This window comes from Budorcas taxicolor, chromosome 10 (assembly GCF_023091745.1).
Source record: "Budorcas taxicolor isolate Tak-1 chromosome 10, Takin1.1, whole genome shotgun sequence".
NCBI classification, from domain to species: Eukaryota; Metazoa; Chordata; class Mammalia; order Artiodactyla; family Bovidae; genus Budorcas; species Budorcas taxicolor.
The window spans coordinates 73,690,998-73,835,176 of NC_068919.1; the positions used below are offsets into that span (position 1 = coordinate 73,690,998).

The 144,179-nt window shown below is 41.4% G+C and overlaps 2 protein-coding genes and 1 pseudogene across 2 annotated transcripts; 2 read left to right on the forward strand and 1 right to left on the reverse strand.

Annotated features, from left to right (window-relative positions):
• The first annotated feature begins 343 nt into the window (after positions 1-343).
• RHOJ (ras homolog family member J) lies at positions 344-96,269 on the forward strand. Its single transcript, XM_052646467.1, has 5 exons — positions 344-921; positions 72,091-72,149; positions 83,183-83,347; positions 85,569-85,664; positions 93,696-96,269. The coding sequence occupies exons 1-5, from the start codon at positions 678-680 to the stop codon at positions 93,840-93,842; spliced, it is 711 nt and encodes a 236-aa protein (XP_052502427.1). The 5' UTR covers positions 344-677; the 3' UTR covers positions 93,843-96,269.
• A 12,456-nt stretch (positions 96,270-108,725) lies between these two features.
• GPHB5 (glycoprotein hormone subunit beta 5) lies at positions 108,726-112,737 on the reverse strand. Its single transcript, XM_052647401.1, has 2 exons — positions 112,534-112,737; positions 108,726-108,914 (listed from the first exon to the last, which is right to left on the reverse strand). Exons 1-2 carry the CDS (start codon positions 112,735-112,737, stop codon positions 108,726-108,728), a joined length of 393 nt encoding a protein of 130 aa, XP_052503361.1.
• Positions 112,738-136,318: 23,581 nt separating this feature from the next.
• LOC128054827 (protein CBFA2T2-like) lies at positions 136,319-137,905 on the forward strand (annotated as a pseudogene).
• The last annotated feature ends 6,274 nt before the right edge of the window (positions 137,906-144,179 follow it).

A 144,179-nucleotide genomic window follows, 5' to 3' on the forward strand; every position in this document is an offset into this window, starting at 1 on the left:
CGGCTGGTGTGGTTCCCTGTGTTTCTGTGGCAGACAGGACTCCGGGGTTTTCATCCTTTCGTCAGCCTCTTCCCAGCCAGCCAGAGGCAAACAGGCTCTCCAGCCCTGGATGAAACAGGAAGTCTGACAGCTTGAGTCTGCAGTGGGACCCCTAGTGTTTTCCCACTCCATGTCCTGGCAGCGTTCCCCAGAAGTACAAACACACACACACAGAGCTCCCATTGTTGCAGCCTTCTCCAGCCCACTGATCCTAATATGGAATGCAGCAGGAAACCCATGATTTCCTGACACTCGGCAAGCTGGAGGAAGCAAGGAAAAACTCCATTTAAAAAGCCCAGCTTTCCTCCATGTTAGATGTGAAGTGGAAAATGGGGAAGATTTAGCAAAATTCCACAGTGTCTTCCCTCAGGCTTAGAGAACAGGGGACCAAAGTGAAACCCTCTAGCTGCTGAAATTTCTAGACTCCCAGGAATGCCCTAGAATTCGGTGAAGATGAGGATTTCTTAACTTGAACTGATGGGGGAAAGGGACAGATGCTTTTAATCACTCTCCCAGTGTGTTACCTGTCCCGATCAGTATGGTGAGTGCGAGGGCATGTGCCAGCCACCTCGGGCGAGTCTGCAGGGTCCCAGTTACCCCGAGTAAGGCAGAGTGATCTCAAGCCTGCCACGGGCTTCATGGGCTTTGGAAGAAGTGGGAGAAGCAACAGCCACAGCACAGTCACAGCAGCTGCAGCCGCGAGCATGAACTGCCAGGAGGGAAATGACAGCAGCTGCGGCTGCGGTGGCCACGAGGAGAAAAAGATGCTCAAGTGTGTGGTGGTGGGGGACGGCGCCGTGGGCAAGACCTGCCTGCTGATGAGCTACGCCAACGACGCCTTCCCCGAGGAGTATGTGCCCACTGTGTTCGATCACTACGCAGGTAAGAAAGTGGGATACCCACCCCTGCGTCACAGGTGTGGGAGGTAACATCCCTGCTTCAGAGGGGCCTGGCTTATCTCCACTGTCAGTCCTGGGTGCAGGCCTGGCGCAAGCCAGGTAGCTGGGCGTCACAGCAACCAAGGTCTTTGCGGTTGTTAGAACAACCTGTATATCACTTTTATTGTAACTCTTTTCTCCACTTAAACCAAAAGAATAATGCTGGGGAAATACGCTGCATTGCCGTCTGGACTTTGGGGCTAGAAATGTCACTTAATATTTGCCTGAAGATTCATCAACTTTCTTTAATGTGAACATTATAAAATGTAGTGTAATTGCATCGCAGTTCTTTTCACCTTTTTGTTTTGTATTGGGGTATAGCTGATTAACAATGTGGTGCGTCACAATTCTCTTTTACAAAAAAAAAAACCCCACTAGTTACACAACTGGTGAAAGAAGTGTTCTTGCCACTTCTCATATATTCACCCCATGCCATTTATAAATGAAATGCTGAAATTAGTAGTATTAGAACATTCATTTTTCCATAATAATTGGTGCTATCCTGATGTACTTTCATTTTCCTGTGGAAGTAGATTGAAGAAAAAGTAGTCAAAGATTTTAAATATCTGTTAGGCAATCTGTATTTTGAATTAAAAGAGGTTTTTAATCAATATGTTTTAAAAGTAAAAATAAAGATTAATATAAAATTTCTTAATTATTTCAACATATGTCCCGAAAGTACAAAATATGGCATAAAATATTTTAAGGTCTGACAGTTAAGATACTGTAGTTACAGCTTAATTTTTTCGGTTATATTGAGTGTTCCAAAGTTTCTCATGTGATTGCTTATCTAATTTTTTCCACTTTGACTCTTATTTTTCTCTTAATCTCTAAAATAAATCCGATTAAACTTCTTAAAAGCAAATTCATCAAATGTTTCCATTTACAATAGCCTAGATTTTACAGCTTTTTGGAATGTGATGAACTGCTTGATCACTGTAAGATCAGCTTGAGTTACCAGATTTGAGATTTTGTGATAGGGACATTTCTCTTCTTCACTTTGGCTTTGGGTCCTGAGCAGCAGAGGGGAAATAGCCCACAGGAAACCTGTTTGAGTGCTGGCTTTGCTGTGGGGCTATTTGAAATCCTTTCTGTAGGAAGTAGCTTCTTTTCTAGAACTAAACAGTCACCTACGTCTCCTCGTGCTAGATGTACCTGATTTATGACACTATTACATAGCAGACAGGGAGAAACCCACAGTGAAAATAGCATCCACTCTCTAACAGGTTTTTCTATATTTGTAGGAATTAAGAGCAAATTTGAACACTAATTCCTTTAAGCTTTTCTGAAATTAGTGGCTGTGCCCAGAGAAGGGTTTCCCTGGTGGCTCAGACGGTAAAGAATCTGCTTGCACTTGGGAGACTTGAATTTGATCCCTGGATTGGGAAAATCCCCTGGAGAAGGGAATGGCAACCCACTCCAGTATTCTTGCCTGGGAAATCCCGTGGACAGACAAGCCTGGTGGGCTACAGTCCATAGGGTCACAAAGAGTCAGACATGACTGAGCAACTAAGCACACACACATACATGCCCAGAGAAGAACCTTTTAATGAGAACAGAAAGAAGAGAAGTACAGATAGACTTTCACCCTGAGGAGAGAAAAAAAAAAATCTAATTGTAAGATTAGGTCTGCAACTTAAGAAAATCAATAGGATCTTGACCGTAAACATCTTAGCAAAGGTTATTTATTCTACATTCTCTTTCTGCCAGGCTAGGGAACTGGCAGATTGTTGTTGTCATCCAGTCACTAAGTCTTGTCCAGCTCTTTGAGACCTCTTGGACTGCAGCATGCCAGGCTTCCTTGTCCTTCACTATTTCCTGGAGTTTGCTCAGATTCATGTCCATTGAGTCAGTGATGCCATCCAACCATCTCATCCTCTGTCATCCCCTTCTCCTCCTGCCCTCAATCTTTCCCAACACCAGGGTCTTTTCCAATGAGTTGGTTCTTGGCATCAGGTGGCCAGAGTATCAGAGCTTCACCTTCAGCATCAGTCCTTCCAATGAATAGCCAGGGTTCTTTCCTTTAGGATTGACTGATTTGATCTCCTTACAGTCCAAAGGACTACCTAATTTCAAAAACTGCTAACAAAAAAAAAATAGAACCCACAAGGTTTCGAGTGATTTTAAAAATTGCTTATCCGTGGGATTCCCCTAGTGGTCCAGTGGTTAAGCATCTGCCTTGCAACGCATTGGACTCATTGGTTGGGGAACTAAGATCCCGCATGCCGTGGCCAACTAAGCCCATATGCCACAACCAGAGGGCCCGCAAGCTGCACTGAAAGATCCCACATGCTGTAACTAAGAACCAATGCAGCAAAATTAAAATAAGTAAATAAATATTTTTTTAAATTACATATCCCATCTCCAACTTTTGGGCAAACCAATTACAGCACAGTGTCACAAAGAAAAAGGATAAAACTGTCTTTAGAGGTAAAATCGGCCTATAAAAAATATCAGAGAGGAAACAAAGTCTGGACCACCTCTAGATTTCACCAGGAACAAATTATTTTGTTTCAGTTGTATACATACTTGCTGTTATTTGAGCATTAAAGCATCTAGATTTTGGCTATTCCTTGTTTTAGCTCTTAAGATATCACAGCCACTATTACCAAAGCAATACTTTGCTCATAGTTCAGTTCAGTTCAGTCGCTCAGTCGTGTCCGACTCTTTGCAACCCCATGAACCACGGCACGCCAGGCCTCCCTGTCCGTTACCAACTCCCAGAGTTTATCCAAACTCATGTGCATTGAATTGGTGATGCCATCCAACCATCTCATCCTCTGTCATCCCCTTCTCCTCCTGCCTTCAATCTTTCCCAGCATCAGGGTCTTTTCCAATGAGTGAGCTCTTCACATCAGGTGGCCAAAATGTTAGAGTTTCAGCTTCAACATCAATCCTTCCAAAGAACACCCAGGACAGATCTCCTTTAGGATGGACTGGTTGGATCTCCTTGCAGTTGAATGGACTCTCAAGAGTCTTTTCCAACACCATATTTCAAAAGCATCAGTTCTTCGGTGCTCAGCTTTCTTTATAGTCCAACTCTCACATCCATACATGACTATTGGAAAAACCATAGCCTTGACTAGAGGGACCTTTGTTGACAAAGCAATGTCTCTGCTTTTAAATATGCTGTCTAGGTTGGTCATAACTTTCCTTCCAAGGAGTAAGCGTCTTTTAATTTCATGGCTGCAATCACCATCTGCAGTGATTTTGGAGCCCAAAAAAATAAAGTCTGACACTGTTTCCACTGTTTCCCCATCTATTTCCCATGAAGTGATGGGACCAGCTGCCATGATCTTCATTTTCTGAATGTTGAGCTTTAAGCCAACTTTTTTGCTCTCCTCTTTCACTTTCATCAAAAGGCTCTTTAGTTCTTCTTCGCTTTCTGCCATAAGTGTGGTGTCATCTGCACATCTGAGGTTATTGATATTTCTCCCGGCAATCTTGATTCCAGCTTGTGCTTATTCCAGCCCAGCGTTTCTCATGATGTACTCTGCATAGAAGTTAAATAACAGGGTGACAATATACAGCTTTGACATACTCCTTTTCCTGTTTGGAACCAGACTGTTGTTCCATGTCCAGTTCTAACTCTTGCTTCCTGACCTGCATATAGGTTTCTCAAGAGGCAGGTCAGGTGGGTCTGATATTCCCATCTCTTTCAGAATTTTCCACAGTTTATTGTGATCCACACAGTCAAAGGCTTTGGCATCATCAATAAAGCAGAAATAGCTGTTTTTCTGGAACTCTCTTGCTTTTTCCATGATCCAGCAGATGTTGGCAATTTGATCTCTGTTTCCTCTGCCTTTTCTAAAAACAGCTTGAACATCTGGAAGTTCATGGTTCACGTATTGCTGAAGGCTGGTTTGGAGAATTTTGAGCATTACTTTAGTAGCGTGTGAGATGAGTGCACTTGTGTGGTAATTTGAGCATTCTTTGGCATTGCCTTTCTGTGGAATGAAAACTGGCCTTTTCCAGTCCTGTGGCCACTGCTGAGTTTCCAAATTTGCTGACATATTGAGTGCAGCACTTTCACAGCATCATCTTTTAGGATTTGAAATAGCTCAACTGGAATTCCATCACCTCCACTAGCTTTGTTAATAGTGATGCTTCCTAAGGCCCACTTGACTTAACATTCCAGGATATCTGGCTCTAGGTGAGTGATCACACTATCATGATTATCTGGGTCGTGAAGATCTTCTTTGTACAGTTCTGTACAGTTCTTTTGCACATAGTAGCCACTCCCAAACATTGTTACTTTTACATTTTGTACATTTTTTAAGTACACAGTATCTCACAAGCTTACACTTTGTACCTTTTTAAAGTACACAATATCTCACATCTTTAAGGGAAATAAAGATGTGAGCCATATACACCTTTGTATATGAAGCCCAATGAAGTGAACATTTTCATCAGTAGAGAGATCTTCTCCACCACAAAGACCCTAACTCTCTTTACCACCATCCTCTTCATGTATGAACTGATTGAACGTAAACCCTGATACAGTCACATGAAAATCCACAGTCAACTGTAGAAGACCTCATGATCTCTTCTCCATGTGGAGAAGTATTCAGTATCTAGTCCATGGGTCCTTCTGGCTCATTCTGCAGTGACAACCTGCAACTAGTTTACTGAGTCTTTGGAAAACTGAAGTCAAGGAATTCAGAAAAATTCAAGTCAAAGAGAGCCTATCCCTTAGAGATGTGAAAGGGCTTCCCTTCTGGTTCCACTGGTAAAGAAAGTACCCGCAATGTGGGAGACTGGGTTTGATCCCTGGGTTGGGAAGATCCCCTGGAGAAGGGAAAGACTACCCACTCCAGTATTCTGGCCTGGAGAATTTCATGAGCTGCACAGATTTTTCCCTAATAACTACCTATCTTAGAAAGGTAAAGATATAATAGTATGGTCACATCTGCATACTGCTCAAAGTAGTGAGCTCTGAAGCCAGAGCAGCCCAATTCTAATATTGACTCTGCCATTACTGTGTGGCCTTAAGTAAGTTGCTCAACTTCTCTGTGCCTCAGTTGTCATGAATCTTTTAAAGGGACAGTAGAGATATTAAGGTCATGAGAACAAAATAAATTAATACATGTAGTTCTTAGAACAATGTCTTACATATGGTAAGTATTAGGTACATAGCAGCTACTATGATTAAGCATAGGGATGAGATGGTTAGATAGCATCACCAATTCAATGGACATGAATCTGAGCAAACTCTGGGTGATAGTGAAGGATGGGGAAGCCTGGCATGCATGGGGTCAGTCCATGGGGTCACAAAGAATCGGACACAACCTAGCAACTGAACAACAAAATCTTATATACACAATCAATAAACAAGGTCTTACTGCATGGCACAGGGAATTACATTCAATATCCTGTGAAAAGCCATAATGGAAAAGAATATAAAAAATTATATATACATGTATAACTAAATCACTTTGCTATATAGCAGAAATCAACACAATGTTTTAAATCAACTGTACTTCAATAAGAAAAAAGAATAGGGTCTCTACACTTGAATACAGATATGAAAAGGAATTAAAGTATAATTAAAAGATAAAGGCTACAACCAGGAAGAATATCATTACAAGAGTGTCCTCCAAATGGAACAGGGTATGATTGAATGTGTATATTGTCCTTATAATATAGTCATCATGTTTACTGATAATTGATAAATATGTCTACATGGAGTAATTGTAGTTGGATATTCACTTGAGAGGAAATATTAGTTTTGCAAGAGTGATTGTAAAAAAATCAACAACCAACTAGAAAAGAAATGTTTTAAAGTTTTATGAATCTTGTTTTTTTTCCCTCCATCCTACCTACCAAAATCCAAAAGTACATCTGCCAAAAAAAAAATGTACATCTGCTCAATGTAGCTTTCCTTGTCTCTCCAAGGAAAATTCCTTGCTCCTTCCTCAACCCATGTCCAGAAATGTGTCAACATTGCTAGAACACAACTTCCGCAATTGAGAGCAATTTGCTTGTTTCCTTTACTTCCCCACTGCCACTATACTATAAACTCCTGAAAGAAAGGGTCATGTCTTGTCAAAACCAATGTTCTATTCTATGTTATTGGGACTTTCTTGATGGTCCAGGAGTTATGAGTCCAAGCGCTCACTGCCAAGGACCTAGGTTCAAACCCTGGTCAGGGAACTTAGATCCCAAAAGCTGTAGTGTGGCCAATAAGGAAAAAAAAAAAAAAACTCTAAGTCTTCATCTTACTTGGTCTCTTGGAGGCTTTTCTTATGGCTTATACTCTCCTTCTTGAAACACTCCCTTGGTTCCTGGGATATAACATTCTCCTAGTTTTTATTCCCCTCAATGGCAATTCTCTATCTCCGCTGCTGCCTTCTCCATCTCTTCCCTATCACTATACATCAGCATAGTTTAATATTCAGTCTCTCCATCGTCTTCTCTATCTGTGCCCAAGTTGATTGTATCTAGTCTCATGGACTTAAATACTGTTTATACACTGAAGAAGGAGATGGCAACCCACTCCAGTGTTCTTGCCTGGAGGATCCCAGGGACGGCGGAGCCTGGTGGGCTGCATAGTCCAGTCTGTGGGGTCGCATAGAGTCGGACACGACTGAAGCGACTTAGCAGCAGCATACACCGATAACTCCGAAATGTATAGCTCTACCACATTAAAAAAAAAAAAAACCCGACTCAGATTCATATATCCAACTGTTAATTTGGATATCTAATAGACATCTCAAACTTAACCTGTCCAAAGCAGAATTTTTGTTAATTCTCCCAATCTGCTCCTCCTCTAGTGTTCCCAATAGACGTATATGACTACTCTTTTCCAACCAGTGGCTCAGAACAAAAACTTTGGTATTATCCCTAACTGCTTTCTCCCCTTGACAGTACCTTCCACATCGCTCCATCCAAACCACTAGTTATTACCCCTTCCTACTACAAATCAGGTCAATATTCAATATACGTCTCAAGCCTGATCACTTCTCACCACTCCCCTGCTTTCATTCTTGTCCACACCACCATCATTCCTCATCCAAACGTCTATCATCACATCCCAGTTCCCTGCTTCCAGTCTGGCCCCCTCCAGTCAGTTTTTCACAGAGGGGCTACCCACAGCCCCAAATCCACTAGTCACCTCCTTTCACCCTAAGACTCCATCATTTATCACAGTCTCCAAGGCACTCCATGACTTGGGCCGTGTTATCTCCCCAACCTCCAGTTCTAACACTCTGCTCTGCAGTATTTTTGCTCGAGCCACACCAGCCATCTTGATGTTCTTCAGCCACACCAAACCTCATCTTCCCTTGAAGGTTATGCTTTTGCTCTTCCCCCAACCTGACCTTATTCCCTCCAAATCCCCCTCAGTGTCAACTGATGACATTGTTTAATGCATTCACACAAACACCAACACGCATGCCTACAGAGTCACTCTTTAACTTTTTATCCTGCTTCATCTTTCTTCATAAGATTTAACACTACTTGACATTATTCTTATATTTCTTTGCTTACTATTTTTATCCTGTATTGGAATGTAAACTCCATGAGGGCGAGGGCTTTGTCTTGTTCTCTGCTCTATCTCCATCTTCTAAAATAGAACTCAACATCCAGTGTACTCTCAAAAGACAGTTACTGAATTAATGCATTAGAATGTCTTCATCATCTCATTCCTCCTGTGCTTAGATAAATTCCTGGTCCATTAAAACTTTGATGAATAAATGAACAAATTGTCAGTCCAATAGATGTCTCTTTAGGAAGGAAACTTATAAAATATTTATTAAATATATTATATTTGTTAACTATTTTGTTCACAGAATTATAATACAGCATTGAATTTTCTTGATCTAATGGGCCAATGTCATGTTTATTTGCTCAGTCGTGTCCAACTCTTTGCAACTGCATGAACTGTAGCCTGCCATGCTTCTCTATCCATGGAATTCTCCAGGAAAGAATACTGGAATGGGTTTTCATCTCCTTCTCCAGCGGGTCTTCCCAACCTAAAGATCAAAACTGGGTCTACCACATTGCAGGCAGATTCTTTACCAACTGAGCCACCAGGGAAGCCCAATGTATTCAGTGTATAAATTTCACTTGGAAACAGACAGGATGTACTCAAATTCCTCCATTTACATTATATTTAAAAGTTTACATAAATTTTGAGTGGCCCGCTCATTTATAGTTCTTTATAAAAGAGCATGTTCCAGAGTAACTCCAAGTTCAACTAAGAGCTAGGTCTAAAAACTGAGGGCAGTTAAAGGAAGATTAAAAAGTCCGCAGATGTGCCTAAGAAATATCTCTGGGCACTGTTTCCTATTCCCAGTGATGACTCTACGTGTCCTAACAACCTTTAGAGATTTCACAGCTTACCACAGAATAACCATATTTCTTCTCCCATCCTGGCTTCATCTTATCTTCAGCTTTGAGTTTTGTGGCAGACATCTCACGGATAAAGTAGTATCAATTAATGTTTCACACCGCATATGTCATAAGGATAACACTTCCATTTCTAGTTTAGTTAGATTGTATGTTGAGTTGGATTATGCTTATGGTTTGTCTGTTGATGTGTGTGGCATAAAAGCATCCCATTCAAGTTAAAGCCTCTGCCTGACATACCTCATTCACCATTTCATTTATCCTCTGTATGAGAATCAGTCATGTCTGTGGCTCTTTCGCCTATCACCCATCTCTCTAGGAAAACCACCTGTGTTTAAAAAATTTATGTTGTCACTATTTGCAAACCCGGCTGCCTATGCAGGAAATTAGCACAATTTGTGGAAAAGGGAAAAACAGTTTGTTGCTCTATCAGCTGAATGAGATGTAAAAGGATGTTGTTTTCACAGAGAGCTTAAAGTCAATTCTAAACTTTTTCCAACTAATTAAATGATGATTGGTCCAAGGTAGACTCCATCATAACCCTAATGGCCAGAGCATTGGAAGGAAACTATGTCCAATCCAGAAGGAAAAAAATAATAAACAGTAAATAAAACAAAGCCCCAGGCTTATACAGTGTTATGACACAGTTCTGCCCCTTCGGGAATATTTACTCAGAAGTTTCTCTTTTGTTCTTTCCAAAGATACCTGTGAGTCTCTGGAGAATGGATGAGATTCATTTTTTGTAAGCCAAAAGAAAACCTAAAACACCTCTCATGGGACTATGAAATAAATCAGCAGGCTTTTAACCTTAGGCAAAAATATAAAAGAAGTGAGTGGAAGAGGAGACAAGAATGGGCCAGTCAAATCTCTCTGTTCAAAACTCCAACATGATGCTCAAAAGCCCAATATCTTATAGGTATTCCACTCTCCAAAGTCTCTTCGTGAGGCAGTGTGATAGTGCGATGAGTGATGTTTTTCTGGACTCTTGGAGGCCACACCAAAGGTACAGTAACAGGAATTGTACAGATAGTTCCTTCCACAGTCTACACTGTGATGCCTATGTGCACGAGCACATTCAGAGGCTCAGGGGTGGAAATTACACTCGGAAAGCCAAAGTACTGCAGAGGAGTAAACTGTGAGCTTCACCTCTTAGGACTAAGAAGGAATAGAAGAGGGAAAAAGAGAATTAAGTATCTGTGACCATAGCGACCCAAGAAAAGTCATGCTCCAGGGATTAGAAACTACATCTGCAGTTTATAACCCTCCTGCATTCCAGATTTAGCTGGCAACAAACCAAGGCCTGTGACCAATTCAGGCTTCAGTGGACAGACTCCCTGTGACCAAGACTTTTAGTTCCACACAGCCTGGCTCCTTTCACTGCCCAAGCTAGGAAACCCTTCATAAAGTTTACTACTGATTGCCCAACAAAGTTGGGCTTCAGGTAATCAGTACTTCATTTCCAGGATGGCATTTTCAGAATCTGCCATCACTCCCTCTTGTGGTAGGGCAAAGAGAAAACTTGGCTCACCAATGGCCCAGTACATTGGATATCTTTGTTTTGGAATGTAGTTAGCCTATTCCACAAAGGCAATAGAAAGGTGGGCAACTCATGTGAGGCCTCTGAGGAAAGGACAGGTATGAAAACTCAACAGAAATCATCTCGCTCACCAATTCTGAGCACAAGATCACAAGGCTCTACAGAGGTCCTACCCTCTGTGTAGAGACACAGGTTCTAATAAGGCTGAAAATTTACTTTCCCACAAACAAAAATCAATGTCATCCCTTGGTTAGTTAGCAGAATCCAAACAGTTAATTTTCCGGGTATAACTCAGTCAAGACAAATTCCACCGAGAACTCAAAAGGGACCCACTGTGAATCACTGACTGGCCTGGCATCATTCCTGAATACTCTGAAGTCCACCAACTTTTTGGATGTGCCTAATTCTCACCAGACAAAAGGACCTATTCTTGTGTATTCATTCAGCGTTTTGTACTGGTTCACAATACAGCTTTTATTCATGATGTTCCTCATTCGCAGCCTCAGTTTGAATTTCATTATGGCCACGTGTAATCCTACAAGCAGTGTGGTACTATTTAATTACAAAACCCAAACGCTACTAGAATATGTACTAACAACAATAACAATAGCTACACACTTACAAAGTCCTTGCTATGAGCATATTTTGAGATGTTTTCATACATCAATTCATTGTATCCTCATAATGAACCTATGAGGTATTAATTTTCCTAAATTTGACTGATGAGGAAACCAAGTCTCAAAGTTATTAACCAATTTGCTAAGGTTAAATAACTTGTAATGAAGTAAGCAGAGGCCATGAAACAGTAAATAAACAATGTAAGCAGTGTGTAGGTTTAGAGCTAATCACATTAATCAAAAACTCACTGTTAGTTAGGATATGCTAACCTGTTCTAACAAATAGACCCAAATATGTAAGGGATTAACACCTTGCTAATTTATGGTCCTGAATAGGTATTTATGTCAGTTGGGCTACTTTCCTTCATTTAGTCATTTAGGGACCCAGGTTATTTTCATTTTGTGATCCCACCATCCCTTAAGATCTCCCATCCAACCAGACTACTGAGAAAGAGCATGGTGGAGAGGCTTGCATGGAAAGTTTTGTGTGCCAGGCCTGGAAGTGACAGACCATTTCCAGTCAAACTCCAAAGCAGATAACTTAGTCATGAGGCCACATCTATGTCTAAGGGAAGCTGGGAAATAAAAACAAACCCACCTATGTGCCTAGAAGGGGGTAGAATGAATTTTAATGGAATCTAGCCATCTCTGTTTGCATCAAACTCTCTAGCCATCAAATATTCCTGCGCATTTTTTCCTACATATAAAACAAAATTTTTCTCAAGAGGGATCACAGAGTCCAATATTTCAGTGAAGCAGGTTGAAATCTAGCATCTGCAAGTGATGCCTGGTCCTTTCCATTTGATGGAGACACGGTTCCTGTGGTCAGGAGAAGACTCATTATTTCCCCCATATATACAGTCACCTCTTAGCCAATGATAGAAGAGATGAGATAACCAAAATACCCAAACCCCCTTTCAGGACAGAATAGAATAGGAGAGATATAGCAATAACAGAATCCAGATAGCAAATGTTGGGAAGACTCCCTGACCTAGCAGTGGGAGACGTTTCTTGAACTGACCCTTATGTTGTTCTCCAGGAGGGATTTCTTTGTCCATTATTCTGAACTTCCCCTAGCTTGGGTCTCTGGGGAGTTCCTCTTCCTCTTTCATTATCCTTCATGACACACATCTGAATTGGGCCACAGGGACTCTGTCTTTCTTAGGAGTCACACAACTGTCACAGCCTGCCTCTTACTTGTGCAATTTCATGCCTCAAGTATTATTTTTATAGTCATAAGAGCATTTAGTCCAAGTTTGGAGCTTCTTTGGAAATGCAGTTCTCTCAAGAACTTTTTCGGAGAAGGCAATGGCAACCCATTCCAGTACTCTTGCCTGGAAAATTCCATGGACAGAGGAGCCTGGTAGGCTGCAGTCCATGGGGTCGCTAGGAGTCGGACACGACTGAGCGACTTCACTTTCACTTTTCATTGTCATGCATTGGAGAAGGAAATGGCAACCCACTCCAGTGTTCTTGCCTGGAGAATCCCAGGGACGGGGGAGCCTGGTGGGCTGCCATCTATGGGGTCGCACAGAGTCAGACACAACTGAAGCAACTTAGCAGCAGCTGCAGCAGCAAGAGCTTATTAAGTTTCTGGTTAGTTCTCAGTACTCAGTAACCACATCCAAGACCAAAGTGAGTATTTCCTAGACATACTTCTTAAAAATACTTTGTTTGCCTCATCTAGCCAATGCCTATTGCTCTCAAATTAACAATAGCTATGTATAGGGCATATGAAGCAAAAGACTTTATGTGACTTCATACGACTTCATGTGACTTCATATGACTTCATGTGATTCTGCTGTTGGGTAGCACTTTGTGTTGCTCTATATCTAGACAGAATATGAGAGGATATGGTGGGCAAGGAGTGGTGATCTGGGCCAGGTCTGCAAGTGGCAGGCATGACATCTCTTTATATTTCTTTGGAGAGAAGTTAAACCCTAGGCCACACTTACAGAAGTTAGCTATATGCCCAAAGAAAGAGTAAACAGATTTTCAATGAACACTTAGTAATCATCACATTTGCTAAGCTGAAATGTCTTACATCAAATACAATAAACTCATAAACAATATAAATTTCCCTAAGGATCATATTTAGATGCTCATTCAACTACAAATGAAATACCTGTATTTCCCAAATTTTCCCAGTACCTGCTTGTCAAAAATGCAGATTCTGCAAACTGGTGCAGCCACTATGGAAAACAATATGGAGGTTCCTTAAAAAACCTAAATATAGAGCTACTATGTTGTTGTTGTTCAGTTGCCCAGTTTGTCCATCTCTTTGTGACCCCAAGAACTGCAGCACGCCAGGCCTCTCTATCCCTCACCACTCCCGAAGTTCATGCCCATTGCATGGCCATCCAGCCATCTCATCCTCTGACACCCTCTTCTTCTTCTGCCCTCAATCTTTCCCCACATCAGGGACTTTTCCAATGAGTCAGCTGTTTGCATCAGATGACCAAAATACTGGAAGTTTCAGCTTCAGCATCAGTCCTTCCAATGAGTATTCAGGGTTAACTTCCCTTAAGATTGACTGGTTTGACCCCCTTGCTGTTCAAGGGACTCTCAGGGGTCTTCTCCAGCACCACAGTTCAAAGGCATCAACTCTCTGGCGCTCCACCTTCTTTATGGTCCAGCTCTCACAACCATACGTGACCACTGGGAAGATCAGTGGTCTTCATATGGTAGCTAGATCATATGGTAGCTCTTTTTGTTTTTTGTTTTTTGTTTTTTTAATAAAAGGACAAAAAGAGCCACCATGTGATCCAGCAATCCCACTCATTGGCATATATCCAGAAAAGATGAAGTCCAATTCAAAAAGATACATGCTCCTCAATGTTTATAGCAGCACTATTTACAATAGCAAAACATGGAAACAACCCAAATGCCCATCAACAGATGATCAGTTTAAGAAGATGTACTATGTAATTATAGTATGTATGTATACACACACACACACGCACACACACACACACACATACATACACACACACACACACACACACAGTGGAATATTACTCAGTCATTAAAAAAGAATGAAACATTGCCATTTGCAGCAAACGTGGGTGGATCTGGAGAATACATACTAAGTGAAGTAAGTCAGACAGACAAAGAGAAACATATGACATCACTTATACAGAGAATCTAAAAAATAATACAAATGAATCTATATGCAAAACAGAAGCATACTCACAGACATAAAAAACAAACTTATGGTTACTAAAGGGGAAAGGCAGTGGGGGGAGGGATAAATTAGAAGTATAGGATTAATGGATATATACTGCTATATATAAAATGAAAAAGCAACAAGAATTACCTGTATAACACAGGGAATAATATTCAACATCTTGTGATACATATATACAGATTATTTTCTATTATATTTCAATTTTTAAAAAAGGAAAACTATACTTCAATTTAAAAAGGAAAAAAATGCAGATTTCTTTGGTCCATGCCAGAACTTCTATACCAGAGAAAGAGCTGTAAATATAAATTTCAGCAAGCATCCTAAGAAATTCTTATTAGGTAAACATATGAAATGATCATTTTGTAGTTCAAAACCATTTGGGTATCATAAGTTCATATAGTTCAATCTAATATAATTTAAAACATTCAGAAAATCCTTCCTTATGCTATAAAGATGCCTAAAAATCAAGTGATGAGAAAAATTCTATAACCAACCATCAATCATTGAAAGGGCTTCCCTGGTGGCTCAGACAGTAAGCAATTTGCCTGCAATGCAGGAAACCAGGTTTTGATCCCTGGGTCAGGAAGACCTCTTGGAGAAGGGCATGGCAACCCACTCCAGTATTCCTGCCTGGAGAATTCCATAGACAGAGAAGCCTGGTGGGCTTACAGTCCATGGGGTCGCAAAGAGTCGGACAAGACTGAGAGACTATCACTTTCACTTTCACACTTTCAATCAGTAAAAAGCTAGTTGAAAATAAGTACATGTATATATCATTTCTTGACTTAGTTTCTAACAGGAGAAATTGTATAAGACAGAAGAGGTCTTTAGAGCCTTTCAGAAACAGCTAGCAAATTCCTAAATGAGGAAACAGAGTCCTTTATAAAAAGATCTGTGCCCATGGCTGGGACATAGGGAGACCTTGGAAGAAAGAATTCACAAGGATGAAAATCAGAAAGTGGCGGGGGGCGGGGGTAGAAGGGATGCCTGGGAGGAAAGGGAAAAGCCTCAGAGACTCACAACAGAGAAGAGTGGGAGTTGTAAAATGGAGCGGAAAGAAGACTCATTAGGGAAATTTGGGTGCACCAAGCACCAGCTGCTGAAAGCGAAGCCTCAGGCGTGATTGGCAAAGCTGCCAAGCATGAATCGCCGTTCACTGAGCCTGCTGTATGCAAAACAATAGTCAGCAAGACTGTGAGACCTTCGGAGTGGGCACTGAGGAAAGCTTAGAGAACACCTACTGTCATGGGAAGAAGCAAAGGAGTTTTAAAACACAGGAAAGAGCCTGGGATCCTTGGGGAGGTTTGGGTACAGCTCTGTCCTGGATGCAGTTCTTGCTTTTCCATATCTATCCAGCCCTGTGATTGTGAAATGAACATAAACATCTGTTTCCCCTCTGCAGATCTTTCTGTTCTTCTTCGTGCTTTGACCTAATATTTGGAGAAAAGGAGGAGGGAAAAAAAAACAAAAATGGAAAGTTGCCTAAAATTCCATTTCTCGGAGTCTAAAAAAGCTTTTACTTGGGCTAGAATCTGGTTTCTGAAAAAGATAGGATGTAAAGCCAGGGAGAGACAGAAATTTGGTAACTGGGACTTAGGCACCCTTACCTGGACAATGACCAGCACTCCTGCCATTGGAGACCTCTTTCAAGTCTCTCTCTCACTGTTTTAATACATATAAATCAGTCAGCCAGGCTTCAGAATGCAATTCAACTTGCCAACAAGAGAGAAACAATTCTCTGTGTAGCCTGAGCAGAATGTATCATAATGAAAAAAAACTGCTTCATAATCCTCTTGGAATAATATTTATAGTTTATTAATAAAATAGTAATTGTGTCTGTGGGTATCCAGTTGCTCAGTTTTGTCTGACTCTTTGAGACCCCATGGACTGTAGCCCACCAGTCTTCTCTGTTCATGGAGTTTTCCAGGCAAGGATACTGGAGTGGGATGCCATTTCCTCCTCCAGGGGATCTTCCCAACCCAGGAACTGAAACTACCTCTCTTGTGTCTCTTGCATCAGCAGGCAGATTTTTACCACTGTGCCACCTGGGAAGCCCAAAATAGTAATTAATTAATGTTAGTTAGCTATGATTTAATATGCACCAAGCCCTTTACTTTGCTGTCTTCTTTAAGCCTCATATTTTCTCTGGCAGTAATATCTTCATGTCATAGAGAAGAAAATTGGAAGTCAGAGAAGTAATCAGTCCAATGTCACAGGACCAGGAAGTGGCAGAATTGGGGTTAAAATCTGTCAGCTCAAATATTAACTCCTCAGGAGGCCACACCAAAGCACCCTGATTTAATTGACCACCATTTCAACACCTATTTATTTTCTCTATAGTAATTATCTTACTTGTTTATTCATTTATCCATTGCTTGTCTCACTGTAGAATGTATATTTCATGAAGGCAAGGTTCTTTCTGCCTCATTTATTCTTATGACCCCAGTGCCTGGAATTAGCCTAAAATACAATGGACACCAGAAATGCCGACTGAATGAATGACACAAAAATCCCGCAGTTTTAACCACTGCATTATACTGAAGTCAGCACCCCATGTGAACTGTCAGGATAATTTTCTATGTTAAAATTTGGTCCTCCCTCATCCTATATATCCTAAACATCATGATCATTCATTCAGAAATAGTGTCTTGGGGGGACTCTTCCTGTGGTCCAGTGGTTGAGACGCTGCTTCCAATGCTGGTGGCACAGGTTGGATATCTAAGAACCCGCATGCTGCATGGCATGGCCCAAAAAAAGGTAATGTATCGGGTTTGCTTAAAACTTTCTAAAACAATTTTATTCTTCTAGGGGAAAAACTCCAAAAGCTTTTGCTTTAAGCCAAATTTCAAACTTGTGAGTTGAGTGATTTCACTAGGCAAAAATTGCTTTTCCTAATTATATTAAGGATTTCGGTTCTATCTCTTGTTGTTTTGGATGCTATATCCTAGAGGCAAAAAGAAAAATTTAATTCCCTAAAATATGTACTGTAAAACTTTTTTCAAGTAATTAGATTAATAAAGAGAAAAGCAATAAGTCAATAATCTCCTTAATGCATACCAGGTGTAAACTTCCTAAAAACTGTGAATGATGTTTATAAAATGTCACCATTCCATAGAAAGTATACTAATTTTCAGCTGATAAGAAAAGTCATGAACATACATATCAATAATGGGGCACATTATACTTGTTATAAGAAAAGCTATTTGGAAAAAAAAAGTTATGCTCTTTCTCAAGTCTCCTCTCTGCTCTTATTGGATAAACTTGCACTCTGAGCCTTAAGCGCTTCTTTCTTCAACTAAAATGAATTTCATATGAAATTTACAATAGTTCAAGCTAGTAAATACTAGCATTAAGAATTTTCAATAGTAAACATGGTTTTAACCAAACTTTTCACAAGAAACAGAGTTGATGTTGTTGTCTAGTTGCTGAACCATACCCACCTCTTCTGTGACCCCATGGACTGTAGCCCACCAGGCTCCTCTCTCCATGGATTTTCCAGGCAAGAACACTGGCGTAGGTTTCCATTTCCTTCTCCAGGGGATCTTCCTGGGATCCTCCCAGGGACCCAGGGATCCAACCCACATCTCCTGCAGTGACAGGCAGAATCTTTACCACTCAGCCACTAGGGAAGCCCACAAGAGACAGAGTGACTGTCAAATCTTAAGTGTCGACATCAGGCATAAACTTTGCTGTAGAGGTTGTTCCCTTCATTTCGTTCACTTACCCTCCTAATAACTCTCCTTACCAAGTCCTCCCCTTAGATAAACTGAATCTTTTAGGCTGTAGATGAAAGCCATTTCCTCTCAAGTTATAAAAGATGGATCAACCTTCATTTTCATCCTCAGAATAATGGCTTTTAACATATTTGAAAACCAAGGAACTTTTCATCCCTTTCGTCCTCAGACAATATTCCCAGATCATATCAACTCCTTTCACAGACATTTGACTATTCTTTCCCCATTTTTAATAGGCCACTTCTCATGAGTTCACTTCAAGGAAATCACAAACAACTTTCATTTTGAATCTTTAGCCAGCACCAAGTAAGTGGCTTTTGTCATTTTTTCAGTAGTAAAGGGTATCTCATCAACATGGTTAGGTGCATTCAACCCTAACAGGATGTAGAAATCTAGACTAAATAATGTTTTTGATCACCTCTATCTTTGAGGATTTTTTCTTTGTTGTTAGGGAAATTAATGTGTCCTTAGATTGACACATTCTTTGGTATTACAAGAGATATATTGTTCCCAGTGGTTAGCATAGATCACTGTATTTTATAGCACTGAACACTCTATCATTGTAACAGATATGCTAGTCTTACTAGGATTTAGAATGTAGTAGATTACAAATCATCCTGAAGCATTTTTTAGGCTGCACTCGCTTCCTACCAGTGAGTACATTAAAAGCTTCTCTAGAAGAGTGTACATCAGACCAACATCCTATTTAATGACCTCACCCATCACCAAAGATTGAACCCCAGTTTCACAAAATACATTCTGTTCCAGAGTAATCTAGATTTTTCTGGACACAGGAAGAAATTTTAAGCTCCAAGCTTTGAACAAAGCCTGAAGCGTACCTTCAAGCGATCATGGGTTATTGTGGACCATACCACATCATCAATTAACCTTAAGTCTCATAATTTACACAGTAAAAGAAATTACTTCACTTTGTGTTTATTTATATTTGTGGGTCCTCAAGAGATTTCCAAAATTTCAACTGATGTGCAAGTGCGGGAGGTTGTGGTGGTGGGGAAGGAGTGAAAGGGGGTTGGGAATATAGATTAATAGATGCATAGCTTTCAAAACATCCACACAACATTTGGGGGCTTCCCTGGTGGCTTAGATGGTAAGGAATCTGCCTGAAATGTGGGAGACCCAGGTTTGATCCCTGAGTTGGGAAGATTCCCTGGACAAGGGAATGGCAACCCACTCCAGTATTCATTCTTGGAGAGTTCCATGGACAGAGGAGCCTGGTGGGCTATAATCCATGGGGTCACAAAGAGTTGGACACAGCAAAGCAACTAACCCAAAAAACTAGCTTTTGCACACATTTGGAAAAATACACTTTATTTGCATTTGGTGTCACAAGGAGCAGTAAACCTACATTGTTTTGATACCTAAAATCCCTGCTTCAGCTTCCCTATCTTTTGCCATGTCACCAACATTTTAGAGGCCTGTTCCCATGAAATGAGGAAGAGAATTTCTATTCCACTGACAGAGACACGTAGCTCTACTTTTACAGCCAACATCTGGTTACTCCCACAGACCCTTAAAATCACTCAGGGCCCAAAGAAAAAGAGCACCAGATAAAGCATTTTGCAAAAGAGAAGAATCAACCCACAGAATGATCCATTTGTCCATTAAAATTGTTAGCACTGTTCTATGTCTTTGTAAATGGGCACCAACCACCTCTAAATAAACTAACTGAAAATGGTGACTTCAGAGGATTTAATGTACATTTTTATTTTCATGATTCTTAAAATCAATAATCAGCTATTGAAAAAATATATGACATACTCAAGAAAGAGCCTCATAGAGATTGTTTTGTTCTTGTTTAGTCTTTCCATATTCTCCTACTTTTTTTTAAAGGACTCTAAACTTTCTCTGACGTGTGCCAAGAGTTTCCCCCAACCCCCAAAGTACCTCTATCTGGTAAATTCTGCAGGAAAGGGAAGGCACATCTTCTAAGAGACTGGCAGTGGCATATTAATTTGACAAGCAGCTTTAATTTGATAAGCAAAACTTGTTGCTAATATTATTTAAATTTCATCTTTTATTAAGGAAAAAAGACTTTAGTGATATTTAAATGGTATATGTGAGAATCATAGAAATTCAGTTATGGAAATTACACCATAATGCAAAAGGAACAAGGAAGAGCTGCATATTTCTTCCTTGGTGAATTAATCAGTGATTCAGGAGGAAGAATGCAAGTCTACCCATGAGCAATGTCTTTCAAATCTATGGAAAGGGAAAATTAAGTGAGATTTTTTTCTCTGTGATTCTTCAAGGACAAGGTTCTTCTAGCCCCAAATCCTTGGTAATTTTTCCACTAGGATCCATTAGGATCCTTTCTTGGGTACATAGAGTGATCCTCTTCTATTAATTTCTAAGTTTCTCCTTTTTTTTCTCATTTTAACATCAAGTAACAGAGACAAGATGGAGAAGGGAATGGCAACCCACTCCAGTGTTCTTGCCTGGAGAATCCCAGGGAGGGGGAAGCCTGGTGAGCTGCTGTCTATGGGGTCGCACAGAGTCGGACACGACTGAAGTGACTTAGCAGCAGTAGCAGCAGCAGCAACAGAGACAAAAAGATTCTTAGTTCTAGGGATGAAGACTAGCACAGGAAATTCCTATTCTCTCCAGCCTCTGACTAGGTAACTCGTTCTCACTCCTCAAGAGGTGTCCTGTTTGAAAACAGAACCTGCCTGGAGTCTGGCCTCGTCCATTTGATCAGAGTAGGCACATAGCACAAGAGAGAGATCTCCAAATGTTCCTGAATTATAAAAGACTGTGGTTTTAACTTGACTTCCCAAATGCCTTCCTTCTTTATACATATACTCAATGGCTGAAACTATAGAAACTCAAACAACAGAACTAAATTTTTTTACTAAAGAATCTGGCATTATGTCCTATCTCTACATGACTATACTGTTACACTTGCTGTCTTGAGGCAATAAGATCCCTAAGCTTTCCTGTTCCTCCTCATCTGTTGTCTCTCAACTGTGTGAATGCCTCCTATAAAACAGCTACTTCTCACTGCTTCTGATAGCCAAGATGTGGAAGCAACCTAAATGTCCACTGATAGATGAACGGATAAAGAAGAAGTGGTATATATATACCATGGAATGTTATTCAGCCATAAAAAAGAATGAAATAATGCCATGTGAAGCAACATGGATGAAACTAGAGATTATCATACTAAGTAAGACAGAAAGAGAAAGAAAAATATCGTATAATATCACTTATATGTGGAATCTAAAAAAAAAAATGATACAAATGAATTTACTTACAAAGCACAGTTAGACTCACAGATATAGAAGACAAATTTATAGTTACCAAAAAAGAAAGAGGTGAAGCAGGGACAAATCAGGAAATTGGATTTAACATATACACACTACTACATATAAAATAAATAAGAATCTACTGTCTGGCACAGGGAACTGTACTCCATATCTTGCAATAATCTATAAGGGAAAGGAATCTGAAAGGAACTGAATCATTTTGCTAGACAGGAAATTAACACAACATTGTAAATCAACTGTACTTCAATTAAGTTTAATTTTTAAAATAACTGCTTTTATCCCCTTCTGCCAGGCTACTCCTCCTAGGGAGGCAAGGCTCTGTCCCCCATCACAACTGGGCTTATAGTAAGCACTAGATTATAAGTGCTGATTATATTTCCAACACCAGAGAATAGTGATAAAGGATGTAGCTCCTTTTCCAGTGTCAAGAACACAAATGGATGTCTCAGGGACAAAAACTGCATTATATATGCCTGGTGGACATGCCTAAATAGATCATCTTAAACTCCAAAATGAGGGGTTTAGACTAGACTGGTTCAAATATGACATTGCTGTACAACTTCCAAAGCAATTTTGGCATCTTCGCCTTCAAAGAGTCTGAGATTATCTCATTATGAATGAACCCACTTCATAAGGAGAGCAGCCTGAAGTGTTAGGTCTGAAGGTTAAGAGAACAAAGACAAAGAAATGCAACTTCTTTACAAGGTGTCTTGTTATTTCTTGCTCACTTCACCTCTGTATATCTGGAGAACACAAAGGAGGTAAGAAAAGGAGAAGAAAGGACATAGACTAGCTCCTCCTGATTTGAGCTCATCTATCATTGTTGCATGACCAATGAAAAGATTGGAGAAAAGAATTTAAGGCTTGTGGGTAGAAGAGTAGAAGTTAGTTCTGATTCTCAAGGAGAAAGTGTGTTAGTCACTCAGCTGTGTCTGACTCTTTGCAACCCCATGGACTGTAGCCTGTCCAGCTCCTCTGTCCATGGGATTCTCCAGGACAGAATGCTGGAGTGAGTTGCCATTCCCTTTTCCAGGGGATCTTCCCAACCTAGGGATCAAAGCTGGGTCTCCTCTACTGCAGGTGGATTCTTTACCATCTGAGCCACCAGGGAAGCTCTTCACAGCTAAAAGCCATTTGTGAAGATGTTCCATCTTGGAGGTACTTCCTCCAAGTCTTGTCAATGCTATTGGGTCTAGTGAAAAATAGGAAATTTTGGTCAGCCATCTAGACTATTGCTAGAGCAGGACCTATTAGTGTAAGAAAGAGATCCTGTGGTCCTGCTGTCTCTAAGGTCCCATTGCATCTTGCTTGCATAGAGCTCCCAGCATTGACATATATTCTTCCTCAGTGTTACAGATCATCTCCATCCAAGTTGTGCATTTGCACATAAGTTTTACCACTTGCCCTATTCTGCCATCATCCTAGGTGATCCACAGAAGTGCATAGAAAAGGGAGGGAAGGGTGGGGCACGTTCAGTGAGTTGCTTTATTGCCCAGAAGCCCCATACTATCACCCCCAGATCAATGTTTTCCTCACAAGGAGATTACTGTCTGCTGAGTTTCGTAGGAAAGTTGTGAAATATTCACAGAAGCTAACTTCTGTACCTATTTTATCAGCTCAGTGCTGGAAGCAGTGTTTACAATATGAACATTCCAATCTTTAATTTCATGGACACCTCTGAAAGACTAAAATAAGTGCAATCCAGTTCATTATTGATCTTGACTGGGGTGTGTGTGTGTGTGTGTGTGTGTGTGTGTAAAAGAGTTAGAGAGACACGGAAACAGAAAAACCCCAACTCTACTATAGGAGAAAAAAAAGAAGGATTTATATCGACATACTCCTCAGGTATTGCTCTTACACAACTCTGCTTTTCCAGATTAATATTCAGTCTCATTCCTACAAGATGACTTCAACATGTTTTATTTGTTTTTAAGAAAAGATAGTCTTATCCATAAAGCCTTTTAAATGTTTCTATAGTCTCATCTCATAGTCCAATTTTACTCTACCCTGAGAGTCTCTAAAAAGACTTGTTAAGCAAATTATGACCACCACAACTCTCTCCAACATGTAATTTTACCTTGAAACCAGGTATCTAGGAAGTAATGTGTCTTCTTGATAGCATTAATATTATAGAGATCCCTAGGCAACTAATCTGTATTAGCCAAACATCCTTAAGAAAGTATAAATTATATAATGTACATGAAAGCATTTTGTGTGCTGGGAAGTACTATCAAAAGTTATTGTTTCTTATTAGTATAAATCACTTTATTTATTAAATGCTCCTTAAGTGTAGAATGATGTAAAATGTACTGAGACACAAAGCACAACGGCAGCACACAAAACTAACACATCCCCTTTCCCCCCAGACTGCATCTCTAAGGAGGCAGTTAATCCTTATTCGTCCCTTCACATATGCATGAGCAGAGGTCTCTGCTCTGTGTCCTGCAGCTTATGCATCCGGCCTGCTCGTTCCTTTTACGGGGTGGAAATGCCTCAGAATGGTTGGCGTTACTTCAGCAGCAGGTGTGGGGAGCGGGGGGTGGTCTCCAGAGTCCAGATCACCCAGCTGCAGCACCAGAAGAATTGTTTCTAACCAAGCATGTAAATCCATTTTTATGACCTTAAAAAGACTCACCACAAAAACATTTGGATATTAAAACACTCTATTCTAAAGACATCATTGTAATTGTACTGTTTACTGTTGATAATATACCTCAAACAATTTACTGCCTAGTGAAAATTCAGGGCCTACTCCATACCAAATTCACAGAACAGTTAATAAGCGCAGTTAGTTCCTACTGGGATAGATCCAGAAGTGTGCTGTTTAGAAGATTTTGTTTGTATTTTTTCCTGATTTCCCTAGCATTCTCTGACTTCTGAAGTTAGCTCACCCTTATCCCATACCCCCACCCTGGGACCTCTCACCAACTCCCAGACTTGTTCCTCAGCCCCTCAACCCCATCACAATTTTGAAAGTGATTGGGATCAATCTCCAAGGAAAAACATTTTTTCCCAAGTGCATCCAGCTATCAACGTAACCTCTTTCACTTATACAACTATCATTGGTATTTTTTAAACTATAGTTGGAGGTTGATGGAGGAGAAGTTTTCCCTTGGAACAATATAAATTACCTCTAGCTTTCAAGGAGAGGGTTGTATTTGCTACCAAAAAAAGATAAATAATTAAGTTGTAATAATCTTATCCCTGCCCAAAAAAATATTGAAATCTTTTACTTCTCAAGCAATTTCAACTCTAAAATGCCTATTGAGTCTCTGAAAATCAATTTAATATCTTGATAGTTAGCTCTGTAAAAATAATAGTATTTCACTGGGACTTCTGATATGATTGTTATTGCATAAATTCAATTTTATCCTCTTTCTGAAAACCATCTAAAAGAAAAAAATGGAAAACAAAAATACAAACTGTATTTTCAGTAAAACAAGAGCATAGATTTCAAAATATTTTGAAAAGGATGCCAAAAAAGAGCAGAATTCACAGAAGAAACAAAGGAAGGAAATATTTAGAAGCTGAGAAGACAGAGCCCAGTTATGACAGGTCTCAAAAACTGCCAACAAAAATATAATTTTTGAAGATGAGGGATACATCTTAAAAGGAAAAGAACTTTATCCCATGAATATAAAACAGTGCAGAAAAGAATAATCTGAAGGCTTTAGAAGACTCCATACATCTGATTCAGATCACAGAAGCTAAGGACCTCACAAAGAGTCATACAGATAAAGCCATGTACAGAGAGGTTTATTCCAAGTATTTAAGAATAGTTCAAGATTAGAAAATGTATTAATAAAACTTATCATATTAATATGCCTAAGGAGGAAAACAATATGATCACTTTCATGGAGATTTAAAAACATTATAAAATTTAATAAAGTTTGATTTAAATAATAACAATAAAATAGGGAATTGATGATACAATAGCTTGATGATACAATCCCTCCCTTCCTGGATAAATATGTTACTCCACCATCAAGAGGTAGAGTTATTCCTCAACCCTTGAATCTGAACTGGTCCTACGACTGTCTTGACCAAGAGAGTAAAGTGATGGTTTTCTGGTACATCAGAGCCCCAGATTTTCTTCCTCTTAGAACCTCTCTGTCAATGCTATGAAGCTCAAGCTATATAGAAAGACCAAAATGAGAGCTAAGATATTCTGGTCTACAGCCCCAACTGAGCTCCCAGAAAAATCAACACCAAATGGAACACATATGGATGAGCCATCTAGGAAGCTCCAACCTAGTCAAGCCCCAAGACAACTGCAGCCCCAAATGACATATTATTAAGCAGAAAAATGCCGAGTCAAGTCCAGTCAACAGAAACATGAGATAATAAAATAATTAATGTTTTAAGTCACTGAATTTTTTATAGCTGCTTATGTAACAATAGACAGTTTAACACATGGGTATTTTGTTTATACATCTATCTGAATCCAAAAGCCAGGATACTGAATGATGAGGAAAGACTAGAAATATTTCCAACAAAGTCAGGACTAAGGCAAAGGTTCCCTTATTAACATTACCATCTAACATTTCACAAAGTACAAAATGATGCACTTGGATAAGAGAAAAGTATTGGGGGTATTTTTTCATAATTTACTCTCTCCCCTCCATCCATTCTACTCTCTGTGCTCTTCCCTGAAAGCAAGGTTCCCCTTTAGAGATTTTGCTTTTGCTATTCCCACTACTGGCACTTATGCTCCCCAAAGTCATATGACTGGCTTGCCCATTTTCCTCAGGGATCCACTCAAGTGTTACTTTATCAGCAAGGTCTTTCCCAGTCACACTATATAGTAATGAACTACTCACAACTTATCCTGCTTTATTTTTCTGTAGAACTTATTACCACCTAATATATTGCATGCATATATACGTGTACCCATACACTACATTTCTTTATCATCTCGCTCTTAAGGTGATAGGCCATATCTCTGATATTTAGGAGTATGTACTTTGGCCACCTCATGCGAAGAGTTGACTCACTGGAAAAGACTCTGATGCCGGGAGGGATTGGGGGCAGGAGGAGAAGGGGATGACAGAGGATGAGATGGCTGGATGGCATCACTGACTCGGTGGACGTGAGACTGAGTGAACTCCGGGAGTTGGTGATGGACAGGGAGGCCTAGCGTGCTGCGATTCATGGGGTCACAAAGAGTCGGACACAACTGAGCAACTGAACTTGCTGCTGCTGCTGCTTCTAAGTCACTTCAGTCGTGTCCGACTCTGTGCGACCCCATAGACGGCAGCCCACCAGGCTCCTCCATCCCTGGGATTCTCCAGGCAAGAACACTGGAGTGGGATGCCATTGCCTTCTCCAGAAGTATGCTTCAGTTCAGTTCAGTTGCTCAGTCGTGTCCGACTCTTTGCGACCCCATGAATTGCAGCACGCCAGGCCTCCCTATCCATCACCAACTCCCGGAGTTCACTCAGTCTCACGTCCATCAAGTCAGTGATGCCATCCAGCCATCTCATCCTCTGTCGTCCCCTTCTCCTCCTGCCCCCAATCCCTCCCGGCATCAGAGTCTTTTCCAGTGAGTCAACTCTTCGCATGAGGTGGCCAAAGTACTGGAGTTTCAGCTTTAGCATCATTCCTTCCAAAGAAATCCCAGGGCTGATCTCCTTCAGAATGGACTGGTTGGATCTCCTTGCAGTCCAAGGGACTCTCGAGAGTCTTCTCCAGCACCACAGTTCAAAAGCATCAATTCTTCGGTGCTCAGCCTTCTTCACAGTCCAACTCTTAGCACTCAATAAATATCTTTTGAGTGAACAAATGTAAGTTTACAAGAATACAATGTCTTCACTTTGTAGGGCTTTTTTTGTTGTTGTTGTTTTGGGGATTTTTGCTTGTTTTGGCTTCGCTGTGAGGCAGACAGGATCTTCGTTCCCCAGCTAGGGGAACCTGCACCTCCTGCAGCAGAAGCAAAGAATCTTAACCGCTGGACCACTAGAGAAGTCCCTCTAGTTTTTTTATATGTTGATTCTTCACTAATTCCAAAAAGTATTTGTATCCATCTTTACTTTTTCCCTCTGATCTTATGAGTCCATTATAGAGGATATTAGATCATATTTATGCATAAACAGAGAAAAATTAACCAGTTCTAGATTTTCCCTTTTGGCTCAGCAATAAAGAATCCACCTGCCAATGCAGAGATGCAGGTTCAATCCTGGGGTTGGGAAGATCCCCAGAAGAGGCAAATGAAAACCCACTCCAGTATTCTTACCTGGAAAACCCCATGGACATAGTGGGCTGCAGTCCATAGGGTCACAAAAGAGTTGGACATGACTTAGTGAATAAAGAACAACATAATTTAGGGAACTTGACTATCTTGCTGGGTAATATAACAGCTAGTCAAGTAAATCACAATTTGTAGCAGCTGTGCTAAAACTATTATTTCTCCTGGTTATGTGGGCAAAGAACTAGTGATGCTTTTGCAAAATTCCATCCTATAATTATGTCACACAGTCATGTTAGGAATAGACATACACATGTAGAGTAGTCAAGAAGAGGTACTTTGGATCAAGTAGCCCTACATTAGACTCTGGGCTGTGTCACTCAGTAGCAATTTGATCTTGATCGAGTCACTTAAACTCCCTAAGCCAGTTTCTTCATTTGTAAAATGAGAATATAAGAAGACATTTCATCTAGGACAGTTGAGGATTAAGTGAGCCAATGCATCAATATATGTATCAGTATTGAGAAAATGTTAGTGACTTTTCTATTGCTTCTGTTCATGAGAGACAGCTACCTAATCCAACTTCTTTGTCCTTACATCACGTCTGACCTCAGCCAGAGACTGTGTTTTCCCTGTCCACTGTCAGTTTCCAACATCACAGATGAGTAAACACAAAAGCCCATAGACTAATCCAACAAAGCATAATGTAAGTTGGTTTGGTTCCTATGATATTGAAATGAGCAAATGAGTTATGGAGTATACATATATGAAGATCTCTTCATAAAGAGAGCAGACAGTCATGGTCCTGATGTAGTTAAGACACTTATATACCAGAGACAGTTGTGAAATGACTTTCTGGGGTCCCTTCTAGGTTTACTTCTAGGTTTATTTTTCTTAGTAAAGCCTCCCCACACTGTGGGTTTCATCAAATAATTTTCAACTAGAGAATCCTAACTTCATTCTTAGGTAGTCAGGCATACTTTCTTCCTTTCTGACACTTGAAGAGATTAATTTTCACAGGTCCTATTGAATTTAAATTGAGGGTCAGAAAAGCCATCTTCCTTCCCCAAAACTATGCTTTGCTGATACAATAATCTCAGATAGGGTTTGGACAAACAGCACCAAGGAGAAAGGTATGTTACGGTGCCTGGGAAGTAGGCAGTAGGAAAACAGTCTATTTCTTAGAGGCACTTCACTTAAGGAAGCTTGCCAGAATGTGGGGACTATAGCTAGCACAGAGCTGGCCCCCTGCGGGAAGCTCTTCACTGTGCAGTCTGTATTCAAACACACTAAACCATAGTTGGATTCACCTTAAGTCAGATCATCATGTTTCTCATACAACATGGAGAATAAATAATAGACAATCATGATTCCTATAAATACAGCACTTATATAAATACCTGTATGTTTCAATGAGTGAATCTTTACCGTTTGCTTAAGTAATAAAACAGCTACCATTTTGACCCATTTTCTCGACGAAGTTTACTCCCAACCTCAGCTACAGAATGGGGAACCAATGAAATTCTTAGACCTGCCATCTCTTAATAAATACATATTTTCATGAATTTTCTTAACATTTCAAAAGATGAAGCCAGTAACCAAAGAACAGGTAACTATTTAAAGTTGAGGAAAATGTGAAGGTCATGAAAAGTGGTATGTAAAAGGGAAATGGGAAAGTTACCGGGAATTTTTAAAAACTACAGTGCTTTGTATTCTCAAACAGTAGTCAAGAGCATGACTTTTGAGCTTGTACAAACTGAAATATGAAATAAGTAACTTCTTGCCTAATCCTTAATTTTCTCACTTGTAAAGGAGTTAAGTACCTACCTCATGGATATATTGTAAGGAATAAATAAACTGAAGTACTTAAAGCATCTAACAAGTGTTCAATGCATGAAAATATTATTACATATTGCTGTGTTAATTTAAAAGTAGCATTATTACTGAAAAAGTGTTTATCTACCTGACCTCTTATACAGCTGTAAGCAATTTTTCATTCTTTAGAACTCTATAGACTGGGGAGGAAGATATTCTCAAAGGATTTCTTTTTCTTGCTTCATTGTTCTAGCTAGGACTACCAATACTATGTGGAATAAAAGTTCTGAGTGTCTTAATCCTGATCTTAGAGGAAAAGCTTCCAGCTCTTCACGCTGGGTATTATGTTACACATGGGCTTGTCATTTATGACCTTTATTATATTGAGTTACATTCCCTCTATGGGTTTCCCTGGTGGCTCAGTGGTAAAGAATCCACGTGCCAATGCAAGAGATGCAGGTTCCATCCCTGGGTCGGGAAGTTCCCCTGGAGAAGGAAATGGCAACCCACTCCAGTACTCTTACTGGGAGATCCCATGGACAGAGGAACCTGGTGGGCTACCCCTACATGGGGTCACAAAAGAGTCAGACACAACTTGGCGACTAAGCAACAACACTCCCTCTATACCCACTTTGTTGAGAGTTTTTATCATAAATGAATGTTGAATTTTGTCAAATGCTTTTTCTGCATCTATTGAGATAATCTTATGATTTTTATACTTCATTTTGTTAATGTGGTATATCAACTTGATTGATTTGTAGATATTGAACCATCCTTGCATCCCGGGGATAAATTCCACCTGATCATGGTGTATAATCCTTTTTATGTATTGTTCAATTCAGTTTGTTAATATTCTGGTGAGGATTTTTTTTTCATCTATGTTCTTCAGGGATATTGGCCTGTAATTTTCTTTTCTGATGTTGTCCTTGTCTGGTTTTGGTATCAGAAGAATGGTACTAAAATCAAATGAGTTTGGAAGAGTTGTCTCCTCATATTTTTTGGAAAAGATAGTTTGTCTTTCTCTAAGCATACTTTCTCTTATAAGTCCCAAACCAGTATTCCCAGCGATTTGCTAAACATATCCGTGATAGAATGATGACATGTTAAAGAAATCTGTTCCCTTTCTTTTAATTTTAGAAAATATAAAAACCAGTAAACTCAGACATACTCTGCTCCCAAAATACTATTGTGTTTCCTGCCAAATTCATTCTGTCTGATCGAAATCTCTTGGGGTTCGTATATTAATATGAAAATACTCACCACTTTGGTAACTATCTCTTTACTAATATACTAAACAAAGTTCTTAGGCTGCTTCTTTTGTGATTATAAATTACCAAAAAGCATATCAAAACTACTCCAGAATGTAATCTATTCCATAAGAAAACTGGCCTGGACTTTTAAAAGCATCAATAACATAGCAAGGGGCCGGGGGTGGGGGAAGGATGAACAGACCATTCTAGACTAAATGCAAATTGGATCATGATTTCAGAGAAAGAAAAGTTATTGAAGACATTTGTGGACAATTAAGGAAATTTTAATATGGAATTTAGATTACATTAGGAAATTAATGTCAATATTCTTGGATATAATAACAGTATTGTGGCTCTGTAAGAGAATTTCCTTTTTTAAGAAATGCTGCTAAAGTAGTTATGGATAAAATATCATGTCTGTAATTCATTTTCAAATGCTTCAGGGGGAAAAAATTATATGTGTAGAAAGAGAGAGAAAGCACAGTGGCAAAATATTAACAACTGTTAAATCTAGGTAGAGGATAGAAGGTGTTAACATTGTTCTTTCAACTTTTTAGTATGTTTTAAATTCTTTTGAAATAGAAATTAAAATAAAATTCTCTTTATAGAAAGAAATTTTTAATGATAATTGTGCCCCATGCTATAACATATACTTTTTCAAACTGAGATGGTCATTGGTTTTAGAGATAAGTACGTCTTTTGTTAGACTTGATACTACAGAGCTGGCAGTGCTTTTTCTGATTATTAACTTCTGAACTGTGTTTAAATAAGAAGGTTAAATCTCTAATCCTACTTTAGAACCTACCAAAAAAACTTGAGGTTAGAATTATTTTCTCCCAGAGAGGAAATGCTGCTGCTGCTGCTGCTGCTGCTGAGTCACTTCAATCGTGACCAACCCTGTGCGACCCCATAGATGGCAGCCCACCAGGCTCCCCTGTCCCTGGGATTCTCCAGGCAAGAACACTGGAGTGGGTTGCCATTTCCTTCTCCAAGAGAGGAAATATCAAAATGCAAATAGATGACTTTCTTTAATAATTACTTTTTCACTTGGAGAAATATTTCCCCAAGAGAAAAAGGTATATATGGGATACATGGAAGAAATTCTTCTTCATAAATTCATTTCTTCATTTTTTCCACTGTTCTAAAAGCTAAACACAGCACTCACAAGGAGTTTAAATTGCTTTTGCATTTTTCTACAAATCTATGGATCAAATCTCCCTTTCTGCACCCTTTCTTCTTACTCTGATTCCAGAAAGCCATACATGCGCACTCACACACACACACACACACACACACACGCACACACTCACACAGTGAGAAACTGTTTCAACAGACTTTGAGTAGACAAAAGAAGATGTTTTGTGAGATATACTTTGCCGATAACAATAACAGAAAATATGAGCAGGAGAAAAAAATATCAGTTTCTCTATTATTAAATAGCTTGGCCCTAACAGGAAACAAGATGACATAACCTAGAAAGCATGACCTGACAAAACACTGACCAGCTCAGTTTAATCTCATGAGAAAAAAATGTTAAAACTTCAAAAGAATAATTTTCTTTTGTTTCCAGTCGAAACAGTTTGAATGTCAGATCAGTATCAGTTTCTGGAAAATTTTAATTTTAAGCATTAAAACACAGCTTCTCTTGAGAGTCATTGTTTCTTCTTAAATCCTCCTCGTTTCTCTCTTAAGCCAATAGCAGAAGAGTGGTATGTAACGTGGTATATTCTGTTAGCTATTCGTCAAAAACTCCAATTACACACTTGTTAAGTTGCAGTTTAATTATGGCTTCAAGGGGTAATTCCTTCTTCCATTTTCCAAAGAGTATCGAAATACGGTAGAAACAAGAAATATAACTGAGAAATGCTGATGAACATGTATCCATTTTGTAAGTTCAGTTTTATTGCAAACTTCTACCGTATTTGAAAGTTAGACTGAATTAATTGATGTGTATCATCAGACCATCTCCATCACACCTGTCCTTGTTATCACAGCTCAGTGAAATCAAGGGATTTTTCACATGCTTCTCATTCTTTAGCAAGTACAACTTAGGTGTGAAAGGAATTTTCCTTGCCACTTCAGCCTGGCTGTTCTCCCACCCTGCTCTGTCCTGCTGGTCCTGCAGCTGCCAAGAATCAGCAAGCTTCAGACCACATTCAACTCACTTAAGATTTACTCTAATGCATTCACCTCTTGGCCTGGATTTCTACCACCAGTGGATCATGGCCTAACATGGCAAAGTTTTCTTGTAGAGAAAAAATTTTCCTTGATAACTCATAAGTGAATGATGGAGGGAGGAACTGTAGATTTCTAGTATATTTAGAAAGCTAAGTCAAATCCATCTTAGAAGTGTTATTAAAGGTAACTCCCATTTGTTGCTTGCTTGTTTATTTCATTGTTCCCCTTAGGCATAGCAAAAATAATATAGTTCAACCAGAACACTTTTAGGAAGCTGTGGAAATTGTTAAGGCAAAAGTCATCCACAGCACAGTATAAAACTAACTGTTCAAAAATCAGAGTCAGGGAAAGTCTTAAGCTGTGTACTTTTCCTTATGCTTAGCATAATATTACAGTCAGCATAGAGTTCATGGAACACTGCTCATGCTTCAGGAAATGTGATAAGGACTTTCCTACAAGTGATGAGTGTGTGTGTGTGTGTGTACTGATATATCTATCACTACCGGTGATAGATGGTAGCTATCACGTGAGCCTGGTGGCTCAGATGGTAAAGAATCCGCCTACAATGCAGGAGACCTGGGTTTGATCCCTGGGTTGGGAAGATCTCCTGGAGAAAGGCATGGCCACCCACTCCAGTAGAATCCCCATGGGCAGAGGAGCCTAACAGGCTACAGTTCATGGGGGTCATAAAGAATCAGACATTACTGAGCAACTAAGCATAGCACAGCAGCATATATCACTACATTTTCAGTGTGTATAAATGTCTCTATGTGTATGTGTGTATATATATATATATACACATATATATATATATATATATATCAGTTGTGTATGAACTGATATATATATATCAGTACATTTTCATGGTGACCCTGTGAGGTAACTGTGATTTCTCCATTTCTGGAGATGAGGACAGTGTAACACAATTAAGAAATGTGCCCATAGTCATATCACACATAAGCAACAGACTTGGTATTGCTTCCCATACTCATAACCACAAATCTACACCACCTGGTCACACCCTAAGTTGGGTACTGGGGAAATCAGGGACCTAAATTCAGTCCATGATTTTTCTGGGTCTTTACATACTGCTAAGCATAATTTTTTCAAATGAATAACAAATCATTTTAAAGTGGAAATAAAAACGACAACTTCTTCAACAAAGTTGACTCTGTTACCAGAAAAATTGGGGGCGAGCCTCGTAGACTTTCCAGGGTTCCCATGCCATCCCAAGAACATTACAAGTCAGCAAGTCCAAGTACTTTCACTGACTCTTTTGGGGAAATTTAAATGGCTTCAAGTTGTTTCTGAAAGTTGCTTTGAACAGAACTACAAATTTGGTTGTCAGCATCTGACCTGACTAACCTGCTGCGGTTGTCAGGTGCTCCTCCTCTATTTCAGGGCTAAGAGATATAGGTTAGGGTGCCTTGGCTTAAATTTTGTGATGCAACATAGCAATACAGACCTCTCTCAAGATAAGCAGAGGAAGAGAAGGAGAAGATTCTTTAACAGTATGTGTGTGATATTTTCTGGAATTAAGGACAGTCAAAAAGAGGTTATCAAGTGAGTCAACTCTATGCTAAAAGACCAGAGATGAAATTCTGAAGAACTAAGATAGATACCTTAGTGGCTATCTTAATCTCCCTATTTCTAATCTTTGGGGGCAATGGTTCTGACTTGTATTTCCTTTATAAAGTGTCATAGAATTTTATGTATGGTAAATACTCTGTAAATATGGCAGAATGACAAAAATGAATAATTTATGATATTGAAAATAGAGCCTTTGAGAAAACCCTAAAGGAGCTGGGTTTGCTTAATAGAAAGAAGCAAAGAAAGGCTGGGAGGGAATTCATGGTTAGACAAAAATGAAAGTTTTAATAATAAAAGCATGTGAATGAAATCTTGTCATTTGTGACAACGTGGTTAGACCTTGAAGGCATTACACTAAGTGAAAGTGATACAGAGAAAGACAAATATCATATGATATCATTTATATGTGGAATCTAAAAATGACCAAAATCATGGACACAGAAAACAGATTGGTGGTTGCTGGGAGAAAAGAGAGGGTCAAAAGGTACAAAAAGTCCTGGGGATGCTGTGTACAGCATGGTGAGTATAGTTAATCATAATGATTTGCATATTTTAAAGTTGCTAAGAGACTAGATCTTAAAAGACCTCATCATAAGAAAAAAAGTTTTTTGTAGCTATGTATGGTGACAGACATTAACAAGATTTATTGTGATGATCATTTCAGCATATATATAAATAATCATGTTGCACACTTGAAACTAATCTAATGCTGAATGTCAATTATGCATAAATAAATATTTAAATAAATAAAAACCAATAGAGTCCCTTTTTTCAAAAAAGGAAAAGAGTATATGGACACTCTTTCTGGAAAAGTCTAAGCAGAGTTGTGTTTAGAAGAAAGAAACTAAAGATCCCATTCTTTTCCAAGGTATATATTTATTATCATCATCTAAACCATTAAGTACTTTTTTGGCATGAATATTACTACATTGGTGGTTATGTGGAGCAATTTGGACAGAAATCTTCCCCTAGCCTTTAGGAATTATAGCTTAATTCCTGCAAAGCCTGTTACAACAACAGTATAGAAAAAAATACTTGCTGGTTGATTGATCTCAGAGAGAAAAAAAAATGATAGGCATGAAGATGCAGAGGGCTCCAGGCAGCAGAAGAAAAATAGTGAGTAAATAGAAAGATACTGGAATATTTACACTGAGTGTGTAGCAGAAGCAGTGAGAGAGAAAAGAGATGATGCATACTCAGCACAAGCTGTCAAGAAAAACAATCAAGCCCACAAACTATAGGACCACCTTATAATCATCTTGATATAACGTTTCACAGTGGATACTCCACAGATACCTCCTGGCTTTGCAGAACAAGTAAAAACATAATGAAATCAAGTTATGTCAGGATATTCCACTTGGTAATAACTTTGTCAAGGAAAATTATTCAACTCATTTAATGTAACTAAGACATTTATAACCAGAATCCACTTTTTCATTTTCTCATCTGTGATACTGGTTCCATGAGATGAAAAGTATATTTTGTTAAGAATGTGTTCAACAGCAGACTAAGCATCTCAGACTTCTGATTTCAGATTCAATGATTTCAAGGTCAAATCCACAGCCAGTCCTCTCCCAGTATTTCACTTGCTTTCTTCCCAGAGCCCTCAGGAGAAATCATGACTAATGTAAATTCCAGATACCAGACATTGCCCAAGAAAGTTCCTCTGAAACTATTATCAGGTCTAGAGTATCTCACAAAAGTCTACTCAGGGACAGGTTAAGCACAGGAGCTGGGAGTGGGGGCTGGGGGATGAAACATCATAAATGTGTTTGTTCCATGGTCATTGGAGATCTACATTTTTTTAATATGGATTGGAAGCACTGAGTCAAAAATGTGTCCTTGTAGTATTAATCATCTATCTTCTGAGCTTTCCGGGAAAGCAAGGACCAAAAATTTTGCATCCTCCCTAGTCTTTGATACAGCTATAAATACACAAGCAAAAAGGGGAAAGAAGAGATTTCTAATCCCATCAGTGACTCGCCAGCTTTCTTTTCTTTTTCCTTTTTTTCTTGCCTCCCCTCACTCTGTGCATGTGTCACATTTGTCTGTTTCTTTGTATGTCTCATAATATCTGGTTGAAAAATGGACATTTTATATTCTTTTCCATATGCTTAGTCACAGGATATTGAATATAGTTCCCTGTCTATGCCTGTGGACCTTGTTGTTTATTCATTCTAAATCTAATAGTTTGCATCTACCAAGCCCAAACTCCAAGTCCATGCCTTCCCCTCCTTCCTCCTTGAAAAAAAAAAAATGAACATTTTAGATGATACAGCAACTGTAAGTACTGATTCCCCTCCCCCACTTCAGGGCTTGATAGTTTTGTTGTCTATTTTGTAACATGGTGGATTATTTTAGTGAAGTTTAGTTCCCCTTCTGTGAGCAGCCTCTGCTGTCACTCTGCTGAGGGCAAGGCATTGGCCTGGTATGATCACCCTTGGATGAGAATGGATTTTGAAGGGCTTTCTTATCCTGATTTCTGTTACCTGACTGCTCCTGTTGATACCACTAGTTGCTGCTAGCCTCTACTCATCGATGACTGGTTGTATTATTGGGGTTTGTTGTTGTTGTTGTTGTTTTACTAGAGTATAATTGCTTTACAGTGTTGTCTTAGTTTCTACTGTACAACAAAATGAATCAGCTATAAATATACACATATCCCCTCCCTCTCGAACCACCCTCCAGCACCCACCCCCCATCCCACTCCTCTAGGTCATCACAGAGCACAGATGAGCTTCTTTTGCTATACAGCACGTTCCCACTAGCCATCTATTTTGCATGTGGTATGGTAATGTATATGTCAATCCTAGCTTCACGGTTTGTCCCATGCCACCCTCCCTAATCCAGGTCCACTCTCTGTGTCTGTGTCTCTATTCCTGCCCTGCAGATAGGTTCATCAGTACCATTTTTTCTAGATTGTTTTGATGACACCTTGGTACCCAAATTTCTCAACAGCCTGATCCAATAAATGTCATGTTCCTCTTTTCAGAGACTGTCTTTGAGGAGACTCTGAGGTTTGTTTCAACCCTCTAGTTCTCAACTGTCTCTTTTTCTGGTCTCCCTGTTAGACTTCTCAGTCATCTACTATATAGCTGTTTCCCTCATGGAGCTATTGCCTTCTCTGAATTACTCACTGCCAAGATCCTGTTTTCCCACACCCTTAGGCATGAATATCCCCATACTCTATTCCCAAATCAAGTCAATTACCTTACACAGAGCAGAGCTGTTTGTTCAATATTTCCCTCCTTCCAAGCAAAGCTTCCGCGCTTCTGGACTGAAACTGCAGCCAAGACGATGGCCCCCTTCTCCCAGATAACCCTGGTCTCTGAGTGGGAACAGTGGGCCCTCCTCTTCTTGATTTGCTCCTCCTGGCATGGAACCTTTGCTCTGTAGGTGAGCTTGAGCAGAAATATTTAAGACTCAGTCACCCCACTCCAGGACTCTTGCCTGGAAAATCCCATGGACGGAGGAGCCTGGTAGGACTGCAGTCCACGGGTCACGAAGAGTCGGACACCACTGAGCGACTTCACTTTCACTTTTCACTTTCATGCACTGGAGAAGGAAAGGGCAACCCACTCCAGTGTTCTTGCCTGGAGAATCCCAGGGATGGGGGAGCCTGGTGGGCTGCTGTCTCTGGGGTCGCACGGAGGTGGACATGACTGAAGCGACTTAGCAGCAGCAGCAGCATGCTCATCCTATTGTGCCTGGGCGAGAGCTGCTTTTCTGACTGGGAGATGTGTCAGAAGAGGAGACAGGTTCTCTTGGCCATGTCTGTTTGGAACAGTGCTTCTGCAGTTCAGAACTGGGGGTTAGGGATGAGAAGCGCTGGTGGCCTGCCCTTCCCAGAGTGAAACCACATCCCTAGATGGGGAACAAGATGAAAAGAGAGCCCTGCCAGCTTGGCTGCACATGCCTGGTTAGTTTTATATTTTAAACAAATGCTTGTCCCTCCTGTCTCTGGGCACACATTCAGAATGACTTGCCAGTAGACTTTGGTGACTTCAAGGGAAGATTTAGGATTTATTGACATGACGGAAAGCAAGTACAAGCCAAAGACACTCACATTAACTACCTTTATGTGCTTTCTGCAGCTTTGTAGATGACAGGAACATCAATATCCAGTTAACTTTGCAGAGCACTTAGTTATGCTGATGAGAACAGAAGAAGCAAAGCACAGGCTGGAAACATTGGGAGAGGGGGAGGTAGGGGAATATACTCAACAAAGCCAAGTGGAAATTTCTTTAACATTCTATGTTTTATCTTTAATCTCCTTATGAATTTGGCATTTATAATATATCCTTCTTTGTTTTAATATGAAAATGAAGTGTTGTTATTTGATTGCGGGCTGTTGATGCTGCAGGAAAAAGCTTCCTTTTTCCCTCTGTGTTTTGTTACTCAAATCCAGTCCGAGAAGCCTGGTTCTGATGGAAAGGCACACTTTAGCAACCACCATGAGTTTTATGCCATAATTCGGGGCATCCCAGGGGGCATTAGTGGTAAAGAACCCGCCTACCAATGCAGGAGACATCATTCTCTTTAGATAAGCCAGTCCTCACTCCTATTTTCTGGGAAAAATCCATAAGCTCTTATCCAAACTAAACACAGTTATCAACAGACCTATATAAGCAGTTATGTCAAAGGAGATAACTCAGAGATATAAAATGAAATGACCACCATTATTTACTACATGCAGTATTTTCATATAACACTCTAACATACATGGTTTAACTAACTGGTCTCGCAATGGGACTAATCCACCCATAAGCACAAAGGCTAGCTCCTCCTATCCCCCTGCCCTGTGCAGTGACACACTGGCATGAAACTTGGCATTTCTGAAGCACCAGCAAAGGATTTGACCCAATGACCCACATTATATTTTGCCTAAAAGGTAAGGATAGCCTGAAGAGTATTGCCATGAAACAGCGCCCCCAGCAATTTAAGGGAGGCTTAACTCATGGCTCCTTTACACATGACCTGGGGAACACAACAGTAAACACTCTGGAAAGCTGATCTTCTTTTACATTAGGCTATGAGAGCCAGAAATTCTTCCCCAAGACAAATTGCAGTCATTTCCACAGCTGTGCAAAGGGCACCATTTCTGATGTGATGCTGAAAGAGTAGCATCACAACCAGCACATTTTACAAACTCCTACAACTGACTAATATCAGTTGAGTAACAGCACCTATTCCTACTCAGAACATGTACAGCATCCTTTTCCAAAACAGATGCATCTATGAATTTCTCATCCTCAGTGTCATCATCCCTAAGATAGAGATGGTAGAACTCTGACTTCACAGGCTCTGAGGGAGGAATATGTGAGATAGACAGGCTCATAAAATGTACTCGGCAGTTCGTACATTGCAAGAAGGCAATAAATCTAAGCTATGATTGCTGTTATTATTGTTGCTTGTGAAACCATTAGGGATGTTATCAAACCAAGGTATGCCTGATTGAAAATGAGCAGCTTTGAAAATTGATAACGGCTTCTTTTTTGGAAGAGTTGTCAAATCTCAAGTAATGTATTAGTGAGATACACATTATCTTTAATCCATACAACAATACCACAAAGATTCCAATTTCAAAAGCAAGGAAACTAAAACTCAAATATATTCGATTTTACAGCTAGTAATAATATCATTAGCTAATATGTTATTGTTAGCATTAGTTTGTTACTGCTAGTATAAGTCAATTTGTAGAGCTAACTATTTAACAAGTAAACTGCAATAGTTTTCAGGGGCTTCACTGGTGGTCCATTGGTTAAGACTCCAAGCTTCCACTGCCAGGGGCATGGGTTCGATCTCCAGTTGAGGAACTAATATCCCACTGGCTGTGTGGAGCAGCCAAAAAAAGAAAAAGAAAAACTTCAGTAGTTGCTTGTAACTACTGTAAGAAACTGCAACACTTTATTGGCTATTCACAAAAGCTTATTTCTAGCTCACTAAAACCCAATATCAGTGTTCCTAATCTACAGGCATTTCTCCTTCATGTGGAGATTCAGAGATCCAGATTCTTTCCCTTCTGAGCAGCACTGCTCATCTTTTATGGACTAGATCACTCAGTCCTACAGCAAAGGAAGCTGGTAAATGTAGTCTACTTACGTGTCCAGAAAAAAACAAAACCAGATTTGGTGAACAGTTAGGAAGTCTCTGCTACAAGCTTTGAAGTCAAACAAACCTTGGTTTGAGTCCTGGCTCCACAGTTGACTAACACTGTGATCAGCAACAAGTTTACTTCAACTCTGAGTTTCTTCATTTGTGAAAAGGGGATTACAAAATCTCCATATGGCTGGTTGTGAGGATAAGTGATATAGTAATTATCACTTCTAACATTCCTTAAGTGCCAGGTAACATCCATATTATCTCATACAATGTTCACAATCTACCTATAAAGTAGAAAGTATTATTAGTATATCTATTTCACAGACTGAAGTTGTAGTAGATGAGGTACAAAAATCACAATTGCTCATGTTTCCCTGTGTCCACACCCTGCACGACGTGATTTTGCAGTAACTGCTCTCAAGAGGTAGCATCCTTACCTATGAATCTGGCCCAGCCTTGTGACTTGCTTCAGCAGATAAAATGTGGCCATAGTGACACTGCCAATTGTCAGCCTAGACTACTAGCTGTGCATCCTCCACAACAATAATACAATTTTCCCAAGATCACAAAACTGTGCAAAAATTAATTTTCCACAAAGAAATTTTCAGGTAAGCAAAGCCTTCACGTTGATGTCCTTACTCTTGTCTCTGATTGAGTTCACTCACACCTGGGCATTTGTGTGTACACAAAAGCAACAGAGCTTATTGAGAATGGTGTGAGCCTTGGAGTCAGACAGTTGTGAATTTAAATACAGTGTCCAGGGTTTACTAGTTGTGTGACCTTTTCTGTCAGTATTCTTAATGGTAAAATGAAGGTTTCTGCTTTCTGGACACTGTGACTCATCCTTGAACCCTCTTCACAGTGGCTGCAGAAACTGCAGGACCAAATTTGGGTTTTCTTTCTCACAGGAGCCTACACTGTGCGTTTTGTATAATAACATCTTTGCCGTCACCTAATTATTCCTTCATAATTTTCTTTTCACCCTGATTGCTTCACCTTACAAAAATCTTATATTTTTTGGCAAACCTTTAAACCCTTTCGATAAAAGCATAAAGTTGACACATAAAAAACAAAATCAAATACTTTACCAATTCTTGATAAATAATAGATCCAGTATAATGTAATATCAAGTTACTGAATAACTAAACAATCAAACATTTCCTTATCACGGCTATCACATGTATGGAAAGAGTAAACCTGAAGTGTTCGCATCCTGTTCCATAGTACGCTCTGTGCATCAGGAAACTAAACAAAACAGAACTGTAAGAACAGTTACAGAAGCACAGAAGCACAGTGCTGGGGCTTCTGACCATGACTTTGCTCCAAGTCATGACAGTGCAAACCCAACAGTGCAAACATGTTCAAGATTATCTTGCTCATTGAAAAGAAAGGCAAAAGACACAACTGGCTACAATAGTACACAGTGTATATTATTTAGAAAACGATGTATTTTTTAAACTATACGAATCTGACCTAAGTGTGAACCAAAATCTAGGACTATGATCTCTTCGTAGGCAAACACTTACAAACTGAAAGGTCTAGAAAACTTCCAAAAGCCACACCTACCAATGGGAAAGACCTCATAGGAGACATTCACAGTCACACACAGCAGTTCAAATCATCAGAAACATAAAAGAACAGGGCAGCTAGAGCCCTGACTTTGAATTCCAAGAGACAGGATTCTAATCCTGCTTTTGCCACCTGTCACCTGTGTAGCTCATGCTACTATGAGATGGTGTATGACCTTTTTACAAATCCAAAGGAGACTGCATAGTGCAGGGATTCCTGCCATTTCGAAGACCCAGTTTAGGAGTGTCTCACGCTTCCTTCCCCCACTCCTAGCTCTCTCCTGGCAACCACCCAGGGGACTGGGCCAGAATCCAGGCAACGCCCAACCCCAAGTCTGTTTCCCATCACCTTCTCAAGTACTCACTTGCCCCTCCTCCCTTCCCCTCTTGGTCTTACTTCTTACCACTCATCTCTAGTCCCTGCCTTTCGTCTCTGTCTCCAAAATATTTCTCTTTCAGTGTCTCCTTTCCCATTTCACATGTAAGCTAAAAGCACAACATGAAATGAAAAATTAAAGGAAGTCTTGAGTGCTTAAGAAAATTGGGCTTAAGGATAAAGCCAGTGACATCAAGAGCCTCGTACGTTTCCAGAAGTTGTCTTCATGATCTCTACAGAAGCCACATTGTGAGTAAAGCCTGGGCTTTGAAATCAGACAAATTTACATTCTACTCCCAACTCTGAGTCTCACTACTCAGCTGCTCTTGGAAAAATAGTATAACCTGCGACTCCTTATGCCTTAACTGTTAAAGAAAAGTTAGATAAGATAATTCACATAAAGCATTTAGCACAGTGTCTACATGGCAAGTATGCAGGGAATCCTAACTACTGTTAATCCTGTTATCACCCTCCAGCTATTTCTTGACCTAAGCTTTTCTTTGATGACTAGGATTAAAGATAAAATTTTAACAATTATTTTCTGTAACGGTGTATAGAATAATAAAATTTTCTACTGTTATATATATATATATTTATATTTATAAGAATTCAGCTTTATTATATGCTCTCAGGGACTAGCCTAGAAACCTAAACATTGACGGGAGTTAGGGAAAGAGAAAACTAAAGATCCTCTTGATGAAAGTGAAAGAGGAGAGTGAAAAAGTCGGCTTAAAACTCAACAGTCAGAAAACTAGGATCATGGCATCCAGTCCCATCACTTCATGGCAAATAAATAGATGGGGAAACAATGGAAACAGTGACAGACTTTATTTTGGGGGGCTCCAAAAATCACTGCAGATGGTGATTGCAGCCATGAAATTAAAAGATGCTTGCTCCTTGGAAGAAAAGTTACGACCAACCTAGACAGCATATTAAAAAGCAGAGGCATTACTTTGCCAACAAGGTCTGTCTAGTCAAAGCTATGGTTTTTCCAGTAGTCATGTATGGATGTGAGAGTTGGACTATAAAGAAAGCTGAGCGTGGAAGAATTGATGCTTTTGAACTGTGGTGTTGGACAAGACTCTTGAGAGTCTCTTGGACTGCAAGGAGATCCAACCAATCTGTCCTAAAGAAAATCAGTCCTGAATATTCATTGGAAGGACTGATGTTGAAGCTGAAACTCCAATACTTTGGCCACCTGATGTGAAGAACTGACTCATTGGAAAAGACCCTGATGCTGGGAAAGATTGAAGGAGAGAGGAGAAGGGGATGACATGGTAGGATGGCATCACCAACTCGATGGACTTGAGTTTGAGTAAGCTCTGGGAGTTGGTGATGGACAGGGAAGCCTGGCATGCTGCAGTCCATGGGGTAGCAAAGAGTCAGACACGACTGAGCGACTGAACTGAACTGAGGGAGAGAGAGTAGACTGTGAATTTAACTTGACAAACTTCAGATCACAATCTGTTTGCACGTTATAAGAGAAGGCCTTAGAGTCAGCCCTTGGTGAAAATGAACTCATTAATTCCTTTTAACTATCCCTGGGTTCCTACCCAGCTCCGCGTCACAAGTCTGGAGATAAAATTGGACAGGGAGGCAGAACAAGGCTGGAATCAGAAGTATTCATCAGGGAGGCTCCTCAGAGGCCTAAGGATCTTGTTAGTGTTAGATGTAGTGAAGAATGGAGTAACCAAATCAAAGACTAAGCAAAGAGACTAAGCAAACTTAGTCTGTATTTTATTGAAATAATACACTGAGGCTTTCTCAGTGGACACACTCGGTATGTACTGGCTCTGCAGATGCTTAACAGGTCTTGAGCAGTGGACTTGAAAGGGTATATCCTATAGCAAGTACACAGTTCTAGAGCAGCATCTCCAACAGCTGTTACTTGCTCACCAAATGTATCTGAATTTTCCAAAACATGAAATTTGATATGAAGATCTTTCCTCTATGCTGACTCTACCCTCTTTTCATCACTCTTCTACTTCCCTCTTGCCTGTAGGGCTAGAATCTAGTATATTCTAGTAAGTTGGTAAAAAAAAAAAAAAATGGAGAAAAAAATCAAGAAGGAAACAAATGACTGAAAATTCCATTGCTTTTTCTGGGAGGAAACTATATAAACTTCTATAATAAATGCAAACTATCTTTTTTCCATTTACAAAAGTGAATTGTCTCCTCATATTTGAATACGTCCTTGAGTAAAATCATCACAGAGGTCACTGCTGAATCTTTCTTTTGCCTCTTCTCACCTATGTGTTACATCTGAAATAAGATAGATTTCCTATTTGGCAAGGGTCTGCAAACTCCAATCTAATGCCTGATGATCTAAAGTGGAACTGATGTAATAATAATAAATAATAATAGAAACAAAGTGCACAGTAAATGTACTGTTCTTGAATTGTCCCAAAACCATCTGCTCTGTATCCCCGAAACTGGTTCTTGGTGCAAAAAAGGTTGGGGACTGCTACTATATAAACTATGCATGTAGCCCCCAGGAAAGTATCACATAAAAATTATGATTCAGATCATTGACTAGATATGTTTCTCTTTTGATTGATGTATTGAAACATGTGAATGTGTTTTCTTTCATGATACAGTAGTTCTACAAATTCAAATATGGGAAAAATTTTAATAATCTATGTCAAGGTAAGTGTGATTAAATTAAGTGAACCATTTGTAAAGCTAAAGAAATAATAAATAAAATACTTGAGTTTGGGAAATCATTGACATACATGCCTTAAATCTGAGTCAGATTTCCCCTGATACCAGTGTTATGGAAAAAGAATTTTCTCCCTCCCATCCAGCTCAATTTATTTTTTATTACTACTTTTTTCCATTTAAGCTTCCTCTGTCATTGTAAGGTGATCAGAAAGGAAATTCCATATTTTGCTATTTCAAGTTGATGTCAGAATCAGAAAAATGATGGAGTTTGGCCTCCCAGATAATGGTCTTTTCTTCTGTAATTACATAAACTCAGTATTGATTTCTATTTCCTAACACTGCTATCTTTCCTCTTTTTACCATTCATTCACTCGACAAATGTTTACTGTCATGCTAGAGCCACAGTGAACAAGGTAGGCACAGTCCTTATATCATTGCAAGTTACAGGGGGTCATCCTGGCTTCGGATGAAGCTTTATCCATGACTTACACAACATCTGTCAGCCCTGCTTTCTTAGGATTGGCTCAATTCTCAAAGAGATTTCTTTTCACAGTTCCAAAATCAGCTACAGCAGCTACCTCCTTATCCTTTTACTTTCAATCAGAAAGAGGGTCCATTCCCTTATACCTCAACTAAAGAACCTGGAAGTGAATCTCATTGGTCCCAGTTGGTCTGACCTGGGTCATGTGCCAACTCCCAACCAAACAAAGTGATCTGTTATATGGGATATATGACATGCTTATGGTAATCACAGCTCACTCTTAGAACCAGTCAGAGCTCATTGTGTGATGCTGAGAAGTTCAGAGCACTTTCAGAAGACAGAGGAAAGTATGAAATGGATGCTGGAAGGAACTAGATACATTCACTGCATTCTCAGTCCTTACAGAGCTGATGGCCTCTGCGGAAGCAGCAGGATGAACTCACCAACTCAGTGTGTACATGAATCATTTCTCATACCTGAGGACTAACAAGTATGTAGCCTGGGAATTTTCCCATAGCAACCGGATGCAGGCTGTTGTTCTGTTAAAAACCCCCACAAAGCAGCCACCATATGCTCAGAACTGCTGGCCTCTGACACTGATTTAGAGGTGAAATGTTTCATGTCCAATTAGCCTATACTTTGATTCATGCAGTGCCTAAGAATTTATCTTTATTTATAAAGTTCAGGGTTTCAGATGAATTTGACAAGAGCTGCTATAATTTAAACTATTTATGAGGATTTTTTTTTCTTGAGTTCATCGTGATTTAATTTTCTACATGTAGTGCTGATTAAAGAAAACCACATAGTTGGCTCCATTCAAATCTCATATTAGCAAAAAAAAAAAATCCTTCTCTTCCTTGTTTACAACCTTAAGTATTGGACTTAATTCTAATCTTGCATGTTACATCTCATCATTAATTTTATGTTCTATAATAGTGGTTCTTAATCTTAGCCACACAATGGAAGCAGTTGGAAGACTTTAGAATATGTCTGTGCCTAAGACTCAGCCCCAGAAATTCTTTGATCATTGGTCCAGGGTGTGGCCAAGGTTAAGAACCATGGTTCTAAGTAGAATCTTGTTAGAGATGTTAATATGTCTCCTAGGAAATCTGCCCAATTTGCACATGCAACTAATTTAGATGCTAGAGCCAATCAGTTAAGAAAGAGTTGAAGTTGATTTAGTATTAAATCAAATCAGAAATAGGGAGAAGCGTTCCCTCGATCAACAGCAAAGCACCTATCTGCGCCCGCTTTTGCCCCCATCACCATAGACACATCTCCACCTTTATACCGCCACCCCTGGTCTCAGTCACCAGCATCTCCCTGGGCCACTGCAGGAGGCTCCCCGTTCTTCCTTGCCTGCTGTCACACGGCAGCCAGAGTGAGCTTCTTAAAATATAAACTGGAACATGTCACTTCCTTCCTCAAAAACCTTCAAAGGATTCCCACTGCTTAAGCTAAAAAATACACAAGTTCTCCAGGCCATTGTCTGCTCACCCTCCTCATTCATTTTACAATGGCCACATTAACCTTCCATTTCTTCCTTATCTTTTCCATCTTGGGGCCTCTGTGTTATTGTTCTGCCTAGAATGCTCTACACACACACACACACACACCCTGATCTCTTCCCACTGCACCCACATTCTTTGTTTTGCTCACTTATAGTTAAAGTCTCAGCTTATGTGTCACTTCCTCAAAGAGGTTGTCCCTGATCCCTAATATAAAGTGACTCCTCTGTTTTATACTCTCTTAGTTCCCAATTTTCTGTCTTCCTAGAATGGGGTTACTTGTATAATATCTGGCTCTCCTTCTAGACTATAAGCTGCCTGAACAAGGGTGGTTCTGTTTTGCTCTCCCATGCATGTCCCAGTACCAAGCATCACCCCCAACTCATTGAGTAGATGCCCAATAAATATTCAATGTAAAAGAAAGAAATGTTTTATTATACCATTTACTTCCACCAAAGGATACTGTGAAAACAATAGCTCCTAAAGGTAAGTATAGCCATATTAGACCTACATACACTGTACAACACCTTCTACAACTAACACCAAAAAAGATCTCCTTTTGCTCATAGGGGATTGGAATGCAAAAGTAGGAAGTCAAGAGATAACCAGACTAATAAATAAGGTTGCCTTGGAGTAGAAAATAAAGCAGGGCAAAAGCAAACAGAGTTTTGTCAAGAGAAAGTGCTGGTCAAAGCAAACACCCTTTTCCAACAACAGAAGATAAAACTCTACACATAGATATCACCAGATGGTCAACACCAAAATCAGTTTGATTATGTTTTTTGCAGCCAAAGATGAAGAAACTCTATACAGTCAGCAAAAACAAGACCTGGAGCTGACTGTGGCTCAGACCATCAGCTCCTTATTGCAAAAATTCAGGCTTAATTTGAAGAAAGTAGGGAAAACCACTAGGCCATTCAGGTATGATATAAATCAAATCCCTTAATGATTATACTGTGGAGGTGATGAATAATTTTAAGGGGTTATATCTGGTAGACAGAATGCCTGAAAAACTATGGATGGAAGTCCATAACATATTATAGGATGAAGTGACAAAAATCTTCCCAAAGAAAAAGAAATACCAGAAGGCAAAGTCATTGTCTGAGGAGGCTTTACAAATATCTGAGGAAAGAAGAGAAGTGAAAGGCAGGGGAGAAAAGAAAAGATATACCCAGCTGAATGCAGAGTTCCAGAGAATAGCAAGGAGAGATAAGAAGGCCTTCTTAAATGAATAGTGCAAAGACACAGAGAAAAACAATAGAACGGAAAAGACTAGAGATTTTGTCAAGAAATTGGTGATATCAAGGGAACATTTCATGCAAGGGAGGTCATGAAAAAGGACTGAAACAGCAAGGACCTGACAGAAGCAGAAGAGATTAAGAAGAGATAGCAAGAACACACAGAAGAACTATACAAAAAGGTCTTAATTATCCAGATAACCACGATGACATGGTCACTCACCTAGAACCAGACATACTGGAGATTGAAGTCAAATGGGCCTTAGGAAGCATTAATATGAACTTTCCAGGCTTTCCAGGTGGCCCAGTGGTAAAGAATCCACTTGCCAATGCAGGAGATGCAAGAGATACGCGTTCAGTCCCTGGGTTGGGAAGATCCCCTGGAGCTGTTGCTCAGTCATTAAGTCTTGTCTGGCTCTTTGTGACCCCATGGACTGCAGCATGCCAGGCTTCCCTGTCCTTCACTATCTCCCAGAGTTTGCTCAAACTGATGTCCTTTGAGTCAATGATGCCATCCAACCATCTCGTCCTCTGTTGCCCTCTTCTCCTCCTGCCCTCAATCTTTCCCAGCATCAGGGTCTTTTCAAATGAGTCAACTCTTGGCATCAGGTGCCCAGGGTATTGGAGTTTCAGCTTCAGCATCAGTCCTTCCAATGAATATTCAGAATTGATTTCCTTTAAGATTGACTGGTTTGATCTTTTTGCTGTCCAAGGGACTCTCAAGAGTGTTCTCCAGCACCGCAGTTTGAAATCATGAATTTTTCAGTGCTCAGCCTTCTTTATGGTCCAACTTGCAACCCGCTCCAGTATTCTTGCTGGGAGAATTCCAAGGACAGAGAAGCCTGGTGGGCTACCATCCATGGGGTCACAAAGAGTCAGATGCAACTGAGCACACACATATGAATGAAACTAGTGGAGGTGATGGAATTCTACCTGAGCTATTTTAAATCCTAAAAGACGATGCTGTTAGAGTGTTGCACTCAATATGTCAGCAAATTTGGAAAACTCAGCAGTTGCCACAGGATTGGAGCAGGTCAGTTTTTATTCCAATCACAAAGAAGGACAATGCCAAAGAATGTTCAAACTAGCACACAATTGTGCTTGTTTCACATGCTAGCAAGATTATATTCAGAATCCTTTAAGCAAGGCTTCAGCAGTACATGAACTGAGAATCCAGATGTCCAAGCTAGATTTAGAAAAGGCAGAAGAACCAGAGATCAAATTGCCAACTTTCATTGAATCATGGAGAAAGCAAGGGAATTCCAGAAAAAAACATCTACTTCTGCTGTATTGGCTATGCTAAAGCCTTTGACTGTGTGGATCACAACAAACTGCGGAAAATTCTTTAAGAGATGGGAATACCAGAACACCTCACCTGCCTCCTGAGAAACCTCTCTGTGGATCAAGAAGCAACAGTTAGAACTGGACATGGAACAGCTGACTGGTTCCAAATTGGGAAGGAAGTACATCAAGGCTATATATTGTCACCCTGCTTATTTAACTTACTTGCAGAGTACATCATGCAAAATGTCAGGCTGGATGAATCACAAGCTGGAATCAAGATAGCCAGAAGAAACATCAACAACCTCAGATATGTAGATAAAACCACTCTAATGGCAGAAAGTGAAGAGGAACTAAAGAACCTCTTGATGAGAGTGGTAACAGAGAGTGAAAAACTGGCTTGAAACTCAACATGAAGGAAACTAAGATCATGACATCTGGTCTGATCACTTCATGGCAAATAGAAGGGGAGACAGTAGAAGTAGTAACAGATTTTATTTTCTTGGGCTCCAAAATCATTGCAGACAGTGACTACAGCCATGAAATTAAATGGCATTTGCTCCTTGAAAGGAAAGCTATGACAAACCTAGACAGTATATTAAAGAGCAGAGGCATCACTTTGTTGACAAAGATCCTTATAGTCAAAGTTATGGTTTTTCCAGTAGTCATGTAATGATGTGAGAGTTGGATCATAAAAAGCTGAGCACTGAAGAATTGATGCTTTCAAATTGTGTTGCTGGAGAAGACTCTTGAGAGTCCCTTGAACTGCAAGGAGATCCAACCAGTCAATCCTAAAGGAAATCAACCCTGAATAGTCAATGGAAGGACTGGTGCTGAAGCTCCAATACTTTGGCCACCTGATGCAAAGAGCTGACTCATTGGAGAAGACGCTGATGCTGGAAAAGATTGAAGGTAAAAGGAGAAGGGGCAGCAGAGAATGAGATGGTTAGATACCAACTCAGTAGACATGAATTTGAGCAAACTCTGGGAGATAGTGGAGGACAGAGGAGCCTGACTTGCTACAGTCCATGACGTCACAAAGAGTTGGACACAACTTAGTGACCAAACAACAACAATTTGCCATGTTTACTCAAGATGATGTCTAGAATCCCATTCACCACATTATATCAATATAAGTGTTCTGTTTCAGTTCAGTTCAGTCACTCAGACGTGTCCGACTCTTTGTGACCCCATGAATTGCAGCATGCCAGGTTTCCCTATCCATCACCATCTCCCAGAGTTCACTCAAACTCACGCCCATCGAGTCAGTGATGCCATCCAGCCATCTCATCCTCTGTTGTCCCCTTTTCCTCCTGCCCCCAATCCCTCCCACCATCAGAGTCTTTTCCAATGAGTCAACTCTTCGCATGAGGTGGCCAAAGTACTGGAGTTTCAGCTTTAGCATCATTCCTTCCAAAGAACACCCAGGGCTGATCTCCTTCAGAATGGACTGGTTAGATCTCCTTGCAATCCAAGGGACTCTCAAGAGTTTTCTCCAACACCACAGTTCAAAAGCATCAATTCTTTGGCACTCAGCTTTCTTCACAGTCCAACTCTCACATCCATACATGACCACTGGAAAAACCATAGCCTTGACTAGATGGACCTCTGTTGGCAAAGTAATTTCTCTGCTTTTCAATATGCTATTTAGTTTGGTCATAACTTTCCTTCCAAGGAGTAAGCGTCTTTTAATTTCATGGCTGCAGTCACCATCTGCAGTGATTTTGGAGCCCAAAAAAACAAAGTCTGACACTGTTTCCACTGTTTCCCCGTCTATTTGCCATGAAGTGATGGGACCAGATGCCATGATCTTCGTTTTCTGAATGTTGAGCTTTAGGCCAACTTTTTCACTCTCCTCTTTCACTTTCATCAAGAGGCTTTTTAGTTCCTCTTCACTTTCTGCCATAAGAGTGGTATCATCTGTATATCTGAGGTGATTGATATTTCTCCCAGCAATCTTGATTCCAGCTTGTGCTTCTTCCAGCCCTGCATTTCTCATGATGTACTCTGCATATAAGTTAAATAAGCAGGGTGACAATATACAGCTTTGACGTACTCCTTTTCCTTTGTTCTGTTTAGGAAGCCATAAGAGAGAGTTTTAGTTTCAGTTCTAGGAGTAATTATATTTCTCTTTAGTAACCAGTTGGTGTTTTGCTATCATGTTCCATAAATCATTCTATTTTGATTCTGTAATAATTATTTCAATCATTAACCAATTAGGCTTCCCTCTTTGCTTTTACTGATAAGCTCAGAGCCAAATTTGCAACCCTCCCCAACCGAACCCCCACCCAGCACCAGAAGAGACTTTCCTAACACAGGCTTTGCATCCTCACCTTCTAATCAGTCCTTCATTTTTTCCCTCAGCTCCTCATTTTTCATTATAATTTATTTGTAAACCATGGTAAATACTCTCTGGAACTAAGCAAGAAATAGTAAATAAATAACAAAGAATAACTTATTCAATGAAAAGAGAAAAATAGTTATGTGATGAGTTGTGTTTCAAGGATTCAGATAAATAACACCTCTTTCCCCTGCTTTAGAGAGAGAAAAAAGGAGTCAAACAGAAAAAGAACAGAATAGCTTTAAGCACATAACCCATCACAAACAGTATTGGAAAATAAAGGCTTATGAAGGGAAGGGGGAGAAGAGGAAGAGAGAGAGAAAAGAAATAGAGCTTTTACGCCTGTGGCAGACAGATCTCAGAGAGAAAGAAGGGCTGAGCGGCGCATGCCCAGATACTGTTCTCAGATTTGCCAGCCAAACCATTGTCTACACTGCCATGGGCGCAGTCAAGCCAAAAATGTTAATAGAGTGATGCCTTCACGTGAAAGCATTAAGCCAATGGAAGGGGTACTCCCTCTCCACAAACATTATAGACTTTATTACATTTATTTCGGCTAGTAGAGTCAGACACGGCTGAAGCGACTTAGCAGCAGCAGCAGCAGCAGTAGATATTTTATAACATAAACTTACTGTATTAGATTCCTACTGCTGCTGTAATAAATTATCAAATGCTTATCATCTTATTATCTTCTTTCTGACCTCCAGAAATATGTTACAATCGGGGCTTCCCAGGGGGCGCTAGTGGTAAAGAACCCACCTGCCAATGCAGGAGGCATAATAGACGTGGGTTCCATCCCCTGGAGAGGACAAGGCAACCCACTCCAGGATTCTTGCCTGGAGAATCCCATGGAGAGAGGAGCCTGGAGGGCTACAGTCCACAGGGTTGCAGAGTCAAACACAACTGAAGCAGCTTAGCACTCACACACAAGCTACTATCAAGGTCTCAGCAGGACTGCATTTCTGCAGGCTACACGGAACAAGCCGTTCCTTGCCTTTTCCGGCCTCTAGAGGTCGCCCTCATTTCTTGACTCAGGGTTCCAACTACTGCTTCCATCCTCTCGTCTCGGACTGCCTCTCCAGCTCTCTCTCTCTCCGTCCCTCCTCCCTCCCTCCTAAGGATCCTTATGATTACATGGAATCCACCAGGTAATCCGGGATAATCTCCCCAACTCAAAATCCTGAACTTAATCACATTGGCAAAGTCCCTTTTGCATTCATCATAAGGTAATATATTCACAGATTTTGGGAATGTGGAGGTAGGCATCTTTGGGGGACCATTATTCTGCCTACAACTGCTATACTAAATAGTTAGATATCTTTGGGTGCCCCAAGGTATGAATCTGGAGTATGCTTAAAAGCATATCAATGGACTGTCTCCAATATCTGGTACCATCCATTCAAATCAGTTCATGTAGTCCAACAGTTCATAAAATGTTTCTTCACTATGGCAAAGTAGTTCAGGGATATTCCTAAACTATTTTTAACCCTAAGAAAAGCATCGCTCCTTCCCAATTAATAGCTCTCTAGAATGCAACTGTGATGAAAGAAGCTATTTTGCTAGTCTTCCTTCCTGGAATTCACCATTCCCAAACCCTCCCTGCCTCTTCCACCCCCTAGAATCACCCAACCTCCTTTCACTCCCAGAAATGCAACAGTGTCATAAAGATGGGAAAAAAGCATCTCTTAAGAACAGTAATGTGAAGATGAGATGATATATAACAGAGAAATAAGGAAATTCTCCATAATTGTTCAAGAAGAATTTGCCTATATGTTTATACAATTTTTCTAGCTTGACTGCTAAGTCTAGGTTATATACATACATACATATTTCTCTTCCCTTTCCATACTCTCTTACACTTATACTTACTTATAAGCCCCAAAAGATCAATAGCTCTGTAATTCTCAAGGTAAACTCCCTTTAGAAGCCAAGGTAGTGCCACGCTAAGGGACATTCAACAGATACATATTTGTTAATGGATGCCTATGAGTGCCAATTCCTAATTCCTTCAGAAGTATGTAGGTTTCCGATAATACTTTTAACCATTTTCTTTCACAGGCCTAAGCTACTGCTACCCTCTTGCCTACCTTTGTTTTCCTCCAGGCATTTCTAGTTTTAGGCAAGTCAGCATTTATTGATTGGTAAGGCTGTTCCCTTCTCAACCTTCTTGAGATTGTATATAAAAACAGTTAGTTACAAATGCTATATCTCACAGCCAGCCAGAAGAACTGATCCTCAGACAAAGTCTAAAAGAGAAAACATTTTGCAGACAGTTGAAGGATCAGCCATTGTGATGATTTTTTTTAAACCGTTTGAATTTGTCCCAGGAGGTATAATTAATGAAAGTTAACATTCATTTACTGTCATTAATTCTACATTTTCAAAAAATCTGTAATGTATTTAGCAGGTGTGCTTGGCCATTTTTCTCTCCACCTCCTAACTGGAAGTCAGATTTCGGAGCAGAGTCTGCCACGCTAGCACCATCCCCCACAGTGCCCCTGGGAAGCATGGGTCTTGGAGTGATAGCAGAACCAGTCCCAGCAGAGATCAGGGTCAAGGGTGTGGGCTGCTCCCCCAAGACTATGAAACTGACAACCTCAAAGGCTGCCTTATGTCACACAAGCCTGGATCGGGGTTGTTTCAACTGTCGGTGCTGGGAGCTAGCCTAACACTTGATCACTGTCTATCTTGGAGTGTGCCCAAGCCATGGGTTCAATAGGTTCGTTGTTTCCTAGAATTGATCAGTTTCAATTCAACAACTGTGTCTCTGTCACCCATACCAGAAAGTATTCCTAGGACCTCCCCTTGTGATTTCCCGAGTGCTAGGAAAGCTACAAGTCTCATACAAACTCCCCTACCCTCCACACCAGATGCTCCTGACATCCCTATTAGAGATGTATCAGTTTGACATGATCCCCTCTAAAATGTATACTCTCTTGCTGGGGAAGGCGCAGACGTGAAGTTATCCATTTATTCAACAAATGCATTTATTTAACACCCATTACTTTAAAGACACTATGTAAGGAGTCCACAGTCTATTCAGTTATTAATCATTTGTAGAACCTCAGTGTGTTGGGGGGAGGGGAGAAATGAAGATAGATTTTGATAAGAAGAGGAAAGAAAGATACCAATTACTAGGCCAGGGAAGAAGAAGTGGGGTGAAGGGAGCTCACCCTGAGAAGATAAATTGTGTGACTTCACCAACTGCCCCCAAATGGGGCTTTAGCCTTGTCCACAAAGACCCTTACAGTGGACAGATAGCAATAGTAGGTACTTCCACACACAGGTTCAGAAACACACTTTTGTAAATTACGTCACAGAACTTCAAAAAGACATTCAGATATCCCCCACATAGAAGCAAGCACATTTGGTTTTTATTACACTCCAAGATGCTGGGTATAATCTACTGAAATATTGAAATAAATGACTGAGAAAATCGGCCCTTTTCATGGTCTCAATTTGCCCAAATCGCTTGCCTCTCACATTTTGAGGTCAATTTCCCCTCAGTAATGACCCAGGGGAGTGAGACAAAATTTTCCAAGCCTCAAGATTACTTGTTTATAATTCCATTTTTCACAGTTCTCTTTTTTGGCTGCAGTCCCTTCCGTGCCTCAAATCCCCAGCACAGAAACTGGCAGCCCCATCAGGAGGCTTCCCTCATGGCAGGTGCTTTGGTTTTCTGTAGGACTGATAACGTGACAGTCCATGGGGTCGCAGAGAGTCAGACACGACTCAGAGACCTTCACTTTGGGGCTTTACCCGTAGCTCAGCTTGTAAAGAATCTGCCCGTAATGCAGGAGACCTGGGTTTAATTCCTGGGTCAGGAAGATCCCCTGGAGAAGGAACTGGCAACCCACTCCAGTATCCTTGCCTGGAGAATCCCATGGACAGAGGACCCTGGCGGGCTACAGTCCATGGGGTCACAAGAGCCGGACACGACTTAGCAACTAAACCACCAATGTGACCGTGCTCCTCCTTTTTAATTTCTGAAGCCCAGTGAGGGAGTAGGTAAGAGTGTGTACGCCAGTTGCGGACCAGCTCCAGTTTCCTTTCTACGTGCCTTTGTGGCATGTCTACATGTATATTTTTAGACATATATAGGCTTCCCTAGTGGCTCAGTAGGTAAAGACTCCGCCTACAATGCATATATCCCATATTTAAGGGGAGAATAAGAACCTTGTCACTTGAAGTGTGGCCTGCAGCGCAGTAGCAATGGCACCAGCCGGAAGCTTATTAGAAATGTAAATTCTCAAGCCTCACCCAGGCCAACTGATTCCGAATCTGCACATTAATAACAACCATTACCGCACAACCCTACCTCCCCATCCTTCCCTCAACATCCTCATAATTCAGGTGTGCCTCTTGATGATAGCAGGGGATAAAAAACAGCTCCCTCTTTGGTCTCTCCCCATCTCACCCTCAGATGAGGGCCACCTCCTACATGCAATCTTTTCTATCTCCCTTTTGGAGCCACATTTCTTGGAGCCTGAAGAAGGAGCTCTCGCCTTGACTTGACTAACGATGCCTCCTGCACTATTCAGACAAGGATGCTCTGGGTCCCTGGTGACCAAGCCATTTGTAAATCAGCACCTTTATTTACCAATCTCATGCCCTGGGTCCCTTACTTGCCCTACTACACGCCAACTGGCACTGGTATCAGTCCTCACCTAACCAACTCTGTCATGAAAAATGTCCTCTTATTTATAATCCACTTGTTGAATCTCTATATACTTGTCCTCTAGCTGAGAGCTTGCAGATCAGACTGTGCAGTCCTACAAGGGCCCTTGTATTAGTCAGGGTTCTCCAGAGAAACAGAAACAACAAGATGTGGATATGTAGACAGAGAGATTTATTATTAGGGATTGGCCCAGGTGATTATAGAAGCTGGGAGAAGATCTACAGTGTGGACAAGCAGGTTTAAGACCCAGGAGAGCCAGTGGTACAGATGGAGTCCAAAGGCAGTCTATTGGAGAAGTCATTATGACTCAAGGAGGGTTGGTCTTTTCTATTCAGGCTTTCAAGTGATTAGAGGAGGCCCACCCACATTGTGGAGGATAACCTGCTTTACTGATTAAAACATTAGATTTCTTCAGAAATATCCCCACAGAAACACACAGAATAATATTTGACCAACTATCTAGACATTCTACAGCCCATCCAAGGTGGCTGCCTGCTCAGTCATTCAGTCGTGTCCAACTCTTTGAACTCTGCAACGCCATGGACTACAACCCAGCAGGCTCCTCTGTCCATGGGGTTTCGCAGGCAAGAATACTAGAGTGGGTTGCCATTTCCTTCTCCAGGGGATCTTCCCAGCCCAGGGATTGAATCTGTGTTTCCTGTGTCTCCTGCATCAGCAGGCAGATTCTTTACCACTGAGCCATCTGGGAAAGCCAAGTTGACACATAAAATTAATCATCACAGGCCTTATTAGGAATTCATAATGAGAGGAGAGGGAGAAGCTCAAGCATCACAAGTTGGGACAGCAAAACTGCAGCAAGGGTCACGACATGAGTGGGCGTGGCTTTCCTGACCACACCAACACTCTGGTCTTCTACAACGTCTTTCATCAGCTTTTGTCCATTTACCAGTGCCCTCCTGAAGTCAGGACTCAGTAGGGTGTGATTCCATCCAGAAGAGAACAGGCCAGACAGAGGTGACAAGGGTTTCTTTACCTGCCCTCTCTCCCCCCAGTCATAGGCACCCCTGACAGCTAGCCACTCAAGAACCGAGCCCAAGTCCATATGCCCCTCCTGACACAGCCAGCTCAAATCAGTTTACTAATCCTTCAGAACAGGTTTGGGTTTTCCCAGTTGGAGAGTCACAGGTCAAGACCATCGGCGGGACAGAGAAGCCACAAGTCAGAGAGCTCCCTGGGTGACCAGATCAGTTTAGAGTAACTCTAAAGGATCTGAACTACACCTAAACTGCCCAAGTATCTCAAGTGAACCAGCTCTTGAAACTGCCCTGGGGTGGCTGGGATGGTGCCCACACTGGACTTCTGAAGATTGATGCCAACTAGAATAATCCACCCGCTTCCCTACGGGTGGCTGAAAATAGTTCGAAGAATGTAGACTGAAGAGCTAAAGGTCCCTGGTTCAATCCCGGGTTTCAGCCACTATTTCTGATCCTTTTGTAACGTTAGCTATGAGATACTAATGCCAAACTAAATGTCCGGTCTTCAAATACTCCATATATTGAGCTTCCCTGCTGGCTCAGACAGTAAAGAATCTGCCCGCAATTCAGGAGACCCAAGTTTGACCCCTGGGTTGGGAAGATCCCCTAGAGAAGGGAAGGGCTAACCACTCCACTATTCTTGCCTGGAAAAAATCCCATGGACACAGAAGTCTGGTGGGCTATAGTCCATGGGGTTGTAAAGGGTCAGACATGACTGAGCAACTAATAGTTTCACTTCCACCCCTTTCCCAAGTCTGCTTTCTACCCTCTCCATCTTATCTCTCACTCCCACCTCCAATTTTTGTCCCCAGCAAACATGACTTCTTTTTTCCTTCTTTGATATTATTTCTCTGTGTTTAATGGCAAAGCCTCCCCAGCTCCCCTGTTTTACCAGGTCCTCAATGCCTAACTTCACATTCTCTAGGACACAGTACTACGGTATTCACACCCCTTCACACATGCAGCCCTGACCCCATGTCCACGTGGCTGCCACTGGCACAACGGCCTTGCTTCCAACAAATCAGTGATGATTCAAGAGGACCATCATCTAATCTGTATCCCCTTTTTACCCTTCAGCCTTTCACCTTCTTGTCTAGCAGAGTCTGCGGTTCCATCTTCCTATGGTGTTTATGACCATGCGGTTGTTTAAACTGCTGATTGTGGGTTCCAGCAGAAAGCCATGGTGTTATTATCCTAAGAGTTTGGCAAACAACCCCTTAACTTATAAAACAAATACCTACATTATAAATGTGTCGGGATGCAAAAGTTAAATTATAAATGTTTATTATCCTTCCCTTTCCCCTAGTCCTCACTCCCTCCTCCCTTCTCCTGAGGAGGGAAAGTGCCTTTGGCTACTGATTTCCCCTCCTCCAAAGCCCCAAGGGGAGTACCAGTCAAGCCTTGGCTTTCCTGTGTTGGCAGAAAGGAGCCATATATTCAGGAAGGTGTGCTGGTGATGAATGAAGGGGAGGGGCAAAACTTAACGGCTGTGGTAGACTAGGAAAAATACTGAGAAAACAATGATTTTTAAGAGGCAGTGCTATGGTTTATGGGCTTCCCAGATGGCTCAGTTGTAAAGGATCAGCCTGCCAATGCAGGAAACGCAAGTTGGATCCCTGGGTAGCAAAGATCCCCTGGAGGAGGAAATGGCAACCTACTCCAGTATCCTTGCCTGTAAAACTCCACGGACAGAAGAGCCTGGCGGGCTACAGTCCATGGGGCTGCAAAAGAGTTGGACATGACTAAGTATGCACGCACACTGTGGTTGATGGTTTGAATCCCTCTTTGGTCCCTTTATCTTTTACTTGAGGTCAGAATGGTTTATGAGGACTTGGGGTGGTTAGCGTTGTGTGTCCTTGAATGTGAAACAACACTGACACCATACCAAGTGGTTCTCCACTTTTGTTACATTTTTTAAATACTTGAAAATGTACAGAAACTCTACTAAATTAATGGTCTCTCATGTAAAACCTGACAGAAGAGTATCAGCAAAACCAAGAACAAGAATTCAAAGCCTCATATTGTTAATCCTCTGACCTAGTTGAATTCAGATGCCAAGCATTTCATGAAACCTTTCTCCAGCTTTAGGTGACAATGCAAACCACAGGCTCTGAGAGTAGCCGTCATTCAGAGCACTCCTTTACTGGCTATGAAACCTCTCCTTAATAGGACTGACTAGCAATGAACTTTACATTGATGATAAGCATCCCCAAAATTATACTTTTCTTTTTGGATGGTTTGAAGAAAAACAGCTGGGGAAAAATAGGTGAATAAGGACAGAAATGGTAGATGTTACCTTATGGAAATTCTGAGAAAATACTCAATAAAGTTATACAAGACGGCCTCTTAGATATTCATTGCAGAAAAGATCCAAGGACTGTTTTATCTCAAATTGTCACACATCCTCCTTTGATCATAATTAACCAGCAACTATTAATATTTCTTGACAGTTCTTAGGAACTAGAAAATAAAGTTGCTACCTGAAAAGAACCCCATATTAGACTAAAGTAAATGAAATAAATAAAGGGATAAAACTACAAATACATAACAAAGACCCTGAATAACAAAGAGGCAGATGAGTAAATATAATGCAGAACAACAACCATGCACAAAAGCAGACAACAGAAAAATCACTTAATTTTCTCCAAATTATCTTGTAACACTTAGGAAAAGAAATTATTGAGACCAGAAATGCACACTGTAAATATTTACTTGGCTAATTTATTTCACTCTGCCTAGACATTGTTCTATATTTAAAACCAATTTACTGCTGTTGTCTTTGCAGTTCATATACTCCTTTTGGTTTACAACTAATACACTTAGCAGATTCCACCATCCTCAAATGCACAATATTTTCTTGGTACCTTTGAAATGCAAATATAGGTAGAGCATTAGTGGTTCATCATAATCCTCTGAAAAAGATGAGTTGCTCTGCAATACACAGTTCATAAACCTTCGCTGCGGTAGACTGATTCATCACATGGTCCTCCTTGCAAAAATATAAACTTGGTCCTACAGCCTAAAATAAATCTGCTGCTGCTGCTGCTGCTGCTAAGTCGCTTCAGTCGTGTCCGACTCTGTGCGACCCCATAGATGGCAGCCCACCAGGCTCCACCATCCCTGGGATTCTCCAGGCAAGAACACTGGAGTGGGTTGCCATTTCCTTCTCCAGTGCATGAAAGTGAAAGTGAAGTCGCTCAGTCGTGTCCGACTCCTAGGGACCCCATGGACTGCAGCCTACCAGGCTCCTCCGTCCATGGGATTTTCCAGGCAAGAGTGCTGGAGTGGGGTGCCATTGCCTGGGTAAGCCTAAACAGAATTACAGAGGGAACCAAGAAGAAATGGTAGAATTTATGTGATGGGAGACAACTTAGTTAACATTGAATCCAATCTATATATGACAACAATAATAACAACAAAGTAGCTAAAAGTGTTGAGCACCCAAATATCTTTTTTTCTGAGTTCCATGTTCATGGTAACCAAGTGTGGAAAAAATAAAAAGTGTTTTCTCTAAGTATTTTTGCGTGTTCAGTGTAGAATTTTATCTCCTACTCCCTAGACTTTATATCCTAGTTATTTTACCTGTTCTTTTAAGTTTCCATTGTACAGTTGTTCCGTAACTGTTGAGGGCCGACCCCCAATTATTGAATGTGTATGTTGTGTCCAACTCTTACTATTATAAACCTTTTTGTGATATATAGTCTTATACATATATATTCTTGGGCAGTTGTATGATTATTTCTGGGGGTACACTGCAGAAATAGGAGTCAAAGGCAGACCCCTGGTTAGATTTTTTTTAGATCAATGTTGCCAAATGAATTGACAAAAAACATGAACCAATTTACATTTCACACCCAATGGCATGTAGGTGCCACAGCCTTGCCAGTCCTGAGTGTCATTCTCCTCATGTTTGCCTATTTGACAAGCCAAAGGTTGCACCTGGTTTGATTTCTTTTTTTACACCAATATTCATTGGCCCTTTATTTATTTGTAAATTTTCTATATTCTTTATACATTTTCTTTTGGATTGTTATTCTTATTAATCAGAGAGCACCCTTATGCATCAAAGCTAATAAGCTTCTTGACCCTCATACACTGTAACCATTTTTCACAATACATGTGACCATGTGTGACTTTTTAAATTAATATTTAATTTAGTTGCTTTACAATGTTGTGTTTGTTTCTACTGTGCAACAAAATGAAGCAGCCACACAGACACATAGATCCCCTCCCTTTTGGACTTCCTTCCCACCAGGTCCCCACAGTGCATTAAGCAGAGTTCCCAGTGCTATATCATACGTGACTTTTTTTAGGTCCTCATATCAATCATTTTCTTTATGGTTTTCTTCATTTGTTTTTATATTTTCAGAGTCCTTTTTTTATTTCCAAATAGTAACCAATTATCTAAATGCCATATATTGACTACTTCATCTTTCCCCATTGCCACTTATCACATACTAAATCCTCACGTATGTAGCATAGGTTCAGTGGCTGAGATTCTTGTTCTGGTTCATTGATTCTTATGCTGATACTATTCTGCTTTAATAACTTTATATTACATGTTAACATATTAGCACAATTAACCTGTCATTCTTTTTAAGTTATTGGGTATTCTCCCCAACTTTTGAATATAACTGCTATAATTACTCTGCCATGTGCCCAATTCAAAAATTCTATTGGAATTACTATAAATATATTAACCTGAGGAGATCGAATATCTTTACAGTACAGTGCTTCCCAGCCTAGACCATGAGCTGTTCCCCCATTTTTATTCTTTTACATATCTCAGCAAAGTGCTTTTTATACTTTTTTTTTCATAAAAGTCTTCCCATTATGAGACATTTTATAGTTTTTGTTGTTATTGTGAGAAGGATATTTTCTATCATATTTTCTAAGTAGTTATAGCTGGCACCTGATAGAATTTTTATGAAGCTAATAATTCTTTGAACACTCCTCACAGGAACACATTATTCTATTTTATCATCACCTAAGTGTTTGAGTTTCCTTAGTGACTACTTCTAGACAAGGAAGGGAGAGGACTGCTACAAACATACCACCTTGTGCCTGTATTGTCTGTCAGATAGGATCAAAAAAGATAATATCCATGTAGCATTTTATAAACTGTAACTTGTCTCCTTTTCATACCTCATCTGATATTCACAAAACTGTCTAAAGTGGACCAGATGCTCTAGGGTAAGAGTTATTATTATTCTCATCTTAAAGATGAGAAAACTGAGGTTCAGATTTTAGTCACTCAGAGAGTTTGATAAAAATGCAGACTTCTGGGCCCCATCCCAGACCTACTTTCTGGAATCTTAAGTATGGGGTGTGAAACCAGAGAATTTGTGTTTTTAAACCACCTTCCCTTGGTGGCTGCCATGAAACATTGATTTCAACCAAGTCAAGACGAAGGCTGAAAGGTTCTGCCTCTAAGTTAGGTATTTATTCTACCATACCTCGATGTCAGCTTAATTATAAGTTTCTAGTGATGTAGTCTGAAGAAGGCAATGGCACCCCACTCCAGTACTCTTGCCTGGAAAATCCCATGGACGGAAGAGCCTGGTAGGCTGCAGTCCATGGGGTTGCTAAGAGTAGGACATGACTGAGCGATTTCACTTTGACTTTTCACTTTCATGCATTGGAGAAGGGAATGGCAACCCACTCCAGTATTCTTGCCTAGAGAATCCCAGGGATGGGGTCGCACAGTGTCAGACACGACTGAAGCAACTTAGCAGCAGCAGCAGCAGCAGTGATGAATGAATGTGACTGAAAGAGCTGGCTTTCTTTTTTTAAGTATCTCTTTAAACAGGGGGTCCTGCATAAAGCACAGCCTGATTTGCAGACCACACATCTCCATATGCAGGCTTCATTTATAATTCAGTCACCTCTCACCAAAGCCTTACTCAAAAGACAGCATCCCTGTACTCTATCGCTAATGCCAGGGAGACTGGCTACAGTGGTTTATGTGGCCACGCTGTTATGTTGGCAGTGGTCCTGCCCCACAGGGAGACTGGCTACAGTGGTTTATATGGCCACAGTGTTATGTTGGCAGTGGTCCTGCCCCACAAGTGGAGTCCGGCAGCCCTGTAGATGGTGAAAGTTGCTGGAAAAGTGACAGAGAGCCCCCAGCACTGATACCACCCAGTAGAACCACATTTCCATGGCATCCCCTCCTAACAGGTAGGCCAACTCTAGGACAGAACACCATTGCGGTTGACCCCATCCTGCCACTTCATGTCTAGGAAAGCTTATGATGACCCTTTGGGAAAGGCCAAGGGCTCATCGAGAGAAAATAAATGCCTCAGAGATGCCCATTTTGGTTGGAGTTTAACTCACGGTTACTCAACCAACATTTATGGCATCACATGCCAGGCCCATGCTAGATGTTGGTGCATGAGGATAAATAGCACAGAGCACTTTAAGGCCAATGGGCAAGTAAACCTGGAAAGATGCTTAAGGTACCTGGGTGGAGGAGGGGCAGCAAGGAGGAGTTATGGAAGTGAGTTTTCCAGGTTATGGAAGCTTTCCAGGTTGATGGGTGTGGAGAAAGCGTTCCAAAATTTCTTTTCCAGATCTCCAGGGGGAACAACTTAAGCAAAGGCATTGTGAGTATAACCGATTGCAGGATATTTGGGTTGTAGGAGGATAAAAATAAGAGCTCTGGAAAGGTAAACCACAAGTCAGATTACACAGAGGTTGCACACTCATGGAAAGTATCTGAATTTTATCTGAAATGACTGGGAGCCAGAGATGCATTTATTCTGGTGGCAGTGAAAAGGAGAACAGGAGATGGAGCCTGAAGAAATGAATGTAGATTAGGAGTCTTTTGCAACTGACAAGGTTGGGGGTAAGGGGCTGCATGGGGACAGCTACATGGATAAGAAGAGTCTGACTCTAGAGATACTTAGCAGGTAGAACTGGCAGGATGGAGACACCAAATGAACATTGAAGAAGGAAGGGTGAGGCCAAGTACTAAGACTCTAAAATCCCAGGATGTGGATGTCATGGAATCATAGCTCTGTCTTTGGTTTGGCCTCATCCCCAGTCAGTTCCAAGAGCCCTGGAACTGCACAAGCTCCTCCCCTTTCCTCTTGCCTTTCATCCGCTTCCTCCTCCCTCATCAAACAAGGACTGAGAAGGGCAGACCTTTCCTGAACACCCAGCCCACACCCAACTTCATTCCAGCAAGTTATGTTCCCAAAAGTATTGTTAAGAAGCCATCTGCTTAGTGATGCCACCTTATATTTATAGTAGCTTTCTTGTATACCGTGTTTATGCTCATGATCTCCTTTTCTCCTCAATCTTCCAGCAAGAAAATTGAGACTTATGGAAGTGGAAACTTGCTCAAGGTCCCAGTTTGTTCACAGTGAGTTCAGGCCTCCAACTAGTTCTTCTGCCTTAAACTCTGGGGTGATTACAATCCCAAATGACTACAAACCAAATCCCCTGTCACATAGGTGTACCTAAGGGAAAAAAGAAACATGGCCAGGGGTGGAAGATGCACGGCAGATGTATTTTACCCTTTTCAAATGGAACTTTCGTTACTGTAGGACAAATATAAAGACCTAACCAAAGAAAATCCTCAGCTCAGAATCCTACTGGATTCTCAGGGAACCTGTTCGGTTTTCTCCTCAGTACTCTTCAGAAACAGGAACTCACGGCAACAAATCAAATAAGAGACTTGCCTGAACAACTTTCATTTCTCACATATACACATACACAAACATACATGCGTGCTCACACACAGGCTGCTCCTCAGGAAACAAGAGGCACTCTCTGCAAAGAAGGGAAACTAGCTGGCTGAAGGGGGTCCATGTAGGCAGATAAGAAGGTTTTCAAGCCACCTTAAGAGGAACACATAAATTGGAAGGATAAAACCCCACTAGGGAGAAATTCACCACCATTCATATTCATAAAAACGTAGTGTCTGTTTCTAGTTTCATTCTATTTTCTAACTTATTTTAATTTGAGGGGAATGTCATCCCAGATGCCTCTGAGTTTCTTCCTTATAGAATGAACACGTTCATTTGTGAGGCGGACACCACGTAACACATACAGACAAGCAACTCCTCAGAGCAGACCCTGGGGTTAGGTGAGTCACTGTCCCAGATGGGATCTTCTAGAAAGGAGGACGCACAAGAGGTGACAGTCAGGTCAGAGTGGGAAAAGCTCAGTGAAAATACCCTGTTAGCAAGCATGACAACGGTCATAATTGAGATTTTTCATTTAAACTCTGTTTTTTGCAGCCACCAGAGGTAGACAAATTATAGTGATGATTACCCCTGACTTCGGAACCGCTTATAAAGAATTTCTACACCCTGTTAGCTTCCCAGGTGACGCTAGTGGTAAAGAACCTGCCTGCCAATGTAGGTAGACATAAGAGATGCAGGTTTGATCCCTGGGTCGGGAAGATCCCCTGGAGGAGGGCACAGCAACCCATTCCAGCATTCTTGCCTGGAGAATGCCATGGACAGAGGAACCTGGCAGGCTGCAAACAATAGAGTCAGACACGACCTAAGTGACTTAGCACACACAGACCCTTTTAGGGTAAAGGCAATGTGTTTATTTTCCAGGTGAGGGAGAAACCTACTGACCTGCCTGACATCTCACCAAATGAGTGGAAGGCTAAGTATGGACTTGAATTCAGACATAAAGAAAAATTATCAGAAACTTGGACATAAAGCCAAGAGCCTGCACCTCTCCTCTCAACATCATGCTGGGGAACTGTTCAACACCCTTCCCTCAAGGCTTAGCAATCTAGGGGAATTCACCTTTGTCTGATGCTGCTACAAACTAAAAGTTTAGATTTTCTATAAGTTGCATGTTACCTTGTAAATCTTGTTGGGTCAAGATGCAAATAATTCATTTAGTAAGAGAGCAGAACACCAAAGGTTATCTTTCCATAGGATAACAACCAGTTTTCCATTGAACCTAGCCATTTTATTCTGACATTTTGCTTTTTAGTACCTATAAATGCCCAGTTCTTCAAAATGTTCTTCAAACAAGATTTCTTATCTTACTAATTCTCTCATAAAGAGTTAATAAATCTTTGATATAATATCAGTCTATATTTGCATGAGGGCATATTTCAAGCTTTTTTAAAATTCTGTTTATTGCTATGTTTATAAATTTAGGGTTTCTTCCTCCAAAACAGTGAAAATGAAAGGGAAAATGCTAGTCACTTCAGTCGTGTCCAACACTTTGTGACCCTGTGAACTGTAGCCCACCAGGCTCCTCTGTCCATAGGATTCTCCTGGCAATACTGGAGTGGGTTGCCATGCCCTCCTCCAGGGGATCTTCCTGATCCAGGGATCAAACCCGGATCTCCTGAATTGCAAGCGGATTATTTCCCATCTGAACTACCAAGGAAGCCCTAGGACTTCTATGGAATTATATCCACACACCTAGTCAGGTCTGCCTTATCTTACCCACCAAACAGAATACATTCAACCTGGTTGCTGCAGACAGCTGGCCTTGTGCGGGGAATGGAGGGGCACTGGGAGGTTTTTTCATGACTGATCTGCCATTTCCACCATGCCAGTTCTCAGATTCATCATATATTCATCACATCGACCCCGAAAGATTTATCTGGCAGATGAGATGACCAGTCCAACACCCAACAGGGCAGGGGCTATGAACCAGGTTCCTAGCACTGCTGATGAGCTGGACTGATGGTCAGAGCTGGCTTGCAGGGAATGACCAACCCTTCCTCATTCAGGTTTGCAAATAACATGCCATTTCATGAGGTGACAGAAATGCTAGGGTTGAGGGGCAGGGGTGGGCTTACATCCTGCCAGGACATTTACTCTCTGGGTGAAACCAACTAAACCTCAGGAGAGCAAACGTGACTTCAACTTCATTAGCACCTCACTCACTCCGCCTCATAAATTTAACCATCCGAGCTGCACCAAGAGCAAACACAAGGAAGCAAAGAACTTAATGGATTTGGAGAGGAAGGCCTTCATTTTACATACTTAACAGGTCACTGACAACTTTTCACACTTTATTGAGAGAATCATCTGAGCCATTAGCAGGTCACTTGACCCACTCTCTTTAAAACCTCTCTAAGCTCAAAAAAAAAGAAAAGAAAAGAAAAGAAATTCTAAAAGCTCTGAGAAAAGAAGGTGGTCTGGGATTTTAGCCTGACCACTGTCTGCTAGGCAGGTTTACTAGCTGCAGGCAATTCCCAGCAGTTAGTGTCTTGCCAGGGAGCTTGAGGCTGCAAAGCTGCAGCTCTGCTGGTTTTGAAGGGCCTCCTTCTGCCTGAGTTGCCCCTGAAGCTTCACTTCCATTCTGTGGATTCAGCATCTACTACAAATGTCAGGAATTGTGCTCTGTACTGTGCAGGGCATGGGTTATGGAGACTGTCAAGGGTCTTCCTGTCCAATCAGAAACACAAGACATTGATCTAAATAGCAACCATTCAGGGTAGAAAGTGACTGGCAGTTCATACATATTATAAAGTTGTTGTGCCATGTCACCTGCATTGAGTATATATGTGCATTGAGTAGACATACACAGGGGGAAAAAGTCAGACTGGCCTTGGACTTAGAAGAGATTCAATAAGCATTTGTTGAAGGAATGTTAGTCATTCAGTCATGTCTGACTCTTTGTAACCCATGAACTATAACTCATCAGCCTCCTCTGTCCATGGGATTTCCCAGGCAAGAATGCTGGAGTGGGTTGTCACTCCCTTCTCCATTGTTGAAGGAGAGAAAGCAACAGTTGTTCAGCACCTACTATGAGCCAGGCTATGTGCCAGGTATCTTCTCCTTTAACTTCCTCCTCACAAGTATTCTCTTCGATAGATGATGCTCTTTTTTAACAAATAGGGAAAGAGGGGCTCAGAGATGTTAGGTCACTTTCCCAGAGTCACGTAGATGGTGAATAGAAAGATAGGATTCAAAAGCAGAACCATCCGACTTATCAGATCCTGCTGTCTCAACCTCTCTGCATTTCCTCTGATCATTTTAGAGCACACCTTCCTTCTGTGCTGATCTAATTCGTTTCCAAGTTGAGGGGCCTCACAGAGCCAGGTTGACAAGCGATAAGGCATCCATTGCTAATCCAAGATAAGGACTCACAAAGCCATCTGCATATCCCACAATGTGTGAGTACTGCTTGGCCCTGTCTCTGGCCGGCTGTCCTGTGATGTTTTCCATCATCAACCCTGTGATCCCCTCATCTCCCTTCTGATAAAATGGAAGAATCCAAGGGCAGAGAAGAGAGAATAAACATGGTTTCCAGAGATGGGGGCACAAGCACCGCCCTGTCCCCTCACAATTCCTCCAGCGGAGCTGACCCAACAGAGCAGGCAGCCGCTGCACAGCAAGCTCAGAACCAACCTGGCTTCCACCCCAAAATCCTCATCTTCCCTCCTCTTACCGTTTTGCCTAAACCCAAGAAAACTGTTTTAATTCCTGCTCTTTCACTGCCTTTGGGGAAGAGAAGTCAGGACTTTCACAGCTTAACAAAGCCTGCAGCATAAAGCCTGTATTAGTGACTTAGCAGGGCCTGAGCCTGCACGCTCACCTCCTCAGCCCCATCTCCTCCAGTGCATGCTGGGTAGCTCCTGAAGCACTCCCAGGGCACCATGGGTAACTCCTGACGATCTTGGGACTCACCTCAGACCATGTCCTCCAGAAAGCTTTCTTGAACCACTTCAGCTGTGTGTGCTCCTTCTGCCTGCTCCCACACTCATCTTCACTGCCCCTGCAGAGTGTCCACCACACTGCCTGGACCCTCCTCGCCACGCTCTGTGACAGCAGGAGATGTATCTCCCGGGAGCATAAACACTCCCAACTCTCGAACACAGCCCTGGAACCCAATAAACCCTAGAGGAAGGGAAGGACAGAGGAAAGGAAAGACTGGGCTCAGACTCTCAGCCCAAAGGCTTCCTTCCCAGGCTGTCCCTCGCCTCAGGCCTGGTACAGTTCCCTGCAGTCAGAGCTGCCAAGGGAGAAGAGAGTGAGGTCTGAGGAAAAGCAGGCTGGAAGGAATGTTTGTTCCCTGAGAAAACTCAAGCATGATCTTCAGGGCTCCAGTGAGGAAGGTCGGAGCCATCACTTTGGAACATCTGCAGTGCCCGGTGGGGCCAGGAGGATGAGGCAACTTCTGGGGCTCACTCCACAGATGGCCCTGGGTCTGTAGGTTGGGGGGCTATCCCAGGGGGTCTCCGAGCAGCTGCCCTAACCTGTGTGTACTGGGCTCACTAGAGGCAGGAAATTCCATGTTGTAATGGCTGGCTTTCTTCCTTTCATTCCTGATCCATGACTAGGTGGTGGATGGGCCATTAAAAAAGTCATTTAGGCAGATTTTAGGAACATCTGACTAGGCTCCAAGTCTGCAGGAAGAGGAAAATATAACAGGACAAAGAGCTGGGGGCTACGCCATCTCACCTTCATTTCCATTGCTAGCCTGGCTTATGAAAGGAAAACATTTAAATGCCTGTCTTCTGTGTTGTCACTAGCACTGGATGGAGCTGAGTTCACCACTTAAAAACACACATTTAAAAGCTCATCTGAGTGGCTGCCGCCATGTTATCAAGCTGAACACATGTTGATCTGAGAAGATTAGAAAAATTGTTCCCAGTGTCTGTTCCCAGTGCTTTTAAACAAGTGCTTTTCAAAGACTAAGCCATTAAGAAGCACTTTGCACACATGTAGCCCCTGAACCTGAAAACAAATAAAACTCAAATCAGTACCAAATCAGTAACTCTGAGCAGTAGACTAGAGAATCTGGCTGGCATATTTTAGAGATGCAGTTATAAAAGGTTGCTATTCCATTTATTTTTCATTTCCTGAACAGTTAATGACAGGAGGGATCAAAAATCATTTTTATGTTGGACCTGCACATTTTTATTAAAATATACTTGATTTACAGTATTGTGTTAGTTTTAGGTGTACCATATAGCAATTCATTTATTTTTTTATTATATTCCACTATAGATTATTATAGTATATTAATATAAACCCCTGCATTTGTAGCATTTGAACATTTTTCTTAATCAACTAGGAAAAAATCACATTCTCCTTCATATTTTACTTTCTTTTTCCAAAAAGGAATTAAATTTTTATGGAAATTTAAATTTGTTCCTTCCATTTACCAAGAAAATGGTATTACTCTTGTTTTCAATCTGTTCTATCTCAGTTTAGTTTCAAGTTGAGACTTTATTTCATTTCCAGCCATGTAAAGAGTGGCTGGTATTCCTCTATTACCTCTTACTTTTGGACATAATTGCTTGGTGAGGCAAAAAGCCTACCTGGTAAATCAAACTCTCTACTTTTCACTCTATACATATGCTTCAGTTATGTTAGAAGAAACCCATATACACTTCCTTCTGCAAATAACTTTCAAACTGTCATGAATCAGTTGAGCTAAAGCTGAGAGATATTGAATAAAAACACTTTTTGCAATAAATGTTAAGCCCTTCTCATTTCACTATTAGCTTTGGCTTCCTGCTGATCCTGCTGAGATTAGTCATGTCTGACTCTGCGATTCCCATGGATGGTAGCCCACCAGGCTCCCCTGTCCATGGAATTTTCCAGGCAAGAATACTGGAGGGGGTTGCCATTTCCTATTCTGGGGGCTCTTCCCAACCCCAGGATCGAAACTGTGACTCTTATATCTCCTGCACTGGCAGGCGGATTCTTTACCACTGTGCCACCTGGGAAGCCCCAGCTTTGCTATAAATTATAAAATAGGCAGGTGGGTTAACATCCTTTGTTTTCAGGGCTTCTTAGCATTTTGACAACAAATAAAAGCTGAGATTTCTGGTTACATGAGTATATCCTGAAAGGTGGCTCAAAACAAATGAAAGAAGAAAATAACCTAACTGAGAACGAGCCCAGCATCCTTTTCCTTCAGGAGCTTGATATTATAGGGCCTAATCAGGATTAATGAACAGCCTGCAGAGTGCCCTAGTGGCACCAACAGTATTTGCCTTGGTTGAAAAATCTGGACTTGACTCAGCCCATCTGCTCTCACTGCAGCCCAAGGTTGGCTTTCATTTGGCGATCATGCTGTCAACTCGGTTTAGAATATACACGGGTGAGGCATATGCTTGGCCTTGCTGCCCAGGGAGATGCTGGCATAGAGAAATGTGAAGGATCCTGATTGAAGCTCACATTTACAGACTCTCCTTTTCTCTTCTCCCCTAGTTACTGTGACAGTGGGAGGCAAGCAACACTTGCTTGGACTGTATGACACCGCAGGACAGGTACGTTTTTCTTATCTTGATTCTTGAAGGGTTTGGGAGGGCTAAGAATGACCCATTTGACTAAGTTTATGGGGACTGATGGTATAGACATTACCTCCTGTGATGACCTGGGGCAAATTTATCATATACCTAAATGGCAACCAAAATATTTTTAATATCTTTAAAATATCTGTACTAACAGAACACTAAATCATTATGAGATTCAAGGTATTGATAAGCAAATACCCATTCATTTATTGATTGATGACTATCACTAACCAAAATCACATATTTGGTGAAGAGTTCCAACTTCTTCTAACCCATGCCAATTCCAGATCCAGGGTTACTGAGTCAATTTCATAAATTTTAGTTTCATCCACTATCTTTTTTCCATGTTATATTCTTTACACACTCTTTATTTAAAAAGCCTAATGAGCTGTGGAAAGGTACAAAAAGAGATAGGGAATGGGGGTCAGGGAATAGAAAAAAGATGGATTTAGTATCAGAAGGAGAAAAAACCAGGATCCTGGATGGTTTTCCAAAGGGTCAACCCCTGAACAACTGGAGTTGCATCTAAATTCTCTATTTTTGAAATATGCTCATTCAGTCAGAAATATTTCTTCAAGTCAGAGATCTTGGCCAACCAATATGTAAAGCAATAGAACCCTCGATTCTTAAACCAGTTAACACATTCTCTGCTAGGGTGAAAATGTCACCTTATCTTTTTTTCCCTTGTATCTCACATGTCATTACAAAAAGTTTCTAGTTATAAGTTCATGGGCTAGAGGAGCAGTGGTTAAGTAACTGGTGGCTATGACCCAATTTTTTTGACAGAGCTTTTGTTCCCATACATCCTGGGTCATTTATTGAACTCAAAAACAGTGGGTTGTTCAGTCTGTCCCAATTCATACATCTGAAGTCCTTTGGAGTAAACATCTGACCCTGCTTATTCCCACTGTGAGTCTCCTGGTAATTGTTATATGCAGTTATGCATTTGTCTAGATTTTTTTCACAATTATCTGGAGATATGTCTTTTTGCTCAGCTTGAAAACAAACAAACAAAAAGTCATAATAAATGAAATTCTCCTTGGGATTTCTGTATGCATTGGCAAGAACCACTGTATAAATGTCTTGCTGTTGTTCAGTCACCCAGTCATGTCTGACTCTTTGTGACCCCATGGACTGCAGCACGCCAGGCCTCTCTGTCCCTTACCATCTCCCAAAGTTTGCCCGAGTTCATGTCCATTGCATCAGTGATGCTATCTAGCCATCTCATCCTCTGCTGCCCTCTTCTCCTTCTGCCCTCGATCTTTCCCAGCATCAGGGACTTTTCCAGTGGGTTGGCTGTTCACATCAAATGATGGTGGCTCGGACAATATAAATGTCTATGGAACATCAAAAGCAGGTGTTCCACAGACAGCAGAACCAGGCAGTGGAGAACTTGGAAAATCTAGCAGCAGACTCAAAGCTTCTAAAAGCATCTAGTTTCCCCTCACTGGCAGATGGGTGCTTTAGCCAGCGACCCCCAGGAACCAGAAAGTGGAGGAGACCTCTCACATCAATACCAAGACACACGACTAGGAAAGGATGCCCACAGACACGCAGATTGAATAGTGAGTGGCTCCTCTGTGCTAAGGTACCAGGCTTCAGTGCAGCTCCCGCTTGACTCCCTTCCACTAGAAAGCATTCCAGCAATGGAAGGAGGCTGCTCTTTGGGCTGGAGTTGCCTATTCTCATTCAATCACACAGTCATTAGGGTGTCCCCATTCATTCATCAGGACTCACAGCCTGAAAAAGAAAGTGTACACCCTTCTCATACATAATCATATCTTATGAATATAATCCAGTTTGAAAAGTTCAACACAGCAAGGATTGTTGCCTGACTCTGAAACCTGTTTCCCTTGCCTTCTAAAAAAGCTCCCTATGCCCCCTGCCCTGTGCCCAGCCAGTTCTCCCTAATTCTATAGCAATCCACTACAATTGTTAGCTTCTATGCGTTAACTGTCCCCAGAACAGCCTCCCCCGGCCTCTATTTAATTTCAAATCCAACAAAGCTGCATAAAACCAGTTTAGTTATTCTTTCCCACTGCTCCATCTTTTTAGAAAAATTTAAAAATAATACTAATATGGGAGTAGAGACTCTAAGGCAGTGGAAAAAACATGTTTAGACTCCAAACTGACCCAAAATTCGGACACAGGAGAAAGTGATAACTGCTGATAGAATATAACAACAAATGGGTTACAGATAATTCTTCAACTTAACTTTCACTTTAATGCTTTCCACCAGCTACTTTGAAAGCCCAGAGGTAGACAAAGTTCATAGGGGAACATAAGATGTGGGTAACAGAAATCAGAACATATCTTAAGGTTGGTTATAGAACTGAAATTCTAAGACTAGGAACTTTGAAAATGATTTAAATAGTGCCTTAAAGAACCGGAGTAATTAAGCAAAACTATTGGAGGCTAGACCTAAGGGAGACCTTTCAGCAGTAAAGGGCTGTGAAGTGTTGGAATGCATGCCACTAAAGGATTCACGTAATTCATTACGTGGAACAGTGTTTCTCCGATTGAGCAGAGATGAGAATCACATATAGGGCTGCTTAAAACCCAGTCCCTGGGCCCCACCCTCAGAGCTGCTGACTCTATGGTTCTGGGATGGTGCCCACACACTTAAATTTCTGACAGGTAACTTTGAGAACCACTGTTCTAGAACCTTGGGACTCAGAGTCTGGACAACCAACCAGCAGCATCACCAGGGACGTTATTAGAAAGGCAGAATCTCAGGCCCCATCCCCCACCTACTGAATCTAAAAATGCATTTTAAGAAGATCTCCTGGTGATTCATACACACATTAAAACTGGAGTCTTTGTTGGTTGAAACATTGTTCCTAATGTTAGGAGGATGCAGTGGAAAATAACCATTACCCAAGTTGATTCCCATGGCTCCACAACTCTGCCAGTAAGGCTTTGTGACAAATTTAATTTAGAAGCATTGTCCCAAAATTTCCATTCCCAGCTTCAGGGAAGATAACCTCCTCAGTTATATTCTCACAAATGTTGCTGAGGTCACATGACTAAGGAAGATCTATAACTAATTCAAAATTACTCATTTAATCAGAGTTACTAACAGGAAAGAGAGATAATCTCAGAACCAATTGATTGATCCCTGAGCCGCAAAAAAAAAAAAAAAAAAAGAATCAAGCCTCCAAACCTGGCTATAGGGTTCCATCTGGCTGTGAATAATTAGATTTTCATACACGAACAAACTTAGCAGTGCCCCCTCATCTTTGTCTTGAGTTAACCAGGGCTCAGAGTTAAAAACAACCTCAAGAAGCACACGTGTTCAGAAAGATAAAGTGCAAGGAAATATTACCTCTACCCTCAAAGTCAGCCCTGGACAAAATCATCTGACCTGGTTCCCTCCACTTTCCCACACGTCATCACCTCGGGCGCCACCGCAGTCCCACTAGACTTGCCTGAGACACCTTCCAGCACTTCATAGCCAGCCCAGCATCCGACAATGTATCAAGACAGTGTAACAAAGTCACGTGCATACACTGCCAGCAAGAGGCAGCTGCTAGCAAACATTAGCTCTCTTCCCAAACCCCTGAAACAAATGGATACTTGCACTGTGAGTAGAGCTCTTTGAAGACAAAGAGTCTACAGAACTCCAGTTCATCTGTTCGACAAAATTCCAAACATTGTTAGGCAATGAAGTGAGGGGCTTTTTTACAGGGTCACTCTGCATGTTATGCCCCAGCTCACACCAGGGAGGCGATAAGGCCCAGGTCTATAAGCCGAATCTACTTAGGTCCTGCGCGACTTAGCAGTAGCAACCAAGCCTGCACAACACATGCCCCAGCAGCGTGTGGCTGAGAGGCTTTCTGAGAGGGATTTCTAGAGCCCAGGTCTTTGGCTTGATTGTAGTCTGGAGCCAACTTTTTCACAACATGCTTACAGGCCAATTTTAAAGCATGTTCATGAGAGACTTGGGCTTCCCCAGTGGCTCAGCGAGAATCCACCTGCAATGCAGGAGATGTGGGTTCGATCCCTGGATCAGGGAGATCCCCTGGAGAAGGGCATGGCAACCCTCTCCAGTATTCTTGCCTGGGAAATCCCATGGATGGAGAAGCCTGGTAGGCTACAATCCAGAGGGTTGCAAAAAAAGTCCAACACGACTTGGTGACTAAACAACTGCATGAGAGACTAGGGGAGAGCAGGAAGCAGGGTAGGGGGATGCTGCTGCAAGCCTGGACATTTGCTGGCTGAGAAAGGCCAAAATGGGAGAGGCGTCTCTCCCAGGTCACGGCCCAGAACCAGGCAACCCCCACCTCCACCCGGCCCCCTAGAGTGGGACCAGTCCCGGTACTAAGACACCTCATCTCTTCCTCTCATGGGCCCTGGTCTGCAGGAGCAACGTGAGTAAAACCCTGCTGCAATTGCAGCCTCTCAGGGCAAACTCCAGGAAAGACATATCTCAAAGACAGCATTTGCAAAAGTGGCAGTTAGCTGTGCTGCGGGGAGAAATGAGACTCTCCTGGTGTCAGGAGCCTGGCTTCTCAGCAGGATAAACCCCTGAGTTCTCGGCACATGAGTACCACTGGATTAAAGCTGTCTGCTTGTGCGCAAGTACAGATTGGTGTCTGTCACGGAGAAACCAGAGCAGCTCAGCTGTCCCCAGTGACCATGAGTGTATAAGAGTAGGAAAGCCATCAGTCATACCGCTCACTCAGTCAGGGCAGCACACCACACATCTTCAATGCCCTGAATCCTGAAACCCTTCTCCTCCCCTCTCCCTGAAACCCCACACCTCCACAGGGGCTGGAAAGGGAGACATACAACCAGGTACGGAGGCAAGTACATCAGGGGTTCATTAACAGTGGCAATCCAAGGCCCACTTGAAAGGACAGGAGCCTTCCCGTTTGTTATCAGCTGACCCAAGGGCCCTCTGGAGCCCAGAATCCAACTTCAACTCTCTATGGAAAGTCTGCCTACAACCTCAAAACAAATGTTCTTCCTCAATGAGCGACTCAAACTTTCTTGCTCATGTGCCTCTTAATGTGGTTTTAGAAGTGTTCAAACTCGGGGGCAGGGGGTGAGGAAGTTGACCCATGTGACAAGTTATTGCTTAAGAATAATCTCAGGACACAATCATATTTTTCTCATGAAAAATGAAGCTGTAGGGAGGATGAACTTTCAACCACTAAAGAACCTGCTGTGTTCAAGACACAGGTCTGTGGTCTACAAACACTAACACATTCTATTTATTCTCAGAGCAACCCTCTGAGGCCAGTACTATTATCAAGCTATTTTACAGATAAGAAAACTGAGGCAGAGAGAACTTACCCAAGGTCCCATAGTAGCCACAGGTACGGCTGGAATTTGAACCCTGTGATAGGTCTGTCAACCCATGTTCTTAAACACTAAACTGCACTCCTGCCCTCTGTGTGCTGCCCACATTTTCCAAACCAAGCCTGACAGATCCAAGGGTACTTATGCAAGAATATAAAAGTGAGGCCATGCTGAAAATCTGGGGTAAATATCATTAAACCAAGAGGACTTGGAAGCAAATTTCTATTTCCAATTTGACGGGGGTATGGGAGTGAGGAGGGGTGAAGGGACTGCTCAATGCAACTCTCCTCTCCTCCCCACTCAAAGTGTGGTCCCAGGACCAGCACCACCTAGACACCCATTAGAAATGCAACTTTTCAGACTTCATCCCAGACCTGCTGCTGAATAAGAATCTGCATCCTGACAAGATAAACATGCGTAAAGTCTGAGGAGAGCTGGCCTAATGGTTTCACTTACTCACCATCTGTGCCATCACGGTGTGGCTGATCCAGAAATATTTCAAACACAAGTGTTTAGCCCGTCTGAGGCTGAGGCTGTCCCTGAGCTTTTCTTGTTTGATAATCACCCGTAGTTACCCCCAGAACACAAGATTTGCCTTCAAACCAAACACACTCCTCAGAATGAAGGTGGGTGAAAAGCGCTCCAAAGCCTACCTTTACAACATCCCACCCTTCTCTCCACCCCCAGCCCCACCCCCGCCTCTTTGTCTACTTTAGCCCTTGAAGCCCCAGGCAAGTCATTGTTGCAGTCTTCCATTCTCAGTTTCAACACTGGAAGGGGACTCAAACGCCAGATAGACCACTGACCCTTTGCATCATCTCAACATGTGCGCATCCAACCAAGACTCAAAACGTGGTCGTGGTGGTTTATTCGCTCACTGGTGTCTGACTCTGTGACCCCATGGACTATAGCTGGCCAGGATCCTATGTCCATGGGATTCTCCATGCAAGAATACTGGAGTGGGCTGCCATTCTCTTCTCCAGGGAATCTTCCCGACTCAGGGATTGAACCTGAATCTCCTGCACCTGTAGGCAGATTCTTTACTGCTGAGCCACCAAAGATTCCCACTCAAAATGTGCTCCATTGCAAAAAAAGAATCAAATTATCAACTGATACAAATTCAAGTCCCCCAACCTCCCAGTCCTCAGCCCTCAGTCTGAGGGAACACTTACGTATATTAAGCCTGAATCCCCTGCTGTGTTTCATAGCTGCAGTCTGTGGGGAAGAGGAGCTGAAATGAGTCAGGCCAGCCCAGGTGTGAGCCTTCTTTAATGGTACGCTTGCTCTGTGGCCCCGATTCAATCATTCAGTGTCTACAATGGAGTCACCTGGAGGACCCGTTAGGTCACAGAGCAGGCAGCCCCGCTCCCAGAACTCAGCGTCAGAAGGCTGGCCAGCACCTAGAAATGTGCATCTCTCACAAGCTCCCAGGTGATATCTGCATCCCTCACAAGCTCCCAGCTGATGCCCATGCTCCTTTGGGAACCACTGCACTAATGATCTCTAAGACCTCTTCCAGCCTTGGAATTGTATTTTCCCAATTCAATCAAAAACTATTCTATAGTGTTCTATTATCAGAGAGTTAACTAAAAGCAAGGCTTCCCTGGTGGCTCAGTGGTAAAGAATCTGCCTGCAATGCAGGAGATCTGGGTTTGATCCCTGGGTTGGGAAGATCCCCTGGAGAAGGGAATAGCTGCCCACTCCAGCGTTCTTGCCTGGAGGATCCCATGGACGGAGGAGCCTGGTGGGCCACAGTCCATGGGGGTCACAAAAGCTCCACACGACTGAGAAACGAACACAAGACAAGAGAAATTTCACGTCTCACTTTCACATAAATCAAATTGTTTCCCATATTTTCATTTTGTCCCCCACCAGATTTCCAATTCTTACTTACTTTATATAGTTCTTATAGCATCCTTAATGCTATATGCTAGGCATTCAGTAGGAAATTAATTAATCTTTTTAATTGGAATTATACAGCAGGACTGAGCTTCCCTGGTGGCTCAGGTGGTAAAGAGTTCGCCTGCAATGCGGGACACCTGAGTTCAATGCCTGGGTGGGGAAGATCCCCTGGAGGAGGGCATGGCAACGCACTCCAGTATTCTTGCCTGGAGAATCGCCATGGACAGAGGAGCCTAGTGGGCTATAGTTCATGGGGTCGCAAAGAGTCGGGCACCACCAAGCGACTAAGCACAGGACAGCACACACAGCAGCACTAAAATTTCCACGGAAGAGAGATCCAGAATACAGAGCAGGATAAAGCCCAGTGAAGGACACAGTCAGAAGTCACCCAGCTGGACCTGCTAGGAGAGAAAATTATCAAAAAACCAAACTCCTGTCACCTTCCCACCTACAGTTAATCCAGCAACCCAGGGTCTTCCTAACTTTCCCATAATGTAAATAGAATTCCTTTGAGAGTTTCTGGGTGAAGAATCAAGTAAACGTGATCCTTTCAGACTACCAGTTATTTGCCTATCTAGTTGTGACCCGATTTGTCCAGTTGTGACATTTCTCCCAATTGTGTTGTTTTTTCAGGCGTTGAGGTTTTAAATATACAGTGTCTGCTGCCATCTGGTGGTACTTCCTCGTAGATGCAGACCTAGAGATAGGCCTTTCTTTAGATCCATAGAAATAGGTAACTATACCCACCCCATGGTCTAACATTTCTTTTCCTAGATCCTTGGGTAAAGCATCAATCCATATTAAGATTCCTAGAGAACTGAATTTTCAAGAAAATGCTTAATCTGTCACTTAAAATTCTGGGCTGAAACAAATTACATGTTCACAATTATGAGCTAGAGCTGGATTCAGGCCAAATACACTATCCTGGTGTTTAAGCTCTGTAATTTTGGTCCAGTGCTGAATTTCTCTAACCCTTAATTTCCTCTTATGTGGAATTCAGATGTTGATGTACCATCTTTTCAGGGCTAGTGAGAGGATTCAACTAGATCATGCATGAAAGCTTGAAACAGTGCCTGGTCCTTAGTAATAAGCCCTTGATATGTCTTCAGATGGTAGTCAAGGTGATGTAACCAGTTGTTCTCAACTCCATGCCAACCTCAGGCCAGTGAAATTAGAATACCCAGATACCCAAATCCACTCTCAAGAGATTCTGATTTCACTGATCCCAGGGTAGGGAAGGAGGAGGCAGGTAGTTGGCTAGCAGGGCATCGGCAGGTTTTTAAATCTCCTCAGGTGATTCTTATGAAAACTATAATAAATGATCCATAGAAAAGCCATGTATTCATTTGCAGGTCACAGCAGACCCCATGTCATCCAGTCAGTCAATAGCACTTATGGAATATTTGCTATGGACGGAGTATAAGTGGGGCACGAGAAAAAAACAACCCAGCCCCTACTCCATTTATGACGATGCAGATGAGAGGATGAAGTGACAGGGAGCAGGTGGTGTCATGAACAGCCATAGATTACGGCTGGGAAGGAGAGTTCTTAGCTTGTGGACTTCACAGCTACTGTGAGAGAGAAGGGAGAGGGGAGAGAGACCCTGGGAGAGGGGAGAGAGACCCTGGGAGAGGTCTGGGGTTTAGGGCTAGTTGTGTACAGAGGAGGAGGTATTGATGAAGGATGTTGTCCCCTCCCACCACTACCAGGCTCCGCATGCAGACATACACACACAGACATGGGCACAGCTTGACTGAGATGCCATCGTAGGCCTGGCCCAATCAGTTTTTAAGCAACATATTCAACTCCCCATTAATTGCTTTAATAGAAATGTGGTAAATGAGCCATAATAACTGACTTTTTGTGTGCTTCTAGTTCACTTTTTTAGGATTTTAGGATTATTCAGCATCCTAGCCAGCCTGCATTGCATTTTGCTTAGGCTGTGATAGAATTAGAAGCAGTAATAGTGTGCTGAGCCCCTGTGTGCTGGGCACTAAATGACAGATAAATGGATGCTGACCAACCAGAGATGTCTATGCCTGACATTCCAAAGGGTTTCCTCCCAGGCACATGTGTACATGGCCATGTGCACCCCCTTTTAATAAAGATATTATTAGAGTCAATAGATAGTGAGGTCGATATTTTTAAATATCCGTACATATTAAGTTTAAAATAGCAAGTATCAGGTCTTCCCTGGTAATCCAGTGGTTAAGAATCTATCCTGCAATGCAGGGGATGTGGGTTCAATACCTGGTCGGGGAATTAAGATCCCACATGCTGTGGAGAAAGTAACTGGGCCACAACTAGAGAGTCCACACACTGCAATGAAAGTTTTCACATGATGCAATAAAGATCCTGTATGCCTCCCTAAGACCTGATACAGCCAAATAAATAAACAAAAAAATTTTTTTAAAAAGCAAGAATCATACAATTTAAGCTATATAATCAATTAATTTTTAAATAAACATGTATATGTTATATATGTAAATAAATGTTAAAAGTTTGGAAGGATACTGTTACATAATGGCTCCATCTGGGAAGAGAGGAAAAACTATTACAGATAAAGTGCTGGATAGAAACAAACTTTTACTTCTATTTCTATGTCCTTACATAATGTTTGAATATTTACAATCAGCATGTATGTTTTATAATTTTTTTAATGTTAGAAAAAGTGGTAAGGACAGACCCTAATAAATGAATTGATACATTGTCCATTTCTGTATATATATGTGTAAGTGTGAACATACAGATTTGGTTGCACCTATGTATATATAATGTGTGCTTGTATGTAGTATGTATATGAAGTATACTGTAGTGTGTATGAACACATGTCATATTGTGGTATGTGAGAACATGTATTATTAATATGGGTATATTACTATATACAAATAAAATGTACACACAGACATAAAGTTACTGTGCACTTGTTAACAAATTCTATGAAAATAGATAAAACCTAATAAAATAGCAGATTTTCCTTGGAACCTCCTAAAATATTTTACATACAATAAAAGGTACTTGCTGACTTTTCCCAAAGTTGAGATGATCCAACGTTTTTCTTTGTCTCTATCATCTCCCACTAAAATAGCATATACATAAACATCTTATGCAACCACAAGCTCTTCAACCAAAGCATATTCTGGTCTGAAATGTCTTTGGGGAAAAATCATTAATCTGGTATCTTATTTATTAGGTCACAACATGGCTTTTAGGTAGATTTAGAAACAAATCCCAAATTCTTAGCTCTAACCCCTCACACAATATATTTCTTCAAATATTGTGGTGTGTGCTTTGGCAACAACTCATTGCTTTGCATTTTAGTTAGCTTATTCTAAATTGAATTTCAATGCAATTTTTTTTTAATTACATAAGGAGAGAATTTCTGTGCCTTGGCCAATGGCCTACTAATTTAAATCCATATTCAAGCCAACACAATTCCCATAGACATAAGAATCGCAATAATTCTTCTAGAGTTATAGTCATTACAAGGATGAACTTTATAGTATATAAATTACCCCACTAAAGCTATTTTAAAATGTTTTTAAGGGTTTTGTTTCGTTTTGTTTTTTTAGTTCATCTTAAAAGAGGGCAATTCATAATTGCTCTGTACACAACAAAGCGTTTTCCTGGCCAATGGCTCCTTTCCTTCAGGAACCCACCAGATTCCAGGGTCGGGGAAGGAACGGCATCAGAGGGCGCTGCGGTGGAACCTAAAGTCTGCGTCACTCCTGGAACCACACGGGCCACGCCTCACCCTGTTGTATCACTACAAACACACAGACTCTTTGCTCTTCCCACAGGAGGATTACAACCAGCTGAGGCCGCTCTCCTACCCCAACACTGATGTGTTTTTGATCTGCTTCTCTGTCGTAAACCCTGCCTCTTATCACAACGTCCAGGAGGAGTGGGTCCCGGAGCTGAAGGGCTGCATGCCTCACGTGCCTTACGTCCTCATAGGGACCCAGGTTAGAAAGCGGTGTGTCTGGGTAGGGCGGCAGTGGGGGGCTTACCAAAATGGAAAGAACGTGTAGGCATCTCCTGAACATCCTGTTCTACCAAACCCTGTTGAATAGAGGGTCTCAGGAACACCAGTCCTATGAGCAGCCTTTATCATGAACCACGTGGTCACTGAGCCCAGGGTTGAAAAGACAATAGAGCTATTGCAGTTGTAACAGGAAGTTTCCGTGGGGCCTTTCAAAATCCTTCTCTCCTCTTTTTGTCTTTAAAAAACAGTCATGTTTTAAACAGACACCCCTCTCCAGTTCTGAGTCAGAGGAATGAGGTGTAGATGTCAATTACACTTCTTACCTAATTTTTTTAATATCTAAAATACATGATTGTTTGAAAATCACAAAATAGGTGTGAATGTCAATATGACCGCAGCAATCAGAATAGGCTCATTATGACAGAAACTCCTCAGTAACAGTCCTTGAAAAGGAAGACAAGAAAGTCACTGTTCCCTATTCCCTTGAAGGCCCCCGGTCTTTCAGATCTTAGAAATGATATTAAAACAGATATATATCAGACAAAGCTGCAATTGTAAAAGACTTTAAAGTGTTTTGAAAGCTAATAAAGTTCCATAGTTTGAATTTCCAACAGTAAGCCAGTTCCCAAACACATTTGAGATTGTTCTAGCTTTTTATAGTTTTAAATAGATTGTTCTTTGCTATGTTAAAACCCAAATTACTATCCCAAAGACATAGAAATGTAATGATACTGAGGAGCTCTATTGTTGTCCGTTTCATATGCAGCTGCTTTCTATTTCTCATTTTACATTCTGCTTGACCAAGAAAAATTTTTAAGTGAGTAAGAGAAAGGAAAATATTTCTAAGAGAATATGTGGACAGAGAACTAACAGATCCATAAATATAATTAACACTTCTGCTCTGAAAGATAATTATTTGTTTGTTTAAATAAAATCTTTTGCCTTAACTCTAGATGATAATGTTTGACAATTTGGTAAGGAAATACATGATGGGACATGCCAACATCTTTGTATGATCCAAATCCTTTTTATAACCCTTGGACACTAAGTTAAAAAATTAAGGCAAAAAAAATAAAACCCACCCACAAAGTAGTAAAGCTGAGAAATGGGCTTTCAAAGGGGACCCTAATGTCATTTTTTCTTTAAAACACAAGCTTTGATGTGCTCATATTGACATGCATGCATGTATGCATGGGTTCACACACACACACTGAGAGATTAAAGCAACTTAAATATTTAAATTTTCAACCCTCATCCACGCATAGACGCTATTTTTGAAGTAGTTCTATGTTTGAAAAGATTAATGTTTATTCCTTGAGCAAGCCCCTTGGAAATTCGCCTTTAGAACTTGCCTTCAGAGCCTACAGCACATTCTTTAGAATATCCTCACAAGTGACAAATCTTCATCCCTTTGAGTATGAAGATTCGGTTTGGAAAAGTCTATGTATATTATATGCATATAATCAGGGCCGGGAAATAAACTATTAGAGAATTGGTAATATAACTAGAGACCAAATGAGGCGTCACTGCAAAGTAATAAGACTGATTATTTTGTATATAAGTAGGGTCTAGAAATAAACAGGAAATGTCAAAAAACATTTGAAACAGCCACAGAATCATTTGAATAAGTCTTCAGCTCCCAAGGTAATAGTGAAATTTCCCTGGTAGCTCAGTTGGTAAAGAATCCTCCTGCAATACAGGAGACCCCAGTTCGATCCCTGGGTCAGGAAGATCCGCTGGAGAAGGGATAGGCTACCCACTCCAGTATTCTTGGGCTTCCCTTGTGGCTCAGCTGGTAAAGAATCCACTTGCAATGTGGGAGACCTGGGTTCCATCTCTGGGTTGCGAAGATCCACTAGAGAAGGAAAGGCTACCCACTCCAGTATTCTGGCCTAGAGAATTCCATGGACTAATAGTCCATGGGGTTGCAAAGAGTTGGACAGGACTGAATGACTTTCACTTTCACTTTCCCAGGATAATAGTTTTGAAGGCGAAACTATAAGGAAAGCCTGGGGTATACATATACAAAGAACTCACTTAAATTCTAGACATAATATGGCCATGTGTATGTGCTTCCTTAAAGAAAACTCAGCAATTTCACAGTTGTCAAGTAGGAAAACATCTCTATTATGTCACAGTTTGAAATATCTGGTAAGGCCTGAAAAAATGAATAAATGTATCGCACGTGTGTTTTTTGCCAGATTGATCTCCGAGATGACCCCAAAACTTTGGCCCGTTTGCTGTATATGAAGGAGAAACCTCTCACTTACGAGCATGGTGTGAAGCTTGCAAAAGCGGTACCGATTTTGAATTTCATTTTCAATGGTTTCTGAGAGACGAGTTTGCTGTATGCTTTAGGATGGAAGAGCTACGTAGGCTTTTGCTCTAATATGCAATGTGTTCAAAATCATCTCTCTGCTTTATACACTTCCCTCTGTTCAAGTCAGGCTGGAAGGGACCATTTGGTTAGCATTCTTGTCAGCCAGCACTGTCTGGTTTTCATTAAGAAAGAAACTTGATGAATTTAAACAGTTGAAGCACGTATCATTTGATTTAGCAACCTCTAGAATATCCATTTGCCGTATTGAGTATTAATAAAGGGAATCATTAGATAGATATTTGTAAACCTCACTGCTTATTATCCATGTAACTCATTTAAATGACTCCATAAAAGGCATTTTGTGATTTTCCTGAGAGAAACTTAGATTTGCATCTGGCAGGGTTATATTTGTTTAGTCTTTCTCACCCTATAATGAGTAGCCACTTAGAGGAGCTGGATTATGTCACCAACAGCATCTTAGAAGAGTAACATGGACCAAAAGGTAACTAGCCGAAGAATCCAAGGGGCTATTCACTGATAATAGCTACTTGCTCACAGCTGGAACAGTTTCCATGATCCATTCCATGGTCCTTTCTTCATTCTTAAGAGCTAAAGAATGATTTTGTTGGGAAAACATTTAGACCAAATCTGTCTCCCATTTACTGCCAAGATGTGCTCAAAAGCAGACACTAACATGAGAGGATGAGGTACCAGATGCAAAAGGAGGTTTATAAATCATATTTCCAGTCACAAACCCATCAAGCCAAGCCAAAGGTCTCAGAAAGTTCTCTTTTACTTTATTTAACTCACTCTGCAAATGCATGCCCTGGGGCAGAGTTAGGGGTCCCCTGCTTTTAAATAGGTCAAGAGTCACATTAATTACCATTTTTTTGTGAATAAAAATGCATGCATTTCTCTTATTAAACCTTTCTTATAGGCAACAAAATTAAGTGATGCATTAGTATAGAAATGAACTAAATAAAATTCTGTTTCTATGGATGTAATACATGAGAACATCTCACAAATATTTGAGAAACTGAATGCTTCTAGGGGGCTTCCCAGGTGGCCCTAGTGGTAAAGAACATGCCTGCCAACTTAGAAGACGCAGGTTCAATCCCGGGGTTGGGAACATAGTCTGGAGAAGGAAATGGCAACACACTCCAGTATTCTTGCCCTGAAAATCCCATGGACGAGGAGCCTGGTGGGCTACAGTCCAGGGGGTCACAAAGAGTCGGACATGACTGAAGCAACTTAGCACTGTACTTCTCGGGATGGTAATGTTAGAACCAGCAGTGGGAGCCACCCATCCTGTTCTCACTAAGCACTTTACAAGCTCCATCTCATTTCAGCCTCTTGCTCCCCTCTTAGGTAGAGAGCAGTGGTCTTCTCTCATAGTTGAGGACCCAGGTCTTAGGGAGATGAACAGGTTTGATTCACACAGCTGATAATAGGGATGTGTGTGTGTATGTGTGTGCGTGTGTTCAATCACTCAGTTATGTCTGACTCTGTGCAACCCTTTGGACTGTAACCTGCCAGGCTCCTCTGTCCGTGGAATTTTCCGGGCAAGAATACTGGAGTGGGCTGCCATTTCCTACTCCAGGGGATCTTCCTGATCTCCCCACCCCCATGCACCTGACCTTTTGTAAACCATCTCCTCAAACCGTTTCTTTTCCTACCTATAAAATGGGCAACATGTCAGACTTCCCTGGTGGTCCAACAGTTAAGACTCTGCACTTCCACACAGAGGACACAGGTTCAATTTCTCGTTTGGGAACTAAGATTTCACATGTCATGTGACACAGCCAAAATTTTTTTAAGAAATGGTCACATTTTCACAGGTTCTTCTTCCTTTTCCTCAAACATCCCACTTCCATTCTCTCCCTAAAGTACTTAAACATACAGTTCCACAAATGATTGTCTGTGATTCCCAGCTAGATAGCTTTCACAGCAAGGAGGCTCCAGAGGCTCAGCACCAGCTTCGTGCAGAAACTTGTTTTCTGTGTCTCTTGCTTCTGGAGTCTCCCACTGCCATCCTGTCAACGTCCTAGGCTGACTTCTCATTTGGGAAGTTGTTTTTTCCCTCTGAGAAGAAGTCGTTCCAAAGCCTCCCGTCTCATTTCATACTTATTTTAGGAACAATGGCTGAGTTCACCACTTCATTGCCTTTTGCCAGTTTCTCCTAGCAACTGCTCTCAGATACAGCGAAAATCATGTTTAGCTTACAAAATCCAATTTAGAAGAAAACCAAGCAAGAGTTTAACTTGTTTCATCACAATTCATGTAATTATAGAGATGCTTTAGGTTTCTCTGCAACCTGACTTTCCTGTCAAGTAGTTTATAATAACAGCTAACATTTATGGAGTGTTTGCAGTGCACTGGGCTTCATGCCAAGCACTTTTCACACCTTGTCTTAATTAATCCTCACAGCAACCCCCCAAGGTGTACATATTATTACCTCCACTCTCCTAGTGGAAACTGAGGCTCAGAGAAGCTAAGATCGCCTCCCTAGAAAGTGGCAGGGCCAGGATATGAAACTGTGTTTAACCACCATGCTCTTCTACATCCCCCCTCTAATCTGAAAAGAAACCCTTAGGTTTGGGGTTTCTTTGTTTATAGACTGAAGCCCCGTATCTTTTTGAAAGACTTTTTTTGATGTAGACCATTTTTAAAGTCTTTATTGAGTATGTTACAATAGCGTTTCTGTTTAATGTTTTGGTTTTTTGGCCATGAGATATGTTGGATGTTAGCTCCCCAGTCAGGGATCGAACCTGCACCCCCTGCACTGGAAGGTGAAGTCTCAACCACTGGACCACCAGGGAAGTCCCTGAAGGCCCCTATTTTAATGTGTATACTCTTCCCATAACTTAGATGCTTTGCAAGTTCAGATTTTTTATATACTTTTGTTCAGTACTTTTCAATTTCCAAAATGTTTTTCGTCTGAGAGGACATTTTATTGATGAGACATTTCCATGTCATACATATTTCCTATTATTTACACTCTAGAGTCAACTACATTTATATAAATGTTTTGTATCAATTTATAATGAATAGTCATTGTTATCCCTTGCTTTACCCTTCCTCTTCTTTTCATTATTGATTTTAATTTTCAGCCTACTCCTCCCACACTTTTGTCATTTTGTGTATGTCTGTACTGCAACTGGACTTATTTGGCGATAATTAATACCTAATCTGTGCCACTTTAGCTCTAAGATGGTGATGCTTTGTGCATTCTCTTTCCCAGTTCCACTGAATACAATCTAAACATGGTTTTCTAAGCTCAGTCTTCCTAAGGTATTTCTGAATAAAACACTGGACCATTTTCCTTTTTTCAATCTTTGGCCTCGCCTGTCATCTTCTTCACCCTGTGCATTTTTTATTGCTATTCTCACTCTTTATCTTAGCACCCATCTCTTGGGTTTCTAACTTGCACCAGTGGGGTTTAAAGCAGCAAAACTGCAGCAAAAACCCTGTCATCAATGTTCATGGAGTCCTTAATACCCTCCCGCTGACTGTGAGGGTCACCACTACCCTCCTTGTTTTGTGTGCCGGCCATTTCCACTTTGTCCTGTGGTCATGGGAAATCAGTCACTTCACTGCTGGAATCTGGGCTACAGAGATCAGAGGGAGACAGCCCTGCCCTCAGGAGACCCACAGCCCAGAAGACGAGAGAGACAGGCAAGCTAAAGCACACCAACTGAACAAATAGTATAGACACGTGCCCAAAGGACTGGGGCAGCAGACAGGAGACAGTGATGGACACGTCTGGGGAGAAGGACTCAGAGGCAGTTTCTTGGAGCAGCCAACAACTGAGCCAGGATAATAGGTTTGTCAGGTGGACAAAATTAGGGGCCTGGGGAGATCAAATTCCAAACAGGGAGACCGATACATGCAAGTAATGACCCAAATTTCACCCACAAATGTTTTGATCAACCAACATGGGTATTTTTGATGTGATTTAGAGGCCAGCATTGAGCAATTTGGAAACTTCATGTAAATATACACATTTCTGACTTCTTAAAAAAAATCAGTACATCTGGCAGCACAATCCAGCATTTCCTCATCAATTGCAACTTTTAAACAGTTTTTAAAATAAGGTATTGGGTTGGCCTGAAAGTTCATTCAGGTTTTCGCATAAGATGGTACAGAAACACCTGAACCAATATATACTGTTCAGTAAGCCACAGTCCCCACCACCTCATAATAACCTACACGCAAGCAGTGCACTCACATTATCCACCCTTGAGTTGGCAGTTTCTACCAATTTTTGAAAAAAAAACACGTTTCCTCTTTCAGCAGTTTAGTCATCATGCTAATTTATTGAGAGGGAATCTCTCTCATGCGTCCTTTGATTCTCTTTCTGTCATGTGGCTCTCAAGTTGAACTTTCTCTCTGCATAACTTTCCTAAATTTTAAATAAGAAAGAAGGAGCTTCTCCACTACCTGCCATTTCTTTAGATACCAGCTTACTCTGTTTATTGTACTAACATCTCTTCTCCCTATTTACATACAGTACCAACCTTCCTTTTCCTTCCCTTCTCTCATCATCACTCAGCCATAACAAAATCTCCACGTTTGTTTTGCTCTTTCATCACATTTCTTTACATTTGCTGGAGAGACCTCAACAGAATGATTAAGACTCAGGCTCAGAGACAGACACAGTCATACCTCTGCCGTTTTCTTAGTTGCACGGCTTTAGGGAGGTTACCTTACCTCTCCGGACATCAGTTTTGTGAGCTGCAAAGGGGACTGATGTGAGACTTACCTCTCAACTAAGTGAGCCAGTGTACCTACCACAAGGTCTAGCTCGCCTAGCTAGCACTGTGGTGGACGCTGTGTCCTCTCAGATATGTCTGCAGCTGGGCAGACCTTCCATTCTATTCCTTCCGGTTACCTAGAACATGTCCCACCTCCACAAGGACCACCTGGAAGAAACACTAGCTTCTCTTTCACTTGAGTGGTCACTGTGAGTTCCTTTGCCTGTTTTTTTCTTCTTGTCAGACTCTTTTATGTTCTGTATACCTCTGATACATTTCCCAGCTTCTGAAACAATGTTACAGCTATTATAAAGTTATCAGGAAAATGTTCTCTCAGTTTACATTCCTCACTCTCTATTTTGTTCCTGAAAACACATCATTTGGGTAAAGCATGTCCCAGATTGCTAACATGTGTATCTAAACAAAGATCTGTGAATCCTGAGCGCTTGCAGATGGATTCTAAATATTTGACAGTGTAGGTCCCTTTGCTCCAAGAGGCAGATGAAGTTGCTGCTGTAAAAGAGGCTATATTTCCTTGGGATTGTTTTGCATTTTGCATCTTGGAGGGCACACTTTTTTTTTTTTTTTTCCAGCAGTCCCTATAACATGGCTGTGTTTTAGGGAATAAGTCTTACTTGCCTCAGGAAGAATTCTTTCCTCTGATCATTAGAGCACCTGATCCTTGGTTAGCAATACTGACCTCACAACAGGGTTCTGGTTCTCACGCATATTTCCCAAATCACACCCAAAATCTGTTTGCTATTTTTCTGGTAACCATCAGTAAAAAATAATGCTATGTTAACCCAGTTACACAATAACGCCTTGATCTACTGTGTGATTATCTTCAGAAATGTCTGAATTGGGAACAAGTTTGGGCTCCTCTTGCACCGTCAAAAGGCAAACTCTAATAAGTTGTCAGCAGCACTGTGGTGGGGGTGGGTAGAGACAAGAGAAGGAGAAAATGTGCCCTCTCCCATCCTGCAGGACCAGATGGTCCAGAATTCCACGCGTGAACCCAGCTCAGTCCAGCTGTCCTGTGATTTCCAGAGACAGTCGAGGCTTGTGATCTTAGCGGGGAGGTATTCTAAATACAACAGCCCCGTGGTGTGTTCTGGGTGTTTTTTTCAGGATGACTGACAAGAACCATTCAGTAGACACATTCATTAAAAATTAGTGTGCTTTTCACATGTGTTAATATTGAGTCCTGAATACAATCCCAAACTGTAAGAGATGACATTTCAGGACATTATTAGGAAAAATTTTTCTGATCCTTATCCTTATAATCCTTATCCCTCACTTCCCTTGTGGCTCAGCTAGTAAAGAATCCGCCTGCAATGTGAAAGACCTGGGTTCACTCCCTGGGTTGGGAAGATCCCCTGGAGAAGAAAAAGGCTACCCACTCCAGTATTCTGGCCTGGAGATTTCCGTGGACTGTATAGTCCATGGGGTCGCAAAGAGTCGGACACAACTGAGTGACTTTCGCTTCACTATCCCTCTTTTATATTCAATTGTTTTTGATTATATATAAAAAAGCTATTTTCTAATCCAGACCATTGTCAAAGTGAAACCATAAAATAAATTTTCAATATGTAACATCCTTCCTTTGGGAATTCTTTTGGCTCATATAGTAACCAATACCCATATAGGAAAAATGTGCATATCTGGACCCCACCAGAACAATTTTACCTCATGCTTAGTTTTCTTATCTGTGGACTTTCAAACAAGTGGGCAGCGTCATTTCATTGTCAACTTGACCAGAGTTGAGTGATGAGGGTCAGAATTTCTATCATGAAACCAGGGAAAGAACACTCATCAAGTGACCCAGATTCTACGTCTAGCTCGTTCACTTTCTAGTTGGATGTCCTTCAGCAATACAAATTGGCTGGTTGCTGCCCAAGACACCCCACATTAGTGTCTTGCTTGGCCAATAGAGTGTTTTTTAATTGGTAAATATTAATTAAAATCAAAATGCCCACGTCCTCTCCAAAAACACAAAGATGGCAACAATGAACCAACATTCCTGCATGACAACGATTGCCCAAAGTCAAGTAGCCTGACAGCTTTAAAGGGGTATGCACCCACAGGACACCACAGTCTCCACCTCTCCCTGTTGTCTGGCACCAGCCCTGCTTTACTTAGTTACCTAAGCTACTGGCTCTAATCAGCATGTGATTTTGCTACCCTGTTTTAGTCATTTATCTGTTGGTTTCCAGGAGCTCTCTACCCATCCACCCTCTCCTGGATACACTTTAATTTTTCAGTTGTTCTTATAATGTGAAGCATATAATAGAAGCAATTCTCCAGATGTCCTGAATATTTAAAAGTCCACATCAAATTGTTAGCTCATACTGAGCTTGGGAGCAATTAAAACCCCAGGTCTTGCTCACATGAATTAGCTCATGAAGTGACTGCCAAACATGGTCTGCTCTACCTGCAGTTTTTTAAAAATGAGAATCTGTAGCTCTGGCCTGAATTTTTATATTTCTCATAGGGATCCGTGATTATCAAATATGTCATAATATGAAATCATCAAAAGCTTTGGAATAAAGCCCTAGGCAAGCACAAGGTATTTTGTCATTTAAATACACGCAGACTGTGTATTGACAAAGAGGGCATCTGTGCCAGTAGATACAGTTTATGACCTTTATTTTTCTGTGTTTTGGGAGTTTAACTGCTTAAAATATGCCTTTTAATGTATCTTAAAACTGAATAATATAACCAATGAGATATTACTTTGCTGAGAGATACCTTGTCAGAAGTGCATTTTAATCAAAAATGACCTATAAAACCATATCACTCTCTATAAAACCACTCTTTCTATGAGCTTTATTAAGCAAGTTGACACCCTGCCCTACTATGCACAGAAGGGAATTCATTTCACTTGTTCTGCATACAAATAAGTAGGCCCTAAAAACAACATCACATACCCTGATGTTCACAAAAAATACTTAAACCATATCACTGGTTTTGAATCCTCTCTTAATTTTTATGTTTTATATTCTTATACTTATGAATAAATTTGTTGTTCATCAGAAGCAATCCACAGTCATTTAATGTTAATGTCAGAAAGCAAAATATGTAAAAATACCAAAAAGAAAAGCAGATGCAAGTTGAAACACAGAAGGAAAAGACGTGATCCAAACCATCCGTGGGCTGTTTGTGAGACAAGCAGCGGTAGCTGTTGGCTGGGCAGAGGGCAGACACCACTGTGCTTTTCTCTCCCTCCTCCTCTCACGCCTCTCTTTGTGTTTTAGATTGGAGCACAGTGCTACCTGGAATGCTCGGCCCTGACCCAGAAAGGTCTCAAAGCAGTTTTTGATGAAGCAATCCTCACCATTTTCCATCCCAAGAAAAAGAAGAAACACTGCTCCCGGTGTCACAGCTGCTGTTCAATTATCTGAGGTGGCTTGAGACCCACCTCCACCCCACAAGGGGTAAGAATGGCAGCCAATCTCTGTGACCCAGCTCAAGCCAAAAGGAGGGCATGACCAGAGAGGAAGTCCCTGACCCAGAGGCTTGCCCCTCCGCCCTGTGAGCCCTCCCAAGCACAGCACACTATCAGCCAACTGCCACATCCTCCATACCAGCCAGAAGCATCTACGTTGCACACTCCACGAGAATGCTGAGCCCAGATCCCAGCCAGTGCCACCGCTGACCACGTGGGAAACAAAGTCAAGGCCATCTTGAGTTTTCCATCATCCCCTCCAAGAACATGAAGCTGATAGGAAATCATCATAGGAAAACCAAAAAAAAAAAAAAAAAAAAAGAACTTGGTTCTTGTATTGGTGGCCTTACGTGATGTCTTTTACAAAATATGGGAATATGATACTAACCTTTTGTTCTTGAATCTGCTGTTCTACTATGTGTCTTACATTAATTACTATTATTTTAAGAAATTACTAATTTACCAGTTTACTCAGGCCTTATAAAACCATGCCAAACTATCTTAAAGAAAAAGGTTTTTATGTTCATTCCTATTTTCAGCATGTTACTACCAAAGCTATTAAAACCACATGTACCTCTGAATGCCTGACTGTAAGAAGATACAAGGAAATGTTGAAACTTTTGGAAATACGTGAAGCCATAATTTCTGAACCTGATTGAAAGAAACACCATCCGAATTGTTGCAGGTCCACGTTTGTTGCCTAAAATTCACCCCCAGAAATGCTTACTTTGATTGGTCACGTTATTTTTTCCACATTATATTGTCATTGTTGTTGTTTAGTCAATAAGTCAGGTCTGACTCTTTGCAATCCTTTGGACTCCAGCACACCAGACTTCCCTGTCCTTCACTATCTCCCAGAGTTTCCTCAAGCTCATGTCCATTGAGTCAGTGATGCCATTCAACCATTGCATCCTCTGTCTCCCCCTTCTCCTCTTGCCTTCAATCTTTCCCGGCATCAGGGTCTTTTCCAAAGAGTTGGCCCTTTAAAATTACAAATGAACTGTGCTTTTAAGAAAGTAGAATTTCTGCTTTTCAATCAAACTGATTAGGAAGAGAATATGACAGACCTATCTTTTAAAAAAATTATTATTCATTAAAGTGAAATTTCCTGCTCCCTCCCTTCCCCACTGTATGCCTCTTTCCTCTCTTGATTTCATACTGTCTCCCATGCCCAATAATAACTTGATTCCAAAGAAGGATCTGATCATGGGATGTAAAAAAGTTGTGTTTAAAAGTACCCAAAGGTTAAGCCAAAGTGCCTCAATTTTCCCTCTCACTTCAACTGAAAGTGCGTCTCAGCTTGTCCCATGGGAGCTCTCATTCATTCTCTTTAACGGATATTTTCCAAGTATAACTGGTACTAAAATATTGCCCCTCCCTATTTCCTGTACTCATTGTCCCAAATGTGTATTTTGGTCTATATCCATGAGTACCAAGCTCTGGATCCATCTATGCCCTGCTTCCAAAATGATGTGCTCTATGGAACAGGGACTTTGGCCCTGGGGAAGAGACTCTTCCAAACATCCAGGGATTCTTGTATCTCAGAGTGATTTATTTCCTAGCTTTTAATTAGAGACTGTGAAGGCTTCTAATTAGTCTTATTTGCTTACAGTTATCCTGGAAACACCCAGGTAGGCACTTTATTTTTATTTCAACTGCATAAGCAAAGTGCCTCTTTGCAGCATGAAATTACACGAATTTTAGTTTAAGAATTTCTAGATTCACATTCCTGTTGGAAAAATCCAGTCTTTCTAGTTCTTTCTGCTCCTGGAGGAAGCACATTTAAAAACAAGCATACAGTATTGGTCTTTTCTGTGAAGACCTTCCATGACACCGCCCCTCTCAGTTTTTGGGGTTTTGTTTGTTTGGAATTTTTGAAATGTGCTTTCCCTTCTTCTACATTTCAAGTTGTATTTCTCTTCTCCCCCATCTAGTTGCTGAACATTTTCTTGAATACACACACACCCCACCTAAAAGAAAACGGGAGTTTTGTAAGTCAAAGCTTGACATTTAGAGAAAACAAGGACATTCTCTCTTTGTAAATGGAAATCAACCATGTATAAACTGTAACTCTGCAGACGTTGAGTTCATCCTTTACAAACAATAATGAGCATTTAGCCCTATAATAAATGAAGTGCCGTTAGCTGGTTTTGTTACATTATTGTGTGCTTATGTCTTGCTAAAGAGCCACTCCTCACTGATGTGGATGAAAAATTGAGAACAGTGTGTTTGCTCTGCCAAGGAGAATTTTCCAGATGTGTACACTCAACAGGCAAATGGTTCCCCAGGTCATCACCTCCCTAATGGGCCACAGAGATTAACTTGTTCATAGTGTGAGATCTCTCTCTCGCCTAGAACCAGAACCTGGAGAGACAGTGTCTGTGTGGAGCCCAGGTGCTTAGAGGTTTTAGGAGCTACTTGTTGAATAAAATAATGAAGAACAAAGCAACCTAAAAGAGTTCATGTCATTCCACCAGATTAATCATGTATTCCCTGTTTCATGGCAATACGTAGTTCATGTCTCTAAAAAAAAAAAAAGTTTTCTGCCATAAAACTGAATAAAACTATATTCTCAAACCAATGATTAAAAGACAGAAATCTCAACAAAGACCCTTTAAAGGTCTACACCATCTTCAAAGTCAAGAAGGGGCAACAGATGGCTACTGAAGGTGTAGTCTTGACTTTTCTGAGATAGAAAAGCTATAATCCAATCTCCTCATTGTACAGATGAGAAAATACAAGCCCAGATGAGTTAAAAGAGATATGTTGTGACAAAGCTGGACAGATCTCAGCTTTTCTGCTTCCCATCCAATGTCTTTTATCTCCATACTGTAATCTATACTGGGGGCTCAGACGGTAAAGAATTTGCCTGCAATGCGGGCGATCTGGGTTCGATCCCTGGGTCAGGAAGATCCCCTAGAAAAAGGAATGGCAACCCATTTCAGTATTCTTGCCTGGAGAATTCCATGGACAGATGAGCCTGACCGGCTACAGTCCCTGGGGTTGCAGAGTCGGACACCACTAAGCGACTAACACTTCACTTTCATACTAGAATCTACTCATTATCAACATATTAAGTTGGAGTTTTGTAGGTATATTACCTGAGTTGCATCTGTTTGTCCTATAGATCCTAACCACATCTCAAATATATGACATGGGCCACTATAATAAGATACACATATACAGTGTAATATAATCTCAATTTCATGGCTTGATCAGGTAGCTAGTTTGACAGATTTTTTTCTTTTCATTCAGATGGTTGGTTGTTTGGTAGAATTAATTGACTTATTTGGAAGACCCAAGTCAGAACCATGTTAACAGTAGAACTCTGGGCTGCTTTCTGCCAAGAAAATTTATACCCAAAGAGCAATTGCTGAATGCAGTAACTGCAGCACTCTCAACAAGAAAGCACTAAACTGGGAAATCAAAAAGTGTCACACACATAGGACAGGAAGAGAGATTTAGTACTGAGATTTCAATGTCTGATCATGACATGCAGAGAACCATTTGGAAGATTTCTGGTCTGTAAAAGAAGTACCGGATGAAGTGCCTGTAACCATATGCACAGCTTTCATAAAACCCAGAATATGAAGATAACATAAATATCATCCTTAGGACTGTTAGTTCCTATAACCTCACAAAGTAGAGGGTCTTCAAGAAGAAATATATAGCTTGAGTGAAGTTGCTCAGTCGTGTCCGACTCTTTGTGACCCTATGGACTGTAGCCTGCCAGGCTCTTCCATCCGTGGAGTTTTCCAGGCAAGAATACTGGAGTGGGTTGCCATTTCCTTCTCCAATATAACCTGAGGTCAGCCTTTAAAGAGGCAATATTCCGGGAGTTGGTGATGGACAGGGAGGCCTGGCGTGCTGTGATTCATGGGTCACAAAGAGTCAGACACGACTGAGCAACTGAACTGAACTGAACTGATTGCTTTCATAAATGCAGATTCATCCATAAGACCAAATTGATGGAAGATTAAAAATCAAGTTCAGCTTTAAAGGAATGTTTGACACCATGCTGGAGATGATCTTATGTCTTCATTTTTAAATCTACCCCTGTGTTTAGAGGCCAGAATACAAAATGTGCATTCTCTTCTGCAGAGAGAACCACAGGTCACCAGCTATTCTCTTAAGAGTCATTGAGTAGGCTGCCCAAGTACAAAGGAAAACTCAAGAAAACATTTCATTTCAAGGACCATTAGAAGCAGAAAAAGAGAGTGAGAGAGGTCAGGGAAACCAAACTTCTTGTGAAGAAAGTTAGGTACTCTTAAAAAGGAAACATTTAGAGAAGGGAGAAAACCCTAAAACCAAACACGAGGCAAAAACACACATCTGACAGTCCTCCTGGAGAATCCCTAACTTCTGCCTGGTCTCTAGGGCCATGGGGAAGAAAGCAGGACCATTCTCATGAAGAGCATTCTATGTTTCTGGGTCTCTAAGCAGAATCAGCCAACAGAATTAATTGTGTAATAATCCTAGATAATACCACCTCATGATTCATTAAAAATGGATGATGTGCTGGACAGCGCTCTCTGGGTCTTTAATAGCCACGCAGGTCATCTCTCTCAAACCTCCTCTGAGGTCATCTCCCTTCAAACCTTCTTCTTCATCCTCCTCAAACCTTCTAACATGGAGCGGGCAGGCAAAGGAAACTTACCAAGAAATATGAGTGAATAAATCAATTTGAAAGTTTCATTGAAAATGAATATGACTTAAAACCTGAAAAGGATGACTATGGGATATCTGGAAAGACAGTTACTTGTATGAAGAATATTTATTTATTTTGGCAGAGTAACTCTAAATAGGAAGATTGCATTTAAAATGGACAATGGTGTTACCTTTCTAAAATAAAACATTTCTAAACTCCAAAATGAAAACTAAAATGTACAACAGCAATGACAGAGTACAAAAATATGAGATAAGGCAACAATTCATGGCGCTTCAACAAAGAGCAAAAAAGAAATTAAAGCACCAAACTCTACACACAAGCTCATTAAGCATTAGAGGCTCAGCACTGCTCTTGGGAGATCTCTTGGGGTTAGGACAGGAATGAGTCAAGGAGGGTTTGGCTCATCTGTGAATTCATGGGATGCAAGTTCAGTAACAGTTCTTGGCTTTTAACTTCCACTACAAGAAATTAGAGGAAAAGCTGCATGATTAATCTTGGTCACAATCTATGTTTTTTTTCCTCCTTAGGGAATATTCTGTTAAAATCTAGAGTCATTTTGTGCATGTTTTAAACATGTTCTACCATGGAAATTTCATTTTGTTCTGAGTTCTGCAGTGACTCAAAACCTTTATGATATGTAGCTGGTATAATTTTGTTGAATTTTCAGCCATGTCCTCCAAGCCTCTTGGTATATGCAATTATCATGGATGAACAGGGGCTGATCAGTGTCTTAGGGGTGTGACGTCTGGAGTAATTTGAGAAGAGTGTCCCTAAGACCCAGAGCTGAGTTTTGCCTGGAAGCACATTTCATCTCCCAGAGACTCTGAACAAGTCTTTTTTTATTTTATGTTAATTCTTTAAAGAAAAAACAGAAACTCTTTCATAGCAGGTGGCATGTTTGGGACAGCTTTGTAAATACACACCTGAAAGTGCCACCACCTGCTATTTTTTAAAATCAATTTTTGTAAGCAATCAGATTTTTTCTCACAGAGGGCTTGTGGGCAGAAGGTTAATGAATTCTGCATTCTTCTCATCACCTGGCTTAAATTGTTTTGTTTGCTCTGAGTACACAGTAATTGCTGTTTAAGTACATCTCAGGAGAATTTTATCCCGATGGAAACAGTCCACATTCCTCCTCAGGTAATCTCGGCAGAGAAAATGATAGACACGGGAAGCATGGCTGAGCTGCTTGCAAATTGGCTTTCTTACCATCTGCTTCTTTGTAATGGCTATTCTGTGTACACTATTGGTAATTAACAAAATGTCATTTCCTGCACTATAACCTTGAAGTTTATCTTGTGCTGTATTCTGACTTTAATTCATTATACAGTCTTTTTTCCTACTCTCATTTCTGGGTTATCTGAGGGTATCCTCACCAGGCACTCAAGAAAACTGCCTTCTCTAGCCTTTGTTAGAATGGGAAATTTGCTACTCAAAGTGTGGTCCAGGGACTAACTGAATGGGCACAACCTGAGAGCTAGTTAGGACTATAGAAGCTCAGTCCTGGGCCAGACCTACTGAATCTGAAGCTGTATTTTAATAAGACCCCAAGTGACTTGTGTGCACTTTAAAATTTGAGAATACTGGCCTGTGAGACAACCAAGTTTATCATTAGTCTTTACACCCAAACATATAGCTGCCAGATGAAACCATCGGCTTCACCTATCTCTCTGATGCTATCTTAGGCTAATATTTGAGTTGTCCACATTTACTTGATGAAAAAAAAAAGACTTTCAGAAGTCCTTTCTTTCGCTTTTCATGTGCATCCCAGCTACAGTAAAAGAAACAGCATGTTTTGGAATCCAGAGCAGAAAAGCAGCGTCTGGTTTGAAAGATCTGATAAATCTCAAGAACTTCTTTTCCGAAAGTCTTTCTGGCATTTATAACGGAGAGGAAAAAAAACCTCCAAAATGATTTTCCATCAAGAAATAAGAAAGATTTATATCATGTAACATTATAAACTTATAAGATGAAGATAAAACAAATTTCTGAGGCATAAAACTTCATTCTTATACTGTTTAAAATAATATTCTAGACAGTTCTCTAGAGGCCAGAATAAAGATTGACTACAACTTGACCTCTACGAAGGGCATCCCCCTGATTTAGATGTTTATTGCTCTAAGCACAGACCAGAATTGTCATCACTTATGCAACACATTTTCACTAAACGTCACAGGGGACCATGCTTTGTTAACCGTACCCATATCCCACCTTGTGTACAAGAGCCCTTTAAAAATTGAAAATTGTACACACACATGCTTAAGCCTCTTATCTTATTCACATTCCATTGTTGCTCCAGAAAACCTGAAGGAAAATCATACCTACTTTCAAACAAAGAAAGTGCACAAGGATCACCACTTCTTTTTTACTTACAAATGGCCTACTAATTTCCCAGCTACAATATCAGTGATTCCATCCCAGAATAAGAAACTGAAGCTATTATGCAGGTACCATCACCAAGGGACCACCTCCTCTGGAAAGGACCACCTTCTGCCCCTGTGGCTGTGATTCTGGTCCTGTCAGTCAGCTGTTCCTTCACGTTCAAGGCTGCAGGAACCACCTGTGTCCCAAGATATCCTTAAATTGGGTACAGCTTTTAAACTGGGACAGTTTTTACATCTGGGAGCAGCTTGGCTACCCAAAGCAGCTAGCATTCTTGGAAGAGTTTAGCCAAATCCAAAAACAGAATCTTACTAAAGACGATTTTCATTATTGCAGCCTCTTACTGATAACCACTGGTGCAAGCTGCCAAAAAAGCACTTCTTATACCAGGGGCTGTGTATCCTCCTGGGGCCCTGCACCCCCACCCATTCACTCCCTTCCCAGGCCACAAAATAGAGCCTGTTTTATCTTCCTCGTAAGAAACTAAAAGGACAAGAACACTAGCAACATCAATCTCTCTTTAAGAATCCATTTACTTATCATTTTTAAATGTCTGATTCTCACTGTCTTTATTGCAACAGCAAAACAAAATCCCAGTCCAAGAAAGTGGGAAGTCCTCTACTGAATTAAGCACGTTGAAATAATCAAGTGCCGAAGGAGAGAAGCCTCTGGTCACAACCTGCTTGTTCTACTCTGCTGGCCAGCAGCCTGCAGCGTAGAGAGAGGTTTGAGTGAAATTACGGAACATTAGTTCCTTTTGGTTCGTCTCGAAGGTGGCTCAGATTTTGTTCATGCTGAAATTTGCCACCAATTTCAGCTGGACTTTCTCATTAACTAATGTTTATGTTTCAGTGGGGAGATATTTTAACATTAGCATCCTCAGCTTGCTCAAACAGGAGCTAAAAGCTGAGCAAAATCTTCCTTTTAAAGCCATTTCCAACATATTTGAAAACGCTGGATGTCGTCATTCCACTCAGTAAAATCGGTCCCTCGAAATATTTTAGTTTTGATATACGGATGCCAAGAGGGTAATGGAAGATGGGGGTTCAGAACAGCCTAGAAACTTAGAGCACCTTCCTTCAAGGGTGCACCTCTCCATGTATTGATAACCTCTGCATGAGCAACAGAGTGAGGTCAAGGAAGTGTGATCTGTTCATGCATTTCCTATGCAAAGAACTGGGAACCTCACAGGATTAAATTTCCATTTCAATTGTATAATTCTGTATGTGTACTTCATGGAGACAATGACTATTAATAATTCATCAGTATCCTTTATTGTATATTTAGAGAGTTTATTGTAGGCTTCCCAGGTAAGCTCTGTGGTGAAGAATCCACCTCCCAAGCAGGAGGTGCAAATTTGATCCCTGGGCCAGGAAGACCCCCTGAAGGAGGAAATAACAACCAATGCTAGTATTCTTGCCTGGAAAATCCCTTGGACAGAGGAGCCTGGCAAGCTACAGTCCTTGGAATTAGAAAAGAGTTGGACACAACTTAGTAACTAAACAACAAGAGTTTGTGAATAAATGTTCTTTCAAGTTAAGTCATTTATTATTTATGATTTAGGGATAGTTATATTTATTCCTTGCTGGTAACCATACCTTGAGCATCACCAAAAAAAAAAAAAATTACAATTATCGTCTTGGTAATATATTGATGCGCGAGTGCATGCTAAGTCGCTTCAGTGGTGTCCAATTCTTTGTGACCCTATGGACTGTAGCCCACAAGGCTCCTCTGTCCGTGGGATTCTCCAGGCAAAAATACTGAAGTGGGTTGCCATGCCCTCCTCCAGAGGATCTTCCGACCCAGAGATCAAGCCCACGTTGATATTCTTTGTTAAAGCAAAATGTTTTTTTCTCTTTTGGAGAAGGGTGTGTGTGTGTTTGGGGGTTTGAATGACTTTCCAAAAGCCCTGATGGTCCACAGTCAAGGTCAAAGCATATAATTGATCTTGTGTATCAGGAAGCCTTTTTTTTTTTTAAACTCGATTATTCAGTATGCTAAAGAACTACAGTCAGAGGAACTTAGAGTCAAAAATAAAGCCAAAGAGTTTAGGAAACGTTTACTTTTCTCCTGCTAATGAGGACCTGGAACAGAGACTCGAATAATCCCTCTAAACTCCTTAACATTGGAACAAGTCTCTACTTCCACCAGTGGTTACAGCGCTGTGCACCTGCTCCGCTTCCTCTCATCTTTTTCCATTTCTTTCCTCTGTTTTCAGACATCACCTACCTCCTCAGAGGTCTTTAGCCTCCCCTTCAGATACTCCAGGACCACAACAACCAGCCACTGAGCCTTTTAGATCTCCCTGTCCACAATTCCCAACAACCCTGTTCATTAAAACAAAGGGAGATCATTGTAAAAGAAAATGCCAGAAGATTCATTTCACCAATAAGGAGCAAACTGTTTCTCCAGTAGAAATTTTCACCAGCAAATAAAATTTTCAGAATTTTCCAAAGAATCCCTTTAAAGTTACTTCTTAATAAGTTGCTTTAACATGTTGAAGAAAACCAAAAAGTTACATATTATTTTTAAGAAAATGTCTCGTGAATGAAAAAGATAATCAGTCCTCTTGGAAAACTTGATGAAATGCAATTATTTTTTATTAGATGTACAGTTTATTTACCATCTCAGAAATGTTTTTTATTATATTAAAACCTAATTAATTTGAAGAGTTGAGTCGCTACAGCAGAATATGGTGCTTTTGTGGTGGCTCATTCATTTCCTGATCAGGGGAAGAAGGAAAACACAAATTCAATCAGCACAACTAATAAGCCCAGAAGTAGAATGTGCTGTGAGCATTTACATTCTCCATTGAAAAACACTCTTATGGGGGAAAACAAAATCTAGGAAATTCCCCTTCTCCTTACCTTTTGTTAGCTGCAAAATAAACGTGTCTCCAAGAGTAAGGAGCTGCTGGGAGTCAGTTTTGTCTAGAGCCCCTCCCCCACCAATAGGCATGGACCACCATCTCTGCCAGCATTCACACTGCCTGGGAGACGAGCCGAGGGCGTACCACCTTCATCTCTACAGCAGTCCCTTTGAATTTCCCTTTGAGGCTCTGCTCCTTTTCTCTCTCAGTCTCTCCTGTTATAAACTTCGGTTTGAGTTATAGCAAAGCACTATCTTGCTAGAGGTTATAAAGGAAACTAGAGAAAAACTACAGTCTCCATGAAACAACCCAAGCTTGCACTGAGCTACCTCCAGGAGAGACAGCAGACATGCTAATCAATGGTGAGAGAGAGTCTGACATCAATAAACTCAAAGACTTCTCCAGGCGAGAACAACTCAGGAGGAACACTCCAAAAAGCCATCGTGCTCCAATGGAAAGAATTTGGTTCTGGGTCAGAAAAACCTGGCATGTGCTGCCAATCAGCTGTCTGATCTTCGGGAGGTTACTTGACCTCTCTGAGCTTTGGTTTCATCATCTGTAAAATGGCAATGGCATTAACAATGCTTTGGCAATAACAATGCCTATGAGCACGGTGGACACAAGATTACAAAGAATTAATATAAAGGGTCCTGCCCTACTGTATAGCGTGTGGAACTCTGCTCAATATTATGTGGAAGGCTAAATGGAAGAGGAGTTTGGAGGAGAATAGATACATGTGTATGTATGGCTAAGTTCCTTCACTGTTCATCTGAAACTATTACATTGTTTCTTTATCAGCTATACCCCAATAAAAATTAAAAGTTTAAATATATATATAAAGGGTCCTGTTTATAATAAAAAATCCATAAATGGTAGCAATATTTATATCTGTACTTCCAAACATAATGCTTTGCACAAAATTAGAATTCATAAATACTTGTGGAAGTGAAGGAGGGAGAAAAAGAGAATGACAAAGAGGGACACAGGAAAAGGAAAGAGGAGATGTGAAAAAAAATCAAGTTTATCACTGACAGACATTTTCCTCCTTTTCATTAATAACATTTCTGATTATAATAAATATTTACCATAGAAGCTGTTGGAACACCACAGACTGGGAACACGGTGGATTCCTCTCCAGCACCGCAGATCCTGCGGATCAGAACCCTCCTCCTGTTAAGGCAACTACGTCCCCCTCGCCTCTGGCAGCTACATTTCCCCACCAGGTCTCTGCTGTTCCAGACCCTTCTCACCTCTGCTGAGACCAGGAAGCCCAGTTTCTCCTGCCCATCAACCCTGGTCTACAAGGACAGCCACTATTGAGCTTTTCTGTGTTGCAGAAGCCCCTCACTAGTGCCTTCCTCATCGCTTTAATGAAGGGAGGATCCTCTGAACTCTCCAGGTGAACATATCAGAGCCCCTCTCTGAGGCTTTAGTCCTCAAATACTCTGCCAGGATAGTCTGGCATCTTCTCTTCATTCATGTAAGCCACCATTTCCCCCAAGATTTAGGGAGCCAGCCCAAACACACACTGGAATGAAATCCAGGTGCCCTAGTGAAGATGCTAGTCCTGAGTCATGGGAGAATGCCCAAGAAGCTCTTCTTGAAGTGAGAAAGTGTGAGTGGCTCAGTTGTGTCCAAATCTTTGTGACCCCATGGACTTTAGCTCACCAGGCTCTTCTGTCCATGGAATTCTCCAGGTAGGAGCACTGGAATGGGCAGTCATTCCCTTCTCCAGGGGATCTTCCTGACCTAAGGATCAAACCCAGGTCTCCTGCATTGCAGGTGGACTCTTTAACACTGAGGCACCGGGGATATACAGGCCTATATTCTGCCACCCTCTCCTTCCTCCCATCTGACACCCTCAAGATCCATTCCCAAGCACATTTCCCTGATCCCTGTCTGCTTTAGTCAAGCCCCGAGTTTCCTTCAATGGAAAAATCTCATTCCTCCAACCAGAGGGAATGTCCTTCCCCAGCCGGGTCACCCTGAGTCTTGACCCTAATTATCCACGTAGAATAAATGAGGGGTTGCAGGTGGTATGTAAAGCAGCCTCCTCAGATGGGGCCTCAACCTGGTCTCCGAGCACCAGGAAGTTGGCCTCCTCTAGGAAGAAGGAACAGCCTTTTTGGTGAGGAAGCCTCAAGCTCATCCAGGGGTTGTCCCCAAAGCAGTCTCTGACCCACTACTTCCCTGGGAGGAACTTAAGGACAGGAGATTGCCAGGGTGAGAGACTCAGCCTTTCTGATGATTCAACTCATCAGTTCAACTTATCCGATTAGGCCTGAGGCCTGGTTTTCAGCACCTTCTGCCCTCCATCTTCAGGAGAAGAGAATCTCTTCAAATGTGTCTTTCATGCCAAGCCCCAAGTACTTTGATTGCACTTAGCAACCAACCAATCCCTACAGTCCTGATCATTACCATGCTTCCCACATCTCTCAGATGTTGATGTTGTATTAAACCATACATACCTTTCCACACGCACCCCATCCCAATTCATCACAGCAGAGTCTTAGCAATTGTGTTGCTACAGCACCTCCTACGGCTCTTGAGGCCAGCATTACTACCTATGGCATTCTGGCTAAAGTTCCCAAAGATACCTCTGGGGATTTTATCCATTGGCCCCCTTAGGTTCACTCCCCACCTTTCTCCAACCTGCTTCTTGGGGTGGCCAACATTTATGAGCTGAACCAATGGGCTCCCCAATTCTCTGCCTTCCCATTTGCAGATCAGGGCGCAGGAGCAGAGAGAGGTTGGAGTATTTGCTAACCACCTTCCTCCCTCCCAGGCCTCATATTGGTAGCGGCCACATCCTCCTATGAAAAACCACAACCCCTGTCAAAGAATTCCTCTCCTACAGTTCTCTTTGAGATCTGAAAATCACTCTTTCTCCTGGTCCTCCAGCCTAGGCTGCCCACAGCTTCACACAATTGTTCGAGAGTGTCTCACCACCCGCTAGTTGGTTTCCTTAATTCTGTCTTCATATTTGTAAACAGCCTCTTCATTTAATTCTCCTCAATATCCCACTGTAGTATATTATTTGTTTCCCACCAGGACCCTTACAGATGCTGCATGCTCAGTCATGTCCAACTCTCTACCACCCCATGGACTATAGTCCACAAGGCTCCTCTGTCCATGGGATTTTCCAGGCAAGAAAGTGTTGCCATTTCCTTCTCCAGGGGATCTTCCCGACCCAGGGATTGAACCCAAGTATCTTGCATCTCCTGCACTGGCAGATGGATTCTTTACCACTGTGCCACCTGCTACAGTCACTTTTTCTCAAATTCTGGCAAGCCCTTACTGCTTCCGTTTTCCCCCGCTAAGGTTTCTAGAAGCAGCTCTTTCTCCCAGAAACTCCTGATGGAAGTTCTGAAGGACTGGTTGAAAACATAGACGGCAGGCACTCATACTTTTCACTGTAGAGTGACCCTCTTGTCTACCAACAGATCTGAAGGTTGGGTGGATTTTGCTCATGCCCTTTGTTCTAGGATATCCACCTCAGCATCCCAATCCTAGACCATCAATCCTAGCATTTGCTTCACTGTTTTCACGGAGACTCATTGATTCCTCATTCAAGGAGGACCCCTGGTTCCTAGTGATGAAATGCCAGGGATGAGAATACAGATTGAGCCACCTTTGGGACTCATGGTACCCTGTCATCTGTCTGTATTCCTTACTGAATATGACATCCTAAATGTGCAAGTAAAAATAACCTTGCAATTCATTTTAAGTGTGATTGTTGTTATAATTCCAAGTGTATTAAAGACAAAAGAGACTTTTTGGAAAGTTTTCATGAACTCAAAAGACAGAGGAAATGCTTTATTGTCATTAACATAGATCTTACCAATGCACTGTGAAAAAGGAACGAGGTTCATTTCAACCCCCAAAATGTCAGAACTAAAGACACCTGCATAACATTAGAGTGTTTAAAAAAAAAAAAAAAAGTCACAGAGAATCAGCTGCTGTAAGATTTTAGGGAGGGCAAGAGCTAGACAATCACAGACTTTTTCCTCTGAGTCAGAAGTGCAGTTTTACCCCTACAAATACAGAACACTTTTGAGTTTAAAAAACTACAATTTAGAATATACTCAGTGGTAAAGAATATTTGTGACTCTGATAATCTGGGACATAGCTTTGGGGAAGTACCATTTGAGTCTAAATGCATAAGTTTAGTTTCATAAATTTTTGAGATCAAGTGATAGCTCTGATTACATATTTTTTCTGAGTTGTTTGTTTGTTTTTAATCACAAAGGAGTCTCTTTACCAAGGATCTAAAAGGGACTTCGGGAATTTTTCTTGGGAAAAGAATCCCCTAAATCCAGACACCTTTCAATTTGAGCTATGGTTGCCCTCCCTTTTTTAATCTGAGCAGTCTCTATATCTTGTGTTGGTAATCCCTCAGTTAAAAGGAAAAGAAAGTTCTAAGGGAGCTTGCAATTGGATTTTCTTGGAGGGCATGAGGACTAAAGCATTGGTTTTTATTAATTCTTAGCACTTTGATCATAAATCTACTTGGAGACCAGTCATTAAATAAGACATGAGAATTTAAAGGCTTTTCTAGCCCCATTTCCTAATTATGCCCAAAGCATTTAAAATATTGGCTTACTATAAATCCATATTGGAGGTGGGTTATGATATACGAGTTATGTTCTGAGACTCAAGGTAAAGAAAATTTAATTTGTAGTGGGTGAACCAGAGAAATTATGTCAGGGAAGGCACAAATACTGATTTGCATTTTTAGCATAAGTATGCTGCCTCAGCCTTGTGCCTGAGCTGGGCAGAAGGGAGATGCTTAGCCTCCTGCATAGGTGGGGTCAAAATTAAACAGTTCTTGAATTCGGGGGTATAGCTGCTCATGCTGCCCGTGCAGGTGTGTCCATGAGCCTGGCGCCCTCCAGCTGTGTCTGCAGGTCACACCAGCTTCAGATGGTCTCACACTCCGTGGTGGCAGTGGAGCAGGCCCCGCAGTCACAGCGGACCGCCACAGGGTAGCTGTAGAAGGGGTCGACTCCAGGGGCACAGTTGGGCAGCTTGACCGTCACCTGTCTGGTCTCATTGTAGGTACAGACTCGGTGATGGGCTTCGATGTAGGGGGGTTCCAAAATGGGCTTCTGTCCCCACAGGCAGAAAACAGACAACCCGTTAGAACATACCATCCGGTTTCATTTTCTTGGTACCACTTATCACTATGAGAGATTAGCTTGTTATTCATTTCTTTACTTGTTAATTTCTTTACTTGTTTCCCTTCCAGTAGAAAGCAAATTCAACAACCACCTGTTGAATCAATAAAAGAAAAACAGAGCAAGGCAGATTCCTTAGTGCCCTATGCACATCTCAAACCCTGCAGTCAGACCTATTAAGCTTGAATCCCTGATCTGCCACTTGTTGGAGACCTTGGAAAATCAGTTTCCTCATCTGTAAAACAAAATACCTACTTCCCAGCATTGTTGTGGAGATAAGGTAAGATGGTAGATGACTAGCGCCAAGTAAGGTTCAGTAAATATAGTCTATTGTTCTTATCAGAGCAATTACAAGAGTAAGAAAGTAGTATAAAAATAATAACTAGCAAGCTTTCAAAGGACAGCACTTTCATTTGTCCCAGGCAAATGAAATATGTTTAGTGGAAGTCCAGGATGCAGATCTTACATGCATGTCATGGGAATATGGCTTTGCCTTCAATGAGGACCATGTAGAAGAGTTAAGTTCAATATCAACTTCTTCCTACTATTTCTCAGATAATGTTTTATCCTTTCTCACTTTGCTTCATGTCCTCTTATCTTCAGTAATCTGGAATCCCAAGCAATATTGCCAAATAAAACTGTAGCCCACCAGGCTCCTCCCTCCATCGGATTCTCCAGGCAAGAATACTGGAGTGGGTTGCCATTTCCTTCTCCAGGGGATCTTCCCAACCCAGGGATCGAACCCAGGTCTCCCACATTGCAGGCAGATGCTTTAACCTCTGAGCCACCAGGGAAGCCCTAAATAAAATACAGGATACCCAGTAAAATCTGAGTTTCAAATAAACAACAATTTTTAGTATAAGTATGTCCCAAATATTGCATGGGATAGACTTATACCAAAATGAAAAAAAAAAAAAAGGTTGTTTATGTGACATTCAAATGTAACTGGCATCCTGGCTTGATTGGTTTGGTTATTTGCTAATTCTAGCTACCCTAAACCTAGGCCAGGAGCAAAGGCTATTTTCAGCAATAGTTCCACCTTCAGAGTAAATCCAGCCACTGTGTCATCATGAATATCCTTATTTTCAGACATGCTCCCCAGTTAAGTTACCAAAAATAAGTGCTTTATCAATCAGAAACTTTCAGATTGTGGGGGAAATAAACCTCATTCTTTTATTTACTTTCTAGACATAGCTTCCATTTTCATACCACAATAAAGGCATACATAAAAGCTGCCTGACATTAAGGAGACTCCTGCTCTTTAATAGTCTCAGTGCTTCCGTTTCCCCAGTGAGAGCACAGTCTCTGACCTCCTGTGGGTGACCGTTACCCAGTTAAAGCCATTCGTTGATTTATAAAGGGAAAAGAAGATGTGTTCAATTAAAGGGAAATTGTAGTTTGAGATTTTAGCCCAGAAAGAGCTCCAAATAGCCCCGACAAGGCTGTGAGCAGGGGAGGGCACTGCCAGGCCACCCACACCTTGAACACAAGAAAGTTTCTCACAGAAGTTTGAGGTCATGTGACAGCCGCAGTATCTGCAACAAGTGAATTTTCATTTGTTATTATGTCTCAAGCCCCCAGATGATGGGAAAATGAAGCTAACTTGGTGCAGTTGTTTCACTTAAGTTACAGGTTTCATTACCATAATCCAGTTCCAATCATAGGGCCATAACTTTATCCAAATGATAACAGGTTGCTCTCTGAGTCCCTGAATAGAAGGATATTTTTCCTAATGGCAGTGTCCTTTCATAGTGCTCATGGACTTCTAGTTCAGTGTTAGTCACTCAGTTGTGTCCGATTCTTTGTGACCCCATGGACTGTAGCCCACCAGACTCCTTTGTCCATAGAATTCTCCAGGCAAGAATATTGGAGTGGGTAGCCATTCTGTTCTCCAGGAGATCTTCCCAACACAGGGCTTGAACCCAAGACTCCTGCATTACAGGTAGATTCTTCCATCTGAGCCACCAGGCTTCTAAATGGGCTCAATTTGATGAGAAGATGCATCACTCCAGGAAGGGATTCATCCCTTTTAATTCAACATTTATTGAATGCCTTGCTTATACATGTCTTTTGACAAGAGCTGTGAAAGGCACAAGAATGAACCTCTCTACTCAAAAAACTTAAAACGTAATGTGTGGTGGAGAAGGAAATAAGGTAGATGACGGTCATGGGCTGAACAGAGAGTCAAAAAAGGCTTAGAGGGGTTGGTTCTGGGGACAGGCACCAAGGAATAAATGTGAGCAGGAATATGAGAAAGGGACCAAAAGTAAGATTTCATGAGGAATACTGAATAAAACCTTTAAAATCTAGTCTGTTAGGCAGAGCTAATAATATGTGCAGTGCCTGGGAAAATAGGCAGATGGCATATTGCTGAGGACCTTAAAAGTTAGTTACTGAATTTGCAGCAGTGGGTGATCATTAAAGGTTTTTGGAGCCAGGGTGACAAAATCAGAGCTAGTACTTCATTAGGAACCAAGTCAGGCCCTAGTGGGCAGAGGCAGCAGTCACTATATGGTGTGATCCTACGGGGCACTGAAAGGTGCTCTGTCTCCTCACCCCTCAAACATCTCCTCCTCTCAGCCTAATAGCATTCTAACTTTGATCGAGATTTTTATCCCATTTGAAATGTACAGTCTCTGAAAAAGCTGGATATAATTGTATATGAATAGCCTTAATAGACCTGTCAATGATGATCCCTGAGGGACCCAGGAATGACTCTAGGGGAACAGAAGACAGCAGGGCTGAAGGTAAGGCACTGAAGGAGGGGCTGAAGACACGCCCTCACCTGCTGCTTAGCTTAGGGCCTTACTTGGTAACTGGCTGGCATTTTAAAGGGGGAGGAACAAAGGGAAGAGTTTGGGTTATAAGCGTGAACCAGAAGTTTATCCCGAACTTTCCACTGACTCCCTGCATGACTCTGCAGTCAGCTACCAACTGAATTCTTGCATTTCATCTGTAAAATGGGCAGAAAAACAGCACATCTTGGCCTCCCAGAGATGATCCCCAAGTAGACAGACACCATGTCAATCAAATTATTAATTTTATCAATGCCCTTCATTAGAAGGGCAATATCATACTTCTTTAAGATTATTTTTGGAAGATTCCAAGTAGTTGTTTTTTGTTTGTTTGTTTAACCCATAACAAAGTATAGATACCCCAGCTCTATCTTGTTTCATTAAGAACTTTAGTACTTCGGCTTCCCTGGTGGTGCAGTGGTTAAGAATCTGCCTTGCAATGTATGGGACACAGGTTTTATCTCAGGTCTGGAAAGATCCCACATGCTTCAGGCAACTGAGCCCGAGTACCACAGCTACTAAGTATGCACCATAGGGCCCCTAGTCCTCAACAAGAGAAGCCACTGCAATGAAGCCCCACACCACAGCTAGAGTGGTCCCCTCTCTCCACAAGTAGGGAGAGCCTGCACACAGCAATGAAGACTCAGCACAACCAAAAATAAAAATAAAGAATTTTTTTTTTTTTTAAGTGAGTACTTTAGAATCAGTCCAAGCGACATGAAGGCTTTGCCACCAGAACCTCTTTTGGGACTCACCTCCCAGGTTTCACAGCGGCCCCAGCAGGCATCCGTGGTGATCCGAAGGCCCCTGCAGCCCGGCTTCTTGGCCAGGAAAGTAAACTCCCTCACTGCACAGCCCACAAATGTGCGCAGGTCCCCACTGGAGGTGCTGATGACGCAGCCACAGCCAGCCAGGAGCAGGAGGGCCATGGGGCCAAGGAAAATGCACACCAGCCTCATGCTGCTCCTCCGAGAGAAAAAGAAGGAGAATGCATTAATGGATCTAGCTACCTCCATCGATGCAATGGACATGAACTTGGGCAAACTTCAGGAGATGGTGAGGGACAGGGAGGCCTGGTGTGCTGCAGTCCATGGGGTCGCGAATAGTCGGACATGACCAGGCCACTGAACAACAATGAAAACAACCTCAATGGATAATGTGTTTGTCACTATCAACGGGACATTGCCCTTAGAATTTCAGGTCACTAGACACTCAACCCTCCAAGGGTATCCTAAGGCTTTTCCTTATGGTATCCCAACTGCTGGATTTGTGCATTAAAGAAGTTTGTTCCAATAATCTCTTCAGAATGAATACAGAATATGACTAACACCAAAAGTTATCCATATCCTAACATAATACATGAACACACACGAATTATTTTTATTCAGATCCAAGGTATTTGGTATCATGCTACATGCTTCACTCGAAATTATATTTCCAATGTCATGGATGAGAAATGGAGAGGGGTAGATAGATAATAATTGCATGCCCCATATGTATTGTTACTAACCCAACCCAGTACAAAACCATAAAACTTGGATATGCAGAATAGCTCTCACATCCGACTTGGTGGCCATTGATAAAAATGTGTCCTAGTTGATACAAATTCCCTTTGATCTACACCTCACCTGTAATAGGCATCTTGTTGTGACTAAATTTAAATCTGAATGATGGAAAGCATCACAGCTCCACTCAAATACCAATCTACTGTCCATCCTCTCTATTGTTGTTTGGTGGCTCAATCGTGCAACCCCATTGACTGTAGTATGCCAGGCTTCCCTGTCCTTCACTATCCACCTGAGTTTGCTCAGACTCACTTCCACTGAGTTGATGATGCCATCCAACTGTTTCATCCTCTGTTGCCCCCTTCTCCTCCTGCCCTCAACCTTTCCCAGCATCAGGGTCTTTCCTGGGTCTTGATCACTTCCTGTGCTTTTTCAGGAGCCAGAATCACTTCTTTCATGATTGGCCCACCAGACAGACATACCTGAATGCTGAAATTAGGGTGGACTCTCCACTTACAGAACACCCCCAATTCATTATGATTTAGACTGCAGAGTTATTTATTCCCAAACTTGTCTCCCAGTTCCTACTCCTGACCTGTCACCTTAGCAAGGCTCTCTGGACTTACCCTCAGGCAGAATGAAGTTCCTGTATGGAGAAGCACTTACCTGATCTTACTGGAGCTGACTCGCCTGTAAAGCTGAAACTTGTACTCAAGATTTTGGAAAGTCGCAGTGAGTGGTACAAGTTTGCTCTGGGTAAATGCCTCTACCCTCTGTGACTGGGCTGCTTGATTGCTCAAATATATAGGAAAGGTCTTGTCAATCAAAATGAAAAGGGAGGCAGAGCCTTACAGGAACCACTAAACACATCAAAGCCTTGGAATATAAAGCCGTTCTCTATTTTCCAAAAGTGATTAACTTAAAGGGTGTTGTTTTGTTTCTTAACATCGCCTACTGAAAAAGAAAGTTACCTTGGTGGGTGACATAATCCTGGGGAACAGTCAAAGGTAGTTCACCTGGCTCTGGAAGACCAAGTGCACTGGGGCAAGATGGATTAGATTTTCCTTTGCAGTAACAACTTTCCTTCTCCACAGGAGGCAGTCACCAGCTGCTCACAGCTCTCTTTCCTTTAACTCACAACACATTTCAATGCATTGAAAGATGACAAAACAATCATTCTTCCTGGGAGGAACATGGGATCACTAACTGAAAGGATGGAAATCATGGTACGAAACATTTGAATGTCTTAAAATGCATTAAGTATTAGAGCATATTAATAACACCTTAAAATGAATCACACAGGAAACAAATATTAAGGTATTCAACATGATTATCTTCCAGCATGGGACTTAAAATGCCTTTTTATTTTTTTTCCATGTAGTTTTCAGCATCTTTCACATTTTCTACTTGGGCAGGCTTCTCTCATAGAAACTCGGTTAATATTGGTACTTTAAAAATTAAAATAAACCAATAATTATCCATCTGTGCTGCATGTAAGGATATTCAATGCTGTTGTAATAGAACTGCTTCATTCAATTTCTGGTTCTTAAAGTTTAAACTAAGAATGATATAGTATTCTTTATGGGTGTGAGACACAGTTTATATTCCAGTCTGCAACTGTGGCGTGTAAATGGATTAAAAATCTCATCGTTCATGGCATCATTGTGGGTGTGCTAAAAAAATTAATGAAGCATACATCTTTCTAGCCTTTAGGAGTTTACATATCATAGCTAATAATGACATATTTTAAGACATTTAAGATGTACATTAAATAAATATGATTCCAAACAAAGTTGAAACATTTCTATTTTCTACAAAGAAAGGTGTTCTTTAAATAGACTTGCTACTCTTTAAGGGTTTGATTTTTTTTTTCAAAATATATAACGACTCTTAGTGAATCCATCATTATATCATCAATATACCTATCTCTAGAGTCAGATTATCATATATATTTTATAGAAATCGAACTAGGCTTGGAATAAAGGACTTTCTTCAGCCCTTCAGACTGTGAGTAGCCTAACCAGACCTGGGGTACTATAGGGACAGACTGCTTACCTGACGTGATTGTCCTAACTTGCTGAGCCAATCGGTGGTGAGCTGCCATCCTGACCTGAGACTGTTCAACCCTTTCGGAGGAGACCTGAAACATACATACCTGTGTCTGCGATGTCACAAGATAAAGAAAGACAACAAAGAGAGGCCAAGAAGTGCCTTTCTTCTCCAGCTGGGCTGTGGCATTCTGCTTGCTCCCCATCAGCAGTGACCTTATAAGAATGGCCACTTATAGTCACTGAGCGCCTGCTGTGTACCAGACTCCATGGTACCTGATGTGCTCTTGCATATGTTACCTCTAAATCTTGTATCAGTTATGTCAATCAAACTATATTGTCTTCTTTTTCCATTGGAAGAAATGGAGGCTTGGTTATTTTGTAACCTCTCGGTCTCCAAAGCCTTTGGAAACACTGAGACGGCAAATCAGTTTGTTTCATCCCTGTAATCAACTGCAGTCAATCGATGGTACCACCTGGAACACTCTGTTAAGAAAGGCCTCAGGCCTCCCTGGCGGTCCAGTGGATACGAATTTGCCTTGCAAGGCAAGGAACACCAGTTCGATCCTTGCCCTGGGAGGATGCCACATGCCACTGAGCAACCAAGCCCATGTGCCACCACTACTGAGCTTGCACTCTAGAGCCCACGAGCTGCAACTTCTGAGCCCACACGCTGCTATTACTGAAGCTTGCTGTGCTCCACAACAAGAGAAGCCACAGCAGTGAGAAACCTACACACTGCAATTAGAGAAAGCCCACATGCAGCCACGAAGACCCACCACCACCAAAAAATAAACTAAATAAATAAATAAGAAAAGAAAGGCCTCTGAATCCATTCCTAGGACAGAAAGCTGTGGACCCCCAACTTCATCATGAGTGTAGGAAAAGGGGTTGGTAGACGGCTGCTACTTTTTTGCCATCCATGGACTGTGCCATGCCACCTGCCTCTCTAGAGGCAGTGAGAGGGTTGCTGTGTGATTTCAAGGGTTACTTAAGACCCTGATATCCACAAAACATCCCAGAATCTGTATCTGCAGGCTTCCCTTCCATTTTCATTGATGTTCCCACCATTAAAGTCATTCTCTTGATACAGCAAAGATATGAGCAATGTCTCCAAGCACAGGTCCAAGAGAATCTTCTCTCATCTTGTCACATTGTCTTCACTGGATTCATTGTTACCTTGGAGGATGAGTCACACGATGTAGGTTTCCTGGGGGTAAGCAGCAGGGAGCAGAGAGCAGGGGCGTATGAGAGCAATCATCTTGAGGTCTAGAGGAGCATGACAACAGAGGAGGGAGGAGCTGAGTGTCAGCACCTTGAAGGGTTGAGGCCTGGTCCAGAGTGGGCAGTCCCAGGCAAGGGAGGACCAGCAGTGCACAACCTGTGCAGGAGATGGAAACACTGCAAGAGCCTGGTAACTCTCTTCCCTGGTTCAGCCACACTGATTCTCAGTGGCACAACTTCTTTTGTGACTGCCTTGGAAGGAAAGTTATGACCAACCTAGATAGCATATTCAAAAACAGAGACATTACTTTGCCGACGAAGGTCTGTCTAGTCAAGGCTATGGTTTTTCCTGTGGTCATGTATGGATGTGAGAGTTGGACTGTGAAGAAGGCTGAGCACTGAAGAATTGGTGCTTTTGAACTGTGGTGTTGGAGAAAACTCTTGAGAGTCCCTTGGACTGCAAGGAGATCCAACCAGTCCATTCTGAAGGAAATCAGCCCTGGGATTTCTTTGGAAAGAATGATGCTGAAGCTGAAACTCCAGTACTTTGGCCACCTCATGCAAAGAGTTGACTCATTGGAAAAGACTCTGATGCTGGGAAGGATTGGGGGCAGGAGGAGAAGGGGACAACAGAGGATGAGATGGCTGGATGGCATCACCGATTCGATGGACGTGAGTTTGGGTGAACTCCGGGAGTTGGTGATGGACAGGGAGGCCTGGTGTGCTGAGATTCATGGGGTCACAAAGAGTCAGACACGACTGAGCGACTGAACTGAACTGAACTGGGCAAGTCACTTCTCTCAGCCTCAGTTTCCTCATCTGCAACATGAATGGGTCGGACCTGATAACCCATGAGGTGTTTTCTAGCACCAGAACTTAAAGATTTGCAAATTATTTATGAATATAACAAGCTGAAAGCAAGTCAGGTAGAGAATCTGAAGGTTTATATTATAATAAAGACATTTAGGCTTGTGTTCATCTGACTCTGACACATGCCAGCTTGTGATCTTGGGAAATTCTCATAGCCCACTGAATCTCAGTTTTCTACAAAACTGAAAATGCTTTTTTCAAAGGGTTTATGTAAACATTCTACAAAATAATGTCTAGAAATTATTTATCTCGGTGCTTGATACCTCATAAGCAGGAAATAAATGTTTTACTCTTTTTCCCCATTGTGATTATGTGTACCCCTAAGAAAAAAGAAGCCGCCAATAAAAAATTATGTCTGTTCATTATTAGGCATATCCTGATTTCAAAGGTATTAAATGCGGAAAAAATACAAGTCTGAAAATAGAGGAAGTAAAGTCTTTGGGGGCTAGAAGACCTTCTCAGCATCCTGAAACCAGGAGACACAGGTGGGTACCAACTGTGCTTTCCCACAGCCTATAGTGCTGTGATCTGACATTAAAGTTAACGCTTTTTAAGTAGGAAAAGGGCTTCGGCACTTCTGGTAAAGTATCTGCCTGCCAATGCAGGAGACACAAGAGATGTGGGTTCGATCCCTGGGTCGGGAAGATCCCCTGGAGTAGAAAATGGCACCCTACTCCAGTATTCTTGCCAGAAAAATTCCATGGGCAGAGGAGCCTGGCGGGCCATAGTCCATGGGGTTGCAAAGAATTAGACACGACTAAGTGAGCAAGCAGGAAAAAAGTCTGACAGATTTAATTTATAAGATTCAAACTCATACTTCATGTGTACCACAGTAACAAGTTTTAATGTATTAAGAAATCTTCATGAATACTGTAAAACAATTTCAGTTCTGACCAAAAATAGAGCCAAAGTAACTAAGCCAACCAGTGCATACCCGGCATACCCGCAGGTAACTCAGTGAGAGCCCCCAGGAACTCAGCTGTCTGCTTCATCGATTACAATGATCTGTTCAGAGTTGAGAAAAGACACGTAAGCTCTGATATGTTTCTCCTCATTGTCCTCTCAGAATACACAATGCTGTGTCCAAGGGCCAAATTAATTAGCATGATGCCTCCTGAGGATGGGTTAAAAAGCCACAAATGAAGCTATGTGTTTCAAGGAAGTGATAGAATTCACAATTTTCTGTAAACAGATACAAGCAAGGTCAGCCTTGGACTTTTCAAAGTTTGATGTTGCTTTTAATATCCCTTATTTAGATAGAGAAGAAGATCTTGGATTACAAATGTAGATGAATGGCAAAGTCTTGAAGAAATGAGTCTTATTGAAAAGTCATTTCTTCCTTTCAAAGCACTGGATATTTGTGGGACTCTTCATTTTATTGATTTAGAGAGATAACATTTGCCCTAGATGATGGTGCAGTTGCCATGGAAACTATTTTTTTTAACGAGACTAAAAATAATGAAGCCAATGTGTGATTTACTAGGACAAGTCAAGCCTTTCTCCACAACTGTCTGAAAGAAGTGTCTGTCAGTTGTCACAGATTTATTTCAGATTAAGGGCCACATGGTTTAGGCGCTAAAGCGGAATGTTTTTATTTCCGCCTGACTCTTCCACTTTTGAATGTCATAGCTTTGCAGGGCATGGCAGACACATGCCTAATAGAGAGGAACAGAGAGGAGCTTAACGAGTCACAAAGAAGCATTCTTTATTTCAAGTGTATCCTGTATTCTCATTGGAATGAGTCCACAAAGCGGCTGGGTCCCCAAACCTTCATTTGTGATTCCCTAGGCAGTCGCACAGGGCCAAGGTTGTTGTTTGTTAAGTTTCGGAGCAACAGTACCTCATTTGTTAGCTATTTGGCTTTGTTCCAGAAAAGGTTCGTAGGCTCAGAGCCCCAGAGTGCAGGGCATATGTCTGTGTGCACCCATGCTCGTGCTTGAGTGATGGAGCAGGGTGATAGGAGAGTGAAGACGTGGAGAGCTGTTCTACTCCCCAGAGTTCTCATTATACAACTTTACACATATTTATCAAGCAACTACTATGTGCCAGGCACTGTCCAGCACTGGAGTCACTGGGTTCATTTAAAAACAAACAGATGATGTTGGGAAAGTGGAATAGCTAACAGCTGAGAGTAATAATAGATTTCCTTCCTCCTTCCCTTTCTTGACTTTATCCCTTCTTTCCTTCTTTCTGTCCTTCCATATTTTATTGACTGTTACCATGTGTCAGACACATGCTAAGTAAATGTGATGCAAATATGAACAGAGCTAAGAACCTGCCCCAAAGAGTCAAAATCTAGCAAGGGCAATAAATAAACCAACAGATATATGATCCAGAAGTTGTACTTTAGGGCATTTATCCCAGAGTCATGGAAATTTATATTCACAAAAAAACCTTTCATACATGTTCATGGCAGCTTAATCCATAATAGCCCCAAACTGGAAATAGCTCAGGTTTCCTTTATTAGGTGACTGGTTAAACAAATTGTGGTCTATCCATGTCGTGGAATCATACCCCAATAAAAGGGAACAAACACACAACAACTCATGAATCTCTGAGGAATCATGCTGAGTGAAAAAAGCCAGTCCTAAAGAGATATTTATCATATGGTTCCATTTATATACCATTCCTGAAATGATAGGATTCTAGAGATAGAGAACAGACTGGGTTGCCAGTGGTCAAGGCTTCCCTGGTGGCTCAGATGGTAGAGAATCTGCTGGCAACGTGGGAGACGGAGGTTCAGTTCCTGGGTTGGGAAGATCCCCTGGAGAAGGGGATGAAAACCCTCTCTAGTATTCTTGCCTGGAGAACCCCATGGACAGAGGAGTTTGGCAGGCTACAGTCGATGGGGTTGCAAAGAGTCAGACATTACTGAGCAACTGACACATTCACTTTTCACTGAGGAGACTCAGAGATAGGAAGGAGGTGGATGTGATTACGAAAGGCAAATGTAGGATTTTTGTGATGGTGGAAATGTTCTTGTCTTCACTGTGGTGGTAAATAAATGAACAAAACATGTAATAAAATTGCACAGAACTAAATATCAATATACCCATATACACAAATATAAGTTGAGGCGTGTGCTCAGTCATGTCCAACTCTTTGCAAATCCATGGACTGTATCCCACTAGGCTCTTCTGCCTGTGGAATTTTCCAGGCAATAATACTGGAGTGGGTTGTCATTGCCTACTCCAGGGGATCTTCTCAACCCAGAGATCAAACCCTTGTCTCTTGCACCTCCTTCATTGGCAGGTGGATTCTTTACCACTGCCACCACCTGGGAAATCTAAGTAAAACTGGGTAAATGTAAGCAAGATGGGTAATTATATCAATGTTAATACCTGACAATATACTATTATACTACAGTTTTAAGTATAAAAGATACTGAGGGAAACTGGATGAATGGGACACAGAATATCTCTGTATCATTTCTTACAACTGCAAATGAATCTACAAATATATAAAAATTAAAAGTGTGATTAAAAGATAAATCAACATTTTATTTACAGGATGGGCAAATGGATGCACGTAGTCAAAAGCTACAAACTTCCAGTTATAAGATGAATAAATGAATCCTGTGGCTATAATGTTCATAATGATGACCTATAGTTAACAACACTATTGTATATTTGAAAGTTTGTGTGAGAGTAGAACTTTGAAGTTCTAATCACAAGAAAAAATTTTTGTAACTATGTGTAATGATGGATGCTAAACTAATGTGGTAATCATTTCACAATACACATATGTATCAGGCCATCATGTCATACAACTAAAAAAATTACAAGGCATAAGTCAATTATATGTCAATTTTTTAATGAAAAAGTACTCTGCATTAAGAAAAAATAAAGAAGTTAATTTTAAGTATTACTGCTAGGAAATCAAAAGAACCAGAAGCTTAAAAAACAAGTCAACATACCATTAAGTGCAGTAAGTGCAGCAATAAAAATGGAGAAAGGATCCTATGTGACCTTAGACTTCCTATTGAGGTGACTCCAGTGAGTTGGGAGAGAATTCATTTCAGGCAGAGAAAATCACACATTGACTCCACCACTGGAGTTAACAGCAGTCTCTTTTGACATGAAATTATATAGAGAAAAACCTAGAGATTTCACACAAAAACTTCTAGAACTGATAATCAAATTTGGCAAGGTAGCAGGCAGGATACAAGATGAACATACAGAAATCCATTGCATTTTTTTTACACTAACAATGAAATATCAAAAAGAGAATATTTTTAAAAAGTACCTTTTAAAAACACATCAGAAAAAAAGTAAAATACTCTGAAGAGTGTGCTGAGAACTATGTAAGATTAATAAGGGAAACTGAAGATGAGTCAAAGAAACAGAAAGATATCCCATGGTCTTGGATTGAAAGAATTAATTTTGTTAAAGTGACCATATGACCCAAAGCAATCTAAAGATTTAATGAAATCCCTATCAAATTACTCATGGCATTTTTCACAGAACTAGAAAAAATAATTCTAATAGCTTATAGAACCAAAAAGACCCAGAACTGCCAAAACAATCCTGAGGAGAAAGAACAAAGCAGAGACATAACTCTCCCAGACTTCAGACAATACTACAAAGCTACAGTAATCAAAACAGCATGGTATTGGCATAAAAACTGACATATGGATCAATGGAACAGAATCGAATCCAGAAATAAACCCGCATACCTTCAGCCAATTAATCTGACAAAGGAGGCAAGAATATGCAATAGGAAAACATCTCTTCAGCAAGTGATGTTGGGAAAGTTGGACAGCCACATATAAATCAATGAAGTTAGAATACTCCCTCACACCATACACTAAAATAAACTCAAAATGGCTTAAAGACATATATAAGACATAACACCATAAAACTCCTGCTGCTGCTGCTAAGTCGCTTCAGACGTATCTGACTCTGTGCAACCCCAGAGATGGCAGCCCACCAGGCTCCCCCGTCCCTGGGATTCTCCAGGTAAGAGTACTGGAGTGGGTTGCCATTTCCTTCTCCAATACATGAAAGTGAAAAGTCAAAGTGAAGTTGCTCAGTTGTGTCAGACTCTTAGCGACCCCTTGGTCTGCAGCCTACCAGGCTCCTCTGTCCATGGGATTTTCCAAGCAAGAGTACTGGAGTGGGGTGCCATTACCTTCTCCGATAAAACTCCTAGAAGAGAACATAGGCAAAACATTCTCTAACATGAATCTTATCAATGTTTTCTTAGGTCAGTCTCCCAAGGCAATCAAAATAAAAGCAAAAATAAACAAATGGGACCTAATCAAACTTATAAGTTTTCCACAGCAGAAGAAACTATAGGCAAAATGAAAAAACCTACAGAATGGGAGAAAATATTTGCAAACAATGTGACCAAGAATTTCAAAAATAATAATTTCTAAAATATAAAAACACCTCATACAACTCAACAACAACAACCCAGTCGAAAAAATGGACAAAAGACCTAAATAGACATTTCTCCAAAGAACACATACAGATAGCCAAGGGCACATGAAAAGATTCTCAACATCACTAATAATTAGAGAAATCCAAATCAAAATTACAATGAGATATCACCTTCCACTGATCAGAATGGCCATCATTTAAGTCTACAAATAACAACTACTAGAGAGCGCACTCTTGCCTGGAAAATCCCATGGACAGAGGAGCCTGGTGGGCTGCAGTCCATGGGGTCGCGAAGAGTCGGACACGACTGAGCGACTTCACTTTCACTTTTCACTTTCATGCATTGGAGAAGGAAATGGCAACCCACTCCAGTGTCCTTGCCTGGAGAATCCCAGGAACAGGGGAGCCTGGTAGCAGGCCGTCTATGGGGTCGCACAGGGTCAGACACGACTGAAGCAACTTAGCAGCAGCAGCAGCAGAGAAGGCATAGAGGAAAGGAAACCTGTACACCGTTGGTAGGAATGTAAGCTGGTACAGCCACTATGGAAAACAACATAGAGCTTCCTCAAAAAACTAAAAATAGAGTTGCCATATGATCCAGCATCCCACTCCTGGGCAGATATTGGAACAAAACTATAATTCACAAAGATACATGGACCCCTATGTTCATAGCTGCACTATTCATAATAGCCAAGAAACAGAAACAACCAAAGTGTCCATTAACAGATAAATGAATAGAAAATATAGTACGTATATACAGTGGAATGTTACTCAGCCATAAAAAGGAATGAAATATTGCCATTTGCAGCAACATGGATTCAACTAGAGATTATCATATAAAGAAAGAGAAAGACAAATACCATATATCACTTACATGTAGAACCTAAAATATGACACAAATGAAATTATCTATGAAACAGAACAGACTCACAGATATAGAGAACAGATATATGACTCCCAAGGGGGTGGGGGAAGAGATGGAGTGGGAATTTGGGGTCAGAAGATGCAAAGCAGTAAACATAGAATTGATAAACAACAAGGTCCTACTGTATAGCACAGGGAACTATATTCAATATCCTGCAAAAAATCATAATAGAAAAGGATATTAAAAAGAATTCATGTATATATATAACTGAATCACTTTGCTGTACATCAGATATTAACACATTGTAAATTAACTATACTTCAATAAAAAATTTTTTAAAGAGCAGACTCTTCATCTGTCTTGTTCACTGCAATTTATCCAAGGCCTAAAACACTACCTGGCTCACAGCTAATTATTGAAAACTGTTCATTGAATGAATCATAAAGATACGGAAGAAGATGCGGTGAGTTCAAGAAGCTACAAGGAGTCATCATGGTTGAGCAGAGTGCTCAGGAGGATAGACAGGAATGAGGATGGTAGCAGAAGATGGGCTACAGATCAGGCACTCTGAAAGGCTCAATCTTTATTCCAACATAAAGGAGCAGTTTCAGAAAGAAACATTCTGTGCTTCAGAAAGATCCTGTGGGCATAGTGAGAAGATAGACTGGAAGAGAGACACCAGCTGGTGAGTGCTTTGCTATGTTAGAAGTCCTTTAAGGATAAGTCCTGTGTCCAAAACAGAGGTGTCCAATTGCAGAAGAACTCAAGCCACATATGCAATTTTAAATTTCTAGTAGCCATATTAAGAAAACAAAGGAAAAGGTGAAATTAATTATAATAATTAATTCTAGTGTGTTAAGTGCTAGAAATAAAGCTGTACCAAATATTACCATATAATCAACATGTAAACACTATGAAGAGCTTCTCTGGTGGCTCAGCTTGTAAAGAATCTGCCTGCAGTGTGGGAGACCTGGGTTCAATTCCTAGTTTGAGAAAATCCCCTGGAGAAGGGAAAGGCTATCCACTCCAGTGTTCTGGCCTGAAGAAGTCCATGGACTGTATAGTCCATGGGGTCACAAAAAGTTGGACATGACTGAGCGACTTTCACTTCACTTCAAACACTATAAAACATTATTCATTAAATACTCCATACTCTTTTTTACATCCTTTTCTTATGCTAAGTCTTTGGTCTAATCTCTATTGATATGCATAACTGACAGAGCATTCAGTTCAAAGTAGCCACATTTCAAGTGCTGAAGAATTACTTACACCATAATGAACAGCACAGGTCTAACGCATAGATGCTGATACTCAGTGGCAAGAAATAATTATTTGAACTCCTTACTTTTCATGTGGCATGACTATTAATTCTCACAACAGCAATAACAATCCTGTGAAGTATTATTATCTACCTTTATGATGAGGAAACTGAGGCCCAAAGAAGTTAAACAAATTGACCGTGGTCTGCCAGCTAGTCAGTGATGGAGCTGGGATTCAAATTCAGCTCTGACCGCCTTTTCCTATACCCGCCTGCTTTAGCCACTTTTTTAGGCTGTTCCAGTGAGAAACCTGGGCCTACAGTGAGGGATCATTAGATCAATTTTATGGCAACATCTGAGGCCTTGCCAGCTGAGCCGTGCAGCTGATGCATGTGAAATTTCAAAGCTTAAAGCAGCAAGGAGTCCATTAAAGAGATGATATTTTTTTTCAGAATTTATCAAAACGCTTATTTATCTAGAACCTGATTTCTGATCTGCTGAGCCTAATTACTTGACTTGAGAATCTCAGTCTTTAGAAACGCACTAATCTGCCTGACTGAATCACTGCTTCTTACCTTAACCTCGCTGAAGAGCTCACATTAAAATAAATTATGGGGAGAAATTTTTTCTAAGTAGAGATGGCCCTGACATTTAGTGAACAATCAAGTCCAGAGATGGGAAGCTAAAATTACCAAGGGAATAGAAGAATTTAATAATAAAGAATGGGCTTTGAAAAAACAAAATCACCAGTCTAAAAGATAAGCTAGACAGGCAAAGCCTGAGGAGAAGGAAAGTACAATATGAGATCTTGAGGCCATGGTGGCTATGGGTAGAGTGAATAGCAGTATATCAAAGGCAGACCTGAGACCCAATTCTCTCTGTAGCCGTGGGCCTGAGTCCTAGGTGTCTCTTGGAACCAGGGACCCCCCTTTGCAAAATGCTGACCAAGAATTAGAGAAGCAGTTTGAGATTTTTAAGAGCTGAATAAAGAGTCTCAAACCCATGATTCTGAGTTAACAAGCCATGGATAGAAAGCATTCCCTTCTCCATGGAATCTTCCTGACCCAGGGATCGAACTTGGGTCTCCTGCATTGCAGGTGGATTCTTTACTGCCTGAGCCATCAGGGCAGCTCAAACATTAAGTATAACATCTAATACCATTTGGTGATTTCCTTACTATCTACATGATCTCTCGATTTGATGTCATGTGCATGAGTGCATTCTAAGTCACTTTAGTCATGTCCAACTCTTTGTGACCCTATGAACCAGAACCCTCCAGGTTCCTCTGTCCATGGGATTCTCCAGGCAAGAATATTGGAGTGGGTTGCCATGACCTCCTCCAAGGGATCTTCACAACCCAGGGATGGAACCCGTATCTCTTACATCTCCTGTATTGGTAGGCGGATTCTTACCACTGGCACCACCTGGGAAGCCCATTTGATGTCATAGAAACATCCTAACTTCATTATGTCTCAAACAAAGTTCTTTATCTTTCTCCCTAGGGTCTCTCCCACCCACTTCATCTGTCATTTCCCATCTCTGAAATGAAACCTTTGAGATTCATTCTAAATACCTCCCAATCCCACCTCCTGCACCCCTACCCACCAACATGCACAATTCTATAAGTTTTATCTCCTAAATACCTTGTGACTCAGTTTCCTAATTCAAAACCCTTGAAGACCCTTCTTACTAATGCCTCTGACTCTCTGTTCACTGTACCTGGGAAGATCTGTTCTAAATGTCAGTCTAAATATGACTCGTTCATTCTGGTTTAAACTCATCACTGCTTCTCGTGCCACCCAAGACAAAATACAAGCTCTTTAACAAAGCTCTCTCCTTAGCCCCTCCCCATTCTCATTTCAAGTTCGGGTCTCTCTGCATGAGCCAAGGACCACCCTCTCTCCCATCTGGCCATCACACTTGCCCTTTCCTCTCCCCAACCCCTACCTCTGCCTCACCCCCTGTTCATCCTGTAGGACTTGGCTTCACTGCTAGCTTCTTTCAGGAAGCCTTCCCTGATGCTCAAAGTCTGAGATGGGCACCCAAAACATGTGCTTTCATCATTCCTCATGCCTCCCCTAGTGCAGCTCATTTCATGAACAGTTCGCTTGTCTCCAACCCCTACAAGTAGTTCCCCATCACTCTCCTGTTCAATCTTCCAAGCCCAGTGCTTTACAGAGTAAGCAATACATGCTGAACTAAATGAGGAGAACTGAGTGTTTGTAGAGAACGCCAAATATCACTTATCCCCATTTTTCCCCAGCTCAAAACTTAGCTTCCATTAAAGTCTGGCAAGTATCTCTGGAAAAGCAAACAGTCAATCCAATAAGATCTGCCTTTCGGTTTCTAAATGAGAGCTCAGTGGCGAGTGCAGGTGTCACCATGAAATGCCATGAGGTTTGAGTTAGTGCAGCGAGGGGTCCACATGAGGGGCTGTGAACTTACACAGGCAACAAGAAGTTCTAGAAGGATTAGGCCCTGGGAGCAGGGCCCTTCCCATTATCTTCTTTCCCATAACAGGACAGTAACCTGATGGCTTCCACCCCCCACCAATCGGAACAGAGTCCTCCATGTGAGTGGGCAGGCAGGGCACACATATCTGCTTCTTGGAACACCTTGGCACCGTGGTCTGCTCGGCTGAGTTTTATGACTAACTTCAATTACTGGGAAAGGAAAAAACATTTTCCTTCTTTCCAGCTTGAAATATCTCATCAAAGAAATGTGGAGACTATGGAAACCAGATTTGATTGGCAGCCAGCTCTTTGCTTCGATCACTTCTGCTGTTCTGCAGCTCTCTTTGGACAAAGGAGTTTGGGCTTTTCTGACAGCCTGATGGGTAATGACATAATTTTAATAATCCTCTCCCCGCAGGGGCAAAAGTAAAGAAGGAAACTTCATAATGAAATTACTGTGCCTCAAAGATGTGGTCGCTAGGTTCATCCTTTCTGCATTGTTCATGTCCAAGGCTCTGGAAACAATATGCGTATTTCAGGCATGCCTAACACTGCTGTTGGTGCTGTTTTCTGCACTGCCTTGAAGACCGGTGAGATCTGCAGAAGGCTGAGCCGAAAGTGTGAAGCTTTAGAACTGCTATCAGAATACACTCACTCTCAATTCAGCTCTGCTTGTCATGTAAAATCATGGGTCTAACTCTTCAAAAATTAGAAGACCCTTGTATTTTAGACTCTAATTTCCAATGTTAAGATCAGGGTGGGGAGAGATGCTTATCTCCCATTCTCAGTTGTCTGCATTCGGCAAGAGGGAAAAGGATGGGTAGAACGCTTCATCGGAGAAGGCAATGGCAACCCACTCCAGTACTCTCGCCTGGAAAATCCCGTGGACGGAGGAGCCTGGTGGGCTGCAGTCCATGGGATCGCTAAGAGTCGGACACGACTGAGTGACTTCACTTCCACTTTTCCTTTCATGCATTGGAGAAGGAAATGGCAACACACTCTAGTGTTTTTGCCTGGAGAATCCCAGGGATGGCGGAGCCTGGTGGGCTGCCGTCTATGGGGTCGCACAGAGTTGGATACGACTGACGCGACTTAGTGGTAGTAGTAGCAGTAGTAGTAGAAGAACACTTCATGCCTCTGTCTCTCTACTCTACACCCCACCTGTGTTTCTTTTCTGATCGACTGATGAGATTAGAAAATAAATAGGGTGACTCAACATCTTGGAGGTTTAGAGTTCAGGTAGATTTATCAACTGGGATGGTTTTGGCTGCAAATAACAAGCCAATGAAGGTGTCATAAGCATACTTGAGCTTAAGTAACAAGAAGCCCAGAGTCAGGGTGATCCAGCATTGGTGTGGCTGCTTAACATTGTCATCAAGGACCTGGGTGTTGCCCATCTGCCTGGTCTGCCATCCCCAGCATGCTGACCTGCCTGCCCTCATGACCTGCCCCACTCCAAACTTAGTGTCCTTAGGCAACAGTGTCCAAAGACAAAAAATCAGGCTGAGGAGGAATAAGAAGAAGAAAGTACCTTGCCACAGCATTTCTCTTTTAAGAGAGGAAAGGTCTTACCAACACTTCTTGCTGGTTTCCTCTTTAATCGCATTGGCCAGAATCAGGCGACACGATCACGGCTTCACTGTAAGGAAGGCTGGGAATGGGAGTGCCTGGCATTTCCAGCCTCTACCGTGGAAGACCAGCTCTGCTGACAAGAGAGGGTACCTACTGGTGTCAGGCAGACAACCATCAGTGCCTGTCCCGTGTGTTGGTTGGAGTCAGAGCAAAGGCCAGGTCAAGGCTGGCTCTCTAATTTAACCCCTTTCAGTAGGAAATTCAGCATCTGTACCTCCTCCTGTCAGATTCTTGTGTCTTATCTTTCTGTTAGTCCCAAGCTCAGAGCAAGGAGAAAGTCACGATTGCTTATCACCCTCAGACACTAACAGTCACTGCCAGGAACACTGTTGACAGTAGGAAAATAAACCAGGGCCCTCAGTTTCTTTATCTGCAAAGTGAGGGGTTTGCATGAGTGTCTCTGAAGCCCCTTCCAGCCCTGACGTTCTGTGGTTCTATGACTGTGCATTCAAATGTCTCCAAGCAGTGAATCAAATCACAAGTAGCCTAAGAAATGCAATGAAAGGAAACAATTTGACTCACATTGACTTACTCTGGCCTTAAGGAATCAAAACTAGTAAATAAGGATGAACTTTGATGCCAGTGTCAGTTTAATAAAAATAGGAACTTGTGACTATGCCCCAAGCCTGTTGTTCAGTGTAGCCATGTAATGGGCTGACAAGAGTTTAGGAAAATTGTTATTCGCTTGAAACTGAGTTTTGTAAGACAAGCAGAATGACAAAGCACCAAAAATGAGTCTCTCGTTCATCTCTGCTTTGAAATAATCTCTAAGTCTACCGGATACAGCCTGTATCCTGACAGGCTTGACATAGCTTATAAAAGTTCCTAGCATCAGCCTCTATTCACACATAATAATAACAGCTAATGTTTTTAGTCTTACTCTCTGTTCAATACATATTAAACACTTTCTTGTCATTGTCTCCTTTAACCCTCACAACAAGAATATTGCTCTAATGTTAATATCTCCATTTTACATGTGAAAAAACTGGAGTTAAGTAACTTGCCCAAGGTCACACAGAGAAATGTAATGAAGTTAGGATTTGAATTTAGGCAGTCTGTGTCCAGAGCCCATGCCCTTAACCACTATGTTATATTTCTCTGACAGTATCTAAATATTTTTAACATTTTTCTTTACATTTCTACTTCTACCCCTAATCTATAGGGGTCATTGTTTTTCTACCCACTAGTATTATATCTGAGGCTTCCCTGGTGGTGCTAGTGGTAAAGAATCTCCCTGCACTGCAGGAGATACGGGTTCAATCCCTGCATTGGGACAATATCCTGGAGGAGGGCATGGCAACCCACTCCAGCATTCTTGCCCAGAAAATCCTATAGACAGAGGAGCCTGGCAGGCTACAGTCTGTGGGGTCACAAAGAGTTGGACTGAAGCAACTGGGCACTTCACACATGCGGTATTATATCTGACAGCAAATAGACACTCAATAAATACTTAAAGAATGGATGAATGAATGAACAAGTGACTTCCTGTGCAGACTTTTCAATGTTCTTCAAACAGACTCTATTACACCACCACGCTGCTGTGCCCCACCTTATATAGCTCCCTCTGCCCAGCAGATTCCTACTAATCCTTTAGGCATGTGCTCAGATGTTGTATCCATGCTGTGTTCTTTCCATCCATCTTCCAAAGAGAAAAATAGGTCACATGGAAAACAAGTCACATAAGAAGGAACTAGAATCAGAATGACACAGGATTTGCCTGTTAATCAGATTAGCTAACAAAAGTCCCCAGGTCTCAATGGCTGAACACAATAAAATCACTCACCATCAGCAGAAGCTGAGGGCAGGGCTCTGCTATCATTAAGGGACAGAGGGTCCATCTTGTGATGACATCATCTTGGAGGTGTGGCCTGGAAGACCACCATGGATGGGAAAGAGCCAGCCTGGAAGCCAGTGCAAGCCTGAAGTAGGCACACCACTCCCACCCACACCCTGCCATAACTCAATCTCATGGCTCTGACCTAACTGCAAACAAGGCTGAGAAATGAGGCAGTCTTGCCCATGAAGAAGATGAAATAAATTTGATGAACACATAATATTCTTTTCACCAAAGCTCCTTCACAGTAATATGGAAAAATACCTTTGAAATTCTATTGAATAGTATCTTCATCTTAGCAAATTCTACACCCAGACACATTTTCAGTCAAGCATAAAAGTAGGATAAAGAAATGTTCAGGCATGCAACATCTCAAATGTGCCTGTTCTCAGGAAGCAACCAAGAAATATAAACAAGGAAGTCAATAAAGGAAGAAGAAAATATCAAATTCGGGAATGAGCAATCCAAGGCAGGAGAGAGTTGAAGAGAATCCAGAATAATAGTCAAAAAAGGCCCAGAGAACAGCAAACCCAAATTGAGCAGAAGGATATAAGGGGACCACATTTGAAGATGGGGAAAAGGGAAGGGGGCTGGTATATAAATGGACGACATACCACCCTGCTCCCTCATCTTCATCATAGAAAGTCAATAAACAACATCACAAATTTATAAATCTAGAAATTTCAATATAGGCATATTACTTAGAAATAGAGAAGTAAATGACAAATGGAACAGCTGAAAAAGAGTTGAAAAGTGTTACTCTAGGATAGTTGAACTTGGAAGTAGGGTGAGCTGAACTTGGAAATAGGGTGGGATACAGCCAGAGGATGCCATTTGTCATTCTAGCTCTTGGTAGAATATTTGAGATTTTAACCATGTAATGTTATTTTTTAAATAAAGAGGAAAAAGAGATAAAGAAGTTTTCATAATTTTTTCCTTCATCGTACCCAAAGCTCCCCCCACCAAGGACCTTGTTATGGCTTCAAAATGTCAAAGAGGGAAGAATGAGACAGGATAAATGCTCATTAATATGACACCTTCTTTGAACTCCAAACAGTATTTTTTTCACGTTCATCCAGTTCTTTCAATTCTTCAAAAAAAACACTGGCCAATGGTCCCATCAAATGGCCAACATCCACTGGATCATGGAAAAAGCAAGAGAGTTTCAGAAAAACATCTATTTCTGCTTTATTGACTATGCCAAAGCCTTTGACTGTGTGGATCACAATCAACTGTGGAAAATTCTGAAAGAGATGGGAATACCAGACCACCTGACCTGCCTCTTGAGAAACCTACATGCAGGTCAGGAAGCAACAGTTAGAACTGGACATGGAACAACAGACTGGTTCCAAATAGGAAAAGGAGTACATCAAGGCTGTATATTGTCACCCTGCTTATTCAACTTCTATGCAGAGTACATCATGAGAAACACTGGGCTGGAAGAAACACAAGCTGGAATCAAGACTGCCGGGAGAAATATCAATCACCTCAGATATGCAGATGACACCACCCTTATGGCAGAAAGTGAAGAGGAACTAAAAAGCCTCTTGATGAAAGTGAAAGAAGAGAGTGAAAAAGTTCGCTTAAAGCTCAACATTCAGAAAACGAAGATCATGGCATCCGGTCCCATCACTCCATGGGAAATAGATGGGGAAACAGTGGAAACAGTGTCAGACTTTATTTTTTTGGGCTCCAAAATCACTGCAGATGGTGACTGCAGCCATGAAATTAAAAGACGCTTACTCCTTGGACAGAAAGTTATGACCAACCTAGATAGCATATTCAAAAGCAGAGACATTCCTTTGCCAACAAAGGTCCATCTAGTCAAGGCTATGGTTTTTCCAGTGGTCATGTATGGATGTGAGAGTTGGACTGTGAAGAAGGCTGAGCACCAAAGAATTGATGCCTTTGAACTGTGGCATTGGAGAAAACTCTTGAGAGTCCCTTGGACTGCAAGGAGATCCAATCAGTCCATTCTAAAGGAGATCAGTCCTGGGTTTTCATTGGAAGGACTGATGCTAAAGCTGAAACTCCAATACTTTGGCCACCTCATGTGAAGAACTGACTCATTGGAAAAGACTCTGATGCTGGGAGGGATTGGGGGCAGGCGGAGAAGGGGACGACAGAGGATGAGATGGCTGGATGGCATCACTGACTCTATGGACATGAGTTTGAGTAAACTCTGGGAGTTGGTGATGTACAGGGAGGCTTGGCATGCTGCAATACATGGGGTCGCAAAGCATCAGACATGACTGAGCGACTGAACTGAATTGAACTGAATGGTCCCATCTTCCTGAGTAGTTTCAAGGGAAGAGGGGAAAACAGATGAGGCCATGAACACAGCCCCTGAAATATCACTAGTGACCACCACCCATGTCTGCCTCTCCTTCATCTTACCAAAAAAAAAATTAAAAATAAGACATTTTAGGCATTTTTCTGAAATCAATGTGCTCTATGTGCTCTTTATCTAGTTTGACGTGACTGTTTTGGTGATCACCCATAAGTATTGCCTTCCAAAGTGCTGGTACAGCTATCAGTCTTACCTGTCTAATTTCAATAATTCACTTTTAGTTTTTGTAGGCAACGTTTGTCCATTTCTTGGCTTTCTTGCTACCCTTCATGCTTCTAAAAGTTTACCAGCAATAGTTCTGCTGTTAGTTCTGTAAGATCTATTAGAATGTCATTTACTTGGTCCTAAATACTTGACAACCTAGACAGCATATTAAAAAGCAGAGACATTACTTTGCCAACAAAGGTCCATCTAGTCAAAGCTATGGTTTTTCCAGTAGTCACGTATGGATGTGAGAGTGGCCTATAAAGAAAGCTGAGTGCCGAAGAATTGATGCCTTTGAACTGTGGTGTTGGAGAAGACTCTCGAGAGTCCCTTGGACTGCAAGATCAAACCAGTCAATCTTAAAGGAAGTCGGTCCTGATTCATTGGAAGGACTGATGCTGAAGCTGAAACTCCAATACTCTGGGCACCTGATGTGAAGAACTGACTCATTGAAAAAGACCCTGATGTTGGGAAAGACTGAAGGAGGGAGGGGAGAGGAGAAGGGGATGACAGTGGATGAGATAGTTGGATGGCATCACTGACTCAATGGACGTGAATTTGAATAAGCTCTGGGAGTTGGTGATGGACTGGGAAGTCTGGCATGCTGCAGTCCATGGGGTCACAAAGAGTCAGACACAACTGAGTGACTGAACTGTAGGGGCAAGAAGTCATATAAAGAGCCTCAGAGCTTAGTACTTAGTTCATTTGAACCGAAGCATTTATCTCCTTAGGGTTCCCACAGCGCATTGACCTAACATCCATCATTGTTACATCTGTGTACAGTTTTTTCCTGCCTGAGACACAGTGAGCTTGAAGGTAAGGACAAAATCTTAGTTTATTCATGTCTGTAGGATTAAATACACAATTCAGAATATTCTATAATATTCTACATGTTCAACACATGTTTATTAAATAATGATTGTAAACTCATAGTTCATGGAAGAGACAAAAACAGCAAGTCTGATATGTTTCAAATTCAGGGAGGTACAAGGCTTTAGCATGTCACTCAAGATAAATTTTAATCTAGGAACACACCTCTTCCCTGTGCCCGCCTCGTTCTCTTTACTTACTTAAGAACAGAAATCTGGTTTCTAGATTCTGCCACTTGTTTTTTTCCATCATCATGAAAACAAGGGTATTCTCTTTCTTTGAACTGCGTGTGCTCACTTAAAAAAAAAATTTTTTTTTTTCTTGGAGTATAGCGGGCTTCCCAAGTGACACAGTGGTAAAGAATCCACCTGCCAGTACACGAGGTTTAAGAGATGTGGGTTCAATCCCTGGGTGGGGAAGATCCCCTAGAGTAGGAAATGGCAACCCGCTCCAGTAGTCTTGCCTGAAAAATTCCATGGATAGAAGAGCCTGGCAGGCTACAGTGCGTGAGGTTGCAAAGAGTCAGACATGACTGAGTACACACACACAAACACACACACATAATTGCTTCACAATGTTGTATTCATTTCTACTGTATAGCGAAGTGAATCAGCTATACATATAGCTATGCACATAGCTGAGCCACCAGGGAACCCCATATAAACATATACATATAACCCTTCTTTTGTGGATTTCCTTCCCATTGAGTCACCAAAGAGCACTGGGTAGGGTTCCCTGAACTATGCAGTAGCTTCTCATTGTGCTCACTCTTACAACTAAATTTAAATACCATAGAAAGGGTCCTGATTGGTTTCTGCTCTTCAGTTAATCCTTGTCTAAGGCCCCAGCTTGTAGAGGGTGATCAGACCCCCTCCTGGGGAGGGCACCTGTGTGACAATTCCAGCAGCATGGTTATTCTATGAGGCTTTTGTAATCAGAACCTCTCTCTGAGGATAGTTTACTGACACTGGAAGTTCGTCATGGTTACAGAGCACTTTGATTTCACAAAAATAAGAGGTCTTCTCTGCTGAGGTGGCAAGTGCTGTTTTGTTTAATCCAGATTAACTGGGGAAGAACCACAAGTTCAGTGTTAAAGAGCCAAGATTTCTCTCCCCTCGCTGAGCCAGCCTGCTCAGAAGATAGTGATACGTGTTTATAGTCACTGAGTTGAACTGAAGAGAAAGTCAAGCTGGAAGGCATTTGTCTTTCAAAACAGGCCACCAGAAGCAGGCTCCTGCTCTATCTGCCCATAGAAGTCCTCATATTCCCCACCCATGGGTCCTCTTGGTAATAAACAAATGCAGCTAAGAATTTTTATTTGGCATATTTATAAGAGCCTGATCAATGTTACCTAAAAAGAAAAATAAAAACAAAAAGGTGACCAAATCTGAGTACTGGGCTTTGGCTTCAGTCAGTACAATGCAGGCAAGAGCTGGGGTCCCAGGCTCAGACTAACTTTCTACACCCAAGAAACAACAGCGATTATATCAACCCTGGAACCTCAGTGGGAGAGTCAGTGTTTAATGGAAAAGTGCTCTCCTCACTGTTCTGCCCCTGAGCCTGGAGATTAGATGTCTGTGTTGCTATTTCATACCTGACAACAAAAAATATATATATATAAATGACATCCAGTGCTGACAAGAATGTGGTACAGATAATACATCAAAATTATGGAGATGCTGTAAATCGGTACAAATCTTTGGGAAAATAATTTGCTCATAGATCTTAAAAGTCATAGAAAGTTTCCTACCATCTCATTCCTGGAAATTTATCCTAGTGGGGGAAGAAAAGATCTAAAATTAGGATACAACTTTGCAAAGTGGACTTAATGTAGCATTATTTTACAAACTATTATAGCAACAGGAAATATCCTAACCATGCAAGGATAAGAAAGTGTTAGACCATGGTCCAGCCACACAATGGAAAAGTATTTATCAATGAAAATTATTATAAAGACTGTAGCATGTGGTAAAGCACCTCCAAAGTGCCTGCTAGGGACCCGGGCCGTGAATGGAGGCAGAGGTGTGTGGCAGCAGTGCTGGGCGATGGTGGGCATCCCTGGAACGGCCGCTTTCCAGCTTGGTGCTGACAAAAGGGTGCCAGCGATGCCTGGATCTCCTGTGGAAGTGAAGATACAGTCAAGATCCTCACCTCCCACCATGCCACCCCTTCCACCAATAAATCCCGGAAGACCCAAGCCCGTGTCATTCACTCCTACAGCATTGAGCAATGGCGTCAACCATTCTCCTCCTACACTTAACAGCCCCCCATCACCACCACAAAGATTCAACAGCGGTCCTGCCCCTTCCACATCATCTGCACTAACTAACCAACAGTTGCCAGCCACTTGCGGTGCTCGGCAGCTCAGAAAGTTGAAACACTTCCTCGCCACTCTGCAGCAGTTTGGCAATGACCTCTCACCTGAGACGGGGCGGGGGAGAAGGTGTGGACTCTTGTTCTAGCACTGGTCAACTCAACAGTAACAATTGAAGAATTCCATTGCAAGCTTCAGGAGGCTACAAACTTTCCTCTTTGTCCTTTTGTTATTCCATTCCTCAAGGCCAACCTGCCTCTGCTGCAGCGCGAACTGCTGCACTGCCCTTGGGCTGCCAAGCAGACCCCATCCCAGTACCTGGCTCAGCATGAACACCGTCTGCTCAACACAAGTATTGCATCCCCTGCTGACTCCTCTGAGCTGCTCATGGAAGTGCATGGAAATGGAAAAAGGCCCAGTCCAGAGAGGTGGGAAGAGAGCAGTTTTGAAAGAGAGGCAATTCCTCCTGAACCTCCTGCCAAGAGAGTGTGTACCATTAGCCCTGCTCCCCGGCACAGTCCTGCCCTCACTGTACCCCTCATGAATCTTGGGGGCCAGTTCCATCCTACCCCTCTGCCTCTTCAGCACTCCACCTTAGAAGATATCGCAACTTCCCACCTATATTGTGAGCCCAGCAAGATGATAGAACATCAAGAAGTTCGTGATAGACACCACAATCTTAGTCTAAATGGAGGCTATCAAGATGAGCTGGTAGACCACTTGACAGAAAGGGAATGGGCTGATGAATGGAAACATCTTGATCGTGCCCTCAACTGCATTATGGAAATGGCAGAGAAAACAAGGCGCTCCATGGCAGCCCTGTGGCGCTGTCAAGAAGCAGACCGTGAAGAACTCAACTACTGGAAAAGACAATTCAAGGAAAACACAGATGAGGAAAACAGGGAGTGAGGCGGTCTCCAGGCAGCACAGTCCTGGGAGCACAGATTCTCTCAGCAATGGTTCTCCGTGGGAATTCAACAGTAGGCTGGAACAGGATATGTATCTGTGGAGTTTTGGAAAAAGACTGAAGCTGTGAATAAGGTGAAAATTCAGGCCATGTCAGAAGTACAGAAAGCTGTTGCTGAGGCAGAGCAAAAAGCCTTTGAAGTGACTGCAACCGAGAGAGCTCGAATGGAGCAGACAATAGTGGACATCAAACGGCAGGCTGCAGAGGATGCCTTTCATAAACAAGCAGGAAGAGTCAACGGAGAGCTGCTGGAACTGTGGCCACAAAGCCAGTGAAACCTGCAGTGGCTGCAACATTGCACGACACTGCGGCTCTTTCCGCCAGCATAAAGTGCCCTTACAAAGGCCCTAGTACAAAAACCAGGACAAGAGGGCACCAGAAAAGAAAGCTATAATCTTATTTTTCTTATGAATACTGATATAAAAATAACAAATAAACTGAGCAATTGAATCCAGCAACATACTAAACAAATAATATACCATCGCCAAGTTGGGTTCATTCTAGAAATACAAGGATGATTCAGTAACAGGAAATAATCTGTTCATATAATTCTCCATATTAATAGATCAAAGGAGGAAAAACACATGATGTCATCTCAACATAGGCTGCAAAAGCATGTAATAAAATAAATATAATAGTTATTCCCAATTAAAAATATTTAAATTCTTAGTAAAATAGGAAAAATAGGTGTTTTCTCAATTATCTGTATATCTACACATACATACGTAGCTATATTGAGCTTTAGTTATTTAGAACTATAAGAATGCAGCAACAGATGAACTGATGAGTTCCTTAAAGACTAACTGAGTGCAATGACTATTTAAAGGTTCAAAGGCAAATCCTGTTCTGATCTTTGCAGATTGTACCTTTAGGTACAAGTTACTTTACGTCTATACTCATTAGAATGCTTTGAGCTGCAAATTATTCCCCTTCTCAATATTTTCCAATAGCTTTGCTTTATGCAGATAACAATTCCACATGTTCCATGAACCCACATATTCTCACCATTGCCTCCTTCTTACCACCAATCTCCATCTCATTCACCTATACCAGTAATTTGGGTTTTTCCTAAAGACATACCAAGCACATTTCTGCCTTGGGACCTTTGAACTTGCTGTTTCCCCTGTCTAGAAAGTTCTTTCCTCAAATGTTTTAATGGCCCACTCCCTCACTTTATTCACTTGCCTGACCAAATAGCAAGCCTCTCAGATATATGACCCCCAATCAACACTTCCTGTCTTCTTACCCTGCTGGATTACCTGATATCATTCTATGTATTCATATGTGTACTGGTTTTTTTCTGTTAATAGAAATTTTGTTTCATGAGGATAGGCACTTTGACCATATTGTTTAGGACAGCGCCTGGCACATAGTAGCTGCTAAGTAGGCAGTAGGTTAAGTGAATTGTTGAAATAAAGAGGAAACTATGACTCACACATATTTAAACAATTAAGAAACTTATTATCTCACAAAGCTAAATCCCCAAGGTAGGACTAGGTCCAGGAAATAGTAAAGCTCTTTTTCTCTTTCTATGAAACTCCCTATGGTCTTCCCCCTTTAGCACGCCTGCTTTATCCTTAGAAAGAGGCTGCCCACATGGTCACAAGATGGCTGCAGCGGCACCTAGAGCGACATGCTCTCTCTTTCATGTCCATTTGAGAGAGAACAAGACTCTCCCCTTATACCAGTCAGAGTTCTCTCATGTTCACACATAACATTAACCATCATTCCTCACCCACTGTGAAATTAAAGTCCTTCCCTTCCATCTGATTGAGCTCCCTTTGTTCACGTGCCCACCCCTGACCAACAACTGAAAAAGAGGATTGAATTCCAATTTTGGCTCACATGAATGAGGACCTATCCCTGGAGAAGGGCTAGAGTGAGCCTCTACTGTCTCACAATGGAGGAGTTTCAGGAGGAAGAAGTAGGTGAATCCTTGTCCTAAACAGACAACCAACCAAGAACTATAATCTCCGACTTCAGAGAACTCCCAAGCCCAGGAAACCCTTTCTGACAGAGTAACTAGCCTCTCGGGATCTTGAAACACAGTTAGAGCTGGACATGGAACAACACACTGGTTCCAAATGGGGAAAGGAGTACGTCAAGGCTGCATATTGTCACCCTGCTTATTTAACTTATATGCAGAGTACATCATGCAAAATGCTGGGGTGGATGAAGCACAAGCTGGAATCAAGATTGCTGGGAGAAATATCAGTAACTTCAGATATGCAGATGACACCACCCTTATGGCAGAAAGCAAAGAAGAACTAAAAAGTCTGTTGATGAAAATGAAAGAAGAGAGTGAAAAAGTTGGCTTAAAACTGAACATTCAGAAAATGAAAATTATGACCTCCAGTCCCATCACTTCATGGCAAATAGATGGGGAAACAATGGAAACAGTGACAGACTTTATTTTCTTGGGTTCCAAAATCACTGCAGATGGTGACTGCAGCCACGAAATTAAAAGATGCTTGCTCCTCGGAAGTAAAGCTATGACCAACCTAGACAGCATATTAAAAAGTAGAGACATTACTTTGCCAACAAAGGTCCATCTAGTCAAAGCTAAGATTTTTCCAGTAGCCAGGTATGGATGTAAGAGTTGGACCATAAAGAAAGCTGAGTACGGAAGAATTGATACTTTTGAACTGTGGTGTTGGAGAAGACTATTGAGAGTCCCTTGGACTGCAAGGAGATCCAAACAATCTATCCTAAAGGAAATCAGTCCTGAATATTCATTGGAAGGACTGATGCTGAAACTGAAACTCCAATACTTTGGCCACCTGATGTGAAGAACTGATTCATTGGAAAAGACCCTGATGCTGAGAAAGATTAAAGGTGGGAGGAGAAAGGGAAGACAGAGGATAAGATAGTTGGATGGCATCATTGACTCGATGGACATGAGTTTGAGGAAGCTCCAGGAGTTGGTGATAGACAGGAAAGCCTGGCATGCTGCAGTCCATGGGATCGCAAAGAGTTGGACATGTCTGAGCAACTGAACTGAACTGATGTCTTGAGTAAAGTACCACTCGTAGACAGGAGAGCTGTCTCAAAACTTTTCCTCCTGGGAGAGACTAAGCACTGGGGGAAAGAGAGTCAAATATAACCCTTTCTTGAGGGAAGGAGATGGAAACAGCAGTGCAAAACACATTTCACCAGAGAGCATTTTTCACAAATCAGTATCAAAACATGAAGCATCTACAAAATACCATATTCCTCCACAGTAATTAAAGGTCATATCCTTCCTATTCAGGCAGTATGAAGAAAGGCAGCATTTCAACACAGGAGAAAGTATTTTGTCAGCAAAATCAGCCAGGTTGTAAGTTACTGAGAATATATCACCAGGCAGATACCTACACTCGTAAACCAATAGTTCCACTGAAAGTTGCTTTGGTCACAATTCTGACATTAAGGTGATTTCCTAGCAAAGAGAGTCCCAAAGAGACATTGAAAAACATCTGAAGTATTGTCTACCATTTCAACAATGTTACAACATCCAACGTAACCTGCTGCGAAAGCACAAATCAGCTTCTAATGTAGCCTCCCTAGAAAATGTTTGATCATTTTTTACAGTGACTCCTTTTGCAGTGAGATGCTTTACATCTCATATAATTATTTTCTTTTTGATTAGCTGTTGAGTTGTCACTAACTATATTAAGCCATTTTGGGGTGAATATTTCACATGCCTTGAACATGCTATTTTCTCAATATCCAATACATCCAAACTATTGTAAGCTGGCCTCCTTCTCAACCCTTGGCACTGGAGGCTGCAAACAACCGTAGCAAAGGCACATATTTTGTTTCTAACACAAAAAGAGTAAGGCTCTGAGTAAAACTTTCTTGCTTCTAATTATCTTGCAAGGGTATCTTCTTCAAAAGGGCTACTGTTTGCAAGAAAGCAAAAGAGACACAGATGTGTATAGTGGACTTTTGGGCTCAGAGGGAGAGGGAGGGGGTGGGATGATTTGGGAGAATGGCATTGAAACATGTATACTATCATGTAAGAATCGAATCGCCAGTCTATGTCCGATGCAGGATACAGCATGCTTGGGGCTGGTGCACAGGGATGACCCAGAGAGATGTTATGGGGAGGGAGGTGGGAGAGGGGTTCATGTTTGGGAACGCATGTACACCCGTGGTGGATTCACGTCAATGTATGGCAAAACCAATACAGTATTGTAAAGTAAAATAAAGAAAAAATAAAGATTAAAAAAAAATTTTTTAAAAAAAGAACATAGCTTAATCTTTGTAGGGTTAGAAACGCTATAATTTCAGAATTAAAAAGTATTGAAAAAAAAAGGGCTACTGTTTACTCACATGACATGGGTCTAAATATTATCCAACATTTGTAAGCTATTTCATGAAAAAAACATCCACCAATTTTGTAATAAATGAGAGGGAATTAGAGAAGATTTGAAGACACCCAACATTGCCAGAAAATTTACTTAGCCAGAAAATTTGATACAAGTTGCCCCAGAACACAACCAGCGAGGGACAGAGCTGGAGAATCCAGCCCAGGTCTTCATCCTCTGTAACAGGGCTCCCGCCACAGGAAGGCTCGCCCCTCAGCCAGGCAGCCTCGTCCCTTTCTGGTGTACCCTTCTGTACACATAGTGGGCTTCTGCTCATGTGCTACAACAAGGCACAAATTCAGCTCTAAGTTTTCTTTCATCCAAAGAGAACTCCTAGTGAAGATTTAAACATCCATAAGAGATATACGTATATATCCCATAAGGATATATACAGAGATATCCAACCTAAAGTGGTTCAAAAGAATCACAGCTTTTCCTAGTTCAGATAGGACTGAAACTATATATTAGTAGAGAAACTAATCCCTAGGTCTGCTTGATTTTATCCGACAGAAATCAGGGACCAAGTTCAGCCAAACTACAGAAAGCAGAGAGTCAGACTGAGGCAAGATTAGGAGGTTTCCAAGACTGCTCTGGGCTTCCCTTGTGGCTCAGTTGGTAAAGAGTCCACCTGTGATGCAGAGACCTAGGTTTGATCCCTGGGTTGGGAAGGTCTTCTGGAGAAGGAAAGGCTACCCACTCCAGTATTCTGGCCTGGAGAATTCCATGGACGCTATAGTCCATGGGGTCGCAAAGACTCGGACACTGCTGAGCGGCTTTCACTTTCACTTTTCACTTTCAGGACTGCTCTAAGGCAAGGGGCTTGAGAGGCTGTAGACAAAGTGAGTTGGGAAATGAAGCAGGAGTCTGAACTGGATGAGGGAATGCGGACAAGGGAGAGCTAACAGGCCATGGAGTGCTTGCAGCAAGGGCCAGGTCATATTTGTCTCTGAATCCCAGCTTCCGGCATAGTCAATGCTCATCAGTACATACTGAATTTATGACGTATGAAAGAAAAGGATGAATGAATTCATATACACCATGAATGTACACACACACAGATAATGGGGGGGGCTTATACACTAGAACATAGGATCATCGTTAGACAAAATTCACCATTATTATTCATCCTTGTTAATTCTTGTCTCAGATGGATACTTCTTTGCTTCCTTTGCTCTGACCCTTTAAAATCTAAGACTTTGACGCTCAAACTCTGCTTTCTGGGGAACCCAAGCAAGGGCAGGTAAGGCTGCTGGAAGGCTTCTAGAGAAGAATCTCCCCTCTAGGGGAAAGAGACCTATAAAGAGAAATTGTTCTTTCTTCTTCTGGATGCAGTAACATGAAGACATGATGCCTGGAACTGAGGCAGCTATCTAGTAAGCAAGAGAAAAGTTTGTGAAGGAAAACCAGCGTGTTAAGGACAGTGGTGTGATAAGATCAAAGTCATTGCATCCAACCTTCAGACTTCTTATTATGTGAATTTATAAATATTTTCAGTATTTAAGCCATTGTTAGTCCAATTTTCTGTTAGTTGCCGCCCTATTCCACCTGTTACAATGAGACCAGCAGAGTGGGATCCCTCACCTGCCAGCTGTAACTCACAGGATGTTGTTGCAACAAGAAGGTAGCACTGAATTCACTTAAATTGAAATAGTCATGTATTTAGGTCAGGAAGTTCAGAAGCACAAGAACTTAGGAGGGTTCGTAAGTATATTGCTGACCAGCTAATTTAGGAGGACCTGATGTAAACAGAGATAAAATCTAAGCCTCATTTCAGCCAATAATCTGACCCCCTCTTCTTTTTTATTGAGAAATCAATAAAACTAATTCATGTAAAGTGGAAAGGGGAAGTGTTAGTCACTCAGTCATATCCGACTCTTTGGGACCCCATGGACTGTAGCCCACCAGGCTCCTCTATCCATGGAACTCTCTAGGCAAGAATACTGAAGTGGGTCGCCATTTCCTTCTCCAGGGGATCTTCCAGACCCACGGAAGGAGCCTGGGTCCCCTGCATTGCAGGCAGACTCTTTACTGTCTGAGCCACCAGGGAAGCCCACACAGAATGGTTTGCAGTTTGTATTTGTTGATCTTACCTTGTACCAGCCACTATGTTAAGCACTCTACCTATATTATCTATTTGATCCTCAGAACAATCCTATGCAGTAGGGAATATTATCATTTTCATTTTATAAATGAGGAAAGGCAAGCTGAAAGGAACCGTCAGACTTCCATCTTGCTATAAATTTCTTCTCTGTTATAATCTCATCCTTTGATATAAA

Coding starts and splice junctions, on each gene's coding strand:
- RHOJ (XM_052646467.1), top strand. CDS start 678: ATGGGCTTTGGAAGAAGTGGGAGAAGCAACAGCCACAGCACAGTCACA. Junction 72,150..83,182: donor TGTATGACACCGCAGGACAG/GTACGTTTTTCT, acceptor CTCTTCCCACAG/GAGGATTACAACCAGCTGAG. Junction 83,348..85,568: donor ACGTCCTCATAGGGACCCAG/GTTAGAAAGCGG, acceptor GTTTTTTGCCAG/ATTGATCTCCGAGATGACCC.
- GPHB5 (XM_052647401.1), bottom strand. CDS start 112,737: ATGAGGCTGGTGTGCATTTTCCTTGGCCCCATGGCCCTCCTGCTCCTG. Junction 108,915..112,533: donor GCCGCTGTGAAACCTGGGAG/GTGAGTCCCAAA, acceptor CTGTGGGGACAG/AAGCCCATTTTGGAACCCCC.